The sequence below is a fragment of the Dromaius novaehollandiae genome, chromosome 5 (genome assembly GCF_036370855.1).
Source record: "Dromaius novaehollandiae isolate bDroNov1 chromosome 5, bDroNov1.hap1, whole genome shotgun sequence".
NCBI classification, from domain to species: domain Eukaryota; kingdom Metazoa; phylum Chordata; class Aves; order Casuariiformes; family Dromaiidae; genus Dromaius; species Dromaius novaehollandiae.
Window position 1 is genome coordinate 29907051 of NC_088102.1, and position 144179 is coordinate 30051229.

The window sequence follows — 144179 nt, forward strand, 5'->3', positions numbered from 1 at the left end:
TCAAATTCAAAAGATCCCATGATTCCTCTGATCCCATTGTTCATATGTTTTTAATGATTCCACCACCATTTTTATATTGCCTAAGGACACAACTAAACCCTGCAAATCAGATAGTCATCACTATCAACAGTGTGGTCCATACATCATGATAGTCTTACAGCCTGGATGATTTTTGGATAAAATTGGAACTGCTTTTACTGTAGTCACTATTGTGCTATGTGGATACATTTGAGATGAAGGGGGAAAAGCCATAGCGGGTCACATTAGAGGTCCTTCTAGCACTATATCCTGTCCCCAGCAGTGACCTGACATGTATGCCAAGGAAAAAGTATAATAATGGGAAATCGATATAATGAAACTTTTAAAAAATGTTCTTCCAAGTTATTTTGTGATGTAAACTGTTTTCATGATGGTGCTTTGTTTCTTGTTTTGGTCAAGTAGCACTGATGGCTAACGCATGCAGAGGACTGCCTGCAAAATGAGAATAACCAGCAGTGACTGCAGAACTGCAGGATCTGGAAGGCCCCTTTGCTTTGGAATCTGAGCATAGATCATCTGAGAGCATCTGCACCACACCACCAGCCTTACCTTCCCCTTCAGCAGAGAGGTCTCTGCCAGCTGCCTTCCTGATACTTGTTACTCCTGAGAGCTACTGGCTGATCAAAGACTAGTCCAGTGTTGGCTCACCAGGTGTCTGGACTGTCGTCACTGGTGGTACGCTATTTAAGAGGGTGCTCTGCTCTCGTTCGCAACACTAGGCAATGAAGCAATAGATTTGCTGGACTGTGCTTCCAATGAAACACAAAGGTCACTGGTGGATCCTGGGTACCAGACCCTCCAACGTATTCAAGTGCTTAACTCCCACTAAAGTTGCCTGTTTATTTGTTCATACGAAATTCCAAAGCATAATCTAAAATTAAACTTCTGATTTTGTCCGTAGTGGAAGTTAGTTAGCACATCTCAACTTGCCCACCAATATCAGTTTCATTTGGTGTTAAGAACAAGTTTAGCACACAAGTCTCTCTTTTTCATAGCAAACAGCCTTTGCTTATTATCATATTAAAGGAATGCCACTGGTTAAATCAAGCAATGAATATAAATAGCTGTATTACTGCCATCAGGCATCAGTGTTTATTTAGTGGATGTGAATCATGCGTGCCTCTTTGATCTGGCTTTGACTAAGCCATTGCTGTTTTCATACAAAAAAGGTTATTTGCAAACACTGCAAGAGTATCGTATACATTAAACATGGAACTAATCAATATGGAACGCTCTCTGCCACTCCTGCAGCCCTGTGCACTGCCACAGTGTTTTTAAGTGTTGTGAATGTCTCTGTGAGTGCCTGGGTCCCTGAAGACACTCTCAGCTCCTTCCTTTGGACTAGAGAAGATCAAGACTGAAATCGGCCCTACTGAAATCAGTGGCTGTATCACTATCGGGTCTCTGTGAAGGGCATATATCTGACAGCAGAAAGAACAAAAGCAATCAAGGACAACACTAATTTATTTGTGGACTGTTTGGGTTACAGTGCATGCAGGAGTGTGTTTGAAAGAGAAATTTGTTTGTGCATAATCAGATAAGCAGCTACTCGTGCTCATTACCCACACTGAACTTTTTATTACTTCTTGCTAACACAAAGCTCCTGTGCAGAATTTTAAAACTGAACACACATGGCTCCCCTTCAACAAACAGTATGCAGATTGTTGTGAGTGCTAGAAAAGCAAAAGATAACCCATATATATATACTGCCAAAGTAATGTTATCACAGTCACTATGATAAACAACTTAGAATGGGACTCGTTCTAATGCCAAATATTAACCTGGGCAAAATAGCTGATAGGAATAGTGTTTATCCAACCAAGAGACATAACTGACCTCAAATGCTCTCTAATAAGGGAATTAGGGATGGCAAAGGAGTAGAAAGAGTTGTAGAAATATCCAAACGATTAGATGATACTCAAACCTGAGAGTACATCTCTCCCTGTCTGTCTGTGTGTCTGTTACTTCCGCTCTAATACAAGGTCAGAGAAAGGTTTAGGTTTCAAAAGGAAACTGGACCTCAAGGTTTTTGAGAAAACTTGGCCTTCACTTCTACATTTGTAGCAAAATCAGATCAGTTTTGTATGATGTGGGATTTTTTCATTATCATTTGATGCCATTTTAGATATTATTTCCCTTTGTTTTTACCTGCAGGTCTTTCAGAGAAGGAGTTTTGAACTTATATGGGATGCTAGCTGTACTAGGAAAGTACAGTGGACTAGCAAACTATTTCTCTTTCAGTCTGATATTTCATAATGCACTGAATTAAACCATAACTTGGAGTAGTCTTGGAAAAATGGTGGGAATTTTTAGGATGAAAGTGAAATGGTAATTATTTTGAAAAAGATTCACCTGAAGAGAAGAAGGAGGGAGTTTGGCTGTGTTCTTTTATAAAAAACATATGCTCTTCATGTTAATGGTGTGATGTTCTCTTGTCTGACTGCATATTATTACATCAAAGGGCTTGTCAAAGGAACCAAGCCAGAACGGCTAAACAATGACCCAGATAAGCATCCTTGAGGAAACAGTAGAGGTGCTGTTATTGGGGAATGCCTTCTAGTTGGCTTCATCCCAGATTGGAATGGTTTATTTTTCACCAGGCTAAATCTAGAACCCCAGAATCTTTGAGATTCTGATAAATTCTTGATAAATTTACTGTGAAGGGAAAAGATATGGCAAGCTTTCAGAGTTTAAACGGGGGAATAAACCAAAGAATTTGTTTCTCCCAGCCCAGAAATGAGGAATAGTTGGACTGAAGGGTAGAGTGACCATGGCTCACTTATTTTAAGGGATATCCCTCACTTCATTCAATGTTACATGAATAAAGAGAAGGTGGGTCAATCAATCAAACCTTTGTAGAGCAACTCTAAGCAATGTAACTATTGATTGAAGCTGTTTTCCACTGCAGAATTGAGCCTGAAGAAATGTAGTCTTTTAACGCAAACTAGGCCAAAGCTATTAGAATGCTTCCAAACTGTCTTTTTGTTCTTTTAGGAGAGCCCAGAATTGCATACCTTGAATGAAAATCATGGCTGTGACTTCATGGTGGGAATTCAACCTGTTAAAACATGACATTACCTCAGGCTTCTGCTTCTTGCACCTGTACCAAGGTAAGGAAAAGGCATGCATGGAAGAACCTTTCTGAAAAAAGATGAATTAATATTTATACAGCTTGTTCTATGTGTTACTGAAAGGTTTCACTGGCTCTGTAGAGCTAGTAGTGTCCTAAATTATGTGTATACCTCCTCACATCAGTAGCAGACCACTGCCATGCCTTGCATTTGGGTGTAGTGAGGCTTTGCCATAGTATATGTAGGTAAGAGCTGCCACAAACTCAGTCCATTTCTCAAGATATTTTGAGACTTCAAAATATGTTTTCATCCACTCAGTGAAAAGCTGCTTCAGTCCCCCCAAAATCAATTTTGACTGTTTTTTCAGTCCTCCATATGGTAGATTCCTTTCAGAGCTTCCCACCATGGTACCAAAATTCAGATTACTGTCTTAATGAGTGCTGTAACAAGTGCAGCCAGTACAAAAGGCACCTGAAGAAACAGCCTTTTCCCTGCATTAATTTTTGATGAACAAACTGGTCGTGACGTTGTGAAACATATTTTCAACCTTTACCCTCTGCTCTGCTGCCAATCCCTCCATGTGCTTTGGCAGCAGCTTCAATGGGATCTCAACTCGCATGGAGGGGAATCGGAGGGTAGGTGATGCAAGGAGAGCATGTTAACATTCAGGCAGTGAGGCTGCTTACCTTGCCCCAGTTCAGGTGCAAAGCCAGGTGCTTCTCTAACATCATAAAACAAACAGCAGAAACTGCTGGTTACGAAGATAAACATTTGCCACGTTACAGAACCTTATCAGAGGGAATGTGTTGCTGTTTGTTGGTGGGACTTTCCAGGAACTGGAGATACACGGGGTCAGAAACTCCTGCCAGCTTCATGGGGCTGAGTTTTCACCCGGGCATCTCTACTATTTGAAACCACAGCTTGCTCTTTTCCTCTTTATCCCTCTCTGTCTCTGTTTCCCCTTCTCTCTCCCTCTCTCTCTGTTTCTCTCCCTCCATCTCCCCTCTGCTCTCCTTTCCCTCTCCTGCTCTTTCTTTCCTCTTTCTATTCTCTTTTTTCCCCTCTCTTTCTCAAAACTGTTCTGCTTCACTTCTCTATCAGCTCTAACCTATGGACAAGGCCATAGCTTTCATTTCTGTCCCTGTCTAATGTTCTTGAGAGCAAGCTTTGGCAATCCTTTTTAAACACACATGATTCCTCATGCCTCTGGCCAGTAGTAGCCATCCTGGCCCTGTCAGAAATTAGATCCTTTTTGCAAATCACTTCTCAAGAAAACTGGATATATATGTTCGTATGTGTATGTATACATGTACATACACACACACACACACACACACACACACACACACACACACACACACACACACACACAAAATGTGGATTACTAGGGCCGTAAGTCAAGGATATACCATGTGGAAGGGAACAGCTTTCTCTAATAGCTCCTTAGAACCTACAAACAGGAAACCCTTCAGGAATTAACAGCTTAATTTGCAAATTTCTTGAATATAATTAGACTGTTTTTCTAACATGAGCATACTCATAATAGTTTTTGAACTGGCTGTCCAGTTTCAATGGAGGAGTGCGGAACTTGAAGATAATTAAATTCCTTGTGAGTCTATCAGTAACTCTGCAAAAAAAAAAAAAAAAAAAAAAAGGTTGCAGCATGAGCTCACCGCTGTCAGACACCACAGACTCCATCTATACAGAAGTTTTTATAAGTAGCCAGCCACAGCAAAAACTGCAATCTGAGCCTGCACAGTAGGAGACACACAAAATTCCAGTCAGAAGTATCAGCACCACGGGAAGCTAGACCTCATCTGCTGAGCTGCACACACATCTCCCTGTCATTGCAAATGTAAGAATAGGATAGGAAGCTTGTGTATTACCTGTGTGCTATGTCACCTTGTTACCATGGCATTTAATATCCTGATGAGTCAACTGCCTGGTTAGAAAAGCTGTCTTTCAAGATGAAGTGCACATCACAATGATTAAATAATCAGTTAGGTCCAATACCACAATAAATTTCACTGCATGGAGCCTTTCTGAAGTCTGTAGATCTCTGCACAGATGCATAGCTCTGACTTTGCATACCTTGTTGAAGGATTATGCTCAAACCAGTTAACTGGGCCTATTAGACCCTATAAGGCTCTATTGAGGCATTGAGTTTCCAGATAATATAATAATGTTGTATTGTATTTAGATGGCTGAATATGTGATCGATCAGTATCGTGCGGGGCTACTCTGTAAGTAGGGTTTCTAAATTCTAAATTCTAAAACCATTACTGTTTTGGCCTGCCCCTGGAGTTGAGTTAATTTTCCTTAATAACCAAGGTTTTTATGATTTATTTCTGGATTTCTGTGTGCTCTAAATACAGATCCCAAGGGTGAATCTGAAAGAATTGGCTTGTAGTATGCATTTCCTAAAGAAGAAGGAAGGGAAGATTTGTCATTTGATTTTTTTTAAGAAGTGTTTCTTTCCTTTCTTATTTTGGTGTTGCAAGTTAAGTTTCTTGTGTTTTCAGTGTGAACGTGCATGTCACCTAAGTGCTTAATATATGTTCGTTCACGGCTTCTTGCTCACCAGATGTCCTTGTATCAGCCTCTTCTCTGTGACCCTACCCTTGGCTTGTTCCCAGCCCGAGGAACATTCAGAAATCTCATGACACTTCATACTAGTAGCTAATCTCCTGAACAAGAGGAGGTGGATATGTTTCCAATATTGTTCCTGCCTGAATTCTGCCCCAGTGAAGGCAGACCAGACTTTATTTGGAGAAATTACTGAGGTGGGCAGGAGCTAGCCTCAGTTTGTGGTTACTTACATGTCCCTGGAGTGCTCTGCTAATATTGCATAGAGGAAAGTGCTGGGATGCTATTGGCAGGATAAGCAGCCTTGCTGGTGTGCAGAGCAGGTTTTAGTACAATGTTCTGACACAAAATTAACCCTGCTCTTTCCTTTATGCTGTAACCCATGCACTGCTCAGAATAAATACTCTGTTCTTATGGAAAGTTACATATGCAGCTAAGCGCAGAAATCCCCAAAGACTGTTCTGCTTCCAGCCATGCTCCAGGGGAGAAGCTGGGATAGAATCAGTCTCTGACTTTAATTGCGAGACTGCCTCTTCCCCAGGGACCTCCATCAATCTCAAAAGTCCCATGATCTCCCCCACAATACAGTCTCTAGTAACCCAAAGAAGGTGCCGATCAGCAGAGTTTTGAAGTCACGGTTATTCACTTGAGGACAAGTTATATGGTTTAATCTTGCACCTGGCTCTTAGCTTCATGAGCCTGAGCCCCAGAAGCCCAACCCTTTGGCTGTTGTGTCTGAGGTTTTGGCAACTGTTGGGTATTTTTTTATAGATGAATCTGCATTTTTTTAACATGGATATGAAAATATGGGTGGTGATGATAATGATGAAAATTATTCTCTCACAAGGTGTGAGGGGGAGAGAAATGCAGATAGTATTGCCTGTTACCACCAACTGCTTCCTGGTTTTGTCACACTCTCTAAGTGTCTCCTGATGTTGCAATGAAAAAAAAAACCAAATTGATCTTCAGTTCTGCAGAATCATTATGCAAAACCTACAGGGAGTGCTGGGAATGAATGAATTTGCTGGCTTTATTGTTCGGAAGAGTTGAGCTGTACTTTGTGCTACGAGATGCCTACAGGTGTAAATCTGTCTAGACGAGAGTCTGTGTGGTGAATATTTAGTGGAAAGGAAGGGTCACTCATGGGGGATGGGGACAGGAGCTTGAGGGAAAACACATTTGGGTTCCATATCCTGCACTTTTCATTTTTTTAATAGTCTTTCTTCTTGGGGGAAAAAAAAGGCCATTAATTTCACTGTGAGCTGTTCTGAGAGATACAAAGGCAAAAATAGTATGTGTGGATAAAATAAAGAGTTGCTTTATCTGACTCTCTTTCCCTTTTTCTTCCAACTCAGTATTCTCTTTTTCTGTTTACCTGTTTCTTTTCTTCCAACTCAGTATTCTCTTTTTCTGTTTACCTGTTTCTTTCCCCCCTCCTCTTCTTTTCTGTGAGACCCAGTTTGTTCATTTCCACTTATTTCCTTTCATTGTTTTTCTGTTTCTTACAGAAGTTATTCTTCACCCTAGAGCTCTTTATTCCCGGCTCTGGGCTCCCTTTCTTCCTTCCCAAAACTCCATCTTGTTCTACTTTCCCGGTCTGCCTTACTATCTCCTTTGGTAGTGCTCCACCTTTTGATTAAAAATCCTGTTCCCACCAACACTTCTCCTTCATGCCCTCATCATAAAGCCTACTGGTGCTCTTTTTGCCCCATTCTCCATTCTTCCCTCTCTCTCTTATTTCTGCAGAGCAATATTATGTCCCTTTCTTCTTGTCTTTGCATCCAGAAAGAAACTTTTACATGCAGAGGTGGGGTGACATCTTGGCTGCACACTTCCTCCTACCTGCCTTAAGATTTCACATCAAGGCTGAGAGTCTGGCACTTGCAGTGGCCTCCCGAGAGAGTCAGAGATGGGAGTGTTACATCCTACTTGCTGATCTGAGATTCAAACCCAAAGAGATTTTGGGCTTGCTTGAAATGCATTGTTCTGGTCAAGCACTTAGCTTTTCTGTAAAACTTATGCTGTAGAATTCAACTGAGTTTTGTGCCCAGTATTATTCAGCTGAAACGGCAACTCAGAATCTCTGTAACAAACTCCTTCCTGATCAAATGCACGAACAGGGCTTTTAATAACAGGAGTATGATAACTTCGCGATGTTTAGTTCTAAGTGGATAAACAAGCCCCTGAGGGACAGGGAGAGGAGGAAGATACTTGCTTTCTCACATCTCAAGAGGCACTGATGGGAGGCAAATATCTCATGATAACCACACCCCCTGTCATCCACTATTAGTCACATCATATGCTTCCTGAACACAACACTTCTTTATATTCCCCTGACATTTTTCATGTCTCATAAGAACAGTGACTAGTTTTCATCCTCAGGGCTAACACCAACTCAAAATACAGTTCAGTGAGCCTTTACAGGAATGTTTAATCATCGACGTACACTGTGCAAAGCTTCACAGAAGCTGTGTTTACTCTTTCCAGAAAGAAAATGCAATTGAATAAGATATGATTGGTATGTTTTGACCTTAAGCTTTTGCTGTATCAGTCAAAATGGAGCTGAATGCTTTCTAGCTTTTACTACAAAATGCTGAGGGCTACATGCTATGGCTCTGCCAAGTGCTTGGAGCAAGTCTGCAAGGTGGGATAAAGGTTTCCTTCTGTTCACTCCTGCTTTTCCCATGCCTTGGGATAATGGGACACTGATCTGGTGAGTCCCCAGGACAAGGACTTCCAGGTGGTGCATCTGGATGCTCTAAGGTAATGGGCGAGCTGACAACTGGAGGAAAAGCCTCTGTTCTGGCTGAAAATCAGGGTGGCAGCCTGTAATACTTCAAAGTAATTTTGACAACTAGGGGCTATTTCAGCTAATCCCTCTTGTCATTTCTCCATTCAAGCCATCGTAGAGAGGTCTTTCCAAGGAACCAAAGAGAATTAGACACCAAAATCCTGTTGGTTTGCTGTGAATGATTTTAGTGGGCTTCAGTAGCCCTAATGCCCAAATGCTTCCCTGTCCTTGGGATTTTTATATCTAGCTGTCTTTCATTCTTTTGAAAATTTTATATTTGCAGATTTGACAGCAGTATGTTGTGATGCTGTTGTGTCATTTGCGATAAAGAAGCACATGACACCAACTATGTTCATTGTGGACAGTATAGAGTCTTCCCACTTCCTGTCTAGTCTGGAACACCAAAAAGATTTTTTTTTTTCTTCATTTTTACTTGTTACCACGTTATGGATGAAGACATAGAGTGGAACTGGGCTACATTAGGTGCTCATATCACTATGGATCCAGTCCTTCCATCAGACAGATGCAGATAAATTCCTTCAACCCTCCTCCAATATTCCTCTTCCTACTGTAATGGACTTGAGTTAAAAATAGTAAGTCAGAACTGGGCAACTGCTGCATAGGAGGAACACAACCAAAGGCTGTTGTGGTTCAAGACTGTAATAAAAACACTGTGTCCACACATAAGCCAAATACCTTTTCCTGGAACATAGGACGCTTTCTTTTGTGTGTCAGGCTCTGACCACTGAGTCACTTCCTGTGGGTTTGCATTGTGTAGATTAGCAGGTGCAATTCTAGGCACGTATAGAAACTTCCTTTCTTACTGCTCTCACAGGTTTTTTCCTCAGCTTCCTCAGAAGTTCAGACTTCTCTGCTTCCTTATCCACTGTACATCTTTCTTCATCTCTGTCTCTACACCTGCCTGTCCCTGCTATCTACTGAGGCTTTCTTCCTGGTGGCTTCTCTCATTTCTTTCTTTCTTTTGGCCAGCAGTCTTAGAAAAGATGGACAGCTAAGCTACTCTGTTGACTAGTAAAGCTAACTCCTTACAAGAAAGCCTTTTTCTACAGCCCTGGCTGCAAAATCTGGAATTACGTTTGATGGGTAACTTTTTACAAATGGAAGAACAGAGGTAGGAGAGGTTGTCAGAGATAAAATATTCACAGAACTGGAATGGATCAGGAATCCTACTCCTTCAAAAATCTCTTACTGAAGCTATGGTCTGCACATCTTGATACTAGAGTGGGTATTTCAGCTGAAGCATTGAGGTTTTTGTCAAAATGTCTAATTCAGTACAATGCACTGTGAATTCAGTTGCCCTGTATTACTCCTGTATTGTTCTGCTGCCTGCATGGGAATAGCTATGCTGAAATGTTGCTTTAACCATCCCAATTTTTGTGCAGATGACCTCTCCGTCATATGTTTACTTATCTTGTGAACAAGTACGGATGCCCCTTATGTGGGTTGTTTTTCAGAAAAGAAAAATAAAAGTAATGGAGTATATATCATTCTTCAAACACAAATCCATCCTTTCTTTGTTTCTTTTCCCTGTTAAATTTGTAGCCTAACCATGAGCACCTCTTTTTAAGTGTTCCTTGCAACTGTCTCCTTTCAGACTACTTCACAGTAGTCTGGAGGGATCCCCTAGATTGTAAAAAAATTGGGTAGACAGTCAAAAAAAGAAAGCTGGAAAAAAAATGTGCTTTCCCTTTTGAAGACATATTTCGTTTATATGGTCTGCATGTCTGCTACTCTGCCAGATGAATATGAGAACATAGTGATGAGTTTGCTGAACGAGAGCATGCCAAAATGGGAGGCAGGAACCTATCATCAGGAATCGTGTTGCGATTAGCTAATATTCTGGAACGAGAGTATTTAAAAATACAATGGCAGAAGCAAATGGTTTCAAACTTTGCCAATACAAATGAGCACAGGGGAGAAGCCAAGAACAATCATGCCTGTGTTCTCCGTTTTCCAGAGCTTGCCCCTGGCCAGGGATGGGTAAGGGATGGGGAAGGGGGAAGGACCTAGACTCAGAAGTGTGTTGAATGTTTGCTTTTTCAGAAGCAAAGGAGAGGTGATTGAGATGATGGTGCTCCACATCCCAGAGGGAGTTTCGTTTGACAGATAAGCACCCTGAGTCACGAGCTGAATACGTGCCTAAACGTTTCAGCAGTTGAAGGAAATCCTATCAAAGTCTGCTGCTGTGGTCGAACGTGCTGACTCGAAGCACTTAGTACGTGAGTTCCTGGGGAGCACATGTGGCCGGCAGTCAGTCGCGCAGTGGGCTGCGTGGAAATCAGGGGGGCAGAAATTATTCTTTACGTGAACTGCAAGCAACCTTGGTATGTGAAAATGCAAGCTGTTTCAGGGAGGAGGCTGGGTTTGGCTTTATTCCATGTACTTATTTGAAGGCTATTGAGAAATGCAAATCATGATTTATTTTTACTGTGCTGCGTGATGAGGCTCAAACTTTACAGGCAGAGAGACAAGTTTCTGGACTCCGTCCATATACTATCTAAAGAAAAAAAAGCTCACACTTGATACAGTTTGTTTAAAATGATTATGAATACCTGAAAAAAGCTTAAACGTGATCTACAAAGGACAAAAAAAGCTAATTGTTCTGGAGGAGTTAGCTGCAGAAGGAGAGACACTTTGGTCTGCTGGCCAAATAACATGAATCTTCTGGGGGGGATTAGGGTGTTTTTCAATAATTGAATTTGTCACAAAGTAGGGGTTTTCACTTCTTGCTCTCTTGTATTTTCACATGTACATAAAACTTGTTTAATGTACATCTTATATTTCATTCTTAGTTACCAGAGACCTCACAGAGTCTTTTTTATTCTGGCTATGAAGAGGGTTGGCACAATTTTTGAGAGACAAAATAAAAAAATCACACATTTTTTCAGATTACTTTTAGAATGTAAGGTACTAACTATATCCTGGCCTGTGGTGAAATGCTTTTAATTTATAATAAATCCTTTATTTTCATGAGGCAAAAAGAGTGGGACTTAGCTAAGGATTAAATTGTTCTCTTACTTACTGTACTAAGAGAAACATATTTCTGGGATCACGCTGCTGTGCAATGCTATTTCCTTACAAACAAACCAGAATGTTTGAGAATAAACTTGAGAGAAACTTCTTAGAAAATATAAGTCACAGAATCACTTGAGTTGGAGGAGACCTCTGGAAGATATCTTTTCCAATCTCCTGCTTTTAAAGTAGATCAACTTTCACATTAGTTCCAAGATTAAATCAGTTAGAGGCCAGTCACTTGCTGAGATCTGTGAGGTCTGATACCTGAAGGGCCGGTCTTGCTCTCCCTCTCAAAAATATTAAGGGAGTATTTAGCATATAAAGGAAAGAAATATGCATGCATTCCTCTAAATTCTCATGCTGTGAGTTACGTGCACAAAATGAAGCATCTGAATACTGTGAAGGAGTGGTGTCATCTTGTTGTTTCTGATTACTTTATAGCAGTTACTTTTACCATTATCAATTTCCTGATTCCTTTAGGAAATACTTTTAACTTGCAGTCCTCTCATAATGACTTCCATATTGACCCAGGTACCTTTTCTGCTTTGCAATGTCAAAGGCCTTAATGACTAAGGCTAATGCGGCTGCTCATTGAAAAGCGACCAACAGAAGCATTGCTGCCTGAGCGCAGCAGGAAATGGAAATGCCGTGATGTTAGCAGCTGGAGAGGGCGCGTGCTCCTACAGCACTGGGAAATGCAGTGGCTTTGCTTGCAAACACTCCCTTTGGGATTCTCACTCCTACTTTCTCTCAGCAAAGGCAGACACCCAGTTCTGAGTTTTAGTCCAAATACTGCCTGTGAGAACAAATCACAGTCTTCAGAGTACAAACACAGTTGGAGCTATCAGACCACCCCAGACTTGGCCTAGGAGCCTCCTCAACAACACGGGCCTGTAGGTGCAAGGTTGGCCACTTCTGGGCCTTGCCATTACTTGCTTATATGTGGATATGGCCATGTTTTCCAAGAAGACAAGACAGGTAGTAATATCTTTTGCATAATATTGGCATTAAACAGTTGGTATAAGTCTATGTTGCTCTGCTGGAAATAAACTCCACCACTTCATGCCAGCTGTACTACTAATCCTATTTTTGTAATGTCTTTTCCAAAGCAGATTCCACAGTGAAGGAGAGGAGCTGCAACAAGAGATCTGTGAAATTGCACATCCAGTGTCATGATCAGTACTGCTTGCCTTCTTCCAAAATTGAGAGTTCCTCATGAGAATTAAAAAGCACTACTAATAATCAAGCTACGGTTCCTAAAGTCAAGCAAGAGAGGAGACAGAGGCTCTAATAGGTTATTGGTATGTGACCCTTAATAATATCATGGGCACCTAGATGTTCTCATTAGGGGTGAACTAGGAATGCTAGGATTAGCAGGATCATTTACTGTTCTCTAGTCACGGTGATCTCCTTTATTCCCTGGGAACGTAAATAATGAGCAGTTCAGACACTGTGCGGGGCAGCAAGACCATTCAGCAGAGACTGTAGGCACATCCAATTTAGCAGTGAGTTGGCAGCTGGCTGGTGTACGCCACAAAATATGCTGTATTTCTTTATCAAATCAGCAATAAGTGTTCATGTTTGTTCTGGTCTGTGTGCAGGAGCTCACGTATGCCTGCATACCTTGTAACTCTGCCCAAGCAATTACATCCCATACTTCCGTTTTCTGTGTTGCTGTGTTAAGAGTTACAACATTACATAGCTGCACAGAGAATAAACCTATGAAAATACATACCAATATACAGCATTTCCTTACTCAATTATTATTGCCTTGGGGCTCCAACATATCTTTGTACTTCTCTTTTCCCTACTCTTTTTTAATTGTCTGTGTAGCATCTTCTGTCTTTTCAGTTATGCCTTTGCCCTCTCTGTATTCTGGCACTTGACTGTCAACTCTTCTCTCTCTCTTGTTGGTAGTCAAACAGTTAGTGGCAGAGATTCACCAAGTCTCTTCTAATAGAGAAGAAACAGAAGAAAGGGGTGTACAGAGTCAAGAGGAAAGAGCACATGCTAAGCCTGGCAGATGCTTGAGGGCTATTACTGGACTACCTGAAAGTCAGTCCTCATGGTCACTCTCATGGAGTCTTGGAAAGCAGGGCCAGACACATTCCATTTACCAGCTCTGATCATACTGTAATTTTAAACACAGACTAGATTTTGTTCAGCTCTGTCTTATCATCCTTGCAATACTACTGTACATTTGTTGTGCTCTTTTTAAAAGTCACTTGACATGTCATTTCTGTTCTTGTCCACCTTTCTGTTCTAGCACCAAAAAGAGGTCTTTTATCAGCAGATGTCCATGCTAGCAATGTGACTTTTCAAATTTGTCTGCTACTCTGTGGGAATGTTCAGTAACCCTGTTATTATCCCTGTTTACATGATGGAAGTCTTTTTGCATGTCCTATTTAGCATTTGCTAACTGCTGCTTGTCCTTGCCTCTCCCTGCTAACAATGGACTTTGGATTCTTTTTTTTTTTTCTGTATGATTAGGAGTTTGTTTTTAACTCTTACATAGTTTGGGCTGAACTACTTAGTAAGCACCGCATTTCATATTTGCTGTTGTTCTTTACTAGCCAAGGATCCTATTGGAAATTTTCTAGAGTCCTATTTGAAAGTATCAGCTAAAACTGACCTTGAAATTATAGACAAGACTGAAATCTTATGATAATTCTATGTGATATGAAACCATACTGTGCAAAACTTTTCTCTCCTTTATACCTGTAAAAATGGCAAATTTGTTGACTACTCTTTTCCAAAATCATGCCAAACTTCTTTACATTTGAAGCTGCTATTGTTACGGCAGTGCTGGATGCAGCTTGAGTATTGCTGTGATGGCTGTACAATGGTGCATATCCTTCCCTGCTGACTGTTGTGGGGTGTTCCCAGCAGCAGGCAGCTGACTTGGGAGGTGAAGGGGATAGAGAGGAAACTCCATCTTGCTAGAGTCCTGTGCTAGAGTGTGAAAACACGAAAGGGATGAAATACCGTAGAAGGATGAGTGCTTGGCTCGGCTAATAATAAAAATCATCAGATCCACAGAGGCCCAAACATAATAATTCAATAATTAAATACATTTTGTAACATGTTCTGGGTTATTGTGATTAATTTACATTGAAATGAACACACTGAAATAGAATTGGTAAAAATACGTGGATAGTTCACACAAGGAGTAATCGAAGTCATATTTTCTCCTTTCATATTTGACCCCTAAGAAGAATTGACCTGGGTGTGAAAAGTCTAAAAGAGTGCCTCTAAACCAAGCTCCAGCCAACAGAAAATTTTAAAGACCGGGACTAAGGTGTGATTTAATTTGTACCAGTCTGGCCCAGTAGATGTGTCCACACTAGCCCTGTTGCTTTCCCTTCTGGACTGCTGAATCCATGTCTGTCTGGGGCTCTCCTAGAGATTTCTGTTGCCTTGGGACATAATTGTCAACACAGCACCTTGGATGGAAAGGATTCGGGGAGATTTCAATGGCTAGGAAAGGCAGAAGGAGGGCTAGGTGATACTCTGGCGGCAACATTCATCCACATTGCTATTAAAAAAGTGCAGGCTGCTGGAGCAAGTCTAATCTAAACAGTATTTTGTAAGCACATGCACAGTTCAGAGCACTCGTATATTGGTGCAAAGTATATTATGAGCATGCTAGAAGGAATGGTTGTTAAAATGATAAATTTCTCTAAAGCGAGTTCCGCAAGTGCTTTCTGAAACAGCATAGAAAAACATTTTGGGAGGGTCTGTATGTACACATGAGCCACTTCCAATACCTGTTTGAGAAAACATATTTTCAAAACCAGTTCTATTTCCTCCTACAGACCAGGCTGTGAAGTGAACACACTTGTTTTTAGATCTCCAAATCAGATGATGCAATGACTCAGCATGAAAAACAGTCACTGGCAGCAAACATGCCTTCTTTGAGATGACTGTTTAGAACAATAAAAATGAAGTGACACAAGCAGAAAGAAGAGATGAAACACCCCTTGTCCCCTATAGATTGAAATTCTTCCTCCTTTGGTCTTCTTACTACATTTCTTTCCCTTGCAAGTACCTGGTAAATGTAAGAGGATGCTAACTCTTTTTTTTTTTCTTTAAAGCCAGAATAGAAGGTACTGTAAAGAAGTTTTTGTATGAGGATAAACATTTTGTCTACTGAAAAAAAGGCCACCCATGTAGGTTCTTAAATATAAGACTTATCTTCTATTTCCAATGGACTGTTAAGCAATTGAAATCTTTGTAAAGGTATTGGGTTAGCTGCAAAAAAAAGTTTCCCATAGCAACCTGTTGAATAGTTCTTAATTACATCAATAGTCACAGATTTCTTTTTTTTCTTTTTTTTTTTTGGTAAACTTAACATTTGCAAGTGAATGACTAGAGTTCTGAAGTTTGATTAAGAGTGAATTTCCTTGAATCCTAGCAGAACAGTAGGGAATATTTCAAAAAGTACATCCTTCGTTTTCCTACTATGCTGCTTTCATGTTAAAAAAGAGATGAAACTGTAATTTTGAGTCCCTATTTCTCATTTAAGTTAATGTCCTTCTTTCATGTGCTAGCAAATGGAAAGCATTCAGATATATTCCTTTGAATACAATGCTGGGAGCCTACAAATGTGATTCGATTCAGCAATGGTATTGCTGCTCGTTACTGTGACAACAGAGCTGCAGTGCTTTCTAGATAGTGATGGAATAGGGGTTCTGGATAGGAGTGAAATCTCCTAATTTTAAGTATTCAGAAATCAGATACCTTCTTGCGTCCTTTGCTAGTTTTCTCAAATGTCCAGATGAACTTTTTGTTTGTGTGCATCTTTTCCCAGTTGCAAGAAGTCATGGTAAAGGGATGATATCGTGCGACTATACAGGGCCTTTGATCTCACAGAGTTGCCAAGGAAATCTTCAAGCTGTCATGTCAACCACTGAAGTTCGGTGTGTGTAGAACATGCTTAAGGGTTCGTGAAAGACATGGCTGCTGTAATTTCACAATAGGTGATAGAAGCATTTAGTTAGGTAGTGAGGAACAGCACACTGGAGTGCGGGTATACAAAATATAATTAGCCAAACAGGAAATTGCTCAGACTCCAAGGGCTAACAAAAGCACACTGGTTGGGAGATGACTACATGCGAGTTTTCCCAGCCATGTGGCCTTAAGCTCCCTTGCAGCAGCAGAGCCCGCATGACTGCAGAGTTGGGAGGGACCGTGACTAGCTAGTCAGATTCTCTGTTGCAGGATGGAAGGAGCTGCTCGTGGTCCCTTCTGAAGGAGACACTGCCCGTGGTTAATCATCCTCCCTTTAGCTTATGAAATATCTAAGGTCTAAAGATAGAACATCACAGACTTCTCTTTAGTAGTATAGTTCAGCAAATCTCTTTGGCACAAAGTGTAGCTTTTTAATAGCACAGCTTACTGAGAAAATACAAACTTTCTTAAATTTTCTCTTCCTTTGCTACTGTAATCACGTCTTTTGAATGTGGAAGTCAGTTACCACAAAATAGGCAACACATTATTGCCACCGTTGATGACTGGTCTCTGACGTCCACCAGCTAATGCAATGGCACTGGACAAGCTCCAGGTACAGATAAAGAAAATGACCATCAGATTCAGCTCTTGAAACTGGAGCAAATGCTGCTTGGTGAACAGTAAAGACTCGCGTGTTTAGCATTTGTAAACTTGGTAACAGACATGAGTAATTTAACTTTCTGTAATGTAAAATATTTTCTAAACCTATATCCCTTCCTACTAGACTACATACGGCAACAAAGAAGAAAAGACATGCGAAGGCTCCTAACTTGAATGAGTAAAATGTTATTTAGCATGGATATTTCTCCAAATGTGCAGCATATTAGGAAGAACAGGTTATAGAAGGACCACTTTTAAACTGAAATTTCCATCTGCCTGGTATTGTTTCATGCTGCTCCACTTACAGCAGTTTGGAATATAAAGTAAGTTTGATCAAAGCCATACTCAAGCACAATTTCCATTTAAGTAAGTGGGAATTTTTGCTTGATCAAGAAGTACAGGATTTAGTACACAGGAATTCAGAGTAATTATTTATTTTAGTGGGAAGTTTAATAGTCAGTGTAATGACAAACAAAGGGGAAACAAGTTGGGATAGGGGATTTATAAGAAAGTTCCTGTGTTTGCATAAAAAATTATCTTAGTTATTTTTTAACTCTTTTTCCTCTTGTAACACCTGTGTTGTAATAATCAAAAACAATGCTGCATTTTAAAGTTGGCTCATTAAAAATATATTTTTTTCTTCCCCTGTTACTCACATTTCTTTTCCGGTTTTTATTATCCTGCCCCAATGGGGATTTTCTTTTAACTTTGTTATAATATAATTGTTAGTGTGTGTATATGAAAAGACCATTGACCTTTTACTGACTTGTGAGTCAGAGGATTAATAGTTCTGCATATGGCCTTCTGAAAATAGTGGAAAAATTTCCCTTAACCTGCCCTTCAGGTGAACAAACGTTGAAAAACCTACTCAGTGTTTTTTCCTCATTTACAGCAGTGGATTACCTCTCTTGTGTAACTAGCTCAGTTTTTAAACTTGTATTGTTTTGCTTACTAGTCTATAGAGTCTATAGAGATATCTCAATGATATAGGTAATTTAACAGGTTTTATATAGTTGTATGTTCTATGTAGCTTTTCCAAATGAAGAGATTTTGTGCATTTTGGAGGACAGACTCTAGAATTTAAATTATTTTGAATCATTGCTGGTTAAGGTCCTGATCCTTCCGGTCTTTGAACTCATGAGTATCTTTAGTCATGTGAGTAGTTTCAGTAAAATATATTAGAAAATACAGAGCCAGTCATTTCACTGATCATACTGGTGGGAGGGTAACACAGTGAGGGAGAGGATCCTCCAGTAGGTACAAAAAATAGGTAAGTATATACGCCGGCAATGGAGGAGCAAGGAGGCCACAGCTTTCCTATATGATCTATCCAACAATTGCAAAAAATAGCATTAGGACTTTGGATTCAGCTCCCACAGTGACCTTTAGGGTAAAGCAGATTAGTGAAAATTTTCAGAAGCATTCCCTAATTGTAGAAGTCCTGAAGAAGAGCAGCTTTCTAAGAAATTCTTGGGAACTAAAAACTTCATCCCCAAGATGTCACTGTTTTCAGGCAGCCAGTATGGAGACATCCAAAAGTGGAAGTTGCTTAGGTAAGTTCTGGCCTTAACCTCTCTGTGTCTCTGTAACCATCCCATATAACGCGTAGAGGTTATGAAAAGTGAGAAGGACACAGAGATATCGTGGGAGAAAGATACTTGGCAGTGGCATTTCCTGCAGAGAAAAAGAAAATAAGAAAAAAGAGACTCAAAGTACTGAGGGGCTGTTTGGGCTCAGTAAGAAGGGGGAGTTTAATGGTGTAAACACCAGTTTTCAAATGGAACAACAGCAACAACATCCAGTCTATCTTAACAGCCATTTTCCAGGCACATTATACAGCCCATAGAGAGAACTTCAGTATTAGGGCACTGTACCTAGTGGCTAGAACCTATATAAAATAATATTTTATTTGCATGTTATTTGATTTGATTTTTAATCCTTCTTATTTTGTTTTCAGCACTATAGGGCTTTCATTATTTATTGAAAGCTAGAGTTGTTGTGAGTCAGACGTACTGAGAACATGGGGTAGACCAAGGAACCGTATCCCTTAGCAACAGAAGGCACGTTGGGGTTCTTCAAAACTTCTCTATTCATGTTTTCTCTCATTGTTAATAGCTCTTTTACAGAGGAATTGGCTCACACTTCATTTGGAGTGCTTTAAACCCAGATTTTAGTCAGGTTTAATGAGACAATTTTGTGAGTTTAATTTGACACCAAACAGTTACTGAAAACCATGTACTGGGTTATATCAATTGTGCCATAGGTATCTATCTCTTCAGGAAAAAGGCAGGAGGAGAGAAAGAGTAATGTCATCATTTTTGCAGGGATGAGCTAATCTACTTCAACTAACACATAAACTGTATGCAGGGTAGATTGTAATTTAACACGTCTTCCTATGGTTTGCATCAGTCAGGCTTTAGGCATTAAGAAACAGGTTGTCCTGTCAGATGTATCAGTTAAATGATTTTAGCTAAAAAGTATTTTAAAAATACAGTAGTTACCTTATGGACAAACTCTTTAGTTGCAGTTAATCATCAGTGAAGCAAGACAGTCAACTTGGACATGTCCTTCCACTTACTTACACAATTGTATTAGGTATTTTTAAAATCCCACCAAGCTAAGATAATCCTATGGAGCTAAATTCTGCCCCTGGCTCTGCTCCAGAAGAAGCGCACAAATGTAGCTGAGAAGTGAAAGTGGGCTCCTATGTCTCCTGAGAACATATTTAATACACTGTAACTGGGCATATTACCTTTCTGTCTCAGTGACTGTTTTACTTCAAGCAGAAGGCAACACGTGCAAGACAACAGTTAAAACCAGGAATGTCGTCAGCTCTCAGGTTTTATAGGCTACTCTGCATTTCCCCTCAGCCTCAGTGAAAGCTGTGCCTGGTATCAGAGGGTAGTATACGACCCTGGTTGAACTTAATTAGTTGTGAAACCTCATGAATATTTTCCTGCATGCAATTGACTGGGCCACACTGATAATGCTTTTCAAGGGAAAATACTTAAACTGCAGTAAAACTGCTATTTCTGTATGCAGCATGAAGCAAAGTTCTGGAGCTCTTCCATGTTCATTCTTCACTCTCTCCCCATACCAATCCGCTGCTTTCCACCACTCCATCGTACTTGTGTTGCTGGGAGCTGCAGGACCTTTCAGTACCAAATCTAGACTCTCGCCCTTTGGTGCAAGACATTCTGTGTATTTTTAGCTTGTGCTCACCAGTGGTTGGCACCGTCACCGCCACTGTCCACCCTTCTCACCCCACCTTACCCTTCTTGCCTGGATTTGGACACAGGCCATGGATGTGACAGCAAAGGGCAAGGGACCTTGTTCCCATTGGTGTGGCACAAGGCAAGTCAGCCACAGGGTCCCCTCCGTGTCCGGTGCAAGGCAGCGCTGATAGCAACCCCAGTGCATACTCAAGCAGCCCAGGTTGTGACGTTGCCTGGTTCCACGCTGGTGACAGCTGATGAACTGCAGGCTAGTGCCCCATATTCATATTCATCACACCCAGAACCCAGACACATAGGCATGTATTTCACAAGGGAAAAAAAAGGTTGAAAGGTAATGACCGACTTCATTGCCCCTTGCATATAATAAATCGTGTGTCAAAAGCATTAAGAACTAGAATGGCCAAGGAGCACTGACAGGAGAGGGAAATATTTCTCATAAATGGAAATAACAAAAAATATTTTGGGTGCATTTACTTGTTAGTGGCATAATTCAAAACACAATTTAATTGTTTTCATTTTAAACAAACGTGTTACATTTCAAATGTTAAAAAGCAGTCTTAGCAAGCTAAAGAAAAATAAATCTTTCTCTGACTGCATTACTTAGTTAAATGAAGTGTGTTGCATATTCCTACTTCAGACCTTTCTTTAAGTGTCTTTTCTGGATTGTTGATTCAGTGAATACTTCATTTATTTCCTGGCAGTTATCTCTGAAAGGAAAGCCAAGGAACATCATCTGAATAAATAATTGTGGTTTATTTTGGCAATATCTTATAACAGCTCAAGTGGTCAGGTATTTTGTTTTTTAGCTGAAACACCCTGTCATCTTGGATCCTTACCAACCACTTTCTGCCACTTCAGATAACTTAGTTTCACTCAGCAACCTGACCAGACTTTTGCAGTTCATGCACAAGACTTTCAGCTAAATATTGCTGGTTCTACTTTAAGATGCCTATCTTAAAAGACATAAGCCTAGCTCTAGAAAGAATGACTTTGTGGTCCACAGAGGGATGTGGCTGATGTACTCACCAGTGTTGTCTCTGTGGCAAATCTGTAAGTAATTTCTATGGAAAACCCCTTATAAATAATAAGAAAAGGAAGGAATCCACAAGCCTGTATATTCTGGAAATTTTTCTGTTAGTCTTATGTAAAAAAATCTCCCCCCAAAAAAATTCAGATTTGGGTAAGTTTTGAGCCCAAGCCACCGATTTTTAAATTTATTTTACCTATTCTTGGAAAAATTATTGTCAGCAAAAATTGGCAAATCCTTTAATTCAAAAGAAGCAGATATTTTCCACCAAGAAAGCAAAAAAAATTAAAAAACGGAGGAAAGCTTTTATAATAAAAATTGACCAGCCTTCTTGGTTTATGCTGGACTAAAAGACTATTTGTGTAAGTTCATTTGTATGGGTAATCATGATAGGCAGGTAAGCGAGCAAGCGTTTACGTATTAACAGATAGATGTAGGCTGTCGCCTGATGTCCGGCTGTAGCCCAATGCTAAAGAGTGCTGTTCTGAGTTCCAGTTCTGCCTTCAAATACATTTTGTGTTTTCCACCTGAACGCTTGTTACGTGAAGCTCATCAGCCATCCCTGGGACAGTGCAGCAGCCTGAGGGAGAGGTTTCACACAGGACCTCCCAGCAGTACCAAGCCTGAGACCTGGCACCCTGCAAGCTGAAGGGACACACGGTATTCTTGCCATCATCTTGCCGTAACCAAGCAGTGTGCTAACTTCTTGGCAGAGCCAATTTTTTTAAAGGAAGAGTCTGCAGAGGAAATACTTGATCATAAATGTCCTTCCTTTGCTTCTGTTTCTACGGATGGCCTTGGTGGAAAACTCATGCTGTAAGATTTAATGATTCCTTGAGCCATTTTTTCACCTTCCCACATCTATTTTTTCTCTCTTTTTTTTAAACAGAGAGCTATAAAGTGTGAAACTGAAACTATATACTTTCAGAGATTCATTAAAGAAATCAAAGTTTAACTACTGTTGAGCTCCACCTTGGCATAGCATGAAGTGTGACTTTGTCTCCTCAATGTGTTAAAGATCTGTTTGGTTTTGCCAGGAAAAGAGTTCCTGCCTAATAAAAACAGGCATCTTCATAAAGAGAAGGAGACCTTCATTATAACCAAGAGTGAAATGATCTGTAATGATATATGCCAAGCTAAATTGGTGAGAAGGCCAACTGGCCTGACCTTGGCAGCCAAAGGGGTTGAACTCCAGGTCTGTGACCCCTGGCAGGCTCTGTATTGCAGAAGAAAGCCTGCACTGGCCATCCTTTTAGGAAAGATGGATTTGGTTTGTATTTCCTTCAGCCTTTACTTAAGTGGAAGTGGTGAGTGGCAGCTAAGCTGGTGCAAAGCTATTCAGAGATGAGATACAGGAGGTGGTATTTTGCCACTAAGCATGCTGCCCCAGCTGCCAAGAAACAGCTGCAAGTTGGATGCAAGCACCTGCAGGCAAGAGCTGCGTGAGGAGATGCCAGACAGGTTGTACGGACCTAGCTGACAGGGTCCTGAGGTGTCAATCTGGGGCTTTGGTTCCAGCTCACATGGAGATCTGCTGTGAGAACACAGGCAAAGCACTAAATCTGTGCCTCGAGTGACATCACTACCCTTGCTGTTTTTATTTGGTGGGGGAAGGGTTGCAAAAGGCTTGGAGACTTTGGATGTAAAGGGCTTTCTGAGAATGAAGAATACCTATTTTGGACACTGGGGCTGGGCTGCATCTTGTGTTTTGTTTTTTTTCGCCTAATCCACTCAGTTGGGAAATGGAATCTTACTTTTCCTGGAAGACGGGGGAGGGTGGCAACAAGGATCACTGTATTAGGCCATTAGTCACCACTGCTGGAGTACAAATATTGACAAGTGCAAAGGTTTGGTGGTCTTGCTTTTCTGCATGAATATCAGCAATCTGCTCTACAAAGCTTGCCTGTATTTCCAGGAGGCCTGTCCCTGGGAAACATTACTGCAGTGTAATAGGGTGGTAAATGGTTAGACATGGGTAACACAGCTTCCACTGAACCTGCATTTCCCAATGTCTGATTATGTAGAATTTTGCCTTGCAACACAAATATCATAAACATTATGGTTCTAAAGTCAGCAAATTACTTTCCTGCATTATACTTCCTCCTAATGACAGTCCTGTAAGTTCACCTCTGATGATTTGATTGTGGTTCTCTGATCCCCATCTTTGCTTAATGAACATCACCTGCTCTGAAGGCTGTCCCCCAGAAACAGTGCTTTGGGTATGTTATTCACATACTAGGAACAGAATTGCTGCAGGAACCAAACAGTTTTCAAAACTCAAGCACTCTGTGGTGAAATCTGTGAAATGGTCAGTGAGGTCTGAACAGGGATTTGTAAGTGGCAGTGTAGATGGTAGCCTCAAAAATCTTGTTGATACCTTACAAAGAAAATTGAAAGCTTTGCACTGTTGCTAAGGCTGGCTGAGGTCCCTCTGTTTGCAACACTGAGAGTCCTTGCATAAGCTGAGCCACTGGATGCCACAGGCAGTTTCAAATCCTTATTGATGAAACCTGCTCTGAGCAAGGCTAGAAGCCATGGCTCTGGAGATGTCTGCAACCTATGAAGACAAGTGCAGCCAAGGGAAGAGGCGTAATCTTAGTCCATCCAAAAGCTAAACTGTGGATCAGCAAAAATAACTACAGATATTTAAGTGCTTAGTATAAAGGTAGGTATATATCAGAAAGTGCTTTAAAACAAATGCTGTATACCTTCAGCCAAATTGCATACCCACAGTCTCTTCCTCCCATATCATTTCAAGGCTGAGCAGTCTCCTTTCTTGCTGAAAATCACAAATTCCTCTCTGCGCAAATCTCATTTTTCACCAGACTTTATAACATGCTGGAGTCACAGCTTTAGGCTCCCTTCCTAAGAGCAGGACTGCTGTAACAGGTACATATGTATCTGTACATAGGTAAATAACTGCAGACTATGAAGGGATGGCATTGATTAGGACTTCCACTGGCTGTAGTCTGTTCCCAACCTGACTGTTAAAAAGTTCGACTCTCCCCAGGGAAACAGCTCCTTGATGTCTGCATCTTCTCATGCTGAGACTTGGAAATTCATGGTGTGGCCAGATTTCCTAGTTGCTTTTATACTGATAGTACATGTTCATTATAGATGGTTTTTCTAGAGGTTTTAGGTACTCCTTCTAGGATTATTATACATGACTCCAGACATGACTCCTCTGGCTCCTTAAAATCTAAGGAAAGTTTTTGTTTCAGATAAACTTTTCTAAATTGTCTAAAGCTACCATTTTCAGAAGCAATTCCATTGAAGATCATTGATATTCTGAGTGGTGAAGGATTTAGCCTGTTCTTGTGCAAGCTGTATGTTAGGTTCTTGTTAGCACAAACATTCAATAATGGAAATATCCATTCTTCAGTAGGCCCCCTGAGTTTTACTGAGTTTCAATCCATAAAATTAATTTACTCCATTTAATTTCTTTTGCCAAAATGTTTTCCTCAATCATCTGTGTTACGTCATCTGTTACTTATCAGCTCACTGATAAATGTGTACTTAAGGGTCATGATCTATCTTTAGGACCAGTGCAATGACTCTTACACTTATGACCTTCCATTGTGAAAGTAGTCACATTGATGTAAATGGGAACTTTGACTGAAGAGGAACTGAACAAACTGAGCACAGAGTCAGGATTTGGTCAGTGGGGTGACTCATATGAGTTGGCTTCTAAATTTACATCCATTCCAGTGAATTTAGGGTGTTACCCAATCACTTTCTGATGATAAAGAGCTCCTCTACATGCCTTTATCCTAACAGGCAGTTAGATATATGTCTGCCATCTGTGAGTATCCCTGGAAATATTTTTAGTATAACTGAACTACTTAGAGTTAGGATGCTGAGAATCAGCTGTTTCAAGTACATCATCCAATGTGTTTTCTTCTTTGCTATGTCAAGTTTTAAACTTGATACTATAGACACATACAGGAGTAGCTTTTTTCATAGATGCATATTTCAGTTATCTGAGTGACTGTTCCCAAGATCAGGCCCTAGATTTTTCAGGCCCAGAAAGGAATGAAACTGTTTTTCTTCACTGAATGCAGCATGCGTACCCTATCCTGGGACATACAACATATTGTAGGGCACCATCCTGAGGGAGGATAGAATACAGTCCTGGAATTCTTGCCTGAGACTTACAGCTGGAAATGTTTCTATTTGTATAACTTAAATCAAATGCTGCTTCTCATTCTTAACCTCTGATATTTGTTATGGGGCATATTCCATACAGAGGAAGGTTGTACAAGTTTGAAGGCACATGTTCTGGCAAGGTAGCTATGAGGCTATTCTTTATAAGCAGGCATTAGTCTTAGTATGGTTTGGTTTTTTCTAATTATACAGTAAATTGAAGCTCATCATTCCTAATGGGTTAAAAGACCCTGTGTATTGGGACCATTTGAAGTATGTTGTTATATTTCAGATCTGTGCCTGTTCTGGTCATTTTAAATCTATTCCACACTGTCACGTTCCTCTTTCTGGGATTATCCTAGCTGGGCTTTACTGCTGATTGTAAGGTATAAGCAAGTGGCACCAGATAACTCCCATGATGAGGGAACACACACAAAGTTTTTAAATTTAGAGTTTTGCTAATACTGTTCTACCAGAAAAGGCACAAAGACAAGGTTTCTGGTGCAATGAGCTGGGGTTATTATTGAGACCCATTGCAACAGTGATAGAGTGACTTGCTCATTGTCTGATGTTCCCCTTCTGAAAAGAGGCTAACAATACTTCTCTAATTCATTCATAATTCTGAAGGGAATGGCAGTTTTGAGGATGAGATCGCAGACTCACTGACAAAATTCCTGCTCAATGAGTATGGTTTTGTTCCCTGGCTCCCCAGTGCTGCACGTTTTGCTGTAGATAAATTCTATATAATTACACATAAGTTCCTGCAAAAGATATATGCCTTTCCTTAGGAGTTTTAAAGATACATGGCAGTATGGAGATGATGAATGGCACAAGAAAAAAAAACAAAATATGAATAAGTAATCTATTACTAGAACACAGACCACCAGCTTGGAGATCATTTCATTCTCTCAGCCACATTCTCCCAGTGGAGTTCCCATTGTGCAAAAGGATTTTCCAGGAAAGCTCTGTGCTGCCTCAGCAAACTTCATCATTTTAGAAATGATACTTGTATCTGAACACTTCGCAAATGAAAGAAAGCAGGAGAGAGTCTCAGACGTTTGGTTTACGTGGTACATTGTGGTTTGTTTTGCCCTCTATCCTGCATATTCAGGCAGTCAGTTTCTTGGGAAGTTTTGTGGGTTTCTCAAAACGCGGCATCATGTGTTGCTATTTGTAACTAGTAGGGGGGTTGTGAAAGCAGTGGATTTATCAAGGAGCACAGAGGCTGATGTAAAGCTATTTGCAGATCATGGTGCTGGGTAGAGAGATAGTGGATCTGCCCTTTTTCCTATTCCAGTATGTAGATTTTCAAACCTACAGAGGGCATTGTGAAAGTAGATGGTAAAAGCATGGAACAAAAAGAGATATATATGCAATGCATATTATGGATCACATCTCCTATTGAAAGTGATAGCACCTATATTAGATCAGATCTTGAAGTCGAGGTAAACAGCCACCAGTAACTATTGTGTGGACATGAGTCAGGTGTTAGTGGCTGGGGAGAAATCAGATTTGTTGGCTGTGGTTTAGATGTCTGATTCTGCCTTGCAGCAGGGAGAGTCAATGGGTGACCTCTTGAGGTCCTTTTCTGCCTTTATTTCTGTAATTCCAAAAGCTACATGTAAATAGCACAAGGCATAAACCATTAGGTGAAAGCTAATGTCTATGACAAAACTATTTGTCGCTCAAATACTTGGGTTTTTGTTAGCATAACTACAACAAAGCTAAAGTAAAGTCAATGGTGCAGAGCTATATTTGAAAGAAAATCTCAGTCTCACAATTATTTCCTGTATTAGTGAGTGATAATGGAATAAATGTGGAAATGGATGCACTTACATAAAGAGAGAAAATAAAAAGGCACTGAAGTGAAATACTGCCATTCTGTCAGTTCAGTTACTTCCCATACCAACAAGAATGTGGACTATAAAAGCAGCATTGCTAATTCCTTCAGTGCTCAAGTACTCAAGCTCTACAAAATAAGCGTACCACAGCTTAGTTATTACCTATTACTGCTTATGTCTTGTTGTGGAAAACAGCAGTCACGTTGCAGTAAAATGTGACTATAAGCACTGGCTATTTTAATGTCTATACAAACTAATGTTGTATGACATAACAAGTAATTCCAGTCATTTGCTAACCTTTATGAGTCACTTCATAAACACTAAGATGACTGGCATCCAGGAATATGCTCCATCTCTTGCCTGACTCAGTGCACCACATCTTACAGAAAGTGGACAACGCAGAAAGTTTATCTGCAAAATAGGGTGTCATATGGTGTGAGGTTCCCCTCTAATGCTGAAGAGAATTTGACTGGACTAGTACCTTCATGGAAAATCTGTAAAAGCTTGTGAATATAAGAATTTTTGACTAATCTGAAGGAAAGTGCAGTGGCTGAACAGTATTTATCCTCCTGTATTGATACTCTTATTCAGAATGAAAGTGACTTTAATATCATTTGTTCCCTTAAGGCTAGATTCAAAGAGGGAATCAGAAGCGTATAGCCTGAGTTATTTCCAGACCTGTGTCCCAAGTGTAAGGAGCATTACCTGCTAGATAAGGATATCTTTCACTTGATGTTTAGGAGTGAAAAGATTTGGACTTCTTAAAATTTGGGCCATCTGTTTTAGAAATGTTAGCACTTGCCCTGGCTACATTCCCAGTAACACTAAGAATGGATTTAAGGAATGGGGGAAGGAGTCTTGGAAGACATGAAGGTGTCCACTTGTGAAGACTCTGAACAACCTGGATTTAATTCTCTGCTTAAAACATAGTCTTCCCTCATCACTTTGGCAAGTCAATGTTTCTGCCTCCCTTCCTTAAGTCCCCTCCAGTAGTTTAAAGAAAAGAGGAGCATGGTGGGGGAATAATAGTACTTTTCTGAAAGTAGTTTTGTGAAGATACACATCTTCAAGATTGTCAGGTGTTCAGAATTTCTGTTGGTGGAGAAAACTTAGGACCAAGAGAGCTGAGAGGCTGGGCTGTGTGAGAGGTGGTGCAGGGATGACAGTGGAAGTGAAAAAAAAGAAGGCTAATAGAGTAGTATGGCTGGACAAGTGTATGAACTACATCAGGGAGGGAGAGAAAATGTCTGCAGAGGAGAAAAGACTATAGAAGTTGACAGGTGGCTGCTTGAGGTCTTAAATGATGTTAGAGTTCCTCCAGCCAGTGTGCTGGATCTATCTCTCCCTATGCCTGTGGTAGTTCTGGAACTAATTTGCAGATTAAATAAAGTACTTTGTCTACTCAGTGCATCTAGCACTGAATTTGTAAATCCATCCTTTCTATTTCAGTCAGGCATGACTGGGTGAACAACCTCTATAAGTAAAAGAAGTGACATGAATAATTCTGCCTTGAAATAAGGTCAAAGTTATCCTCGAGTGGCTTGAGCTGTGTGGAAGGAACAAAGACCTACATCAACCTGGTGCCATTAGCAACAGTGGGTGCAGACAAATTCTATCATAAGTCTCGGCTAATAATTAAAGTCATTACAGTTTTCTCTGTTTTTACAAAAACCACAGTATTCTTCATAGAAATGTATTTCAACATCAAATTCACCTTGAGATGAAAGAAATTTTAAGTCATAACGTAGCAGCTTTTGTGTTTTGCCCATATCTCAGCATTCAAACTGAAAATTTGCAAACCATGTTTCTAGTATTCATACTCTTCTCGTTTGGTTTTCTATTCCTGTAGGTAATTCTAATTTCCCATTTCAGTATATAGCATAACTGATTTAAATGACTATGTCAGCTACCTTTGCTATATATATGGTATTTTAAATGTTAAAAAATGGTAATGGTTGGTGCAGCCTGCTGTTTTCAAATGGCCTCAGAAGGCATTTTTGTTTTAAATGTACAATCTTAATCTAGCTTAATTTATTGTGGAAAGCCTATTTTGTCCTTACCACAGACAGAAAGGCCAAATGATGATCTTCTTCCACAAAATGATAGAATAGCACCAGTGGCCCTATAACGGCAAAACACAGTATATCTTTCTAGTAGAAAATGACAGTATCTTTAGCAAAATAGATTCTTGTATAGATTTTTCTTCTATTGTTTAAAGTATTCTGGATCAAATAGATAATCTCTTTAGAAATGCTTAAATTACCAGTTACACTGTCATATGATACTTCTGCTAATCTATCAATAGAAATCCACGTATTGCACCATGTCTGTCTAAATCTACTTAGAAAGAAACAATAAGGCAGCTGTATTTACACTGGAAAGCCTGCATTATTTTCTACTTGTCTTCCATACTTATTTGTAGCCATTCTCAGCCTAAATTAAACAGTACAGGTAGGAAAACTTGTCTTTCCTATATATCCTTATTTTTCAGTTCTATGTATGATACTAATATTAAATCCATGCTATGCAACTTTTACAAACATACCACCAGCTTTAAATAACATAGTGCTTTAAAAATAGCTTATGGAAAGTTTATGATACATTATCAAAGCATCATGAAAATTTTCTCCACCAAGAAGAGTTTAGCATGAAGAAATGTTAGGTAAGATTTTTTTAAAATCAATTGATGTATTGCTTCAAAAGTTTTGAAATCTCTGCTGAGTTCTTAATGCTATCTCTTAGCCCAGTTCTTAGCCCTGGCTGAGCTCTGCTCAGTGCAAGACTTGGGATCTAAGAGCAATTCACAAAAGCAGAATCACCTGTGGGAATCACAAAGCCTACCTAAATTTTCCTATTACAAAATATTTAGATTGCACACCTTGGAAAAGCCTGTGAACAGACTGCAGAGGAGATGGCAGCCAGCCGCGAGCAGGGGCAGGAGGCTGGTCCTGCATGCGCTGGAGCACTGTGCTGCAGGTCTCAGAACAGAAGATGCAGCCTTTGCCCCAGCCTCCTGTATGGAGCAGGGGTACAGCTGGTACGTTAAAGGAAAGGTTTGCACCAGCCTCAGTGACTTCAATATTCAAGTGGTTTGGCTGACATTACTGACCAGTTTATTAACAGGTTTTTGTGTGACGGAGATGTTGCCACGCAGCAACCTGCAGGAGAGAGGAGGGGGATGTTATGGACAGGAATTTGTCTGGAATTCAGAGGGCACAATGTTATTTCTGTAAATGCTACCCCCTTGCCCCAGTGGTCGTTAGCGCAGTCAAAGGATATGCTGAGTGCATCTGATAATGCCAGTCTTGTAAGAGAGATCAGAAAGCAATATTCTGTAGTTATACATTTATGAATCTTCTCAGATTGCCCATGAGGAGAAGAAAACATCTAAAGTAGCAGCCTAAGTAGCAGAGATGTGGTAACCGGATGTGAGGTGCTGCTGTATTATGGAAACCATTTCTAAAATCAGACAAATTTAGGCTGTGACTCCCAGATTTTCTTCACATCATGATGTTTGGCACTTCTGTGGAGTTTACCAAGGTTGGGTCAAAGAAAGCAGATGCAGATATGGGCTTGTATCTTTTGCTGATTTTGCGGTATTTGTTGATAAATGATTCTGAAATGCAGGCATTTCCAGTATTGGTATCTGGCACAAGTAATAAAAGATCGTATTTGAGTAATCCTTTTCTTATTATTGATTTAACTCTCTTTTGCCCTTGTTGCATAAATGCAGCCCCAAATAATTATTTTTATATTCTCATTCCCAGTAATGGTCAGCTATTTCCAGTGAGAGTAACTACTCTCTTTTTTTTTTTATTTTTAATTCGCGTGGACTGCACAGCCCTGGCTTTACTTCACACTCTTTCTAGGCATAGCTGCAGCCATTAACAGCAGATTTACAGCTGTTGTATTCTAAAGGCACAGAATTCTGGCCAAACTCATCAGTCACCTCAGTGTTGTCAGAATATGACCAAAAGGCAATTTCTTATGCATTGAAAATAAGTCAGGAGATCAAAAAGGGTTGAACAAAGGCAAAAACACATTATCATCAGTTATAAAATAAATTCTAGAGATAGTAATTTAGCAAATTAAATTAAACTGGGCCATGTTGGGTTTTAGAGAACTGCAGTGATCTAGATCCTCTGCACCTTTTGATTTACATAAGTCAGTTTATATATGCTGGCTCCTTTGAAAATGCGGGAGTTCAATTTGCACATAGGGTCTGATTTGCTGAAGAATTCAATGAAGGTACTTTTCTTTAAAACCAATGGTCTTTTTTTAACACTGCTCATTCTTCCGGTGACAGATAACATTGTAATGATTGGAAAATTAGAACTGAAAAACTGTGTTAATGCCTTTTTCTTCCTTACTCAAGCTACTCCTCTGCTAAATGAACTGCTCTGCAGTTTCCAGGGTCCTGCCTTCAGGGTCCAATGTAGGGTCAAAAATGGAATTTGCACACCCTAACTGTACTTAGGCTGGTTTTCCAGAAAAGAAACTAGATCTGATCTGTAAATTTAACCTCACATCTAAACAATACAACATACTAAAGTCATTAGCTCTTTAGTGCTAAACTTAGCAATGAGGAATTCCCTAGATGATTTTAGCATTCCAGGGCTGCTACCACACAATTCTTGGGGACATGAAGAAGATTCAAGATGCTTAACAAATATACATACATAATACACACACACAAAACACATATATGCATACATATATACACACATATACATATATATGTATGCATGTATATAAAACTTACTTTTCTTTCCCAAACTGCCTAGTGAATTAACATTCTCTTCTAACATTGCTAATTAGGTTTTGAAAAATTCTGTGGTATCACAGATGTTACTATGGAGGAAACCACCCTGCCAAGCAAGGCGGAAACAGTAACAGCACTTTTGTTAATTTAACAGATTAGAATGCTTAACCCTTTTAAGGTAAGAACTGCGCCTGATGTTTCACTTTAAACGTTTTCATCCACTTCAAGGTGTTTGTACTTTTCCTCCTAAAAGCAGCTTTGCAGAGACCAGGTAGACATTCCATGTAGGCTCCATTTCATTTCCTCCCCATGCCCACATGCCACCTTATCAGAAGCACACCAGGTCACAGATTTTTTTGAGTGATCTGGCTTAAGACTCTGCTGATAGATCTCAGAGCAAGGTCTAGCTCCACAGAGCAGAGGAAAAAAATGACCTGTAGGACAAGTGAAAAATAGTCATGTGGTATTTTCAAAAATAAATGCAAGCAATGCCTGTGACTACTACAAGTTTGTTTCACTGCTTCATGACCCGCTTGGTCTTGTCCATTCTCTACTGCTTGTCTCTTCTTTTTTCTTCCCCAAACTGAATCAAATCTGCCTTAAGGAGATGGTAGGATCAATGGCCAACATCTTTACCTCAATTTGGTTAAAGCTATTTACTCTTATAAAATAAAATAAAATAAATCCTTTCTTGTCAAACCCTTGGAAAAAATGATTCAATAGCTGTAAATTGACAGCTGGGACTACCCATTACGAGTATTTGACTCCCTGTGAGTGTACCAGAAGCCATTGAACTGTCACAGTGGTGTTTGTTTGTCTAGTCCCTAGCTCGGGTCAAGACAGAAGACATTGTCTGGAAAGTTTCCAACTCTCATTTACATACTTCAAATGGTGGAAAATTTGATTCTGCATCCAGCAAGTTGTTCACCTGGTTGTGATCCTCATTGCTAGTCTGAAATTGAAGCTTTGGCTTCTACCTATTGGATTGTTTTATGTGTTCGTGTACCAAACTAAAGACTTCTCACTATGAAGTAATATGGTCTTCTCAGATTCTCTGTAAAGCAGGTTTTCTGCCATGCCTTTAGCTCTCTCTGGAACTCTTTCCATTTTTTTACATTTTGTTTTGAACCTATGGACACCAGGCTGTACTATCCAGTCATGGTCTGGAATATTGTTGTGTATGGTGGCATCAAAAATGCCTACATTAGCACATACCAGGTACTCCTGCTTGTACCGTTCTGAATCCACTCAGAAATCAGCTAAACCTGGAAACTGCAGAGGCAGAAGATGATTGATTTTGCTGTGCTGATGGAGTGGCTGGCTTGGAGTCCTCATCTCTTGTCTTGTGCCAACTCTTCTGTCTGCATGGCAGTATGTTGTGCCTGAAAGTGGCACAAGTCCTTGGTCTTGCTGCAGCCGTGCCTTGTAAGAAACGTCTGCAATGTAACTGTGGTGTATGTCTGGGCACTATCACCTACATGGACGAGGAATGAGTAATGAAGTCCTTTCTCAGGTGAGGATATGCAGCAGTGGGAAGGATGCCAGAAGTGCATATACCCAAGAGAGGAGAACACACCTTACATGAAGCAGTTTAACTGCTTGTAACTGCTGTATTTGCAGGACAGACAGATGATTGATGAATACGGTTGTTGTATTGGCCAGCAGTGAAACTAAAACCTTGGTGTGCAGAAAGTCACATCCTTGGAGTGTGGAGCTTCAGCGAGAAAATGAACACAGGGACTACAGTCCTCATTTGGACATTCCAATTCCCAAATTGCTCATGCATGCCATTTTTATGCCGTCCTCACCTACCTGCCAGGTAGATAACTGAGAGCTGATAACTCGCATGCTGCAGCAGATCACTGGGAAAGCCTTTTTGCCATTAGCCGTGGCTGGAGAAGTCCGCAGTGGCAGAGCACTCAGACGTTCAGGGAACATTTAGCAAGTAAGGACTCCTCCCTTCCCCAGTTACCTAGTGATGCTAATCAAGATAGTAGCTGTCCATGTGTGTTTTTTCTTTTAGAGGCTGGTGAAATATAGTGCTCTGTTCCTGCTAGGAGAGGCAGGGAGTGACAGGTAGTCACAGAGGGAGCATGGTCTGTGGTAGGCCGACGGGCAAATGGAAGTGTCTCATAATATGGTTTAAGCTCAGTAAGAAAACTATACTAGACTATCTCTTCTGCCTGTTTTTTTTTTTCTCTCTCACATAACATTCATGAAATCAAGAGAAGTGCTGTCACCAGCATGGGGGAGTGTCCCGAAGACGCTGTCTGTTAATTTTTATCATGTGGGTACTCTGCTGGTTCAGCTGGGGTTAGGGAATACAGTACAAATTTATTTTGAGAGTAGGTGATAGGGATATAATATTTCCTTGTCAAAGTGATTACGATTCGGCACCCTGGTGCTTATCTCTACTGTTCACCTCCTGTCTATTGTTATGGTTATCACTTACAATGAAAGGACATTTATTTACAAAACACTTGAACTTTATTAACAACATCTCATTGTGGGATGATGAATTCAATTGAGAGTTCCATAGGAGGAAGAGGTGACTTGACGGAGTGAGGTGTGTGCATGCAGCCAGTGGCGGTGGCTTGCACTCCTTCTGCTTTGTAGCTCACAGCCTGTATTTCCTGTGATTGCCAGTGTATTCCCTACTATTGTCTCCAGTAGTTCTGTCTTGTGTTTGACTGCCTGGATTATATCCAATTGGAGGTCTGTGCCCTTCCTCTTCTCTTTCAACACTTCTTCTCGATTCCATAAGGATGGCCATACTAGATCAGAGCAAAAGTTCAGTTACTCAGCATCCTACTTCTGGCAACAGTAGATGCTTAAGGGAAGTGCGTAATAGTAAGATGTGTCTGGAGGGATCCTTTCCCAAGTATACCATCCTACCTTGCTGCAATCAGAAATTTGGGATTTCTCATTCTGTTGGTGTTTTGTTGGCCTTTGGACATACACTCACAAAATATACACTCACCAGTCTTTCTGTCCCCATGGTTCAAACATTCACCAGAAATTCTTCAGGGACCTAGAAAGATATTGCAGAAGCTCGCTCCTTGAGGTCACAGGTGAACTGAAAAAACAAAGACCAGACAATTGTTCCTGGTCCTTTCATTTTCCCCCTTAAAACATATATTTAAACTTCAATTAAAGTCTTGAAGCAAACACTCCATTCAAGGCCTTGGGTGCTGAGTATTTTTTACCCTTACTGTGCAAGATCAGCATGTTGTAAAGCTTCTGGGAATACTGGAGTGAAGGGATAGGGATGGGTAAGCAGAGGGTGTATGTAATGAAGGAAGTTAAGTTACTCCAGACAGTTAGAGTACTTGAGGGAATATATTTCATGAAGAATCCCGAAGTGGTAGGAGACAAGCTGGGAAAATATGTAGCCAATATCTTTTACAGCCTTCTGAGAAGTGCTGGTAGAATAATAGTGTTTTCTTTTCCGGATTCATTCAGTTTTTCTCGTCTGTCCTGTATGGGCAAAGTGTTAAGTCTTCTGTGAAATATTGCCTTTAAACATGTGAATGCTAAGAGGCTACTATGGCTGTAAGACATGGGACTGAGTGCAGCTACTTCCAGTGAGTTTTTATAGGCCTCAGCCAAGCTACCTCTCTTGTTCCCTCCTGTGCCCTGCCTCTCTAGTAGTGGCTTGTCAACAGCACAGATGTGCAGGGAAATCCTGGCAGATCCTCGGTGGCTGTGGCAAGCTCCCTGGAGCACTGTAAAGCTGTGGTGTAGATGTTGCCACTGTTTCTTATCCCTTGAATAAATACTACCATTACATGTTTTTGTTCTGCCACATGGCAAGACAGCCGGCGCAATAGCCCGAAAGCTACATGGCCCAATCCAATATGCAAGTCTCTCTGAGCAAAAAGGTGGGTTTCTGATACATGCACAGCGCAAGTTCACTTATTTTTGACTGAGTTTGTGGCAGCAAAAAAATCCTGCTCATGTGCAAACCCATGAATAATAGCTGGAAAATAATGTAATTTAACTTCTGTAAGCTGTCTTAGATGCCTTTCCCCATTGCTACTGTTTGTGCGTATCACATTTCATATCACAAGTTCATCCATACCACACATTTGTAACAAAGCCAACCAGTGTTTCATGTGCATCTATCATATAATTTACTTCTTTATTTTTCTATACGATGGCATTTACAGTAAATTAGTTTTGTCATATCCATTGCATCATAAATGCTACATAATATACTTCATATGGGTTTAATATGTTTCATTAATGGATTGGATTGCATGCTTTGAAAAAAACAACAAACTATCATATACTATATCACTGAAGTGAAAATGCTGCCATTCCCTAGTGCTGACTTTTGCTCTTGATTCAGCCTGTGCCTTTGGCGGTAATAAAGATGCCTTTTTGGGTAATCTGAGGATAAAGGAGGCAACTGTCTGGAAATTGCTGAACTGTTTAAAAGAGGAATTTAGTGGGTTCGAGGCACCTTATGGCCCAGTTTGAAGAAACTTTATTTTTTTTTAGGTAGTGGAGAATCAGAAAAAATCTTGCCAGAGAGGAAATAGGAAATGGAAGATGAATTGGAAGCATCCTAATGAGCTGGAGCAAAGAAAGGATTCCCGCACTTTTACTCATGCCTACCTTCACTGACTAGGGAGGTAGTGATGAGAGATGGTCAGTCACAATATAAGTCAACATTTATTTGAATTTAAGGTTTATATTCAGAGATTTGACAGAAAATTAGTATGTGTATTCAAATACTTATGTTGAATTTCCTTTCTTGTGGAGTAATAAAAGTTCAGGCATGTAGCAGGATTTTGGACTGTGTCTGTATGTTAGGGTTGGATCTGGACCAATGCTGGGCTTTCAGACAATTCATTGTACTCATTCTTTGCCTCTGAGTCCAAGACAATTTATGGCTTCCTCTGCACACCTTACTGACCATGCAGTTCATGTTCAGTGACAGGGAATAGAAGTGGGGGTGTAGCAGCTCATAACATAAAAAACTGTTAATATTATTTGGACTTCCAGGCACTTTGAATTACGGATACTAGAGTTCCAAAAATTTACTGGACAAGTGACTGTTCAATGTAGAAAGATCTGCATTCAGTAAGCTATATGAGTATCAGTGTGAGTCACTATTTCCACTGCTCTGATGTGCCTCGGTGGTAAGGATTTGCACTACTGCTAGGCAGGAGTATGCCAAATTATCAGCAGGATGTGTCAGTGTCAGGTAGATATGAGCATGGTGTACTCTGCTCTCTACTAGAGCAAAGTAAATTCTCCCAGTGTAATTCTCCTGTTTAGACCAAGAGTCCTGTCATGATTGTATATGATTGTATATCTGTGACCCTGCAGAGAAAACTCATTTTCCCTGACCTTTAAGTCCTTTTCAAAATCACTGCAGCATGTAGATCCGAAAGCACAAAATAATATATAGTTTGACTATTATACATCTCTATATACATGAACACAGAAACCTCTGATCTTACCTAGGTTCTTTGCTTCTTAATGCATTAGCTTGCCCTTATCTGTACCAAAATGTGTTGTTCAAATGAGACAGGTCAATGGGTTGATCCACTTTTCTCTGTAAAACTGACCTATACTTATCGTAAAAGCTGTAACTACTACTGGTCGCATATTTAATACACACATACTCAGACAGCTTGTTGCTGAAATAGCAACTTACTCTATAACATGATCTTTAAAATGTCAATTAATCTTTTCCGTCTTCAATGGGAAAAGGTGCAGGAGTTTTTAATGAAAAAACAGAGAAAAAAATGAACATGGATTCATCTATTCTGTGATCAGTATAATACAATCTATTGAGATCCTGGACACTAGGAGAAGCAATAACTTCACCAGAAGGAATATGTATGTTTTTCCTTAAACAGACTTTATTGAGGTCACATGAAAGACTTCAATGGGCTTTTCATCAGACTGTTTGTTCCTACATTTAAAGGGCAGAGTAGCTCCTTGGAATATATCATGGCCTTAAGGATAGACTCCCGGGCCCCCAGGATAGACTCCTACGCAGAGCAAGCCTAAAAAATCAATGTAATCAACCTCTCAAATTACAACACAATGTGGCACAGATCTCTTCAGGTGATTCCTCACCCTCAAGCCAGAAGGCATGTAATAATTCCTATTTAATTGAGGGTGCAGTCATTTGTTAAAATCTTTGTTTGCAAAGCATAAACAAGTTTTTCTTCCTTAGGGAGGAGAGAAAAGGAACAATTTTAAGACTGTTCTTTTTTTCCTATTCAGGTCATGATGTCAGACCATTCAGAGCACAGGAGCACAGATTGGAGTTCAGATGAAGCTTTCACTCACCACCACACAATGGGGAGACAGGTTTAGTCATGAGAGTTCTCCCACTCTTTTCCTGTTACTTCCGTATACACAGAGAAATAGACATTTTCTCTGAAAATTATGAAAGACTGAATCACAGGGAGGATCACTTACCATAGCCCTAAGAGTCTTGAACACGTGCCCCGCTGCTCCAGCCTCTGGATATGGCATTGCCTGGTGTCTGCTCACATCATCTTAATTCAAGGTAAGTCTCCACTGAAGACACAAGCTGCTCCCATTCAGTCTGGGTGCCCACATGCCCAGAAGCTTCAGTGGTGGTGGTGTGTGCTGTCCGGGCTTGAGCTCACTTGAGGTTGCTATTGCACTTCCACTGGGCTTTTGTCAGTGGATATATAGCTCTGACACGTGAATGTCCAGAAAGGCAATGAAGGAACTGCAAAGAGGGATTGATCTGTTTATTGACAAAAAGTAATAATGACATTTTAAACTGAGCCTAATTACTACAAGTCCTCTGCAGAAAGAACAGCTTCCCCCCCCCAAAAAAAAAAAAAAAATGTGGAAAAAAAATATATGTTGTGGGACAAAAATATTCTTCTTCAAAAGCAGATTACAGTCAATATGTCTAACAGTTTCATTTGGACCCACACAGCATCCTGACGTGCTAATATTTCCCAGTTAAACAGTAACTGTAAGATAGTGAAAGAGAGAGTGCCTAACAATTTAACATCAACCTCCAAGGGCAGATGATGGAAATATGAAGTAAGGCCAATTAATCCATTGTGAGAATGAACTAGGAGTTACAATAGACCTGCCTTAGCCACAAGATGAGTTGTGGGAGCATTGTCTTTAAAAGTGACTTGAATATGAGTGAAAACACAAATAAAAGCAGCATTTTAAGCTGTGACTTTAAGCAGTGACTTCCTTTGTTTATAATATTTTGCTTTCCCTTTGGTACTGTAACTTATAAGTAAGATAGTTGTTCTACAAGGTCTTTGTCCATTAAAGCCCTTTATCTAGCAGTTAAGTCATCATATTGTGTCTGCAACACATAGATTCCTTTTCAGTCTTCTTTCTTTTCACGTTCTTCCCAGATTCTTCTTTCAGTCTTCCCATTGGACATGGTAAACAATAAAAAATAATTTCAACACTTATGAGAAAAGAAACTGATGGTATCTTTTTAGCACAATACGTTAAAATCCTCTTAAGGTTCTGCTCTTTCTGTGCACTACATGAAATCTTGGATTTTCTTTTCTGCACTGCCTTTTAAAAGGCTCCTTGGGGAAAGATACTACTGGCTAGGTGGAAACAGAAAAGTGTGCTTGAAAAAGGCACTATGATTTAAACTATGACGGGTGTTTTTTTGCTGAGCTGCACGTGGCTTGTGCACTGCTGAAAGGTGACATCATTTGGGAAGCCAAGAGAGTGAGAGCCCAGTATCACAGATCGTAAAGCTGTCTCCATCCTAGTTAAACCCCAGGATAAGGACTTGGAGGTTTAAGAGGAGTAGCGTAATGTTTGCCCAACGTGAGCTGAAAGCTGTGCAAGTGTGATAGCTACTGTGAATTCTGACCGTTAACTTTTAACTTATGATAATCACCTAATAACTTATTGATTTTTGTTGCTAATAGATGGCTGGATAGCTTGCTAACAGCTCTTGAGACAGGAAAAGATTAAAAGAAGAAAAAAAAAGCCTATCAGAAGATCAAAACAGCAGGGCAGCACCGACAAGATTCTTGGAACTGCATGAGTGTCAAGGTCTTAACCAAATTTTATTTACAGAAAAGCAATTCAGATTTTAAATCTCACAAGGCATATGTCCTGCCATGATGGTGTTTGGGGCTTTGTACAGGACAAATTATCTGCAGTTCAATCTTAAGGCTGACATTGCAGCTGTTTATATGTGTAAATTGTTCGTTTTATAACTTGATGTAAAATTGTATTTTACATTTGAAGTAGCCAAAGTAATACTCAGGACTTACTCAGAAAAACATCTGGCAAACATTCTACAAAACTGATGCCAAATACTGCTTTAATTTTGTGCCTGAATAATTTTATCAAAAACATATTAGTTTAAGAGAGGAAAACAAATCTTTCATATAAGTTTTATTAGCAGGCCATTCTTAACATACAGAAGAGAATTTAAGGAAGTAATTTAAGGAAGAACAATTTCCCTACCTAATGCAGAGCTATGAAAAGAGTAGCTCTGCATTAGGTAGGGAAATTGCTTTAATTAGATATGGTAAATGATCAATTCTGCATGCTGTGATTAGGGGGACAGTTCTAGGAATTACATATACAATAAGATGTCCATGTTGATGAAAATCTGCTTCTAATTGGCAAACTGAGAATTTAGAAAAAGCTTACATTTGTATTCATTTTGTATTACAAAAATCCAAATCCAGAATTTTTTATTCTGATCTAAATGACAATTCTACTTTTTAATAAAATTTGAAAAAATACAGCAAAGTATATGCTATATTTTGATTAGCACAACTGAAAAAATCCTTATGAAACAGATAATTATTTTGGTAGGTGGAAGTATCACATTATTTATAGTCTGGCTATACACAATATTTGCAATCAATATTTGTTAGATTAATTTTTTGGTATTTTGGCATCACTACTAGTGTGGATGTAATTACAACAATAAAAATGTGCCTTATATCAATATGATTTATTTCCCTTCCTATGCAAAACTATCTATATACTAGTATAAAGCAACTTTATAGGTGTATAAATGCATCAATACATTTAGGGTAGAAAAGGCAGAAATATACTGCTTTAATTATACCATTATAGTTAAAGCAGCACAATTTTTGTGTATAGACAAAGCTTAAGTAATCTAGAGGAAGACTTTTTATTCAGGTAGTTTAAAAAATCTTTTTTTCTGCACATTTGTTAGCACTGATTTAACTGAATCATTGATAAAGTATTCTAAAAACAAAACACAGCATCCTAATTCTTCTGCTAAAGCATGAAAGTTAAAATGCATGTTCACAGAGCCCCTCAAAATTTTCCTGTAGTAGGTAGGAACTTTCTAAATAGAAAAGCAAGCAGGTGAAATAAAAAAAATAGCCTCACTCGTATTGAATACAGTGTTTTTGTAGCCATATGAATCAGAAGGATATAAAAAGGACCCTAAGTGTGATTTTCCCCCCCGTAAAATCTTTTGCAGGACACTGTTTCAGCAGCTTAACGCCCTCCTCAGCAACCCTACTGTCTTACTGGTATTTCAGTGGGACAGCTGAAAGCCAACTTAATTTTCATATAGATAGAGATTTTCCAGAGTGAAACAAAGTTTGCCTGTATTGAGAATTGCACAGTGGAGGCTTTAATTATAAAATTCATGTGATAAACTATTTCTCATTCATCAGCTAATAGAGCTGGAGAAGTGCAAGTCCATTCCCCACCCTGCTGAAGAGTAAGTACCCTGCAGTACCCTTGTCATAGGCATTTATTTTACCTTAGCATCAGCCCCAAAGATCCTCTTTTTGTGAGAAAGGAGGTTCTTTTCATATCATGCATTCATTTCTTATTTTCCTTGGAAGCTGTGTGAGAACTGAAAGTGTGAAATATCAGCACCTGCAAACTGGCAGGAAAGAGTGAGAGGGTGAAGGTTTTTTTCCTAAACACTTCATCTCTGGTTTTGTTCTTCATCATCACCTATATAGATGTTAAAAGACCAGTTAATTTCTTTGAGAAAGAAAAGACAGTGCAAGGATTTTGAAGATTTCTTGTAGCAGAAATCTCTTTAAAGTAATGTTGAGATGTTTGCTTTTTGGCCTGTACATTTCTGAGGGCTCTCTGACTTGAAATCCTTAGCAATACCTCTAAATCATCTACAGCTTCTGATTGGCGGATTATTTATCTGACACAGATTCTCTATTTTATTACAATGTACCATTTTGGGCAGACTTATTTCTCTGTCATCAGGATTTACTGCTTAATCCCAGAAACACTGAGATATCCTTTGCTATCAGGGATAGCAAAAGTTGTAGTTTCTGGAAAGGAATATCTATATTAAAAAAAAAACAACAGTTTTAATGCAGTCAAAAAGTTATGATAATTTTCTATCTCCTTTCAAATGTAAGCACTGTCTTAGATGCAGTTCTTAACTTATCATTCCAAATCAAAAAGGTACGACAAACCTCTCTAAAGCATGCAGATATATATATGGACGTCTGTACAGTGAGATTGCTAAAAAGATGTCATCAATTTAAAAATCACATATTATAATCATTGGATGTTTTTGTTTTACAAAAATACTACATTAGCAGAGTTTACTACAATTTCCCTTTTTCGTGCTGTTTACTTACTGCCTTTTTTCCCTTATAACCATATTCACTTCCAAGTTGTTGATATTATGATAGGTGATAGCCATGCAATAAACTGCCAAGTGCTATATTGTGAGACCGTGCATTAACTGCATTTCCTATGTAGCTTTGACTGCTTCACTTACATTCTGCTCACTTGTCTATTTGCTGCAGGACAGTTTTGAACACCCTGAGCTTCAAGCAGCTAAAAGCATGCCACAAAAACGCATGCCTCCAAAAGAGATGCCTGACAGGCCTGGACAGGCGGCAAGCTTCAACATCTTGGGGACTGCTGGAAAAAGATGGGGTGCTTAATCCCTTCAGGAAGCTAGGAATCGCCCAAAAGGCCATGTTTACACTAGAAAACTTAAGAAAAGATTTCTAGAAAATGCCCAGTTTTTGCTGGTGCTAGCTGAGCTCCCTTGGTGCTGACAACGTTAGAGGCTTAAGGTATTTTTAACATTGTTTTTTCCAAGACTCAGATTTCGAAGATACTCACTGGTGCAGCAGTTAGCAGACAGGGCAACCTCCGTCCAGCCAGTGCTAAACTCATCAAGTCAAAGCCTACTCTGGCGTTTTATCACCCGCTCACTAACTCCTCCTGCATCCTAGCGCAGGCCAGAAGATTGTGGCAATGAGGGAAAGGCTCCGGTTAGGGCCGAGCTCTGAAGCCTTTCGTGCCTGCCCGAGGAGCTCAGCCCTGCCGGCCCCCCAGCAGCGCGCTCTGCCCCGTCCTTGGTGCAGCCCGGGTCCTCCCAGGCCTGCCCGGAGCCAGTGCAGCTCACTGCCCTGCCAGAAAACGCCCCTTTTCCACTGTTTTATTCTTGGTTTTGTGCCACCTGAGCGAACAGGACTGGCTCTGGAAGAGTCCAAAGACTGCCAAAGTGAGTGCAAAGGGGGGTGAGAGGGAAAAGGTGCTGCATAGGTTGCTAGATGAGCTCAAGCCATAACATGTACCTTTGCCCTTGCACCAGCTTTCAGGATGATATAATATTAAAGGTGCTGACAAATGAGCTCCGGCACATCTCGCGGTGGCAGTTGCAGGTGATCCTGCACACTGCTTTGCCCCGTGCCCGAAGCTGCCGCCCGTGCAGCAGGCGGGGGACAGCCCTGGTGCTGATGCCGCAGCTGCTTCCCTGTAAAATCGGTGGCTTAGTTACACCTCTGGTCAAGGTGGTTTTAAGAGTTCGGACTTCACACTTTTGAAGTGGTTGAGGCAAAAACACATTCCCTTCTGCAGCCCCGTGGGGGAGGGGGTGGTAACCCGCAGCAGAGGGGTGGGAAGGGCAGATGGGGTTAGTGACATCTTAAGCATTCATGGCAGCATCTGCTTAGCATGTGCGTGACCTTCCCCTGCGAAGGAAGCCAGCCTCTCAGTGAGGGAGGGGGCTTGCTGGCATGCTGTAACCATGCTGAAATGGTCAGAAAACTTCCTTTTGTACGTGGGGCTTCAATTATTGTTTAACTAGATCATGAGATATCAGCTCATCAAACTACATCATGCGGTGTTAAAAATAAATACTATTTTCCACTTGATGTAAAGAATACTTGTTTCCTTTCTCTTTCTCTCTCTGTCTCTGGGAACTTTGCAGTTCGGCTCTTGCCATTAAAGTAGTCTGGCTTTCCGAGAGGAAGAACCCTAAGACAATACCCCTAACGTGTAAAACTCTCTGCCCTAAATAATGTAAAGTAGTTTATTTGTAAACTCTGCTGTCAACAAAATACACAAGAGTGTAACAAGTTGTCAAGGCTTTATTGAACTTTGCAGTTGTACTGATCTTCTAAAGCAAAGATACTAAGATCATTCTTCCAACACTACAATGTCCTGTTTTAGTCTGACTCCTGAACTTGTTAACATGTACCACAAATGCAGAAGCAAGCAGCAGCTGTATGGTACCCGAAAATCTTGAAAATTAGTTTCTAGAATGGAAACTTAAAAAAAAACACTAAAATCAATTCTTAGAAGGGAAAGTTTCTACAATGTAAGAATAAACAGAACTTTACAAGGCAAAGGGAGAGCTCATATATAATTGAGAGATGTAGTATTTTTAATTAAAATGTGGTGATGCCTTTCATGCCTGTGATACACAGCACTATGAAGAAACCTTGTGCATGTCCAAAGGTGCAGATGACTCTGTGAACTGCTTTATTTCACACCTATTCCACTCTTGCAGAGTGCCTGTGGGCTAGGCATGAACTTGTACTTTCCCCATGCATACAGGTTGGACCCAGCAGTAGGCCTTCCTTATTGCTATAGTGGAAAGAGTCTGCAACCTATGCAATCGCAATCTCTGTCATACACTTTTGTCATCCTCATCCTTCTGACAGAAATCGGGGCAGACAGATGAAGTCGAATAGCACCAGTAAACATAAATAAATAAAACCAGCATTCTTGGGGCTTGTTTCTCCTGGCAGTTTATCTTTGTGTGCTTCAGCCATCATTGTGTTCTGAGTGCTACTGTGAATGCTAGGCGTGAAAAACACATCCTCATGCTTCAAGAAAGTAAGCACACTTTCCTCCAGAAAACCTGACTTACCAAGAAATGGTAGCAAAGGGCAGTGGATGCCGTCCTAGGGAAGACATGACTTTTTGACACTTGTAGAATAAGAATATTTACAACTCTGTGAACATCACTCTGCAAGTGGGACTATGAACTGAGCCTTTCAGGACACGTCTCTGACTCTCCTAAGATGGCCTTTGCTGATGTGGATCTGCTTAACTGGAAATGCATCATGCTCTTGAAAGGAGAAGAATAAAGCTGCAATGATTGACTCCAGCTAGAGCCAGAAGACCTCCCTCTCACCCATGAGCTTCTCAAAGCGGAAGGACTCTGAGGTGAGTAGACTTGGTAACAAGGCCACATGTTCAGCCCTTACAAATACATGATCCTGGCACACGGGCATGCACGTACATGTACATGTAAACAAGAGAGGGGGGAAAAAACAAGAAAAAGATAAGGATTTTGGCACACCTTGGCCTTTACATGACAAAATGTGCAAACAATACAATGCCACAGTAATGTTTCCTAATATAGCCAAATTTTTTAACATTGACATTTCACAGTTGGATTAATGTAGCATCCCAAGCTGCTTGTTAAAGCTGCTCTTAGCTTACCATGCCTGACTGACTTTTCAGATAAGCATTAAAGGATTGAGAATTGCATCTTATTAATTATAACCACACTTTAATGCAAAGTGTGTATCTAAATCAAACAAAGCCCTTTGACAATTTATAGCTCACTACTTACAAATTTATCTGATGTAAAAATATTACTTGGCTCTTGTGAGAGATGTCAAGGGTGCCTACAGCGGCCTAGAGTCATGCTTAGTGCCGGCAGTAGCAGGTGGACGGTGCAGGGCGCAGCGAGACCAAACCTGGCCACGCGCTGTTGTCTTGCCCTGGTGGGCGGCAGGGCCGGGCGCTTTCTGCTCGGGAGCACCAGCAGCGCGGATCGCTTACAGTCCTGGCAGGCTCGGAGACTTGCTGGTGGGGGGGATAGGCAGCCCGGACTGGGCATTTCTGGGGGGTGAAATGTGCAGATTCCAGCTTTTAAAAGGCAGCGAAAGGCACAGGATGTCCGCGGTGTGACGTGCCTTCGTGCCTGGCCCGGTGCGGAGCGGAGCGGGTGGCATTTCTGCCCCGTTTCAGCTGCCACCGGCAGTGGCGCTCCGTGGCGCTTCCTCGTTGCAGTTTTGGTTTCTGTGGAGTTTCTGTTTGTTTGCTTAGCAAACCCTGGCCGTAGTGCAGGTTGCGAGGTGAGTTTGGTAGCTATGTTACCTATCGCTCTTTGTAAGGCGCTTATAGTTGAACGCGTGCTGTTCAGCCAAGGAGGGACCGCATGCGGACAGTGATCGCATTTCCTCACTGGACAGCGAAGTGACAGTGTTACCTAAAGATAAGTTACGCTGGTCAAACGAGTGTTTTCGTTAGAAAGTGAAAAATGAAGTTTGTTACAGCTTGAATGAAGTTGCCTGAGCGACACAGGAGCTGGCAGCACAGGAGGCGTCCCCCGCCCGCGCGCCAAATACCCTGACAGGCCCTTGGGGTAAATAGTTAAGCGGAGAACTATCGTGCCGCATAAACCGTTTTCTTTTAAAAAACTGCACTGCATTTCCTTGTCCAGGAAAACTGTACCGCTCCCTTATGAAATATCTCCCCCGGTGTTGAAACTGCCACTGCTGCTGTTCAGGAGAAAAGTGGGAGAGGCGAAGCCCAAAATCCCAAGGCCGGGCCGCGAGAACGGCGGGGCCACTCTCGGGGGCGGGGCCTCCGCCAGGGGCGGGGCCTCGCCCGTCGCCCCGCCCCACCGCGGCTCTCTGGGGGGCTGCGGTGGCCGCCGACATGCGAGGGGAGAATTCCTCAATGGCGGGGGGCCACGCCCACTCCGCCGGAGGGCGGGGCTCGCGGCCGGCCGACCACGCCTCCTCGGGCGCACGTGTGGAAAGCCCCGCCGCTTGTTCCCCGCGGAGCGCCCCGGGGGCGGTGGAGAGGCCCCGCCCCGCGAGCAGCCGATTGGCTCGCCGCGCCCCCGGGGGCGGGGCGGAGGCGGGGCGTGCTCCGGGCGCGCCGTGCGGTGCCGCGCCGCGCCGCGCCGTGCCGGGCGGGCGGCTCCACCCACGTGCCGCCGCGGCGAGCGAGGACACATCCCGCACGTAGCCGGCGTATTAAACGGCGCGGGGCCATCTGCCGCCCCCCCGCACCTCCGAGCGTGCCGGCGCGGCTCCCGGGCGGCGGGGCACGGCGGGGCGCGCGGTGCTCAGACGGCGGAACGGGCTCCGGCAGCCCCCGCGCCCTGCCCGCCGGTGCCCCGGGCCGCGCCGCAGGCTGCCCGGCCGCGCAGCGCAGCGCAGCGCAGCCCGCCGCCGCCGCCGCGGAAGTTTCTCCGCGCCTCTCCCGGCCCCGCGGCCCGGCGGGCGTCGCCTGGCGGCGCGGGCGCCGGCGGGGCAGCGCCATGCCGCTGGGGCACATCATGCGGCTGGACCTGGAGCGCATAGCGCTGGAGTACGTGGTGCCCTGCCTGCACGACATCGGCTTCTGCTACCTGGACAACTTCCTGGGGGAGGTGGTGGGCGACCGCGTGCTGGAGCGCGTGAAGCGGATGCACCGCGACGGGGAGCTGGCCGACGGGCAGCTGGCCGGCCCCAGCCGCGGCGTCGCCAAGCGGCACCTCCGCGGCGACCAGATCAAGTGGATCGGGGGCACGGAGGAGGGCTGCGAGGCCATCAGCTTCCTGCTCGCGCTGATAGACCGGCTGGTGATGTACTGCGGGAGCCGGCTGGGCAAGTACTACGTGAAGGAGCGCTCCAAGGTGAGGGGCGGCCGCGCCGGGGGGCTCCGCGGGGCGCGGGGGGCGCCTCGAGCAGCGCCGGGACGGGGGCGCCGCGGGGGATCCAGCTCGGATCCAGCGCTCGGCGGGGCCGGGAGGGAAGTGGGCGCTTGCCTAAAAGCGCGGCCGGGTCCGCGGCCGCGGCTGCTCGGCTCCGTCGCCCCGTCGGGGGCAGCGGCGTGGGTCGCGGCGCGGTGCAGACGCTGGGTCTCCGCCGAGCTCCTGGGCGGCTTTGCGGGCTTATAAAGTCGGCCTGGAGCCAGGCCGTGGCCTGCCCAGCCGGGTGCCGCCCGGGACCCGACGGGCGGGGAGCCCTGGCTGCGGCCGCCCCCCGCCGCGGCGGGCCGGGCACGGCGACACCGCCGGCGCTGCGATCCCGCAGGATCCCCGCCAGAAGAGGCTAGCCTTGGCCATGGCTTGCTTCGGAGGGTTGTTGGAGGCAGTCAGAAAAGCTCCCTACCCGTCCTTGCGCACGTACGCGGCTCGGACCTGGTTATTTGGTTGTTTGCGCCCATGTGATCACGTTGTCCGCGCTAGTCCTGATGTCCCACCTCATGCCAGTGTCCTGTAGCTGAAGAAGCTGTCCTCACTGGATTGGGGATGTGCCACAGAACAAGGGATGCTCTGTTTGAGCCCAGCAAACTTTCTGAAGGGGAGAGGGTTTTTTAGGCTTTGCTTTTCTCAGAAATGGAGAAGACGCATAATGTACTGCTGTTTTAGGTTCCTTTCCCAGTGAAACTTGTTTACAGTGTCAGTGCACTTGCAGTGTCATCACTTCAGTTTGGGCTAACTTTGCTTTTCTTTCCTGGTCCCTTTTGCTGTGGCAAAGCAGACCTGCTTGGAACTAACTTTTTTGTTGTCCTGAATGCTGAAAATGTCCCTGCTTCTTTGTGTGACTTGAATTCCATAACACATAGCACACTTTAAAAACATATCAGCTTCTTTTTGGGATGTGCCAGAAGTGAAAAAGATGAAAACTTGTAAAAATGACAAAATGAAATGTTTGGTATTTCTTTTGGTTTTAACTTGCCCTGAACTAAGGGGATATGTGAGTAGTGCTCAGGTGTCTCTTTTTTCCCCTCCATAGAAAATGAAGAAAAACAATAAATATGATGGCATTTACCAGGTGCTTGGGAAGACCTTAAAATCTGCATATTACTTCACACACAAGAAAATGCAACAATGAGAATAATAAAAGGTTGAAACATTGAGCTTAGGCTTAGCTCCAGTTAACTGTTGATCAATCCAGTTAAAGCTTGGGTAGATTTAGCTTAAATGAGGGTAGGCTGGAGTTCACTTATTCCTGATGGGACTGTATTTGCTGTTGGGAAGTACAACTATGCCTGTCTGATATGGCATATCTTTAAGGGCAGCCTAGCTCTTTCTCTGGGTGCCTTCTGTTTGCCTTGTTAATGTTCAAAATACATTGCTGGCCACTCGGGAGAAGAAATAGGGACTTCAATGAAAGTTAGACCAGTGTGAAAGGAGCTTGTCCTGCAATTTTACCAAGGTATTTGGAGAAAGTGATGCAACTGGATGCATGAGAGCAGTTGGCATTGGCTAGAGAGAGAGGTCTTTTGGAGGCTGACCTGGGGTTGTAGAGGTGATTTTTAAAACCAAGTTCTTGCAATCATTTTTGTACAAATAGTAATAACAAACAGAACAGGACACATTTTGTAAATGGATACAAAACTACTTCTCTACAGAGCCTTTTGGCCATTGTGCTTTAGCATGGAAGGTGTTAGGCTCCAAACAGCACACGGATGCGTTACACATCAGTTCAGGACTGAAAGGGACTCAGTATAGTTTGTAAAATACAGAGGAATCTTATCGGAAATTAATAGTAACCAATCCCTTTATTATAATAATGAGTACCATGGATATGTGAGGCTCCGAAGTAGCGGTTCTCAGCTGTAGCTGATATGGGGGACACTTTTAACAGAAAGATTATTCTTCTGACTAAACAAACCGACAGTGCATGCAGGTTCCCATGTCATCTATGGACACTTCCTGTCCACCATTAACCCAGCTCATTTTTCTTAACTTTTTGAAGTCTTGTGAATGCATACACAAAAATCCTAATTTTAAATTCAGCATATGTTTATTTCATCAAATAGATTATACACAGATTAAAAATACTTTTGATTTTTTGGATGCCTAGAAAACTTCCACAGCTCAGTGTTTTTGGGTGTCTTGTTTTGCTTCTACACAGCTAGACCAGAACTTTGTGGCTTGCCATGCACTATTATGATTTATGGTTTGAAGATATAGATACTAGACAGATGGGGCTGAGAGTCCAGAGCAATTTGTTTAAAATGTAAGCCTTTGGCTACATGGTAACTCTTCTTGTCATGGAAACGAATCTGTGTAACATCAGTCTTATCATTGTTCAGAGGTTTATGCTTTTAAAACAATGGTAGGACTTTAATTTTCAGCCTCAGTATTGGAAGAGAGGGAGAAGACTGCTTAGTAAATGAACTTCTGTGAGCTTACTGGCTGCTTAGTGTAATGTGCTTCACATTAGCTACACAAACTACAAAGCTATATAAGGAGGCATGAAAAACTTTTTTAAAATAAAGGCATCTTTCCTTGTGGCTGCATATTATGAGAACTGAGTCAGTTAGGATTTTGCTGTTTCCGAATGACTTTCAACAGCATTTCAAGAAAGCCAAGATTGCATCAAAAAATAAATGGAGGTTGCATTTTATAAGGGTACTAGATACACTTAAGAGCTGTTGGTTGGTATTTGAGGACTGATAAAGAAATACAGCATTTCATCTTTGCAGACCACTGATCCAAATCTATCTTTGCAGTGTCATATTTAAAAATATTAGTTGACATGGTTGAGCAAGAAAAGTAACCACATGATGCTCTTCTGAAGGACTCTTCTGCCAACAGACCCAACACAGTGTTGGCTTCTGCTTTCTTTTAAACAAAAGTTTCCATTTTCTAGTAATAAAATATGATGATTCCCCTTTTATAGTAGTTTAATGGTGAAGGATCTCACTACAAGTACAGTTGACCTAAGTTTATTTTTTTCTTTGGTGCGAGACAATTCGCATCCTTGTGCAGAGGGATGCTCTGTCCCTAAGACAGAGGTCACTCTGATTTTTAAGGACTTGTCTCCCCTATGCTGCTGCTTTGACGCTTTGTACAGAAAAGCTGGCTGGTGGCTGAGGCAGGGAAGTGACGCCACAGCTTTGTGCTGAGGCCAGTCACCCAGAACACCCCCGAGTCAGATGGTGCTCTGGGGGCCATGAGCATGAAGGTGATATAGTGCAGCTTCTGCCTTCTCAGGCACCAGAGTCCCTTCTTGGAGCTGGTTAGGGTTTGGGGCAACTTTTGGGGGTGGCGATGGTGGAGAGGGCTCCCTTTGTAAAAGGCTATGAGCCTGGTCGCAAATGACCATAGCTCAGGTGCAGAGATGGCACGGAGGCATGCCACAGGTTGTAAAACTTCCCAGGGTAAGTTGCACAAAGTTTTCCAGGAGCAGAGATGTTTGCCCTGTAGAAAAACTCCTGTATTATAAATAAATCAGAGGCGATATTAAAAAAAAGAAGTAGGAAAATATTCCAGAAGAGAAGTTTGAGAAAGGTCTGTTTCAAGACAGAGAAATGCTGTTTTCTTTTTTAAAAAAAAAAAAAAAAAAGTTTGAAGCTGCAGATGTGCCAAATGCTGTGGAGTTTGGGATATCCGTCCCTTTGGCAACCTCAGAAAAGCTGCAGGGTCTGGGGAGCCGGGCTGCTGTGAGCCCTTGGCCCGGTAAGTCCCTCCTGCAGGCAGGCAGGGCTCAGGCTAGCCGGCAGGAGCCGGGATGGCTGGCCAGCGTGCAGAAACGTAAAGGCAGTGTTCCCCGTGGGATGCACAGGCAGCTCAGCTGCTGCCGAGAGGATGTGATTTTCCCCCCTTTCATGTTTTGCATGAAAGCAGGAGCTGGAGAAGGGTAGCTTTCCCTGTGGTAAGGCTGGGTCCCAGAGCCATGCCGTCGGTGGTGGCGGTGCCCGTGGCGTCAGGCCTCCAGGGGCTGTGACCTCAGCTGAGTCAGCGTTTGAGGCGCTGCCGTCACCGAGGCAGGGTGGAAGGTACTTTGAACTGGTGTGGCTTAGCGCTGTGCGGACTTCGCCCCGCAGTCCTGACAGTCGCACGGCCTCTGTGAGCTGCTGGTACCCTCTTGGATGCGGTCGTGGCTTGAAATGGGTGTGGGCGCTGCCTTTGGTGACCTCAGGTCTGTCCCGGGAGCGCTGGAGGCCAGTGAGCCCCACTGGTTAGAAAACATGGTAAGAAGTCGTAATCTGAAGAACCGACCGCTGTGTGAGAAAGCCCATGCCTAGCGTGTTTACCCCAAAATCCCACTGCTCCCGTTGGGGGTGAAGTCGATGGCCTGATGTTAATAAAAAATGAGATAAGCTCTTTTGAAAATGTGCCTCAGTCTTCATGAGGGTCTTTTGCTCTTTTTCTGGGATATTTTCTCCATCTCTAGCAGGAGAAGCATGACTTGTGTAGTAGCACTTCGTAGCTAGCAAGTGCATTGTCTGAAAAACGGAATGAGTGCCTGCACCTACCGCAGGATGGGGTGTTCTTGGGTAGTTTTTGAAACATAGCCCCCTGTCTAGTGGGTTGTTACCAAGGTTTCTGTTCTGGAGCATTTAACAAATGCGTGAAATGTCTCAGGCTCAAGTTGAGTGATTTTACTAAGTCCCTCAGTTAAGTGCTCTGTTAAGGAGATGAAATATTTTTGTAGTTGTGTTTAAAATGAAAAAGAAACACTCAGTAATTCTATCCTTTGCAATTCGAATGCGAAGTGAAAGCCTGCATCCTCTAGTTTCAGGTGCAGATGTAAGGAACAGGGTAACAGGAAACTGGCTACAGAGCTGCAGTGGAATACTGCTGATAGAAATATAGTAGTTTATTATACGTTACAAAGGATTTTTATGATACTTGCATAGCAGCATGCCTTGCAATTAGTTTACAATGGGAGGTCTGATGAATACTGCCATCCAGAAGAAATATGTGTAATTTTTTCTTTTATTCTAATCAAATGCACATGTTCTAGCATAATGAGTAGGTTCAAATCTGTTCTTCTGGCTGGCTGCTGGCAGAGTCCAGAGCCACTGGAACTGTAAATACAACAGACAAGTCGTTTTATGATATCAGAGCAAGGAATTCAGCATTGGCAGAGATCCTAGAGCGGTTGCTTTGGCTCTGTGTCAAAACTGATGTTTATATCTGTGTTTGTCAAGCAAGATTAGTTAGCCTGGTTAATAATACACAGGAATGCATAATTTTTACTTGACAATTGAGTGTTAGATGAGTATAAACCTGGGAATATTAGGTCTTGTTTTTGTTCTACAAATTATGATCAATGACCTTTTGAAATTTTCAAAAGATGCTTTTTTCAAACAGGTACTTGGTGAATCTTTCAGATCACTTTTCCACTTAACAGGGATGGGGTATTGGGGAAACAGGTCAATATTTTACAGGCAGCTGTATGCATGTCCACAGGTGAGTTTAGAAACATGGATAACCTCTACTGAATGGTCTTTAAGCTGGTGTTGAGGTGTTAAAGTTACTTAAAAGAAGCTTTAAAACTTGGAACCTGTTATGTATCATCACTCTCAAGAGCCTGAACTAAATGCACTGGAAGACTCACTCTGCTCTTGGCAGTGGAAAAATTGTGTTGTCTTCAGTGTGCATTAGACTGGACCCCTTGCCAGCCAGAGAGCTGCTGTTGGTTGTCTTTTCCTCCTCTCGTGCAGGGGAAATCTGTGACCACCCAGCGACCTTTCCTACAGTGTTGTTTTAAGAGTCTGTCCATGTGCTCTAGAGTCAGTCTCACGGAGGAAGACTGGCTAATCCAGCAAGAAAAGGGAAATACGTGTGTGCTCTGGGACAGTGTAAAGAACAGAGTGGTCTGTTTATTCTGAGTTTGTGCACGTGTATTGGTATTTGTGGGATCAGGGCAAGTTATTTGATTTTTTTTTTTTAACTATTTTGTCTGTAGTTTTGCAGTCAAGCAGTGCTTAGATTTATTGCCTTATTAGACTCTTGAGTGATATAATGATGGCAAAGCAGAGAGCTTTTCCAAAAAATCTGTCACATATCAATAGCACATTTTTCTTAATACATTTTTCTGTTGCCATAAGTGTGCGGGTACCAGCCCTTCCCAGCCCCGCTACTTGAGCTCTTATAGCCGCAGACTTGCTGCAGTAGCTATGCTTGTGTGCCTGCCAATATCCCTATTATTGCAGGCCCTAAGTATACATGTGCTGCTCAGAGTTTGTTTTTGTATAAGAGCTTATTGCTCATTAAATGTCAGTGTAAACCTTACCCAGCTACATGGGGTGGAGCACTCTAATACAGGTGGCATTAATGCCTGTAGGTGCAGGGCCTGTTTATCCTTTGGACTTGCAGGGGTGTGGGCAGCATTGCAAGGCAAAATATCCCTGAGCTTGCATTTTGGGGAGAGGGGAGCTGGTCCTTACTGTTAATATTTGTACACAGCTGCTTTTCAAAGTGATTAATAATGAATAATTCAGTTCATTAGAGCTGACTGCTAGTAACCGTATGTGTTTAAATGAAGATGCATGGATACTCATTACTCTGATGCAGGAGAGCATGTATACAGTAAAAGTGAACCTGTTTGTTGGCATTAAGAATTGCAGGTGTCTGTGTTAACCCTGGTATCTTTATTTGCTTGTGCAGTGAACTCTTCTTTCTTTGACTTCCAATCTTATCTGGATGGTGGCTTGAAGTAATATGTTATGTAATAAGTAAGTATAATAAGTTATCCTTCATGTCACCTCTTAAACAACTTGCTTGGTTTAATACTTGGAATCCCCTTCTCATTCCTTTTTCTCCTCCTTTTTTTTCCCTTTCCCTCCCCTGAGGTGGCTGTGATGGTCATGGTGGGGTTCAACAGTGCCTGGACACTCTCAGCAATTCCCTTCCATTTGTGGCAGGGATGGGATACAAGGAAAAATAAAATCACACCAGCCCAAACATGAATGCACCTGTGATCAGATGAAATCATGTTTGCTGAATAGGCTAGACACTTAGCGATCGATACTTTTATCAAATGTTTCAAGATGGCTCTTACAAAGTCAAAGTACTTTTTCTTTTTTTTTTTTTTTTGAGGTATTCACTTTTTACAAAGTTTCTCCTGCTTCTGTTTCAGTTGGACTGCCTTTTTCCATTGTGTAATAGGCCAGTGACAAGCTGTCCTTTGGCACCAGAGGTCTCAGTGGTCGTTCATCTTGTAGTAGGTGGCTGGTGAGAGTTGGAAGAGTGGGCAGGGAAGTCTGCAAGGAAGTGCTACCGGTTTTAGACTTCTGGGAAGGAAGATGTGTGCATACCAACTACAGGGAGTCTGAAACCCTGAATCAGATTTATCATGACTGTAATCTTTCTGCCGCAAAGCTAAAGACTGAAACAGCGTTGTCAGAAAGCTGCTGGCAACACAAGCCTCTCGGCTTCTGTGACAAGGTCGCACTGAATTAGTGGAGGAGCCTGAGGGAGAGGTGTGTTGGGAAGTGCTCCTGGCACCTGCGCCCAGGGCGGTTGATGGCCCCTCTGGTAGGCTTGTGGGTCCATAACTGGTGCCTCGTCACAGATGTGCCAATGTGTGCTGACGTGGCAAAGGCATTTAGGCGTTCCGTTACCTGGCAACTTTTTATACCCTTTTTATGGTTTTTAAAAGGGGGTAATGGGGCTGGTCAGAAAAGCAAGAGGAAGCTCTCTCTCACTATTCAGACAGTGAGATGGAGGAAGGAAAAGGATGAAGGAAGCGCACGTAGTCTGTCCCCTCCTGTCTGAACTCCTAGCAAGTGTGTTGCTGTCAGCACACTGCTCCTGACCCTTCCTGCAAGTGAGGTGGAGCGAGCTGTAAGCCCTGTTTCCCCTCCATTGCTCACTCGCCTCACACATACGCACCTACTATCTCTCAGTGACGGAAAGGAGCTTTTCTCTAGTCATTTTTCTCTTGTCATTGTGTTATGATAAGATTAGTGGAGAAAAGAACTTGATGCCACTATGCAAAACACTTAATGGAAAGCAGTTGATTAAACAAGACACTTAACGCTCTGATTTTTCACAAATAAAAGCATGTAAGAGATTTTACTGTTTTTTTCCCCACAAATAAAAAATGCAAGAGATTTTGCTGAACTTAATTGTTTGATGAAGGCTTACTAAATGTTCATGCCACCAGCCATCCAGTTTAAAATGAATGGTGTAAATTTTACAGGAGTATGGTATGGCACACTATCTACACCGCCTGGAAAGATCCAGTTTGTCCAAAGCTTTGTCAGCTGGAAATGACAGGATAGCTACATCTTTTGGCAAACACCAAGGAATCCTACTTTGCAGCAAAAAAAAAAAAAAAAAAAAAAAAATCCTGTTATTTTGAATAACAGGATATCTCTAGTCTGTATGAATCCAGACTCTTTTCAGTGTTTTCTTTTTAGACCCAGCAATCCAAGCAAGAAATAAGCTTGCATTCTCTTATTGTATGTAAGTCATAATCGTAATTGTCATTTTTTTTAGATCTTACTTCTTGCACTGAGCCTTTTTTAATACAAATCAATAATGCAAATGTCTTTGAAGTTTTGGCCCCAGTTCAGCAACACACTTAAGTACTTTTCTTAAACACACTTTGAAATCAATGGGACTTAAGCACATCCTTATGTGCTTGATCTAGAATATGTTAGAATATGTTTAGAATACATAAGGGAAAAGCTGCATTGATTTCCTGTGCTGCTCTAAGGCTTTGTCAACATTTTTGCCTTAGAATTGAAATATGGACCATCTTTACATTTTGGCTTGGGAGGGAGCAAAGAACCTTACTTCTTGATAAAGACTTAAAGTGTCAGCACTCTTCACATTATCTATAATGATTATGATTTTTTTTATCTGACCTTTGCAATTGACTGTCTTGCAGCAAACCTGCCTTACACCGTTAACAGTAGTAGTTATTCCAGTAATGCATAAAGGCAATTAGACGCTAGTCAGCTCGGGCAGGGAATGCTGCATTGAATGGGAACTGCCTGCGGCACGGGGCCCTGGCAGGCAGCGGAGCTGGTGGGTGCCAGCCTGGAGCCTCCCAGCTCCCCCGAGACCCCATGGACCACAGGAGCCTCTTGTGCACAGCACCTTGCAGGATGGGGCTGGGAGAACAACTTGCAGAATGTGCAGGGGAATTTGGGAGAGGAGATGCAAAAAATGTATCAGTTAGCTCTCAGCTTGCCTAGTCCCAGGTTGTTAACAGGCTTAGGATGTTGTGTTTGCTGCTGAAGACTATATAAGGTGTAAGTGCACCTTTCCCCTCTGATTTCCCAGATGGAATCTGGTACAAATGGTTTGAGAAGTGGTTTGAAGGCAGGAAAGGGAGGAACTTCACTGTAAATACATGTCCTACTGTTAAGGCATATAAACCATGATGTATGACTATGCACATATAAATAGAACAAGGTCCCCCAGGATATTTTGATAACTCTGTTCTTTACAGTGGTCACCAATATTTCTGTTTCCTTACATTAACTTGTGCTCTGTCTTCTTTTGTAAAGCATGAGCATGGTCTCTGAAGCAGGCCAACAGGAAAGGTCACTGCCTGGTTAAGTATTTTACAGACTTCCTCTTTGCAGGAGGAGCAATGAGAGAGTTAGCAAATGCCAGTCCTCATTGCCAGATATGTTATAATTCAAGATTTGATAGTGGTCAAAGGCTGAAGTGTTGAGATTGTGCATTTCACCATTACATTCCTAAATGCACAGCTTGACTTCTCACTGGTGACTTAAAGGGACAGTGCCACCCTAACACTCAGTGATCACTGCTTGCGGAGGATGAAAATGTAATTGATGTGCCTTCCCTGCCCCTCTTTCCTCCACTCATCTAAGATGTCTGCAGCTGAGAGAGAAATACACTCTTTTTTCTTAGCTTACTTTTGATGTTTGCTGGCACTTGGTTAAAAGCCTATTTCACTGCTTACTGTTGCTGTTAATTATTGAGTTACAAAGTGCGATGTCCAGGCTGCAGTTAGGACAGACACCAGTTGTGCTAAAGGTGATCACAGCTATAGGCAGACATGGTGCCTACTTCACCTGCACACCTCAATGTGCACATATATACCCCCATTCTCCACCTTGCCCCACATATCTGCCCTGCCTTCCCCCTCCCCGTCCCTGAGGATCCCCCCTGCAGTGCCCCTTTCCCACTGCAGAGAGGGGCTCGCATCCTAGCTGCCTGCAGAGCCAGCCTCCCTGCCTCGCCAAGGGCCTTCCCCCTCCCCAGTCCATCCGGCCCATGCAGCCACCTTCTCTCGTCTCCACGTCCATCCCACGGGCACCCGCCAGGAGCAGCCTGAGCGGGGCCGCTTCTGCTGTTTGCTCCCCACCTCCTTTGTGGTGGCTCCAAGCTGCTCTCTGCACACTGGCTGCCAGAGAGGAAGGAGTTTTTGGAGAGGAAGAGGAAAAAGGAGGGAACGGAGCCAGATAGTCCTCTCCAGGCTTTCTGTATCCTCAGGAAACATCCTGAACCCACACCAGCAAGACCACCTCCCTGCTCGGCAGCCGCTGGGCTTCCTGCAAATACCACCTGACATGCCAAAGAACATTTTTGCTTTAATCCCCAGTCCTGAATCTGGTCTTGAGAAACCTGCCAAGGGTGGTTGCTTCAGTGAGTTGTTGGGTAAGCCTCTGGGGGGACTGCGACAGGGCTGAACATGGCAGGTGTGGTGGGGGCGGCAGGGGACGTGGTACAGGACACCCTGCAGCTTGTGGCCGTGTCCCAGCGAGGGGTCCGCACCTCCGGCCACTGCCTGCGTTAGCCTGGGCAGCTGGGCTTCGAGGGCTGGCCTCTTCTGTCAGGTGGTGGCAGCATAAATCCATGCGAGAGTCCTGATCACTGGAAAAAACAGATGTGGGGATTCAGCAACCAGAGTTCAAATCTGGATTCTGGTGTTGCCTCTCGGCTGGATTTGAGGCAGGCACGTGACTGAGTCCAGGCTTGCTTGTGTATGAGCTGAGAGCTTTTGTGAATAGCTTTGAGCTGTGCAAATGTGAGGTAAAGGATGTAGTTGAATTTGTTGCATGCATGTATTTATGCATACTTTGTTTTTCAGAGTTGCCTGGTTTCTGCCTACACACAGTTTCGTTGGAGCAAATACTGACTGTGTGCATGGGGGGCAGGGGAGGCACTACAGTGCTTACTAGCCTTTTTTTTTTTTTTTTTTTTTTTTTTTTTTTTTTTTTTTAAACTAATATCATTTTATTGCCTAACCTTAGAGCAGGTACAGTTATATCATTACAAAATTGTCTTGACTTGGAATAGCTCATACATTTCCCTCCTTGTATGGAAAGATGCTGTGTCATTATGTACACATTCATCCCCTTTAATTGCACCCGCATGAGATGGATTGTACTGCTGTAATTGTACAAGTGTCATCAGAGTAGTACAACTTAATGTGCAGGCAAAGCCTTAAAGACTACCCATGTTTTTTGAACGTAGCATAAATTATTTCTGATGGTAATTTATCACTGGTAATTTTAATGGGCTTTACCCATAAATACTCATTTGCACAAACTTCTGTGCAGGAATAGATGTACTGTTAGCTAGGCAACGTCTTCAAAAATCGTGGTGGGGGAGAAAAAGATGGACAGGGGGTGCATGAGAGGGCTTAATTCCAGAGTTAACATAGGAGATAACTGGTCTCATCAATTAGCCTTAATTTGGTGTTACTGCTGTGATAGCAAACACTTGAGCACCACTTGTCTCGCTGTTCAAGTGGTGCATTAATGTCTCAGTAGCTTCAAAAGCCAAGGCAGCCTTGACAGTTTGGGGAGGGCCCTGAGGGGTATTTGGGGACCCACCAGGCATGACAGTGGTGGACCAAAACCTGCTGCCGCATTGGCTGGGCTGCTCTCCGGCGACAGAGAGGGGTTTCGGCTGTACCAAGGTGGATGGAGAAAACTCTCCCGGTGGTCCGGTTGGGAGCACGTGGGGCCACAGGGAGGTGTCTGGGGCTGCATGGCATGGAGTGAGGGACCGTGCCCCACGGCACCTGCAGCAACCAGCCCGTCCCATCCAGGGCCCCAGGGCTGGCCTGGGCCCGGGTTGCGGTGGTGACTCGTAACCACTTTTTGTAACCACTCCGCTGGGGCTGCCCCCCAAACGCACCAGAAATGAAATGTGCACAAAAATGTCGTTATGTATACACCATACCATGTGTGGTCTGATAAGGTCTTGTGGGCAGCATTACTCACTCTTTGTGGGTCCACAGGTTAAAAATAAATGAATAATAATGAAAAAGGAATGTTGGCCAGCGCAGGCAGCGTTGGTACGAGCACAACTCCCACATAGGTTTGCCTATGTTCTGGCTGTCTCTCCTGACATTAATGCACCCACAAGAGCCTCAAAATATGTGGAATTTCTTTAAATGCTGGAGGAAAAAGGTATTATGTATCAGGCGCCCTGTCAATACTCCTCTGGGTGATTACTAGCAGAATTGAAAAGTCTTAAGTGCTGACAAGGAATAAAAGGATTGAATATTTAAGGAACTATGAAATTATCCTTCTACTTAATAGATAAGAATAGTCTACAGAAGATGTGTTTTCTGGTTACCATGCCTTTATCCCCACAGGGAGAGTCCTTACAGATTTCCTTAATGAGCTTGCAGTTAAGAACTTGCTTTTCTACAGAGGTGGAGCTTGTTGCTGTGTCCCCTGGGACTCATTACAGGGGGCACTTTCTCTATCTATATTGAATGTTTATGATGCTTTCTCATTAGTGCAGTTCATCCCAGGTTTGTTTGGTGGGGGACCGGGGGGGGGGGGGGGGGGAGTTTTGGGTGATGAAAGAGGGCTTCAAGTACAGGCAAAAATAATCCTAAAATGTGGTTTTTTTTGTTTTTAATGATACAATGTGTGCAAGAAGTGTGTGTGCCTGCAGGAGGGGGAGGGAGATGGAGACCAGTAAGAACCAGAAAAGAGAAGTGCCTTGATTGTATGTACTGTAAGCGTGGGCTTTTTCCTCTTCCCTCCGCAGCTTCTCTGTAAAGTGTACTCTGGAGTAAAGTTTGTGTTTGATTGCCGATAGCCTCACGCTCTGCACGTAGCACTGTCATTAAGCCATCATCTAGCTGGCCAGGAGCCAGGGCTCAGCAGTGAAGGGGCGGGTGCTCTTTCTAAACTGAAACAGCTTTTATTGATACATTGATGCACTGCGCATGTTTACAGTTGCTAATTGGAGGCTTAATCTGAATATCCTTGACTGAAACTAATTCACTGGCAATAGCCTTTTAAATCTCAGGTCCTAAAGCGATGGTAAGTCTGCTTGTCACAGCAAGTGAATCTCTCCTGAAAACTGTATTGTCTCTGTGCACGTACAAAGAACAAGTACTGAGTAACGTTGCAGCCTAATGTAGTTTTTAGGTCAGAGCATAATGTAAAATAAATCTTACCTGATTTTACCATTGCAGAATGCAAGACAGGGCAGATGAAGAACTGGGGAAAAGTGTTAATTGACATACATGCAGAAATACGTAGACCAACTAAGTATACAAGGAAGGAGATCAATGCTTTTAATAATTAGAAGAGACAAAGGTGTTCACTGCAAGGACAGTTGTAATCCTGTGGAAATTTTAGATTTTTTCTTCAGTATTCTGCTTTCTCCTGGCCATGCCAGGAGGCTGAACACAGAATTTGAGTGGTGGTCTGAAAGAAAGGAGTTGTTATTTTACTTGGCTTTTAAAAATACAGTCTAGACAATATACAGAGGAAGATGAATAGTCTGTGCCTCTTCCGCTGAGGGAACCACAAATGAGATTTTTCTCCCTGGAAGCCTGGAGAACTCTTCCCTCTCTTGGCTCCTTTTGCAGCTTCCCGAATAGCTGCTCCTCTTTAGGACCGCAGGAAGTATGCAGCAACAGGGCCAGTTCAACAGAGCTCACCACTGTCTCCAAGATCCAGTAATTTTGATTCACAGATGCTCCCTATTTTCTTGACAATCAAAGACAACCACTGCTAACGCAAGGCATGACTGTTCCACACCTTCCTACTTCACAAAGTCATTGTCCTGGCAGCTGGCTCCAACTTGAAGGGCATCCAGATTTATCTCTAAGTGGATGATCTGCTAGGAAAAGAAATAAAAAATCTTCGCAAGACAAAGCTGTCCTTCACATTAATAGGACTCTTCAGGCCATGAAGAACTAAATTTTATTGTCAATCATTAGAAAAGCTTCCTAAGCCCCATCACAGATTCATTTAATAGGGAGCTCATTTTTAAGGCAACATCAATCTATGATCTAGCTTCCTAGACAGACTCCACAAGATTTGAAAGCTTATTAGGGGCTCCTTGAGCTACTACTAGATAACATGCCAGTCATCAACAGCTGTGTGGCATGATGATAATCTATGACCAGAGCTCTCCTGTGTAATTCTTTGTTTCTACCCTTAGTTCCAGTGATTAGTGAAGATATTTAATAAGCAGCAACAGTCTTCCATTTTATGGAGATTATAATAATATAATAGCCTTTTGATTGGTAAGCAAAGAAGCTCACTATCTTTGCTTTTTTTTCTCTGAAGTTGAGAGCAATACCTTCTGCAGTTAGTCTTTTCCTCAAAAAAATCTCTGAAATGTCTCTGTGCACCTGCAAACAGTAGTAAAGCTACAGTGGTGCATATGAAAGACCAAAATGAAACAAAAAGGGAGAGGTTTGTGGTTTTTTTTTTTCTTTCCTCTCCTCTCCTAGTTCTTGGGTGATCTGGATCTGATAATCAAGGTCACATACACCCAAGGGGAAGCAAGTATCAGGTCACCTGCCTTAAAATGCAATCTCTGGAAACAAGATTCTTGTAAAGTTATAAGTTATTCTCGCCCAACAGGAAGATAGCGTTTAAGAAAAAGGGGGGAGGAGGACAGAAAATGGCATGTAATGATGAGATGATAAATTCTGAGAATGGATGTATTTTTGTTTGTGTTGCTGGGTCCCTGGCCATGGAAATGTCTTGTTTTGTCCCAGATTTTCAAGGAGGCTGATACACAAGAGCATGGAGCAAAGGTAGCTGTGATCATGTCAATCTGGCCAAGATATAGTACTCTGTATTTCTGTAGATGGGCCACCTACCTAGCAGTACAACATCCTACAGTCTTGTTTGCCAGGCCTCATCTAGCCCTTCAGTAGACACTTGTCACCTCCAACTAAGGCACCTTCATCTTGTAAGACTACTTCCACGAGCTGCTGGCTTGCTCAGGACATCTTCAACAAATTGTGCTTGTAAATGAATTTTAGGAGTCTGGTGTGCTTTCTTCATGAAAGAAGGTAACTGCCCTAGGATTATTGTTGTTGTTTCTGTTAGCTTTTTTTCTTTTTAGAGCTCTTCAATATGGCTTGGGTTTAGGGCTCTGTAAAGATGGAAGCTGAAGTGAAAAGATGCAGGTGGCTTGCTCTGCCAAACTCCAGCCTTTTCCCCACTGTTTCTTAGCTTCTAAAAATAGGTTCCTTGCTCAGACCCTCTTCCCTCTCCTGCCTTCACCCCAAGTAAGAAGCTGATTAAACAGAGAATGCTAACTTTAGCTTTGTAGACCCAGCAGCTATTCGATTAAAGACTGAAAATAAAGTAATGGGAAAGGAAATGAGGCACTACTTCCCAGGCAGCACTGCCACTGAAGCCTATTTTATGTTCTGAGTGACTGAAGACAGCAGGGTTGATCCTTCCCCAAGTGAAATTGGTGATTCTTCTTCCAACAGGCACAATGCTAATGTGTCTGATTTTAGTGTTTTAACACAATCTTCTTCCCTCTGTTTCCTCCCATCTCTACAGACTATTAAATTAGACCAATTTTCTTAGTTTATGCTTCAGTATAGCAGCTGAATGTTTTAACTTTCATAAATTTAAACAAACTAATATTTAATAAGTCATGAATATTTTATACCTAACCATTATAAGTTACACAGTAGAAAACACTTGGGCACAACTGGGTGCAACAAGAAAGTACTTAAGAAACACCCTGTTGTGCCTGTGTGTCAGACAAGTCTCAGCTGAGAATCTCTTGTCTTTGATCACGAACTGTCAGACTACTCATGTTCTTTTAATGTGGAGCATGCTGTGCGCCTTTCATTTTCTCTTTCTGCCTGTACAGAATATGTGAGTCTACAAACTAAAACCTAGTTGAGTACAATATGCACTCAGACTTATGCCAATGAAGTGGATCCTGGTAGTCTGCATTTCCCAAAATCTGGTTAGGTGATTTAAAAAAAAAATATATATATATTTTATTCATTCATTTATTTATTTTGTTTGACTGTTGGTTCAGGACTGAAAACCACATATTGGGCAGAAATTTGGGAAGCTTGGAAGTGTGCAGCCACATAAAATCATGTCTGAAAGCTGTAGTGGCTGTAGCACCATTAATTCTTATTAATATCTTGGCTTTCCAGACAACTACCGTAGTGGTACTGTAGATCTATATTGCTTTGTGTCTATAAAACACCTTTCCTCTAACAGAATTTACAAGTGGTTTCTGAACTTAACTATTTGATGTACAAGTTGTATGCAGAGATTTCATCCACTCCAAAGATCAGAAGTAGCAGCTGCTCAATGATATACAGGAACAGAAAATGAAAAAGCGTATTGTGGATTTTCTAGCTCAATCTGCAAGGGAGGTTTGTGTTGGCAGGATAGAATCACGCAGGTCAGAATTTCCTCTGCTGGTTGCAAAGAGCATACTAGTTCTGAGAGGAAAACACGGGATCAGTGCGAGCTGACAATATCACCTATACAGTCTGAACTAGCAGTACCTGGAGGCTTTGGCTTAGTACTAGCAGGCAAAGAAAGCATTTCCTTCTGATCCACTGTCATCACTGCTTCCTGTTCAGAAGTGTTCATTTCCACTTGTGAGCATCTTCTTGCTAAGGTAGTCTCTGCAGCACTTGTTCCAAGTATCAGTTCACCCTGCGCTGCTTGTTTTATGAAATACAGCAGAATGATGCCTCATGGCATGGTCCTGGCTATCAACTATGAGAAATCTGGTTTTCTGCTTACTGGAAACACTGAAAGGCAGGGAAAAAACCTTTTTATGGAACTTTTATTTATTTTTTTTATTTATCACACTCCAAACTTTGGTGTCTTGCATTATGACTTGCAAATTTCTCCTGCTGACTTGAGTGTAATACTGAAAATTGAATGATGAATAACTTAAATTTTTGCAAGTTTCTATGCAACTTGGAGCTTAGTGATGATCCCTGGCTCCTTACTAATGCTCATAATTACTGCTCGTTTAACTGGTGGTTGATTTGCACCCTCTTGGGAAACCTAACATCTCTGATAATGACAGTGCAGAAACTGAAACGTTGATGATTGCTTTTTATTTTCCAAGTTTCCTAGGCTTTAATTTAAGCCTGAAGACCAATGATCTGGTCATCTAGTTGACAAACTATGGTGTGTGCGTGTGTCATTGCACATGCATCCATCTGTATCACAGGTTTTAGCTGTTCAGCTGTTGTGTATTTTCCACATCTAGAAAGAGTGGGCTAGTAAAGACAAACTCATCTTTCTCTTTTTTTTTCCTTTAATCAAAATAAGGTGGTGGTGATGGGGCATTGCTGAAACTTGCTCTAAGTCCTTGCAGTAGAAAGTTAAGCCAACTAGCATCCACTGCAATGGATTGTATTGCTTAAAATAGAAAAATACGAGTTAGGCACGTTCCTGCTCATTACTGACTGGTGTAGTTAGTTTAGGATTGGAGTTGGTTGGTGAGGAGATGTGTTCCCAGAAATGGAGTGTGTTTTTCTGGACATGACAGCTGAAAATGTAGAGGAAATGTTTTTTATTGATGTTCTGCTCATCTGTCAGAGGGGTAAGTGGTTTGATTAATGTGATCCAGCCTCCAGCTTTTGTAGCTAGCCCATGCACTAAACTGGCAAATACCTGTGTTCACCAATTACCTAAATTAAGTCTGGGTCACGCATCTCATCTTCTGTTTCTTGTTTGCTTTGAATGAATCCAAAAGTAGCACTAACAGCTGGAATCCCTGCTGAGGCCAGCTTGATCTGCTCTGGAGCTGCTCCAGCCAGTGCTCTGATAAAGCTTGATATCATTTCAACAGGCTCTAGGAGGACCAGAATGATTTCCCTTCATTGTTTAAGGTTTCATTCAAATATTCTACATGCCAGGAAAAAGGATATTTCAGTTCTGCATTTCTCCTTTTGCTGCTGCTACTACTAGAAAACTTTTCTTTTCTTTTCTTTTCTTTTTTTAACTTGTAGAATTCTGTGGGAATTGTTCTGCTTGCTCATCCCCAGGGACTATGCATGTTGCAGTTGCAAAAGGTGCACAGCGTAAATAAATAATGCATCAATTTCTCAGAGTCAAAGTACACGTTCTTCTAAGAGAACATATTATTTGGGGAAGGCCAGGGGAAAACTCTGGCCTTGTGCCCATATTTCAGTGGGAAGTAAAGCACCTAAATCCCTTTCAGGATCTGGCCTGAAGTCTATTATTCTTCAGCAGCTTTTTTTATTATTATTAATGCTGCAAACATACTGGATTGTTATTTGGGCAGTTCAGTGCTCTTGCAGTAGTATCTGCTCTCTGATTTTGTGTTAATACCTTATTTTTTAAGTCAATGTGCATCAGCCTACAAAGGAGTTTTGCTCCCACCATGCATCTTCCCCGTGGTGTAATCAGTGGAGCTCTGCTGAACCAGACGCTGCACTGGCAGTGTGGGTGCACATCCTTCCGTGGCAGCAGCTGGGCTCGCTGTGGAGACAGCACCCCGCTCCCCCAGTGCTCCTGGGCCGTGGCCTTTCCTCCCTGCCTTGGCCGGAAACTCAAATTGCTGCTCCCTCTCAGCTGCTTGGGTCATGTTCCTCAGCATAAAGGCACCAGGTTTAGCCAAGAGTTACTATGTTCATTAATTGTTCAGCCTGATCCAGCCCATTTTGACTGGGATGTGTGAAGGGAGCAGCTGCAGGAGCTGCTGAGCTGGCAGATGGGATGGGGGATGGGGAGGGGGGGGCCTTAAAGACAGTGATGAGCTCTAGGGGATGCACAAGGTGGGTTGTCCTGCTGGGATACATGGCTCCCTCGGACCTGGTTTTTGCTGGGCTTGTCCCTCTAACAAACTTGTTTCCAGTGCTGGATCTTTAGCCTGGATCTTACTGTTGTTCTCAAGCTGGCAATGAAATATTGTTGAATTTGAGGCTACACAGCCAATTATAACAGCAGAATGACAATAGAGCAGATGGGACCTAAAGCAAGGCATCTAGCCAAGTGCCAAGCATGGTCAAAGAGGGCCTATTACTGAGAGTTAAAGGTACTTGCTGCTGTTCAACATAATCTCCTGCTGCTGCAGGGCATCAACCCCAGAGCAGCCATGGCCTGAGGCATCCAGGCTGAGGAGTGGATTCTGGTGTTTTATCGCAGCCTGCAGGTATCCTTGTGCCAATGTTTATGGGAGAAGACAGGAAACAATAATGAAAGTCAATTTGTACATGACTTAAAATACAGAACAGTATTTTTGCAGCTGTATGTGTATGCCTGTCCTAACTGGCCCACTCCTGTGAATACAGACTTTTGTCTTTGGTAGCAGAGGGTCCAAGGGATCTATTTTGCTGACTGATAATAAATTTTGTCCCAGTGTTTGTCAACACAGCAAAAGAGTTGTGATTAAAGTGGCATGTGCTATACTCTAACTGTTCATGTGTCTAGCAGCATAAAATGGCATGGGTTTAGCATGTGCTAGGAAGCAGAAAACAAGACCTCTAGGGTCCCTTAATAATAAATTTAAATTGCTACATTGGTAAAGCCTATAGTGTCATATCTTCAATGTTGTTATTAACTGTGCTTGACAGATTGTTAGGGGAAGGTCATCCAAGCCCTACACAATCACACCCTCATTTTATGGGATAGGCATATACAGCATTCCTGTATCCAAGTTAGGATGTTTATGGTCTGGATAGATGAAAAACTAGATGGGTAAAAAACTGGTTGGATGGTTGGGCTTAGGGAGTGGTGATTAATGGGTCATGCTCTACCAGGAAGGAGGCTGGTAACAAATAGGGTACTGGAGGGGTCTGTCGTGGGACCTGACTTGCTTAGCATCTCTGTCAATGACCTGAAGCAGGTCACAGAGTGTGCAGATGTCACCAAACTGGGGTGATCTGTTGATATATTTGAGGGCAGGGCTGCCATCCAGAAGTACCTGGATGGGAAGGAGGAATGGGCCAGCAGGGACCTGATGAAATTCAGCAAGGACACATGCAAAGTTCTGCACCTGGGAAGGAGGAGCCCTGTGCAACAGTACAGGCCGGGGACAGCTCAGCTGAAAAGGCCCTGGGGGTCGCAGTGGGCAGTGAGCTGAACACCAGCCCGTAGTGTGCCCCAGCACAACAGCCTCCTGGGCCATATTCACAGGAGCACAGGCAGCTGGTCAAGGGGATAGTTTATCCCCCTCTGCTCAGCCCTGGTGAGACCACATCTGGTTATGGTGTTTGCTATTCCAACCTGAATCGTCCCATGATCATTGTCCTGATGAGCAATAAAAGGAAACGTTGGAGTAACAGGCCAAGGCTTCTATTACCACAGTTTTGGTGGACTAAACTCTATGGAAAGTGACTGATCTCACTACCAAGCAGTGCCAGTAGTGAAGGAGTGACCGTGGAACAAAGATGTGGCACCCCACCAACAGCCTCATGTGCTCCTCCCCACATCCTGCACAGATTTCTAATAGTGTAAACTCAAATTTAACATGTTTTTGCTGTAAAAACCCTTCTAAGACCTGTTGTGTTCAGTTCAGTCTTGTGGTTTGGAGTAATTCATATTAGGTTTATCTCATCATTCAAGGTGAAATTTAAACACTGTGAGTGATTGTATCAGCACGTCTGGAGATGATCAAAGAGAGAAGTACACTTCTGAAAGCTGTCTGGTTAGTTCTGTGGCTCAGTCCATGAAAGCAAACAGGCACTGCCCTGTGCAAACACAGCACGGAAGAGTTACAGATTTCTGCAGACTTTGCTCTGTGGACTTTTACCCACACCTCTTGGGGAACCTCAATTTTTGTTGGACCACAGGGATGGATATATATATATAATATATATATATATATATATATGATAGGGAGTAGAAGATATGGAGGATGATGGTGGTAAAGCATGACTTACTGGCATTGCTGTCTGCTTTCATTATGACTGACACATCAGTTTTGCAATGACTGCTCAGCTTTAGAAACCCAAGCAAACTTTAGCTGAAACTGCCTCAAATAATGAGATGAAAGTCACGTAGCTTGTAGAGAACAATAAACTTGCACCATACATATGAGTACTTTAGTTTCATTCAATTTTTTTTCCCTGTTTTGGTGTATATATTGTGAAATATAAAGGGTATTTATTTCCTGTTTAGAATTTCACACTGGCTGACTTGCCTAGAGAAAGAAGCTTGTATGAAAATTCCTTCTGGTGGTGCCTGCTGCAGCTTTTGGATTCATCATCTGAAAGAGGTTGAGCCAGACTGGTGGCTGGAGAATGCTTAGAAAAGAGATACTAAAGGTGGGCATCTTGGAGAATTCATTTTCCAGAATCTTTATCTTTACCTTTCATTCAGGCTATGGTCGCTTGCTATCCTGGAAACGGAACTGGATATGTTCGTCATGTGGACAATCCGAATGGCGATGGGCGCTGCATCACCTGTATTTATTACCTGAATAAGAACTGGGACTCCAAGGTGAGTGAGCCATGGGGCTGAGGCAGAACATAAAGGAAGAATGGCTTCAGAAGCAGAGTTTTGGAGCTGTCAGTTGCTTCTGTGAACTTTGAACTTTTGAACAGCTGGTCCATTCTTCATCACTTACATTTGTTTTCTTGGTGTTTATAGCAACCCTTTAGAAGTAAGAATCTGAACTTTTTATCTTTCTCTCTCTTATCCCACACACATACTGTTTTGTTGTTATAGAATAAAGCTTCTAAGCACTGGGCTGCTGGCACTTTTTTTGTTTAGAGAAAAGAATAATGAAGCACTGGAAAGAAAAACATTATCCAATGAGGAATAAGTGGATCCTGGGAGCAGAATAATATGGCAGCCTAGATTTGGGACCTTATCATTCTTGATACTGGTCCTTCAGGCTGACCTGTGGAAGATCTTTAGGCAGTTTTATCTGTGGTTTTCCTCCTCCTTATGATGCGTGAGGAAACTAGGAAAGATCTGTTCATGCTCCATTTTTCATTAGTGTTTTCACTAGAGGTGATTTTTTTTCAGTAGAGATTTGTTAAATTGAGGAGCTGATACTTTCACTTCTAGGGGAAGGTTCTTGGGAATTTTTTTTGGGGGGAGAGGGGGGTTAAGATGTGGGTTTTGCAAGACCATGTAACTCTGAATCAACCCCAGGAGTACTGAAGGACACTTCATAAGGAGCCTAATAGCATGAAAACAGCCTTCTCAGAGCTGCTTCCTGACAGATTAGATTGGAGTTGGGAAAAGGTTTTGCTGAAGCCATTCCAGGGCTTCCACAGGGTCTGGAGACCTTCCCCTATGTTCCTCTCAGATCCCTGACCGCTTTTCCTGAGAGGAGGGGCTCTTTGCATGCCTTGTGAGAAGAATGAGCAGGTGGCTTGTTTTGGCTTCTCCATCTCTCCTACTCCACCAGTGGGTCTCCTCGCAGAGCCGTGCTCTCGTTTCTGTCTGTATTACTATTGGGCAATAAAGACAGCCTTGAATTTACCGTATCTTTAAATTAGAAACAAAATAGGGGTTTGTAAAATTGCAGAATGTCTCTTTATGCTTCTGTTGTTGTAATGCTTCCCAAAATATTCACAAATTGCCCAGTGTTACTGGCTCTCTAACCTGTCTTGGTCATCTTAGGTAGTTGTTCTATAGACAAACCGAAGCACCATGAACCCCAAGAAGTGAGCTCAGATTTAGAGGCTGCTGTGTTGGAGAAAACCACATTCTGTTACTGAAAGTATGATGGGGAAATATCTTGTTCTAATAAAATAAAGAAGGGACATAAAAATGAGAAGAGAAAATGAAAACATACAATTTATTTTGTACACTGAACTTTTATTCTGATAGTGAGTGAGGAATTACCCAAGCTGGCTCTGAGAAGGCTAACTCAAAACCAGGACACTGATGCTAATTCTATGCAAACACATGCTAGAAGAGACATGATATAACCATTTTGGCATGTCAAAGCAACCGTGTTGCTTTAAACCCAAGCTAATGCTTTCTTTCTGGGGTTTGCATATCCTGTGGAGATGCCAAGTCACATCAGTGCTGGGTTGACCTCTCTACGTTGCACTCTGTGGTGCAGCACAAAGGTCTCCAAAGAGCCTATTAGCAGCAGTGGAGAGGAGGCGAAGTTCACATGTATATTTTGAAGTTTCTCCAGTGCATGTGGATCACCACCGTTCCCCTCCCCAGCCTGAAACTGATGGCAGAGGGAGAGAAATTGTGTTGGAGAAATCAGGCTATGTCATAAGAAGGAAAAAATGACTGAGAGATTAAATTTATCATAAACTTGTTAAACTACAATAATAGAATAGATTTCACTCTTCTTTCCAACATTTAAAAGATCTTCTGCGAGATCTGACACAGGTTCTCGCATGTACTGGAAAGAGACTCTGACCTCAAAACAGTCACCTGGAATATCCTTACTTCCCTCCTGGGTATTGACTAGTTTTAGAGATGTGTGACTGGGAGCTCAAAAGTTGCCCAGTATTTCATTTGCTTTAGCCAGACGTTCACTTTCAAACATGACAAACTCGGAGAATCAAGGTGACCAAGAGATTCATATACAGTTCTTTGGCACTGTCATGTAGCTTCCTTGGTTGTCATTAAATGTTTACTCTGTGTTTGTTGGGTACTGAGGAGGGAAAAGCTAGTCATTATTCAAATGAATATGTGGGTGTTTATATGTGGAAACCTGTACTTCTGTGGAAAAAGTAACCTTTCCTTCTCTTTCAGCTGCATGGTGGAATTCTTAGGATATTCCCGGAAGGAAAGTCCTATGTAGCAGATGTTGAGCCAATTTTTGACAGATTACTTTTTTTTTGGTCAGACCGAAGGAACCCACATGAAGTCCAACCTTCTTATGCAACTAGGTAAATAGCATATTTGCTATTGACACTCAGCCAGGGAAAAGTGTTCTACCAATATCACATTATTTGGTAACCACATATAGTGGTTATCAGGTATTTGCTTATATGTACATGGGCATAAAAAATAGGTATGTGGCTTGTGAATGGATTTGATGCGGTACCTTTTGAGTCACTGGGAATTCCCGCATCAAATGAGGAGGAACAGGTTTGAACAGTAAGATTCCTTATGTGACAGAAAAAATGCCCCTTTGCCAGCGACAAGAGAAACTTCTCAAACTAGGCAGGTCTATTTAGCTGGAAAATGCTGGGTTACACCTTTACCCTGTAACATCACAGGGGTTTTCGGGGCTACTGTTTGTCAGCAGGCTACAGAAAGCTGGTGTAACCTAGAGCAATCTCCAGGCTGCCTAAGGGCATCCCTGGACAGAAGAAAGCTCCAAGGGCTGTAAGCTACTTTTGCCCTCTGTCACCAGGAGCTGTGCACTCCTGTGTGCCTCCAAGCAGAAATTCTCACCTATATTTCTACCGTACTTGATAAAATACACATTTAAAATGGTATCTACATTTGCCTACAGAGATGTGCCATTTGCATCCTAACTTTTGTGTGCCAAACCAATTAGTTCTCTATTTGCTTTCTCGAAGAGAATAAAACTCCAGTGCTCTATTTTAATAGCAAAAGTTGAAAATAACACATGATTTCTATCTCTTACAGATATGCCATGACTGTGTGGTATTTTGATGCTGAAGAAAGAGCTGAAGCCAAAAAAAAGTTCAGGAACTTGACAGGTATGACACTTCTATAAATGTTCACTGAATAGAAGTGAATGCATTTTGATATTTCCAAAGCCAGAGAGAGAATGGGAATAACTCTGTAGTTAGATGGTGAAGACATTCATTTTTTAGAAACTTATTTTTCTCTAATCACTTGTCAGTTATTTTATACAGAGTGGAAAAATTTTGACAAAAGAAAATTCAGGCTTGGCCTCAGAATCTCTGATAAGCCTGATGGGGAACATGACAGAGATGGTTTCTGATTCAGACCCAAATCAGCAGCTGAGTGTGGATTGCCCCTACTATGTCAGGTAGCTAGCTGCTGTAGTCGCTGGCAATCTGTCTCTGACTGCAGTTCATGTGCTACTGTAGCAGCTGCAGAGGACTCTGCTACCTCTCTAAGCTCTTCTTTTATTATTTGGGAGGCATATTTCATCTCCTCCAAACTTTGCTTAGCACATAGTCATGGGGCTTACATAAACAATTTCATAATTACATTCTTCAAATGTTATGGCCAAATAGGGCCTGTCTTTTACATTGATTAAAGGCAGTTGTGGCCCACACTAATGCAGAAGGGATTTGTCTTTTATTTACAAGTAATTTCTGAGTGGAGATATTCATAATGACTTCAGAATGTGTAGATCATAAGTTAGAAAGAAACTACGTTTAAAAATCGCTATATAAATGCATGTTTTGGCAGGCAGTTGCTAGAGTGTCTGTGATCATGGTGCCCTTCAAGAGCTACCTGCTTTCAATTAGGTTTTGTAGGCAGCCTGAAGTCAGCCCAGAGACATTTCTGCAGAAGTCCAGGAATAGCTGACCCCAGCCTTCCTAATTGCAGCCAAACTGCCTGGTACTGTAGAAATGTCATACTAATAATGGGCTGAGTGTCCAGATGTGCTCTAAAGCCCTACCTGGGACCATGCTAACAGATTTGCTGTTTGGGTAAGCTAAAGATCTGGTCTGGAGGGACTGCCTCAGGCAATTCCTTTAAATCCAGTGTAGACAACATTCCTCTTTTTCAAATAGATATGTTACACAGCTGGAGACAGGCAAAGTCATAATTAGTCAGATGTTTTTTCAGAAAGGACTGTCATTTCTACAGCTGGTAGGCAGAAAAAAATTAGCTTCACCCTTAAAGGGGATCATGAGCAAGGGGCCAAAACTGGGGGAGAGGAGGAAAGTATCACAAACCTGGAGTCTGTGAGAGTTTATTGGGTTACTTAAATGTTGCATGAACTGTATCTTTGCCCTGCAAAAACTGAAGATCAAAACTTTAGTTATGACTATCTTGTTAACAAGTTGTGAACTTATGTAGTATTTCAATTTATGTAGTGAATTCAAATTGTGAGTCTCAAAAAAAAAAAAAGTGCTATCCATGGGAAAACAAAACAACTTTATTTTAGTCTGTTTCTGAGTTTTCAGGGGAATGCTATCAAATTAGGCTTTCAGAGCTCTCTAGCTTACCTGTCTTTTTTTCCTTCTTTCCTTCCATCTTTTCAATATAGATGCAAGGAAGAGAGAAGCAGCTCTTAATGAAGACTAATCAACTGTTTCTGAACTCTTTATGCAAAATAAGATCCCAAAGATGACTTCCATTTTGAGTGAACCATGGCACATTCTTGTTAAGCACAAGAATACATTGGTTGTGTCTTTCCAGCATGTGCATCTTACCTTGATGGTACTTAAGGCAGCCTCCTGTCATGTCTGCATCTGGCAGAAGGAACCCTTGTTTTCTGTTTGCCTTTTGCTGGAAAAAGTAACCAGGGTTTTAATTTAAAAAAAAGTATCTCTAAGCCTAGTGGCAGTGGCTCAGCCAACTGGCTTTTGATCAGTCTAGTAACCAAGATAACAATCGTTGGAACTAGTGGGAAAAGCACTAGTGGGAGTCTTATTTGCACTTTACTGGGGGGTGGAATCTAGTTCAATGGAAAGGAGCTTTACAAATTTAAAATCTGTGGCAGACTGCTGATGGGCAAGGAGAGATATTGGAAATGTGAAAATAAACTGGGTTTTTGTAGAGCGTATTCTTCTGTTATGCCCCGCATGGACCCAGTGATGGACTGTTCATCACTTTGCTGCATGCAACATTGGCTTACCTCTCCTATAGCATGACTTTCCAAACAGACTTTTGTCTAGATAGTCATCACATTTACTGAATTTTTTCACTTTTCAAGTCAGTGTGCAGTTGCACTGCCCTTTCAGTCCCAAGACTGAGGGGGAAGTAGTTATGCATCTGTCCACAATTTTGTAAAAACATTTCCTTTCTGTTCTGGGCTGGATTGATTGTATGTTTTCTATTTTCAGTTTGTTTGGTAAAGCAGCTGTTTTTTCCCAAAAGTTTGGTAAACTTGGAAGGCTGATGGCACACAATGCATTGGTCCTGAAGGCTGACAGTATGTGGAATTAAATGTTATTTTAATAGCTTCTCCATCTACTCTATTTTGTATGACACAAATGTGAATCTGAGAGGAAAAGGTATCTCTGGCAGCCTGACAAATGTATGATAAACAATGATCCACTTAGACTTGATTTTTGTGCTGCTTACCCTAAGTTCACACACTCTGTGACTTTATTTGCATGTGTATGTAGTTCGAATGAAACAGTGATTCTGTTTCAATTGGTCTGTTACACCAGGTAACTACTTCTGTTGTGTTTGAGCAATGAGATATACCAAGAATTAGTTATTCAAATGACACATTTTTGTGACACAAATGACAGTCTTTCAAATGCACATTTTCCCCTCCTCCCCCCGCCTTTTTTAACTTAATAGACTCTATGAGTAACTTGTGAGTTATCTCTGCCTAAGCTTCTACAGCCAGCACTTACTACACAGTTCAGAATAGCTCTTAATGAAGCTGAGAGCTAGCAGTGGATGTGTTTATCACTCACACTAATTATTCTCAGTGTAATACTCTCCTTGTATACACATGCCCTTGCATTTGTTTTTATCCCATGTTGTCAGTGTATGCCAGACCCTACCAACTATTTCAGATAGGCCCTCTCCAGTGTCCTATATTTTTCTGTGCCACCTGCCCACGATGGCCAAGTTGTATGGTCTGTCTGCCCTGCTAGTCCCTGAATCAGTTCATCACCCTGTGCGGGGCTGTCATGCCAGGAATGGGCCTGAGGGCCACTTCTGTTGCAGGTGAGCCAGGGGATGAAAAGGTGATGTGCAATGGCAAACTGTTAAGCATTAGCAGCAGATGGGTAACAGCTATATAAGACAGAAAAAGAACTTTCCTGACATAAAATATGGTAAGAGAAATGAAGGTGGACTTAAGCAGTTCTCTTCCTCAAAATACGAGGGGCATCCTTTAGTTTTTTCTTGAATTCTGAATGTAAATACACTAGTACTCCGACTTCTCCCAGAGATCCAGCTATGGTCATTTGGGTAAGACTTTAGCCTGACCACTGTGTACCTTAAGAGAAGAATTATGAGGGAACATGTGTGACAGATTTATTCTTATGACTCAAGACTAGAAGACCAATAGTCTGGTAATTCTCCTTTTATGTTTGAAAGAAAAAACATTGTTCCACTACAAATATAGCTAAACAGCACAACATAAACTTGAAGGAAACATGATGATAACTTGAAATTCTCATTCTCCAATGTTTGTGTGGGAGGAGGGAAAAAATATTATTTACCCAAAAGCAAGCAGTAACCCAGGAAAGGTGGTAGGTTTTGAATTCTTTGTGAAGGGTAGCTGCAGCATTGTTATTTAAAAGGGGAAAAAAGAACCTCAACCTGTTTTATTGCTGTGTGAAGTTGGTAATGACATGTACATTTTAAAAACTCCTAAAAGGTTTAAAAAGGGGCAAAGACAGATAAAGCAGGCCAAATCTTGCTTTGTCTTTGGGATTTGTAAACTTAACAGTGCACTAGAAAGATAGGTTAGTACAAATCTCACTGAAGCCTTGAACAATGGACAAATGATGGGGCAGGAGGGGAAGAGACTTATATAAAGGTTGAAAAAGAAAGGTACTTTGGTTACCACTATTGCTGCCATCTAGCATCAGAAGTGGTCAGCAACTTATTTGGTGTATGGAGCATGGAACAGTATAGATGCATTTACTGTAAATAAAGTATATATTTTAATTTTTAGCCTATAGAGGACTGAAAGCAATTGCTCTGTGGCAGAGAGCATTTTTTTTTGTCTGTCTTAACCTGTATAATTAAACATCAAGAAGCTGAGGGCACAGGATTTTGAAGCCAGTTCCTCTGCCTCCATTCCAGACCTTTACCCCGTTTCCAGATCAATGGGAAGATCTCTTTGGAGACATTGCAGGCTGATTTTTTTTCTCTGGGGTTGGGGAATGTAGGAATCCACAATTTTGACATTTTCTACATAGATTTTCCTTACCCGTCTTTGAAATCTTGCAAACTACTCTGAGAGACTGAAGTTGTATTAAGAACTGTGTGGGCAGCAGAATGCTTCAGGACAGGAGGCGTTTCAAGGAGATTCCCTCCAGCTTTGGGTTTTGTGTCTTCATAGCAAGTGTTTGAAACATCTATGGCTAAACAGCATTTGTCACTCAGTTGTGAAAGACTGCTATATGTGCCTTCATTCGTATCTATGAAGCTGTTATATGGAAATGTGCATGTCATGCAAGTTTTTCATGGCTCTTTAAAAAATAAGGTTGCCTTTCCAAATGCAGCTGCATGTCAAACTAGAGAGTGCTGGAAGATATACAGAGCCACCAAGCCACAATTTCCAATAGACAGCGTTTGTTGTATGGGGAGGAAAAAAGGCAGGAGACAGTACTGAAAATCAAGAGACTATTTGTATTCCTAAACCTGTAACCACAGACTTGCTGGCCTTTTGAGCAAAGTAGCCTCTAATAAATCTTACTTTCTGTAGCTTACTTCTGGTTCTGTGAGGCATGGCCTCTGCAAAGTAGCATCTGAAAAGATCTGATATGTTTTTTTCCTTATGTCTTTAAACAGTTTTAGTCCATTCCTGTTGAATTTTTAAAATGTTGGAATATATAATACATTTTTTGTTGTTGCAAAATAGCTGGCTCTAACACCACTTGCATCTAGAAGAAAATATATCTATTTGCAGGCAAATAACTAGTTTTATTTTGACTGTGATGTACTCCCAGCAGATATCTGAAAGTGAGTTACGACTACATCTTCTCTTGTCAGGTTGTATGCTGGTCAACAATGCTGGCACTTTGCATTGGATTGTTAAGGAAACATGTAATAGTATTTTACCATCACACTCGTGTTCTTGTTACTTTAAAAAAAAAAAAAAAAAGGCAAAAATGTCGCAGGAGTCAATAAACACTGGGTCATGTTAAACGTTGTGCTGTGCAAATGTTTTTAGTCCTGTGTCTTACTGTGGCAGGAGTTGTGGAGGGAGCATGCGGTGCCACATAGCTGCATGAGACGTGGTGGCCTGGAGCAGTGGCGATGCTGTAATTGGCGGCTGCCCCTGTGCTGTGCCATCCCTGGGGAGCTCCGTGTGTTTCCATCAGCTTGGCACATTTCCTTGGTCACTTCCTGCTATTTTGAAGTTATTCACCTTGCTTGCTACCCTCTTCTTCAAATGCCTATTTGTTTTCATGCTCCTGTGGAGCCAGATAACATTCTCAGGATTCAATTGTCATCTGATAAGTTTTATTTTTAACAGAGTTCACATCCTCCCCTGCTTCTTTTCCACGCTAAGTCCCACAGTCTTCTCTCGTGGCAGTGAGGAAGGCTTCTCCCCTTTTCTACTACCACTGAAGTTGAATGAAAGCCAGGACGTTTTCTCTCGTCTGTTAAAGCACTTTTGCAGTATTGTGAATAGTGGGAATGTCCTCACCTCCCTGCCCCCTCCTTAAAACAGGCTTTCTATTGTGTAGGGCTTGGATTTGAGATTTTTTTTATATATATATTTTATATATATATATAATTTGATTAGTTAGAGGGGGCGAAAACTAGATAATTTGCCACTTTCTTTAGGCATTTAATTTACACTGAGGAGTCCTGAGCACGTGGAGAGAAAACCTACGGATAGCAAAAGGATGACTCTTCTGAGCTTGCTCCTTATTGAGTAAAAGCTTGTAGAGACAGCTCTAAATGAAACTGGCCATTGGCCATCCAGCTGCCAAAAACTTAGTTGTCTTTCCTCTGAACTCTGACTAAACTTTCTCCAAGCAAATATGGTTATAGAAAATTGTTATCTTACAGCTATTGAGGGGTCTCTTCCCTCCCCCACCCACCCAAAGGAATATGGCTAAATATACTTGCACTGAGAATTCCCTTGACATGTGAGAATGCATCTAATATCAGAGGTTGAAGTGAAAATTAAAAGGCAGCATGACAGTGGGAGAGAGATTGCTAAAACTGATTGCCTTCCCCACATAATTTCATCTCTCTGGAATATTTCCACATCAGGGACCTAGAGAAACTCCCATCCTCTTTCACAAAACATAATGAGAAAAAAGTTTTTATCTGTCTTGTGGAAAAAGAGAATAATTTCATCTGTATGCGTACTTACTTTAAACAATGGTGGAGACCTTAAATAAACCCTACAATAGGGGAACCACAGTATCTAAAGCAATTCTCACATGCTGTCAAACCTAGTCAATGCCAGCACACAGGTCTCTTCCTCTGCTGGACACCCACAGTGGTGAATCTTCCTGCTCTGGGCAAGAGTGGAGGCAATTGTGGTGGTCCCTGCTCAAGCCAGCACTCTGCAGCCTGTTTTTTGCAGGAGGGGGAGTCAGATGAGAGCACGGCTGCCTTGTCCCACAGCCTTGGCAAACTGTTGAGCTGGCTGGCTCTTGGCAGTCTGCACTATGGGTGGTTACGCATGGAGAGCAAGACCCTGTTCAGAGCATTAGTCCAAGCTAAAGGAGCAGTTGCATGTCACTTGTGACTACATGCAGATATTCTTAAATTCTTTAATTTTGAAAGGTTCTCAGCTCATAACTGTTGAGATGCTTGTGCTAAAACACCTACAGAGTAGTGAAATCAGAACTGATCTTGAAACTAGCGCACTTAAGGGAAAAAAGATTTCCAAAAGGTAGAGCCAACTCATTTAAACAGAAGGGTTTCTGTGCCTGAGTATGGCCTTTTCCCCCAACTGTATCAGTTTGATTAATAAAAAAAATACTATCTTCCCTTACAAGCCTTACCACTTATATTCTCCAATATAGCTGTTACTGTTTAATAACCTCCAGAACCGTGAGCTTAAAGCATTTTCCTGGTCCCCTATGCCCCCCATGATCTATCAAATATTGTTGCTGCACAATCTTTCAAACACTGTAATGCTGTGTGCTGTACAGAAAAATCTCAACTGAGAAATCAACCATCCAAGGTATCCAGTCACTACTGCAGCTAGCAAATAAGTGGCAGAGGTGACAACACTGCTCCAGACAGGAGGGAAAAGCTGTTGGAAGCACCCTTTGCTCGCTAATGCTATGGGTGGTGCTGGTGCAAGCTGGTTTTTGACATGCTGCAATATGCATGGAATATGCATTTGCAAGCATACTGTACAGAACACGTACGAGCTTGTGCAGCACCACGGGTGCAGCTTCGCTGTGGCCTGCACTGAGCTTGCTTCATGGTAGCTTCATGCCACTCTCCCCAGCATGTGCTGTGGCTGGTGTGTCACCCCACGGCAGTGTTACAGATGAGAGCAGAGCTCACTGCAGCTACTGAAACGCAGCCTTGCAGGGTTATTACCCCCGCCCCCGACCACAGTCCTTGCAGTACTATGGTTGCTCCAGCTATTGCTGTAAGTGTACTAACTAGGATATGGGCAGTGAGGGTGCAGCACAGGGCTAAAGGTGCTGTCACTGGCTCACTGGTGCTGCACTCACTGTCTGGGGAAGTGGTTTTGCCGAGATAAAAGAGCTCAGGCACCAGCTGGGGTATCTGCTCCAGAAACCCGAGAATGGGAGCCCTGCTGTTGACCAGTGTAGGAGCTACAACGTGGCACAATGGACACCCTTCACAGGCTTTGCTCTTGCTGCTGGCAGAGAGGGTTTAATTTATAGTTCCCATCAGAATACTGGGCAAAAGGAAGTGGAGCCTTCCTCCAGCCATCCTTTTTCAAAAGAGACCACTACACAGCTAGACATGAAGCTTTGTGAGGGACAAGCCAGCAGCACAGCAATAAACACCCTGCCCAGGGGGTCATGACCGGTAGTTTCAGAGATGCTTCTGGCCTGGGGCTGCAAGCTGGATAGGAAGTGTGCAGAAATGTGGCACAGCCTTTGGTATTTCCTGGCCTAGGTGGCTGCAGGCTTACCCTGCTAGCTGATACAGCAGTCAGATGAGCCCAGCTCTTACGTGTCAGTGTTTGGGGATGAGGCCTGTGATGGGAACTGAAGGCATAGCTGCTGGGCACCGCAGCACTGAGCACTGTAATGCCTGCACCTTGTGAGGGTTTAAAGATTCACATCCCTCCAGCAAATGGAAAGGGCGGGGGGGGGGGGGGGGGTGGAAGGTGGTGGTGTGCATGGGTAGCCCTTGCAGTGGGATCTCGCCTTGGAGCAATGGCACCTTCTGAGCATGGAGGAGCCATTTGCACATCTCCTGCCAGCCTGCAGAGTGCCAAAATGCCCCTCTCAGCTATGAGCACAGGCAAATCCAGGGACTGGCTCCGCTGGATGGCGACGGAATTGCCGCTGCTGTTGAGCTGTAATAACGACCGGGTGAGACAAGCGTTACTTGAGGTATCCATCTGTGGAGATTGCCTTACCACCACTCACAGCAAAGAGGTGAACTACATGACTTTTTAAGTCCCTACTGATTGTTCCTTTCTGTAATTCATATTCCACTTTTTTATTAAAAATGATAGTTTTTATTTCAACTTTCTTTTCCAGTCCTTTCTGCGCTCACTGTGAAGGTGAAGCCCTGTGAAGTCGTCGTTCCCCACAGCTCACCTGCTGCCAGCGTGGCTGGTGACCTGCTGGGATGGTGGCAGCGAGGGACTAAGTTTTCTCAGTGGAGAAAAGATGCCTTTGAAGTCCAGTCCCAGTTACGGGCCTCCTCGAGGAGAGCGCGTAGCTCCGAGTGCGTGCGCGGCGCGAGGAGGCTGTGCAGAGCCTGCTCGTGCACTTCCAGCTGAGTCAGTCCTTCAGCAGCAGAGGATGTTGAGCTATTAAAGTTTATGAAAGATGACATTACTGTCATCATGGCCTCTCACTTGCTCTAATACCGCTATGAGGAGCCAGCTACATCTCGGCGGTGCTGTAATAGAAACTCAGCAGCCGCCGCTTGTGAAAAGCGGGAGGATGAAAGCGACCGAGGCTCTGTCGGTCTCCGAGGGCTCATGAGCGTGTGTTTGTTTCTCTGTGCGGCTAGAGGGAAGCGTGATTTCCAGGGGGAATTAATTTGAGAAAACTGAAAGCCACTCTGCTGCTAGCAAGTAATGTGATAATATAAAACAGTTCTTTTTCCTAAAAGGACTGCAAAATAAAACCACATGGCATATCTTTTAAAAGCAGAATAGTTTAAACAACATTAATTTTACCATCAAGCCTATGTTATGGCTCAGATAAGCTCCTAGGTTCTTTCCCAAACTACTGTAACTGAAGAAAAGAAATTAGGATTTCCAGTGTACAGAAGTGACTAATTCCCATTGCCTGGACTGACAACATAGGAACTGATCTATAGCTAAGAACATTTACTGTTCTGGAAAGGTGTGTCTCTGAGGTTTGTTTGTTTGTTTGTTTGTTTTTCCTTTTTCTTAAACTGAAGGAGCATCACTTAGAAAAATCTATAAGTATAGGTCTGTTCATGCTGTAACTAAAACCTGCTAGTGCCATGCTCACAAGGGGTCAGGCTTAGGTTAATGTGCATCATTGCAGTAAAACGCGGATACGTTTCAAGGCTGCTAGGAGCGCTAGACGCATGGAGCTGGAGAGCTCCTAGCAGCCTTGAAACGTATCCGCGTTTCAGCTCCATGCGTCTAGCGCTCCTGCCCAGCCCTCTGCCAGCTGTGTAGTGACACGGCATTGCTGTGTACCTGCTAGGAGCATGCAAAGTGGTAATAAAATCTGTGCTATATGTGCTGCATTTAACTCAGGTGCAGCTCATCTTTCATCAAATGCCTCCATGGTGCAAAGCACAGCCCCAGGCATTTTTATGGACCACTGCCTGTGAGAGGGATGGACCCTATAGCTCAGCAAAACAAATCTCCAAAGTCCTATTGCCAAGGAATTTAATGCTCTTACCTGTGACTCAAGGACCTTTGCCCACTTACCTACTCCAGTCGAAAGCTCTCTCCTGAGAGCAGCCTTTCTTCTGACAAAATGCGCAAGCTCACACTTTCTTTTAAAGCACAGGTGGCAAAAGAAATAGTCATTCATGTTTAGTAATGGTCAGACCCTGCTCTGCAAGGTTCGCTGGCTCGGGAAGCCATTTGCTTGGTGCCTGCTGTTTGCAGATGATGTGGTCCTGGTGAGGGCGATGGTCCTGGGATTAGCTGCAGGAGCATCTTGGCAGCCTCTGTCAGGGATCTGCTCTACTGGGAGACCCAGCCCAAGTGACTCAGAAATCTCAGGGGCACCAGAGGGGCTTTTTAAGTCTATCACCTGTTTGGCCTGACCTAATGACTAGCTGTGTGTGAACCTGAAAACAAAGTTTGAAAGTTTAAAACTTCTGAAATCCAGGGAGGCTACTGATACTTCCATATTTAATCTGAAAGGCAAAAAAAAAAAAAAAAAAAAAAAGAAAAAAAAAGAGGATGGCACTTCATATTGGACCAAAAATTCAACATGGATCAGCCTGCTGATCATGCTATTTCTAACCATATGCAAAGCACCAAGGGGGCCTGGGACTTCCTTGTAAAGGTACTGTAAATTCTCTTATCACCAGTGGGAAATGCCTTCCTTCTAAGTGATTGTGCTGCAAAATAAAGTGAAGAAAATGCTACTTTTTTGCTGAAAGCAGAGAAAATAGTTTGTCTTTTACATTGGAAAATTCTTTAAGTTTAAATATATGTTGTATTCCTGGGAAGAAAAAGAAAAACTAATCAAGGCTCAGTTTCCTTCTTGAACTTGAACTGAAAACACTTCCGGAAAAGTAAGAAAAGATGATTTAATAGCAATTTTCTGGCAGGGAAAGAAACTTGGTCCTTAAAGCAAGGAAAGAATTAGAGCTCCCTTGGTGACTAGACCATGCACAGTTCAGAGAGTTATTATACATAACGATTATGTATAGTATACAAAGGGGATGAAGTGGAGGCACCATTACTGTTTCCCTTACTGTGTTTAAAAAACAGTGCAGTGGCTGCCACTGCATTTTTGTAGGACCCTCGAGTGTTTAGCTGGGCAGGTACTGGCAGCATCTAAGGGGTGTAGGCGGGTGATGTGCCTCCCTCAAAGGGAGGACCATCTTGTCAGTGGAGTGCAAATGACCTTTGGTACTTGGATGTTAGCTGCTTGGTCATGTCAAGACACAGGCAGTCAAGGAACTGGAAGAAGTGAAGATTAAATGTCTGAAGTAAGTAGAAAATAAGAGGTTCTCAAGGAATTGGGTTAGGGGGCCCTTGACTGAGGGATCTGGGGAATCACATTTGTGGATCCAGATATCTAAGTACCACCATAGTCTACCAAACTCCACATTACACATAAATAGCTTAAAAAGCAAGTTGTCATCTCTCTTGCGCCCTCCTCCCCAACTGCACTGTGCACATGCACACACTCACTTCCTCGAGGGTAAAAGGTCACAGACTGATAAGACCCGAAAGCTTCCTGGGTCATGATCTTGTCACACCACAACAAAAAATATTCAGATCTTCTGCCCACATAAGCAAAGGCTTCACTTTCATTGATAAAAGATCTCCCAGCAAGGAAAAAGAAGCCATAGGCAGGGAAACTTGGATGAAAGATCACCTACCATACAGTTGCAAAGGCCAAGAAGTTGGTCAGCTTCTTCAAAGGGACAGGGCAGCCCCTACAGCAGGCAGCGTTTGCACCTGGCAGGGACAGGGCAGGGCAGCCCACGTGGGCCAGGCAGGACGACTACATGTGGAAAAGGCCTCAAGATCCAGCCAGAACGTAACCTCGCAGAGTGGCACTGTGGCAAGCAATGACAGGGGGTTATTTTTTGTTTGCTAAGCAGTGTACTTTGTGCTAGCTTTGACACTTGTGCCCCCTTTATAATGGCTCACTAGATGCCCCGTGTTCATCACTGTGCTGTTTAGTAGTGCTCCGAGCAAGGGAGAAAATGTCCATTGTTAAGCAGTACCAGAGGCTTCTCTCATAATTAGAAAAGAAAAAAAAGATATCTGAACAGACATTTAATAGGTAAGGGAAGAGGCTTAACAGACTTTAGCTCAGCTGTCTTCAGAGAGTTTTCAAAAGCTCACTGCAAACACTTCTGTTTCAAAGCTTATGCTCCTTTATCTATGAGAAGCTAAGCACTGGCTAATTCTTTAATTAGTTCCCAACAAGATTTTTTTTTTAATATAGCCCAGCTTGCAACAGAATAATTGTCTTTAGTTTAAAAAACAAGTGTCAATACAAAAAGTTATTTTCATTTCTCTGTCTTTAAATGGTTTATTTCCCCTTTTACTTAAACCACTCAGTCAGCCCTCACTTGCAACATCTCCTCTTTATTAGGGAAAAGCTGATTACTTCTTTACTTTTAACTTTGGGGTGTAATCCCACTCCATGGGCATAATAGGGCTGAAGCCAAGCCGGTGTCGTGGGCTGTGGTGCCGTCATGTGAACAAGGCACCCGCTGAGCGCAGGCGGTGCTGCCAGCTCTCCCTGGCCGGGGCCCCAATCCCCCGGGGTGGAGCAGGGCTGAGGGCTCCGCGTCACCACCAGTTACACAGCCCAGCTAATGCTCGCTACTTGTTAAACTGCAGTTACTGACTGACACACATGTGGCCCTGCATGTCCAAGTGTTACGCTACATGCCAAAGATCTGGATTTAGAGCTTCCCAACCTCCTGCCTAACACCATAGGCATCTAATTTCATGTTCCTGAAGTTCCCAGAACATCAGAAGATCTTATTCTAGTTAGTCAAGAGCTGCCCACATCTTGGCAGCACTGAGCAGACATGAATCTTCTGGGCCTGCCCTTTCCTGCCTTTTCCCCAGCTGTCAGAGCACTGATGCAGGATGTCAAAGATCTGACTCCACTCTTGGCCCAAGGAGATTTGAATTGGCTTCATTCACATGTCAGCGGAAGATCCTAAGTATTAGGCTACACAGTAGTTGTCTTTGTGGTGATGGAGGAAGTGTGGCTTTTCCAGTCAATCCACTGAAGCTGTTCTACTTCCTAGGGAATAAATACATTTTCCTGGATTCAAGAGGAAATTTAACAGAGCTGGAATACTGTGATTGTTTGGACAGTATCTTTCAAGAAAGACGTGGAAGAAAAAGGTTCTCCTGTCAGTCCGCTGAAAAAATGAGTATGATCAAGGATCCAGAAAATATGACCTACGGGGACATGGGATTGTTTCTTCTAGAGATAAGAAGATTGGGGAGAGGAGCAAAGGTGAAAGTAAAACCACCATGAGAGTCTTGAAATACAGAAAAGGCTGCTACAAAAAATAAGAAAATAGTTTGTTATCTATACCTATGATACATAACACAAATAATACTGTGTTAAAATTGCAGCAAGGAAGTTGCAGGTTATCTACAAGGAAAAGCTTTCTTACAGTTAGGATATTGAAGCATTGGAGTGCATGAAGAGGTTTTGGGGATGCCGTTATCAGAGATTTTTAAGATGCGGTTAGATAAACCTCTATCAGGAATGAAGTAGGTAGAAGTGATCTTTCCTAGTTTATGTGGGCTGCACACTGTACATAAGGCTGTGGGTTGTCCTACTCTTATTCCTATCTAAAACTAAGGAATTGAAATTTTGAGCCTGATACCCCATTTGGATCTATCCTCAAGGCAATGCTAAGAAAAGTTTTAGAGAGCACATCCTGCTCTCACTCCCATCTAGAACAGCCACACAGCTGGTTGGGCTCTCTGTTTTCTAGGAAATGTTGAGTTTTAGGTCATCTTCAATCATTCATCACAAATGGAAATAATACTGGGGAAAAAAAGGGAGTGATGATTGCTCTTTTCAAAAATATTTCATAGAAGAAATATACAGTGGGTTATCAGAAGTTATCTGTTGTGAGCATTTGGGGTTTCAAAGGCAGGAACCTGCACTCCCCCCCCCAGTTCATGTCCTGATTAAAGAGAATATGTGTGTGTGCACCCATGTGAAAGTCAACATTTGCTATTGCTATTGGACATTTTTCTCTCTTTTGCAAAGCTGTGTCGATTTCCAAGTATATTGTAAGTATGTCCTCGCTTAAGCCATTAATTCTTTCAACACATCTGAATGAACATGAGTTAACTAATGTGATGATAAATTCTGGCAGTTGGAATACCAGTACTTCTGGCTAGATGTGTTTATAATTAATGTTAAATACCATGGGTAGTACTTATAAACTTTTCTTTCACTTCTAAAAACTGCAGTCCACAAAATTTTTATATAAGGTTGCGTTCTATACTATTCTTGCTGCTATAAATGTATTAATATCATAAGCTGAAGATTTCCCCCTTATTGTTAGTGTATTAATTCCTTTGCTTGGTCTCTGTGAATGTGCCCAGGGAGCACATTAAAATTATCGGAGTCTCGGCTTCCTTTCATTCCCCTCACCAGCAGAGCCTGCCCAGGAGATGTAGACGAGGGCATTTTGGAGGAGGTGGGGGCTTCCCCAGCCTCCACAGATGGCATGGTCCTGTCTGAGCTGAGTCAGCACTTTGGATGGACAGACGTCCCTGCCGTCCCCTCTTCAGGAGCACTGGTGCCAGCACCCTGCACCACGCAGCAGCATTTGGATGCAAAGCAGTATCTCGGAGCTGACCAGAGGCTTGGATGATGGCTCCACTCACCATGTCACCTGCTGAGCTCAAGGATTCTAGGCTATAAATTTTGTGATCTGCCCCCTCAGACATGAGGAATAGGTAAATGCAGTAGCTTTTTTTTTGCATTGTCCCTATTTTACCTGAGGCTTAACTGGTCTGGCTTTGACAGCACTTCTGCAAGCTGTTATAACATGTGAACCTGGCCTACGGTGTGCCTGTGGGCTGCTTTGCTACCCCAGTTTGGCCCGTGGCAGTGAGCACTGAGCTGGGAGCAGCCTTGTTCTCCGTATCATCATGTGCTGCTGTGTGTGTTCAGGCAGCCTTTCCCTCAGCCCTCCTGCCCCAATACTGCTGGCAGCACATTACAGTCCTGGCAGAGGGCAGGACTGGCCGCCTCTAACTGCATGTTAGGTCAGATGCCCAAAGCTAGTGACTTTGCAGGCTCTTTCTCACATAGCACACTGGAATTTACTCTTGTGCACCTTGCAGCCATTGCGATTATTTACATTACTTGTCGGGTTTAGCGGAGGGGTCCAGAGACAAGCAGGCAGGGACACTGAATGATCCGTGCTTGAAAAACGAGCCTTGCAGATCAAGCTTAGACTGCCAGAAAAGGCCATGGCCATTGAGGTTCATACCTGAAGACTTAAAACACACTTGCAAGGGAGAACCTTGTGCAGTCACCACCATCTTACCCCAGCTTTCCAGAGCAGCTGATGCGCTGCAAGTGACTGGCCAATTGTTTCTTTTATTGTTGTGGTTGCACATTGGAAGAAATTGGTTTTTGCTGGTATTTCAGAGGAGCTTGTTGTACAAGACTGTTCAGTGATGTCTCTGTGGCATGTGAAAGTTTCCTATTAGAAATATCTCAGGACCTAAAGCGGCATGCTCTTGTAATTCATTCAGTATGATTCCTGGACAGGAAGTAGTCAGGAAAGTCACTCAAAACTTTTGTTTTTGTTCTCTACAGTAATTAACAGCACAAATTAGGGCCTATACTTGTTCTTTCAAGTATGTGAAGAACAGTTATGAGAAGGTTCAATAAATCAAACATGGAAGTGTTGCCACCAAGTGGTGCAAGCTAGGTTAGGCAATGGCTCTTAATTTATAGATCACAGTGATGAATCTGAGACATCCTGACATTTATAAAAAGTTTTTTTTTTTTTTTTGGCTTTGTTTAGTTACCTTTCTCACTTTATGATGCATTTTACATCCCGAGGGGTTAAAAGATCATACTAGCACCAATCTCCATGTCACCACGGGATCTATTACCTACCTCTTCCAGCTTCTTGGGGAACTGCAGGCCATGGAGATGCAGATGTGACAGGTCCTCAGAGTGCGCAGGGCTGCGCAGGCAGCACATCTCTGACACAGCTCCCGGCTGCGGAGGTGTCCCTCCATAACCTCAGGTGAGGTTGGCCTGGAAGAGGTTATGTGGCCCCCAAGCACCAAGGAAAGCCTGAGCAGCAGCCCAGCCTGCCACAGCCATTTCTGACCAGGACGCACAGTTTCTGAGTGACTTTGGCACCCTTGAAAGCATTTCTGAAATTAAATTGATTTTAATGGCACTTAGTACTTTTTTAAGGCAAAAAGTACTAAGTGCACTATACTTTATCCACGTGTTTTTCTTTGCTGTGCAGGAACTGAATAATGTGCTTTGTTTGTGCAACCAAAAGGACTATTTTGTGGAGAAAAGAATGAGATGTTTTTAACACCATCATTTGAGTTTCTGGACAGATGGAGAACCGAACTCCCCTGCAAACATGTGAAAACATTTCCCCCCCCCCCCCCCCGCCCCCACCAGTTCTTCCTGTGGGGAACAAAAGTAAATCCGCAGCACCCAACAGCGGTGCGGGTGGCACCAGGCTGTGGGTCTCGCACCCCTCGGACCCTAGAGCCAGCGTGGCTGCAGACAGAGCCATGAGCAGCGCCGCGGCCGCAGCCAAGAAGCGGCGGCTCCCTGGGTCGGGGGGAAGAGGCCGGCGGGGGTTCAGTGAACAGGAGCCTGTGAGCTGCAGTGGGCCTTCGTGTGATGGTCCAAGTACAGCTCTGGGTAGTCTGTGCAAATAAGCTGAACAGTAGGAATAGGAGACCAAGAAGAAAGAATTAGGTCAAAATGATGCTTTTTCAAAGCTAACATCTTTTCTCAGCAGACACCACTTCTTAGCTCTCTTTCAACAACCTCTCCCTTCCTCTCTGTCTTTGGATAATTGCCTTTTATTTCTTAGAGTGAAAGCCTGAAGTACTCTTCTTTCTTTCGTTCTTTCTTTTTCTTTTTTCCCAATGTTGTCACCATTATCTTCAGACTGAGGAAATGATGGCAAAAGGCAGAAGCAGTCACCAGGTCCCTTTTTTCCCAGGTTTAGTCTCTGTTAACTACAAATCACAGTAGAGGAGTTAAATCAATGCAGCTGGTCTCCTGAAAGGAACCACGAGATGGAAACGGGCAAACGTGTGTGCTAGCGAAGCCTGGCAGCAGAGAGGTCTCCCGAAAGCTCACCGCAGAGCTTCCAAAGCTCTTGCAAGTGCCACTGTGAATACATTGCAATTTCATCTTTCCACATTATAAAGGGAAAAATAAATGCAAAAGAGAATGTTAACCTGCATAACACCTAGCATTGTTACCCAGAGGGAACAATATTATAATTAGGATATCAGATTTATTTAAAACATGTTTTATCAGGAGAAGGAGAACTTGCTCCTACTCTATTAAATAGAATATGTTGTTTTTGACCATTTATGAAAAACTAATTCTTTTCTAATATGGTGACTGCTTTTTAGATATCACATTTGCATATGACTGGACCACTCCTTTTTATTATTATTATTCTAGGGTTGCATCAGTGTGGTGAAAAGTACTCGGTCAGTTGATCCAAATCAAATCACCATCTACTTAAACAGGCTTCCAGACTAATCTCTATAGGTCGCTTGAGAGCGATGTCTCCTGAGCACGAGCCACCTCCTGCCTGTGCTGGACCACCCTCTGGGGATGCTGCCCGCTGATGAGGCTGTGCACGCTCGTAACATTCAGCCTCGCCCAAATCAGAGCGGCCAGCCCGGAGGCAGTGCCTGGGTGATCCTGCCCTCCCCGGCCCCCTCCTCCGAGCGGTCACTGCGCCCTTGTCGTCTGTGCTACAAAACTGTGAGTACGGCTCAACGCTTGCTAATTTTCTGCGAAGGGCAGCAAAACGAAACGATTGCTGGCCCTTAACGTTTCATTTGTTTCTTTGTTTATTTTGCAGCCATTTTTGAGGGAAGGGGAAAAATTAGCACGGGGTATTAAAGCTGAAACATGTAAAAATGCCCTTTTTGGGGATGTTAGAAAAAACTTAAACATTTAAATAATCGAGCTATATGGCTAATCTAATGTCAACCCTGGACTTCAAATTAGTTAAAAATATATTAAAGGATTATAAAGTAATCATCGTATTAGAATTACAGGCAACAAGCATCAGTGCAAAGAGGCCTTTGCACACACTGCTTATCCCCACTTAACGAGGAAGCATATATTGGGGAAAGCCCTTTCCACCCACCTGCTTTCACTGCTGTGGCAGCACCAGGAGCAGGGTGGGCAGCGGAGGCAGAGCAGCAGCAGGAGCGAGCGGCCATCCCCGGCCTTCCCGGCACAGCAACTGGAACGCCGCAGCGGGTCCCCGTCGTGCAAGAGGGGGCGGCTGCCCCTGAGGAAAACGGGGGGCGAAGCCAGCCCGAGGGCATGCCCGGCGGGTGCCCCTTATTCCTCCCCCCTCTTATCATTCAGACTATGCAGCGTTTTGCATCCTCTTATCCTGCACCTGGTACCGATGGGGCTGGTGAATCAGGCTGGTGGTACTCAGCATCCGTGCAGGGCCCCACGCTGCCGCCTGCGGCTCCGTCTGCCTCCTGAGGCTGGCGAGAAACAGCCTGCGCACGTTGGTGTTACCCCCCTGCTCGCCTCTGCTGTGGCCCTGGTACAACACATGCCGGGAAAAGATGCACAGAGACAGAGCTGACGCTGCTTTTCAAAAATAGCTCACGTGTTTATTTTTAGAGGAAGAAACACCTGACATTCATATGTTATAAGATTTTTTTTTTCTTCCATGGTACTAATTGCTTTCGAAAATGTCTTGAATGTGATGAAATGGCTTGAAGTCCCCTACCCAGAAATCTTTCTTTTCTCCACTATCTTCCCATGTTGTGACCCAACAAACATCTTCAGGGTTTGATACTAATTAACTTTAGAAATGGCCTGGTTCAACACGTCGCAAGGGCGCTTCCTGAGCAGCAGCTACCGGCACAAGCCGACCTTGGAATTTTCCGGATGCAGCATTTCCTCAGCTTATGAGGAAAAAAACGGAAAAACAAAACAGCAGCTGAAAAGAACAACTATCACCGCAATTTACTGTAGCCTTTCAAGACAGATTGAAGGTGAGCTGCAAAAGCCTTCATAAAATACACGTAAAGCTGCACTGGAGATGGGGCCTTTCTGCTCACGCTTTGTCCTCGCTGCCTCTCCTGCCGCTATGCCCCTCGCAGGGTTTCCGCCGGCGCGCAGCCCCGGTCTCCTGCATCCGCGCAGCGCAGAAGGGGCAGGAGCCCTGACAGGCCAGAGCTCTTGTTTAAGTGTGTTTCAGCTGTTAATCTATCACACAGGAATGGGCCTTTTAATGGACTCCAGGTGTAGCCGCTGAACTCGAGTCAGGCTGTGAAATGCGCACGCTGCGGAGCAGCCACTTGCCAGAGCAGTGCTATTGATTTCAGGGGGGCTGTTCCTGGGAGTAACTGCTCTGCAAGGGATGGAGGTGTTTCACCTTCCTCCACGACAACATGGGTCAAATCTTTTTCTGATTAAAACCGAAGTCTGGGGTGTTACCCTCAGCCGCATGCCGTCCCATTCTGGTGCAACTGCTGGGCAGGGGCTGGAGGCACTAGGACGTGACGAAATGCCAGCTTTTTTCCTCGGCCCTTGGCAGGAGCCTCATAGCCACAAAAAGTTCTGCCGGCTCCAGCCCCATGCGTTGGGCCAGGAGGTCAGGCACTTGGCCAGGTAATGTGCTGCATCCCCCCAGCTCCGGCATGGCCCCATTTGCGCCGGTGCTGCGAGGACCTGCACCCGCCCTGCGGCAGGGAAGACGCCCGTGCGCCTCTGCCAGGGCTGCAAGGCAGCCTCGGGTTTGCCGCGACTCTCCGGCACGGCCCCCGGGGTCACAATTTACCCTTAGACACACGTGCAGACGCCTCAGGAGAAACAGTGCCCCTGTTGGAAGGAGAAATCTGGTGTGAAGGTCCTGGGGCGGGCAGCGAAAGTGCACCCATTTGTGTTGCCTGCGTATGCCACTCGCCGTGGTTTTCCGCAGAGACAATTTTGACATTATAGACTACAAATAGAGCATCCAGAGCAGAACAGTACAGGAAGGAAGAGGAAACCTCTAATAAATTACATATCTTAAAAGGATCAGAGTAGAGGGAGGGAAAAAGTACCTCCAACAAGAGGAAAGGTTAAAAGTAGCTTATATTGGATATTATAAATTCACATGAGAAAACGGGATTTTCTTCTCTCCATGTGGGAAGACACAAAGGTTTTGGTACTTCATGCTTATGTGGGGAAAAGGTTGAGACTGCTTTAGTCCATGACTGCTTTTGCTATATTGTGATTGAATCATACTGTTAAAATTGTATTAAACAGGACTCCTAATTTCCTGTTGCCACAGATTTTAGAGCAATTGCCTCTCATTCAGCTCATCCAAGGGTTTGTCTACTGAAAACCTGCCATCAAACTGGGGAAAAAAAAAGTTATAATAAAATACAGCAGTGTTGTTCCATGCTGCCTGCATACAGTGAGAGATGGGAGAGGAAGCTCATGAGGTTATTGGGCCCGTGGAGAGGGCAAGAGCCAAGGCAAGCAGGGCCCGGAGGAAAGCAGGATTGCTATTTCTGTGAGAAAGACTATGCAACAAAAGATTCAGAGAAATCTCAGGGTAACTTAGGATAACTTAGGATAAGCTGGTAACTATCTCCATCACCTGAAATTTCATCTCTAATTTGGTGTTAGGGAGGTGAGCAGCTGCAGTCTGTAGGGCCCTGCTGCTACACGATGGCTTTACACATGCCCAGCAAAAGCTACTTGCCACATGATTTTGCTTGCAGGCTATGGGCTTGAGAAAAGTACCCAAATTTGAATGGAAGATGTGGTAGCATGATGATGAAACTGCATCTTCTAGCTTCCAGCCCAGTGCCTCAAAATCCTCCTGCTTCACTTTCTAACCATATTCCCCTAGTAAACGCGAAAAAAAAAAGAAATGAAAAATAAATTCACAGGCACACAGAGCAAAGGATCATGCAGTTTTTACAGTCAAATTTGAAGATGAATTAGTCTTTGAGATACCATCTGTTTAAGGATTATGTTGTTAATAACCTAAATTTGACACAGATTTTTTCCCCCTTCAGTGACTACCTGCAAAGACTCTCTGAAAATTATCTCTTATGAAGCGGTGTCATTAATGACTTCCTATGAGGTTTCTTTTGGAAGTGGCAGAAAGGTAAATAAAAATGAATTAATACAGTATTTGGGGTTTGTAGGCAAAATATGCAAATAGCTAACTGACAAAGCCTTAGTAGCATTAAAAGCTTTCAGTTTCTATCCTCAGAGGCTTTGCTTGTGGACTCAGAAGCCTTTAGGCAACCTTTAACTTAGTTTACATGTAATATGCACGCATGCACATGCACACATGCACACACCCTCTATTCCTAATGTCCTCTTGGGCCAATTCCCTCTAGTACAGTTTTCAGCTTCACAGTTCATAAATTTTATTTTCAATCAATAAATAAACCTATTATGAAGTTTTGTATTCTCATCATATATCGTCATTTCTCATAAACCATCTCATTGTATGGGTCAGCTTCACGGAGCACATGCCACTCACCTTTATTTCTCAGCACAAGGCTGTGTGGTGTACAGATGGGATGTGGATAAAGATGCAATCAGATTTCAGCTATGACAAATGTTTCAGAAGCCCGCTTACCAATGTTTATTATTGTTACTATTATTGTTATTATTAGTACTACTATTATTTTACCTATGTTGAGCTAGTGATCAGCATTTTGGTATTTTGGGGCTCTTATGTCCAACATTTCCTTATGGTATGGAGCAGAGAATTGCCTTGCAGGCCCCTAGACCAACCCATATCATCCAAGAAAATGTTATTTCTGATGTATAACATCACAGGATTTATCAGGCATGTTAGACAACTAAAGAAAAGCTCCTTGCATGCTCCTTTAAAGGTTACCAAGTTCCCACCGTGGCGAATCATAAAGGGAATCATTCTGAGAGCCAGTGACCCACCATGATGAACTCCCTGCTAAATGCTCATGCAGGTTTCTCTTGGAAGTATTAGTCTGGGTACAGCTTGAAAAGGCAGATGTCTTCATGGTGATCAAGCCCTTGGATAGTTACTGATTGTGCCTTGAATTTTATCTGTCAGCCCAGGCAGAGTATTAAATGCTGGTATCATACACAGTCATCAAATGATAGCATTACAAGGTCAACAGAAAAATAATATTCCATACTGAAGCCTCCAAAATGCCTACTTTGCTAACCTCTGATAGTGCATAATCTTGTATAGAAATGAAAGAAATGAGTATATCAATGACCAAAAAGGACAGAAGCAAGTGTGGGGTCAAGGAAGTTGGAAGCAAACATTCCCTGTTAAGCACACTCCCATAGGCATAGGAAAATCCAGCAGGACTTCGAGCTTATCTTGATGTCATCTCAACCTATTTATCACTAATTGGAGATAACTGACTAGAAGTGGTTGTTTTCTTAATCCATTTAAATATTGCTCTCTCTAATATTTTGTTTTCTACTGCAACTGGGAAAAATAACAGGGGAGATTTTAAACTGAAGCAAGAATCTCCCAAAGGAGACATTTGGGATTATTGACTTTTCTGTGGGATGTGTGGACTCCAGGGGGTTTTCTTTCCATTTGCAGTGGTGGCTCAGTTACATAGATTCTCTGCAAGCAAGGAAGGTTGGTATTTATACTTGTTTCTTCTTCTAGCTAAATGTCAAGGATATTATAGTTTTCTGCTTTTTGGGGGGAAACCTCTTGTCTCCATCAGAAAATGAATTTCAGTAATGGGAATAAATGCATAGCTTGATGAGTAAGTCTATGTCTCATTGTACCACCACGAAGCTGATGTGGTGTATGTTTGAGCCAATGCACACCTCAGCATTGTATCATTAAGGCTATGGAAGAACTTTCGAGCTTTGTATTCTTCTTGAGTTTGGTAGTGTGCTATTGGTGAAGTCAATATTTTTAAGGTTTGGGTAAATTGTTTTCACAGTGTGTTTTCCGGTCATGAGAGTTTTAGTATTTTAAGCATCTTGAGTTCAATTTAGATGGCCCCAAAATTCTTCACAGTGGGGGGTCATTTCAAGTGCAGTATAGGGAGATGTCCAAGCCATGACTCAATGAAATAAGGGAGGTAGGTGCCCTGCAGACAATTAACACTGAAGTTAATGTAGCATCTCCTACCTCCAATGTCAATTCTTTTCTCCCACCGATGCCTTCTCTGGGGTGAACTACTGATTCCTGTAAGTACAATTTACCAGGGGATAAAGGAGAAAAAGGAGTTAACATAAGAATAGAAGATACTTTCTATTCTTGACAGAGCTTCCCTATTTACACACAAAAAGGTGCTGAAAAGCATAGGCAAAGACTTGCAGACATGGCAGATAATTTGGCTTCTGGTTTTGTTTCACATTTTTTGTTCACTTTTTATTATTCCTAATTTGTCTATATTTTAACTCCACAAATTGCACATTTTAGAGAGAATGCCTTACTGGTCTAATCAAGATCACTGTTTCAGGGGCTCTTACAGTAAGAAGGGATTGCTATTATCAACTCATCCTTCATCCATGATCAGATTTGTTCAGAAAAATAACTATACAATTTCTTTTTAAAGAGTATGGTATATAAATTGCTGGCTGAAGGAACTTTCTACGGTGCATGGTTAACCAATAGCTGATACCTTAAAGATGTTTGGTAGCTTGAAGTGTATGTATAACTTTATTTTATGCACTTTATATTAAACCATATTTCTTTGATTGTGAGACTAGACATAGATGTGATGTATCTTTATGCCAAAGACAAGATCATACGTTTGAGCTGCAGATACTAGCAGTGTGATAATTCTATCTTGAACACTGCTTTGATTTGTTTTTGCTTTTCTGCTTTTTTATTTGCCTAAGAAATCCAAGCTAGTTTAACTTCTGTTTCGCGACATCTCTTTCATCATAAAGTGTATGAGCAATCTGTACTGCCAACTAGGGGAAGCCATACTCTGACTCTTTCTTTTTACCATTATAACCCTTTAAGTTATGCTTCTCTGTGCTGCCCTATTGTTTTTGCAAGTTATTTTTCTGAGCATGTCTGTACTGGCTGTTACAGGGTCAAGGCCTTGAAAGCAGGCCAAACTGATTTGGGGGCCTCTTTCCTTTGTTTCAATGGACGTTTGCCAGAATCTCTGCGTCCTTCAGCAGCTCTGATTGGGCTGAACTCTCTCAGCACAACATCTTTCCAGCATACATTGACTACTGCATTCCTGATTCAAAGGCACAAGAGAAACAAACATATATATATTATAGCAATAGGCCTCTATGAGATGTACATTCGTGGGCTCCTAGTGTGCACCTTGGGTGTGCTATGAGGCAGAAGGCCAAAGGTTAGTTTCCCAAGAGATGTCTTTGACCTCCTCTGGATGTCTGAGTGCTTGAAGAGTATGTTGTCAAACAAGCTTAAGACACACTGTTGGGAGCAATTTTTCCCTACCCAGACTAAAGAGACCTCAATGATGCATACAGCATTGAGGGAGATATTTCCTGCACAGATGTAGAAATCTAGTGAAATATTACACTGAAACTGCTGCTGGTCTGCTTGTGCAAGCTGCCATCTTCGTGCTCTGGGAAGCTCTCACGCAGGCAAGGAGGCATGGTGCATGAGTCACTCCAACGCACCTTGCAGTCCCTAAGCTCACCTCTTGCTACCATTCTCCACAGAAAAAGTTGCCTCTCTGGCAGCAGTCAGTGGTGGCTTATAGTAAAGAGTCTCTGACTTGGAGCAGGCAATTAGTGTTTTCTTCAGAGGAAGTAAGATCCTAGACATCTTCATGTCATAGTCTAATCATTCCCTGAGGAACCAGGACTAAACCACTGTTACTCTTTCTTTCTGGCTCTCTGCCCCCTCCCTCACCTTCTTTCATTGTTTTTAAAGAGTATTGAGAAAATTGTAACAGTTGATGTAGCATGTATTCTCCCCACACCTCGGCCAAAGTATAGAGCTCTCTCAGTAACCTTTTGCTGTGCCTGTACAAGAAGCAAATGTCTAGGCTGCCTTTTGCCATGCTTGTTAGATAACGTAGCTAGAGCTCTTTTTAGGAGGAGTGGGTCAATATTCTGTTCCCCTCTGAAAGTCATGATGTGCAGCCACGCTCATTCTCCAAAGGACACAAATTAGAAGTGTCCTGAAAGGATCCATACTCTCTCCTTTTCTTTTCATTATTTATTGTATTAGGCTTTTTGTTGTTGTTGTTAAGTGGAGGGGAAAGTGTTTAATATATTTTTTTTGTTGAAAAGACACTGACACTTATTGTTTCATGAAGGGATTAACTTACATCAGAGAATATTTTTAACCATTTAGAAGAGCCTGCTCATGCTTATCTGCCAAGATCGATAGGGGAGGCCAAATTTTCAAAGGACAATGAGATCTAGCAGTGTCTTTCTGATACTGGCTTCATCATAAACAAATAAAAGCAGAACCCTGTTCTCTTCTCATCCTCAATGATCACGTTCACTTCTGCAATAAAAACATGCCAGACAAATGCAAATAAAAGCTTTCCTTTTCTCCAGAGGAGCTCTGGCTGCCACCCTGGGGAGGGATCTGACCACTGATAAGTTATTGGCAAACCATCGGCCCTGGTATTGTTAACTTCAGTGTATCAGTGATTCCCACATCTCATCTCCACAAGAAGCAGCCTTAGGTTACGTTTATATAGCAGGCCCCCTATGAGTCTGTGTCTTGATTTAATACCAATCTAATATAGATTGGTTAGAGATAGTCAGCATGGATTTACAAAAGGGAGGTCACGCTTAACAATCTTGATTCATTTCTCTGAGGAAGTGACAATGAGAGTGGACAGGGGTGAAGAAGGAGACATAATTTACTTGGACTTGAAAAGGCTCTCAATACAGTGCCACATAACAGATTAATTTATAAGGTTAGCAAGTACGGTACTGATGGTAAAATACTCAATTGGATATAAAATTGGCTTGGTAACAAGGGCCAGGGAGTGGCAGTAATGGTTATAGATCACACTGGGGAAGCGATGTACACCTGGGGTGGGTGTGTACAGACACTGGGAAGCTAAGCAGGACAGGCAAAGCCAAAAGTAAAGGTTGTGGGAAAAAACAGAGAACTGATGCTGTACAGAAGATGTGAAGGCACGAGGCTACAGCAGGGATGGAAATGACCCCATCGATGTGCAATGGGAAATTTCAGGCAACATGCAGTGAAGAAAATTATCTAGCAACTGGAGGGGGCCAAGTCAGGCCCAGCAGCGAGGATATACTTTAAGTGGGAAAGAGGACAAAAATCAGAGCTTGTTCATGGGCCCTTGCTATAGGATGTGGATAGGAAAGTAAACCTTTGGGGAATCACAGTTCTTTACATTTACTATAAGGGGAATCTAAAGAGACTGGACTTCCTGCACTGAGGTTCGTCTTTGTCACTCCCCTACAAGACCCTATCTTACATGTTGTAATAAAGAAGACAGCTGGCGAAAATGAAAACATGACATTTTAACCAAGATACAGGAGACAGCAAAGGATGCTAAGAGGTCTCAGAGATTCACAGTACAGAACGGAAATTGGAAATTGGTTTCAGTGAATACACTCCTCCTTACAAGGTGCTGAGTTTTCCCATATCCTGGATGAAAATCCAAGAGGGTTTGGGAAGGCTGTACTGATGATACTGACACTACTATCAGAGTTTGCACTTCTGGTAGTTCAAGAAAAGTCAAGTTTCAATGTTCAGCACAGTTTCTGCTTCAGAAGACTTTGCTTTCCAATTAAAGACCCACGCTTCCACACAGAGAGAAAGCAGAGTCTTCTCAGTCCTACCTGTGCTTCTGTCTCACTACCCACTAGGTTTAAAGATAGGAATCTCTGGAAGGATAAGAACATGCAGTTTGGGAAGATGGGCAGTCTTTCAATTAAGCAAAAAAGAGCTGCTTTCTTAGTGTGTGAGTGATGTGATCCAGGATTAGAAAGGAAACTTGATGCATTGTACCAATCAGCAAGACTCGTTTGTCTGCAGTTCGTGCTATAGCCTGTGCTTTGCTATTTGCTTATGAGTATTGGCTCAAAACTTTGGTCCTGTTCCTAAAGCCATTAAAGTCATTAGTCAAGTGCTCATTGATTTGAACAGGACCAAGACTTGACCCTTTGTGACCATTCAGAGGACACAGATAAACTTTTAAATCAGTCATGGGTATAGACTCATTCTGCTAGGGTCACACGGTTAATACATCCTGTTCCTGTCGTTTCTGCTATAAATCTGTAAATGCTTTTAAAACAAGAGGAAAACCTGATTCCCTTCCTTTTGCAAAAAACTATTACATTCTCTTTTGTTACAAACAAGACAGGAGGCCTTTTCCTCACAAAAACTTGTAATGGGAAAGGTAATATCAGTACTCCATGTCTCTACTATTAATGAAAGGTAATTAGAGACAAAGTATTGGGCAATAAAGTCTCCTATCTGCAGAGCAATGCAAACCTTCTCCCACTGACTTTCCATATGCCTTTATTGCACCCTGATGATCTTTTTGCCTGAGCACTAACTCAGTGCTCATTGTAATACTGGTCTCTATTTTCTGCATTGCATCTAGGCTACACAGTTCCTATCAGGTGGAAAAGATTTTTCACTTTCTACAAATGTAATCAAACTCATGCTTATTGACTTCATTTGTGTGGCTTCGGACACATCTCCTGAGTCACTGCTTAGAGCTTTCTCTAGTTTTACTTCTAGCATGTGACACTTCTAAAAATGTGGTCATTTGTATGAAATAATTCTGAACTATTCTGGGCTTTTTTATTACCAAAAAGACCACCCCACTGTGATTATGGAAATTAAAGACTTTTTTTCCACTCTCTCCCCACTGAATTTAGGATTCTCAACAAAGTTTACTGGAGAAGATCTGGCCTGGTCTGGGGCAATTAAAAGCAGAACTGTATCCTGTATCTTGAGTTCTACTGCTTTCAGGAAGATCCACTTAGATCTAGTGAATGAAAGTGTTATATGTGATTGGATATGTTTTATAGAAATGGGGTCAAGTGCTATTGGGTAAATTCAAAGCTGTTAGAGGAATCACTGGGGTGTTACATTAGCCAGTAAAATATAGCTGTTCATACACTATTTAAACACTGCTCAGGCAGCTCTCACTACTCACCCCCTGTGATGAAAAGATGAAGGAAAAGAGGTGGAAGAAGATAGAACCTTTCTAACACATACATATATAGGTATTGCCCTGCCCAGTTTGAAAGCCCAACTGGCTTTCAGAGGTAGTGGATCTGTGTGTCTGGTTGCATGCATGTTTTATAAATGGTTTGATCTTACCTGAACATCTGTGGCTTTGGTGACATCCCACTTGTTCACACTTCTGCAGGCTCCTGAGAAACCTCGCTGGATAGATGACAGTTCATTAAATTAGCTGACAATGCACATCCAACCTTTCCTCCCTCCTCCCCCAACCCAAAATGTAAATAGAGAAATTACAGTGGTAAGAAGGAAAATACTATGCAAATGGCTCTGAAAGCACTGACACATTTAAACTAATGCAGTTCCTAGCATCGTAACAGTAAATGTGCTGTCGGGGGCATCGCAGTTACATGACCACCCTGCCATAGCACCAGTGTGGGCTGTCAGAACTGGTTATTTAAGTAGTCCTGAAAAAATTTTTCATCACTTTAATTTTCAGAGTCATGATGCTTCAAAAGAGCCATTTCCCTTTCAAATCTTCAGGTGGGATTTAGGTACTTGCATATATTGCTATGCAAAGCCAACGGTTCAGGAACAAACTTTGCAGAAATGGCAGTTACTGAGATCAGTTGTTTCAGAAAATGTTCTTTGATGGAATGACTTGCTGCCATGTGTGTAACTTTCTGCATGGCAAACTGTTTTGTCTCCAAATATTATAAAAATGGCAACTGGACCAACCCTCAAAAAACCCCTTTACAAAAGTTGGTTTTGTTGCCTGAAGTTCATAGTGCTACAAATAATAATTTAGACAATCCATTCCCTAGGGCTATATCAATGCAACAGCATCACTATGAAAAAGAATCAAACTTTCTGTCATTTTCTTTAATGCAATAACTTTCTCCTTCAACTAGGAATCTTAGAGCAGTCTATTCCTTTTGACTATCAGCTCTGCACTGTGAAGCAATATATAGGCAGTATGACTGAGGTCTAAAAAGCCTTTGAAACAGCTCAAACCCCTTCCCCTCCACGCCCAAGTCCCCTTTTGGGATTAGTGGCTTTAGTTGATATTGGATAACACTTATTTGGAACAGGCATGCAATTCTTCCATTAGGCTGTATTCTGGTCGTTCTTTCAAACTCCATTTAAATTCCATTTTTTCTCTCTGTTGGCATCTGTACCCTTAGCTACCTCATAAACAAGACACATTGCCAACTGGAACAGGCGAGCAGAGCTGAAAGAGCGCTGCTAACCTCTGCTCCTTTCCACCCCCTGCAGACTGGAGACACACCAAACTCAGGGCTCGGAGCCTGGGAAGTGGGAGTCCTGAGCTGCGCGGAAACTCAAAAGACACAGATTTCAGGCTATTAAACTACTGGGCTGGCTCACTGAATTATAGCTATGCATGCTTTTTTTTTTTTTTTTTTTTTTTTTTTTTTTTTTTATGCCAACCTATTGAGCCAGATTCACATGCTCTTACTTCAGTTGAGTGAATCTTATTCTGTAAATAGATGTCCTGAAAACACTGCAACTGATTAGGCAGCTGTCCTAAGTATTAAGAAGGCAATCAAAATCTGATTCAGAATAACTGGTCCAATATTTAACTTTTGTAAGTGGACATACAGAGCAGAAAACACTTGGGTACCCAAAGATGCTTATAGATTGTGGCTATGGGCAGCACCGTCTTTATTTTGTACTCCCCAAATTTGTGTTCTTATTCAAAGCAGAAATCACATAGCAATAACAAAATAAATCATGGACTCGGGAAAGCTTTTCTTTGGCACAGCCGAGGGAGGCAGTATAAAGTCAATACATGGAAGAGTCTAACGCAGAGACTGTGTGAGCAGCAGGTCAGGATGGGAGAACTGGGCCTACCTCTCCTCCCACCTTGCCCCGGCCCAGCCTCACCACTGCGGGTACGACGGTCCCCGTCACGCAGCGCACAGCAGCGGGGACTGCAGCAAGGCAGCTGCCACAGCAGAGCTTCTCCCTGCCCATCTATAGCAGAGAATAGACCCCCAGTCCTGGGCCTTCTCACAACTTCAGCAGTGGTACTCGTTGATGACTGCTCGCTTTTCAGGGTCAACCACCGTGCGTGGATTTCTGTGCAATCAAAACTATATTTGACCCTGTTTTTCATTTAGTCATGAGGCCAAGGCTTTGTGCCTTGTCTTTTCTACATTGGTAAATGTTTCGCTCCTCAGTTTGTAAGGCAGAAAGTCTGGTCAATGAGTACATATGACGCCAACAACTTACATGTTGCTAATCTGGGGAAAGAAAATACATATTTAGAAGAATCAGCAGCCTAGATAGGATATAATGTGACTGAAGAGTTTCACTATAACATTGCAGAGTACAAAAATGAAAATATAAAGTGCACTTTAAATGATTAATGTACAAAAGCTGACCTCTTCCAGTGTGCATTAATCAAGAAAAAATGCACACCTTCTATAGTGGTTAATGTTGCAGGTCCATTGTTTAGCTTTGATAATGTGCATAAAAATGCTCAATATGACAATGAGTTGGGGTAGCTGAGAATTTAGGATGGTGGCAAGTTTGGTGTAGTATTTGGATTAGCATTCTTAACCTACATCTTGACAGCTTCTTTTCTTCGGTTCACAAGCATTAATAAAATCTAGCTGTATCCTCTTTGGGTTTTGGTTATTTTTTCTTTGTTTTTTGTTTGTTTTTAAACAAAACAATTAAAAAATACCTGCTCAAACAAATACTACCAGCATTCATTAGTCAGGATGGTTATATGTAAAAGAAATGATGCCAGATAGTAACAAATCCAAGAGAAGTTTATTATGAAAATGGCACCTGCGGGATGAAAAAAATTAAGTTACATAAAGACAACCATGTATGACATGTATGAGAATCTACAAAAGTATAAAAAGAACCCTGTTGTAAATGAAGTATGTACATTTCTGATTTGCAGCATTATCAATGATCAATGAAAAAAATGTTTCAAATAAGCCAGGCACTCAAGAAGTTAGATTCGGTTAGCTTAACACAAAATAAATGTACCATAGCTGTCACTTTTTAACATTTTAATTCTTTTTTTTATATTGTAGAGTTGGTAACACTGCTAAGATTTATACGAACAGAATCCCTTTCCCCATTATTCAGCTACTTGGCACCAGTCTCCTCATAAAAGATTTCATATATTTGTACAAGAAATAGTTAAAAACACAGACACAGTCTTCACAGGTAATGAAGTTTTTTTTTCATTTTGTAATTTTAAACACTATGGATTTAGACAGCAGCTGTGATTATCTGTTAGTTTAAATCACCAGAAATCATTTTGACACAACACAGAAACATTTATAAAAAAAAAAAAAAACAACAACAGCTGTCTAGCTGTTCTTTGTAGCTGATAGGTGCACTCCTTTGATTGTTCAATAGCTAGAGTAGAGCTTCCAAAATTAAACTTTGAATTTCACAAACAGCTTTCTTGTCTTTTTTAGACCTACTTAAATCCTTCAAATGTAACCTTTAAAAGCTCATTAATAAAATTTGTGGCATCCAATTCCTTTTTGCTATTATTCCACTATTCCACTGTGGCTCGGACCTACTTCTCAAATTCAAAGCTACTGCAGGAATTGACTCAACACAGTGAGTGATCAAAAATTCAAAGGACAGCTGAGTTAATATATTAGCATTGCACACATAAGCAAATATATATGACAATTCTAAGCTCAGTTTCCTTTTTTAACAACGTTGGTTGACCTTTGAAAGAATTTTCTGTCTCACTGGTAACTGCTCTATGTATTTACTCCATCAGCCTACCTGGGAGAAAACCAAAGAAATGCACCCTCTGCTTACAGTTAGAGCACAAGGGACTCTGGGAATGTTAACAACTGAGGCTATATGGCATCAATTTGTTTAATATATTTGAGCATTACTCCGTAGTGCATTGTGTGGCACACTGGAAGAGTAAGTCACACCCAGAATTCCTCTGTGGGAGAAATGGCTCCATTAACCTTGAGCTAGTTAAGAGTCTTTTATCTCTGAGAGTGAAGAAGAGAGAAAGAGCGAGTGAGAGAACGAGAGAGGGGAGAAGTGTGGAGAGGGAGAGAGAGAAAAAGAGAGAGAAAGGTTTGAGAATACACAACAGCAAAGCAACAGCAGAAATTAAAAGGTATACAGACAGTGGAAGCAGCATAAGGTGACATTACAGAGGAAGGCCACCACACAAAAACCACTAACCCCCAAGAATCACTGGTTCACTAGGACTGCAGGAATGGGACTTTACCACTCCGGACTAGAGATAAAGCACAGAGAAGACAAAGGACAAAACAACTACATTAGCTTAGTATATACTGCATATAGTAACACACATTGAAACTGCAATGGGACTGACAGCCAAGGACACTTACACATTGTACACATTACAGTTCTCACATCTGTTATTAGATGCCTTAACAAACAGCTGCCAAAGATGGAGTGGAAGAAGAATTTATATTTGACAGTCATTTGGAGTGTTTGACACTACACTGTGATTTCTGGCAACAAAGACAAAATAGGAGATTTCTTTTCTTTTACTTAATGTGCAGTTTTCAGTTGTAGTTATCTATTTCAAGCTTATTAACCCATTCTTTAGTTTTAAAACATATTGGTTTCAACACTAGAAATAAGGAAAAAGAACAAAAAATACCCAAATCAAAGAACAAAAAGAAATTTACAACCTTCCCTCTATAATATTAAATGAAAAACAAAACATGTTAAATATTTCTTCTGTTTTACTCCGAAGTGTTATTTGACATTGTAAAATTAGCCTCAGTTACACTGAGAAAAAAATAAAGCAAAACAATATGCACCTAAGAAATTGCTCCTCGCGTCAATTAAATTGAGTTTTTTGTTTTTTAAGCACTTTTTGAAAAAGGCTTCCTGACCCATTTAAATTTGATGTGAGGCTATGCTTGTTAGTTTGGAGGTAAAAAATTTTAAGTCCTGCAGCAAATGTTAATGAGGGCTTTTGTCTTAACTAACCAAGGAGACTGCAGCACCCGACTATAAACCAGTACGGAACACATTCTTTTCAAAAAACCCAGCCCACAAGCTGCATATTGTATGAAGACATTACAGATTAATAAATGATAGCACCATGGTTTTAGAAATTAAGTTAAAGTTTCAGTAATTAACATTTAGTCCAACTTTTTAACATTCTAGTCACAGGCCAGAAATTAACTTTTTAAGAACCCAAATTATTTTATGTGCAAGTAAGAAAATCTTAACCATAAAAAGAGAATTAAACTCTGCATAAAATTCTAAAATACTATCCCCTATTTTTAAAGGAATTAGGAACAAAAACCCCTTTTCATTTGACTTAGTCAAACAGGGCACATTGTTTATGCTTGTCTCTTTTAATCTTGATCATATCAAGATCATTTTGAAGTAAAACCAATGGTTGTCACTTTAAAATCTCTTTACCACAACACTGAGTATTCTATGGCAGAGGCATACACATATTAAAGGCATCTTAATAAAGATGCAAAGGAAAAAACACACACCTTAGAAGAAGACAAAATGGCAGGCAATTGGTACTTCGACTCTCTGAAGGCAAAAATAAAAAAATATCTTTACATTAAAGAATAAGTCAAGTTAAAGAGAAAGGGAATGAAATGGGGACCATCATATTGAGAGAATAAGCTGACCTGCTCAAATTCAAAGTGCTAGAATTAAAGGTCTAAATTAAAACATAGTCTATGCCTCAGAGTATAACACTGAACACAGTATGTGGTCATAATTCAATCCTCTTTCCGTTCCAGAGTCTGTGTAGTATGAATGCCATTGCTGTACACAGGAAATGGAAGAGTGGAAAAAAGTCCTTCGGCAGTTGTGAACACATTCCCTGCAGGCATTTGGGTCAGACTGGCCCCGCTCACAGCACTTCCAAATGGTCCCGACATATTGAGTCGGTGAACATGGTGGTAGAGCATTTCCATCGGTGTTTTAGGATCCAGCCCAAAGCTGGGGCTGTTAACATCAACAAAGTTAACAGCATGGGTGTTGGGGAGGAGGTTGCCCTGCATGGCTAAAGTAACTTCAGCTGGAGCATACCGAATAGTGCCAGTGGTGTAGACCCTCTGAGCAGCAGTGCTGGTCGCAGCAAGGGTTCCTGTTACCCTGTGAACCAAAGGAAGCACCACATTGCCTGCTTGTAACCTCTGGAGGGCTTCCAGATCCCCAGTGTACAACAAAGAGTTGGAAGTGCTTGGACCTGCTGGATGTTTGTCCCGTGGAGATGCGGAAAGTGGGGGTGACAAAGGGTCAGAGGATACAGGAGCCAACGCCGAGCTGGATGAGGTGCTGAACTGAGTTTTACGGCTGGCAGTATTTTCAGTCCCTGGCGGGGTGAGAACGGAGTCTGGAATGGAGACGTGTAAACTACTGCTGGCTTGGGGGGAAGGGAAGTGCTCAGAGCTGGGGGGCTTGGTCATACTGTAGGGTGATTCATTCCTTGAGATTTCCCTGTTGGGTGGGTAATTCCAAATACTGCTATCATTATCAAAATTGATAGGTTCTGAGATTTCTGTTTTAATTTTGAGCACTGAGGCACTGTTTGGCGACGAGAGCAGCTGGGGCTGGTCCACCAAAGCTGAGTCAAGTCCGTTTGGGCTTGAGGTGCTTGACAGCCTTCTCCGGGTCATGCTGCCTCCTTTTTGCTTTTTTCTCCTCTTCTTCCTCTTTTGATGTTTGCTGGAAGACTGGGCATTTACTTCCCCTGCACTGTCTGAGTCCTTGGCACTGTCTGAGGTCAGTGATTCACAGTTCTGTAACCGCAGGTCTGACTCACTCTCTACATAACGCTCCACCTTGATCTGCATAGAACCAAGAGTGCCAAAACTGTCCTCAGGGGCCTTTTGATTCTCGAAGTCAGAGTTTTCAAAGCTGTCATCACTGTCCCTGCTGTCCTGGTTGCTGGAGCTGTTCCCATCATCATTACAGTTCATCTCATTATCCGATTGATTCCCTGACTTCTTCCTGTCGGACTCAGGGTCTTCACTGTTTTCTGACTGGTTTCCTTTCTCATCTGACTTTGAGTTCTCGTTGTCCTCTGGAGCAAAAGGAAAGTGAAAGAAATGATTAGCAACAGGAACATAATATTACAACTCACGTTCAGATTTCTACCTACCAATGACATTTGATCGCTGTAACATTTCTGGCAGAAGGTGTTTTCTTCTGGAGAGCCACATTTTTTTGCAACATTGTGTGTTTGCAGAGTTTTGGTCATCATGAATCTCCCTGACCCAGGATTGTCAATGCACTAAAAGCTTATGTTGTATGGCTTGAATTTTCTTCAAATGAGCTGTGGCACGTTGATTGAGGGGGGCCCTTCCATCTGCTCTCTTAGCAAGAATCATTTGGACAACTGTGCGCACAACTGCCTTCTAGCTGTGTCATTCAAGGAGGAGCCAGTGAACAATCCCATTACGACCAGGCATTCTGGTAACTGTTCTTTCACATCTGGGTTCCCCTAAAGTGGGCAGCCATGAAGATGTAACATTATTAACTAATGAAGATTCTAGTCCTGACACAGCCTTTTCCTCCCACCTTCGCCACTTTCCAAGTGGCATAGTGTCTCTGACTTCAGTGGAATTACTGACGATTTCCTCCAGTGTGAGAGGAGACGTGGGTCATACGTGTATAAATCTGAATGAATAAAGCAGTCAAAACAATTTTGTTACGTCACTACACTGTCTCTTGATATTCCCTTGGAGGTGAAAGAAAAGGAGAAAAAAATTCAAACACTGAATTAAATTCTTGATTTATCCAAATCATCTGAGGGCCATTGAAAATAGCCCAGATATAACACTGAGAAGCTATCACTCTTCTTGCCAGAGTTTTTAGTTGCATTTTAGATTTATACCTAATTTTAAAATGGATGAGATAATAAACACTCTAGTCCACTGGACTCAGGCAACCAAAGCAGCTTTCAGAATACTCCCCGTTATCACACATTTGAAAGAATCATGAATGGCTTCAGGAGAACCTGTCTTTTACAGAACAGCCAGAATGCTTTTGTTAGGAAATAAAAGATGTTTTTTCACTCATCACAGCCAAATGCTACCCTTTTCGGTACGCTTGTTTTGGGGAGAGAGGGTAAGGGCATGTCAATACCAAACAGTTTGCCAGAAGTGCTTGAACAGCTGGGCTTGATGGGGAAGCTGCTTGAGGCTTCAGGGCAATACACGTTACATTTATTTCATGTAAGTCACTTAGGGGGACTTTTGCTTTAGTCACCAGCAAGACAGAGACTTTTCATTTTGAAAAATAAAATCCATAATAGAAAAACAACAGCCACAAAACCCTACATCTCAGCTAGCATTTCGTTTCACTTAGGGCAGAATTTCTCTTACGAATTTTTTCTTTTCTTTGAAGATACTCTCTTTTAAGGCTATGGTTCCTAGCTGATCAAGAGAGGACTTGGGATGAGTTAGTCTAAAACTGCTTAAATTTTCCCTAGGATTTTACCAGAGCTTGAACTGAACTTGTTGGTTTCATTCAAGACACTGTTCTGATTTCAGGTCCTTTGGTACTTCTATTTAATTCTTTTGTAAGAAACAACACCCTGCCCCTGCTGTCTTCCAAGACTCCCAAACATCTCCTGAGATGGACGCATTTGTGCACCTTTGAAGATGCTCTCGTGCTCTGTTATCATCAGCCTTAGTAGTCATGAATGTATATGCACTTCTCACCTGGAGAAACCTACAGTGTACATGGTAAATGCAAACTTTTCTCCACATCTGTCTTATTTGGCTATTTAGAAACAATACACTATAAAGGAAGCATTCAGAATGGGTGAAGAGATTCCTAATCATGTAGGCATCAAGACTGTATGTGTGCCTAATGTTGATTAAACTGTCAAACCAAGCTGCCAAAGGAGAACAAATAGATGCAAAAGATGAAAGAGAACAGCCATAACATATAATATAACATTTAAGGCCTGATCCTCTTCTTGCTTTTGCTTGATCTCTGTCACTGTGATCCATTTTTTCCAGATTTTTTTTTCTTGATTGCCATTATAGACATGAGAGAAGAATCTGAGACATATTGCATGCTATGGCAGAAAAACTTCCTCATTTCTTGGGCCACTGGAAATCATGCTCCTTTCAAAGCCATCTGATCTGTACCTGTGCCTAGGTAGTCACTTTTAAAACTAACTGGGAATGTGTGAACCATCTGTGTGCTAGGCCATCTGTAGGAATAACTTACACATTGAGTTAGACAAGAACATACAGCTTTTAAAAAACAGTGGAACTCCCAGACTTAAAGAGCTTGCAAACAAGTGCTTGAACCCATTATGCTCTAATAAAATGTAATTCTTTTAGCCCAAGAAAAAACCTCAAATTTTGCAATCTTTACTGCCCCCTAGTGAGCCAATGTCAGAAATCTATTTATACAGGAAAAGGGGTGATAAAGATTGACAGAACAGATTTATGTTCAGAACACAGGACTACCCTTGAAAGATAAGCACTAGAATCATACTCAACAGTTACAATCCCAAGTCCTTTGGGCAAGGCACAATACCTGCTCATGATGCTTAGCTAGGGAATCAAGTATTTAGCTCAATCCAATTTAGGCATGGAAATACTGAGGTCATTAAGTTTTTGACAGCTTTTTTCAATTTAATTTTAAAGGATATTTTTGTTTTAACAGAACAATCCATGATAAATATAAACAACTGGAAAGGTAACCATGTAGCTCTGCTGATATGGATTTCTTTTTTGGGTAAAGCAGTAAGAAGGTACACTATGTTTGTTACCTGAGTTGTCCTTTGAGTCCGATTCAGAGTCAGAGGTCTCTGAGGATTCTGAGGTTTTCTCTGGGAGATGAGGAAGTTGTGCAATATCCATCGGAGTGTCCTTGTATTCTGGGTTACTAAAGAAGAGACAGCAAATATAAATGCAATCGGATGATTTGGAGGTTGATGGTTTCTCCCTCTTTTCGTATCAGAGTTCAGGAACAAAGAACATAAATGGCAAGAATAGCAGAGCAAATACAAAAATATACATTTTTTTCTGATAAGGCCTTCACCATGGGGATTTTATGAAGGTTTATTTTAATGCTACTGTCAAATATTTACACTGACCAGGTACTAAAACTTGTTTGATTCCAGTGAAATTTTAGCGCAATCAAAGCATTCTTACCAAAGTGGGACACCATGACTTGTGTGATATCTAACAGTAAAGCTACACTGTGCAATCATCCAACAATAGAATATCTAGAATTCAATCCCATTACTGTGCCTGGAAGGACAGGGAGTACGTTTTAACCTTTCCAATCTGTTTCTCTCCCACCAGCACTGGCTATTAAGAGTTATCTCTGTAACAATGTTCTCTATCAATCCTGTCAGAGCCCTTTCAATACCTGTTTTTCTCAATGATGTCCTGTATTCCAGACTTTAATCAAGCAGACCATACATAAAGTTAGTAAGAATGTGCTCAGTTAGTGCTCAGGAAAATGACCACTGCTCAAATACTGCTGAAGAGTTCAGTCAAGGAATAAATAAAAAAAGGATATATATATTTTTAAACAATGCACACATGCATGCCCATCATCAAGAAATGAAAAGCAGCTATTCTAACTATATGACAGATGCACATGTGCATGTTAAGATGCATATGTTAGGGATAAAGAACTGTCAACACACCCATTATAATCATATCTTCATCTGCTCATGTGGTGCTCACCTGTGACTTGTTAGCAATGAACATGACTGCAATGTAGAAAAGCCACACTACCAGAGAGACTGAAAAAAAAAAGCCTATGCTTTTTCTTGGTTTGTACTATTTGAAAATGTGTTCCTTTCTCAAATCTGTGGAACAGAGGGACAGACATAGCTAGACATAAGTGGCATAGGAATATAAAAAATAAACAAAGTCTTCAATCATTTTTGAATAGGTGAGCATTTCCATGCAGCTCAAATTCGAGCCTGGTGATAGAGCAGAAAATCTGCAGTCCTGCACAGAACAATACGAGGCATCATTGGGGGAGACTGACACAGTATCACAATGACTTTGTGCCCATATTCAGCCTATTACGATATACTGTGAAAATTCAGAGTTCACACAGTTCACACTGAAATGCCATTCTTACGATTATCATCTTTATTGTTTTGTCCTGACAAAGTGACTTTATTCTGTTGCATCCCAGGGCAGTACCAAAATTTGTTCCCTCCAAGCAAAAGATGCTTGAGGGCTTTTACACGGTGAATAACAAGTTGCAAGAACAAGAACAGCATTAATCCTCCCTGTCACTATAATTAGTCTATCCTTTTACAGACAGCTGAATCATACTTTCTAATGCATGAAAATGTATACAGACCAGTACTCCTGCTAAGACTAGACCTTATTATGCCTTGTTCTGTCATTAAAATACTATTTGGACATTTAGATTTTTCATGGATTCTAGTATTAGGAGAAATCTAAATTAAAAATACGAACTCAGTGGAGAAGCTAATCTTTCTCTAATGGATCAGTGAAGGGAATGTATCAGAAAAATCAAGTTCCGGGAGGAGTTGTTAGAGAGTGAGACCATACTGCTTTTTTTTTGTGGAACTTTTATGGACTAGGTTCACAGTTCTCTGGAAAGCAGCAAAGCGGAGAGAGGCACCAGCTTCTAATTTTTATGGAACACTTTCCCATCCAGAAAATGCACAAATTTCTGGGCAGTATGAAGCCCTGATTAAGATTAGGACAGTGAAGATGCACTTCCAGCCCAGAACTGACACCCTTATGATGAATTCTTCGAGTGTTGCATTCTGCCTCACTCTTGCTGGCTCAGCTAACACATCACGCTGTGGACGCTGAGAAAAAAATGTAGCAGAATAAAAATAGACTGCAAAAAGCCCATGCTCAGGCATACCACAATAGAAACATCCAGGCACCAATCAACACACCATTACTGTGGAAGGTTACCCACAGTACCCCTAAATGCTCTCCTACTAGGGGCTGCTTTCTACTCTGACCCAGAAGGGGAATCAGAAGTATTACAGCATGAAACTTTAGGCAGGCACAGTCTCTTCAGGGCTTGTTGGACCTGGTCACAGTCTAGCCCCTAGACATCACTTTGAACTGTCATTGCATCAAAGGGAATGTAACAAACCATGACAAGCAACTTAAAAGAAGAACAGGCCAGAAAATGGCAATTGCATTTCATGACAGTCTCAAGGTTTCAAATTCTAGTTGTTTGTTTGTTCGTGCTCTGGCATGAAACAGAAAATCCCCCAATCTTATTGAATACTTTCACAAAACAGAATGTGTTGATAGGTGTTTTCAGATTAGAATGATCAGGTTTATACTTCATTGTTTCTCAGACTGTTGGTCTTGCCTTGAGTTCAGAAACCTATCCTTTAAAAACACTTGGGCTTTGGTAAAACAGAATTTCTCAAGGAATAGCATTTCCTTCAAGATGTTACCACAATTACTGTTTAAAAATTTGCTACTTTTATTTTTAAATCCTATTTTGCACTTTTCAAGGGGAAAACTGTCTGATGCTTACCAGAGCAACACATTCTTTCAAATATTTTCTTCTGAGAAAATCACATTCTCTGGACTGGACTGGTGATCTTGCAGAGACACTTTTTCATAGCATTCTAGGAAATTTGCTTCCACACATTTCCAGTAATCAAATAAACCAGTGCCCAACACTCCATATGAGATTTTTGTAACACAGACACTGCAAGCTGGGCCAGATCTCTTGTCACGCTGGGGAGATCTCAGTGCAGTGGAGGTAGGTAATAACATGATAGAGGGTTTATTTGAAGACCAAGACAGCGTAATTATTCAAGAAGATTACAGTATCCTGAGACATAACAGATGTCTTAACATATTCAACCATCAACCAAAAGACCCTGTTTCTGAAGAGGATCGTGTGAGAAAGTTCTTCTCATTAACTTTCTCCAGCAGGCAACTGTTTTTTCCCTAAAACTCACAGCAACTGAGTCAAGCAACTAAGACAGCGGTTCAAGTGATGGATGTGATTGGAAGACATACCTAAGAAGGTAATTGACCCAGATGATATTCTTCTCACTTGCGTTCTTGGCATTGACGGCTATGGTTGCACTAGACTGTATCCAGATATACCCTCCATTCTTCTGCATCCAGCGGTAATACTTTGTTACACACTGACCCTTATTCAGCACTGGGCAAAAGAAACAAAAGAGAAACAAGAAATATAGCATGTTAGTATCCCACTAAAATGATCTTCATTGTATAACATGACACCTGTATCAGCAGAAGCTACTGAGCCTCTTTTAGGCTTAATGTGGTATGCCAATGAGATGACAAACAGGATCTGACCTCCAATAGAAGTAGCTGTATGTTTTACAAGCTTTTAAAGTAATATTTTAATCTGTTTTTGGAAACTCCAGTGAAAGAAGAAAAGCAAAAAAGAACCTACAGATCTCTTTGGTTCACAGAATACTTACTGCTTTGTGGACATATTCAATGCTTGCAACGTCAAACCATAAAAAAAGGGAAAAAAGGCAAATTTATATGTGATTTATTCATAGCTCCTAGGTAGACCTCTTCGAGATCCTGGATATTTGAAAGGTTTGGGAAGATGCTCTACCCCTGCTGCTTTGATCATTTCTCCTTATTGCAGGCGATATCAACTACTGAACTTACACATCTGTTCCTTTTGATCTTGTCAAACAGAATTTACAGTTCTCAGATGAACCAAATCTCCACTGGTCAGCAGGGGGAAAGTCTTGGGAGAATTTACTTACTACCAGAGCAAAGTAAATCCACCAACAGACTGAGAAAGAGGCCTAAGGGAGGCACAGAATGACTTGGTTAGAGCCTAAGAGTGACAGCTCTCTCCGATGTTTTAAACACCCTAGCCAACAGAGAAAAAAGTAAACGCAAGCAGTAATGTGAAACAGTGTTATTAAATGCTCACAGGAAGAAGGCTTAAAAATACAGATGTTTAAACTCATACTCTAACCAAAATGTTGCCCAGTGGAAATGGATTTGATTTGTATCTGATACATCAGTGTCAGGAAAAGGGGATGAAATGCAAACCTTTGGTGGAAGGAAGTGGCATAATTTTAAACAATGCCTAAACAGTACAAAGTCTGGGTACTTATTATTACTTGAGTGCTTATTCTGGCTGCCTGTCTCACTAATCCCAGAAAGCTTTGTGCACTAGAGGGCAGTGTGCATTCGTATACACCCTCTGCTTTTGTCATGTCCTTGTCTCTGTCTGCTAAAATGAAAAACCTCTAACTGCTGTAATAAATTTGGCTAAATTAGCTGCTAAATGGTTATCTCAAGTAATATGTATTTGCATTAATCATCTTGCTCTAAACCAGAACAAGCCAGAGTCCTAAAGACGTAGTAAATTCATATTGTCCATTTAATTACGGCTAATAAGTGCTTCATATACAATAGTTTCATGAAGTACATTTTGATTTTTTTTTGTAGAGGGAAAAGAAAAAAAGTCACTTTGGAAAAGAAGAAGTATTTAAGGCAATTAAAGTTCCTACCATAAAGGTGACAAACGACACTTTGGAGCTTTCAAGTTAACCAAACGTCTATTCCCCTAATTATACCTATGAATGTATCTCTATCTAAATCCATGTACAAGAGATATCTACAGAAAAAGATATTTACAAAGGCAGCCATACAAACACAGATGCTTTGCTTCCCTGGAGGGATCCCCCTCTCCCCTGCCCCACACACTTTTTCAGGTACTGCATAAAAAAGTACATGTCTGACAAGTGAATGTAATGTGTACATTAGGTTCAGCTGCAATATAAACAAAGGTTTGTGATCCAGGTCCTGTTTTTTACAACCACCTCTGGTTAACTAGGTTTGTTTCTAACAGAGATCCGTAAGTTTCCTCAAATTTTTGTTTCTATATTCCAAGCTCTAAATATTCTGCTATGGTGATTCATTGGCTTCAAAACCTCATTATCAAGCAGAATACAGATAAAATACTAACAACTGACTATCCAGCACTTCTGTCAAACCACTGATGTATGCAACTTCAGAAAGCAATCTCACATAAATGAGTCCAACTTTACTAGTTAGGAAGAATAAGGGAAGAAAAGTACTACTGTAAGTTTTGATTATAGTTGACTTTTCCAGTTCAGCAAAATAGAACATTCAAAATACTCTTGTTTACAGCTGACAGTAAAATTGATATGCCTGGAAGTCTGGACTGATACTGTCTCCTTTCTGGAGAGCTGAACAGACACTTGCATGCAGAAACCAGTAAAATCTATCTGTACTTGCATCTATTAATTATGCTGTCCTATTCTTTATAACAGCTTTTATCTGAGGAGTTTACCATGCTATACAACTATAAAAGGTGAATCTTTACAACTACCTTCATGCACATTTGAAAGTCAAGGGACCAAGTGAGTTACTGACTAGCTGAAGAACACACTGGAGTTCTGTGATATCTGCGCTATCCTGTGATTTCAGTCTCTTTCATTATAGACAAGCCATTTCCTCCTGCACTATCTTCTTCATTGGTTGTTGCACCACTGAAAAAGTCTTGTCATGAGCAAAACAGAGCATTCGTTTCAGAACTATAGAAAAAGGGGGAAAATTAAAACCTCACAAATTGTTTTTGAAGGAAGAGGTGTTCACTTTTTCAGGAAAGAGAATTCAGTGCATCAAAGTCACATGCAAAACGTCTACCATCAGACTTAAGGATCCCAAATTACTATGCATGCAAAGAATTTTTGAAACACCATCTTGAAAATGAGCTTTCCATGAAGTTCATCTGCCTGCAAAAGCCACCCTCTATTTGGCCAGCTCAGCTATATTAGCATATACACAGGATTTTCCTCACTGCAACCATCTAAAAAATGTTTCATATGAGAGATTTGGGTATCATACTTTGAAGGAAGTCTCACAGTTCAATATAAAAATTCTCTCTGTAGAGAACCCACAACCCAGTTCTGAAAGATCGTACTATAGCTTGGACAGAAATTGCTCAATGTGAATGAAAGGAATGAAAATGAATGAAATGAAAAGAAAAGATGAAAGAAAGAATGCAAAAAATCAAAATGTTTTCTAATTTATGTTATCTTTTAACTGTTGAAATTGCCAAGCTGAGACTTAGAAACTAGATGAGGATATTGAGAAAATGAACAAATAGGAGGATGCTTCTGGAAGTCATATCTATCTGTTTTATTAATAATCCAGTGTTACTGAGTAAAGCCCAGTTTCATTTTGAGGGTCTCCATTTTGCAAGTACAGGGAGTCCATTAAGAATGTTACAGATTTTGAGAATGAATGAACACAAAAAATAAGTCCAACCTAAGCTCTGCTAGTGAAATTATGTTTTATTACTAGCAACAGCCCATTCATTTAAGCTTAGCACAAACTTATGAAAAAGTAACACTATTTGGACCGCATCCCAAACTTAGTCAGACTCTCTTTCTTTAGGCGCATCCCTTTCAGAGAACCAGGATTTAGCTCCATATTTTTGTAATCTGAGAAATGCAAAGAGCTTTACATTTCCATTTCTTAGTGTAAAAATATACACAGAGTACCCAATCTTGCAGACAATGTAGTATGTGGGAAAGTGGGACTTGTGACCATATCAGTGGGATAGCTTATGTGACTGCAGTTACATGCGATTATGCAGGATTGGGTGCATTGGTTTATTTGTAGGAATAGCAGGGAGGGTGACTTCTCTTAAAGGCTTAGTCTCTCCTGCCAACAAATGCATAAGTCTCCATAGCATTGAGGGGAGTTACATGTTTACAAGAAAGAGGAGAAAACAGATCTTGTTACTAAGCCAAATTGTGTGGAAATACAGTGATATCTTTCTAACACTGGCTTTCAGCTTAATAGCTGTCAGGAACAACCTTTACAGTGACTATAACTGAGAAGAGGAAAATGAACCCCCCCCCCTAAACACTAGGAATAAGATAACAAATATAATTATATATATATTTATAAAAATAAGCCCTTTAATCAAAGGAAATTACGGAGGGTTAATATTTTAAAACTAGTGACCTTTACGTTACCTGAAAGATATATTCCCTAAAATGGTGGATGCTGAATTTGACTAAAATTTGCTGAAATATTACCTAGTTATTCAGTTTCATGTCAGAGGTTAGCATGCAAGAAATGCACAGTATGAGCATTTTTAAGAACTAAAAAAAAAAATCTCACTTATTTCTCCAAGTATGAATATATTGCTATTTACACAGTTCCCAAAAGAGGGATTTCAGTCTTCCTTGGAAGCTTTGCGCACAGCAATATACTTGTAGCAGTGGAGTGAAGGAGGGGGGAGAAGAAGAAACAGTCAGTGTTCTTTGCAGGAACCTAATTCTGTTAGAAAATCAAAATAAATCAGTACAAGTTTGTCTTCAGAAATATGGTTACAAAAAGAAAAAGAACATGGTTTCTTCCTGTAAGGCTGCTCTGAGAAATCAAAGCCAAGGCTTCTAAATAGTGAGTTGTTTTTTAAAAGAAGGAAGTAGTTTAATTCAGTTTGAAGAGGAGATGAAGAAACTGTATATCAAAAGCAGTCTTTTAGAGAAGTCTCTTACAAAAGGACATTTTACTCATGTGCATATGCATTTAAAAGCTACACTATATTGCGTATTCAGGTAAGTATAGAGTAAATAGGAAATGATGAGATCATCTTACATATTCACACAGCTTCACAAAGAGGTTCTTTTAATTGGTGGAAATATTGAGGTTACATCTGCTGTGCTATTCACCCTTCTCCTTGAGATATCTTTATCAATGACTGTATGGTATTGATACTGAATTCCTCTTGCTATAAACTTACAAAAATATTTTTAATTTACTACACGAGGATGAAAATACCGTACTTAATACCACAGTTGGATACTTAGCTGCAGCCACAAGTACTCTTTCTACATTCACAAAACTGGCAGACAAAACATGAAAAGGAATACTGACTCTTTAATCTCCACTTCTCCACCTAAGGCCCAAGGCAAGCTGACAGGGTAACTTCATTCTGGAAACAGAGGTGCTTTTTTTTTTTTTTTTTTAATTCTGGTTTACTTTTTCTTCTGCTTTTGAAAACTGTGGGCTGTAGGGGAATGAACCTAGACTTAAAACTAGCATAGACTTAAAACAAGAACAAGTTTCTTTATCTGAAAAGTTATAGTCCTTGATGCTTACAGGAAGGTCATTTTCAAAACCCACAGGAAAAATAGCATCACAGCCAGGAAGAGTGCATTAAGTGCCTTATTTGCTTGTAACAGAGACAGTTTTTCATTTATAACAGCTCAGAGGATCAAGTGAGCCTTTGATGTTGTAAGGACTTTTCTACAGATTTTGCAATTAGTGAGTTAGATATTTTAAATAGTAGGCATCCACAAACTGGATTTTAGCAATGAAAAAAAAAGTACTGAGCAATATTTAGCAATGTTAAATGATGTCTGATACTTAAGCAGAATTATGAGCTAGATGACAGAAGACCTGTAGACAGTCTGTGAGCAACTGTGTATCATCTCTATAATTTTCCCCAAACACTTAAATTTACTACAGAATAGCGAGTGTGGGGTAGGGTGGGGTGAGGACGAGGTAAGCAGGGACTGTGTGCAAATGCGTCCCATCCGTGCCAGGCTGAAAGCGTGGCTGCCACAGCAGCTTGCTTGGGCAAGAATTCCACCCCCTCTTCACAGAAGTCCCCATGTGTCATGTTGCTCCACCTTCCCTCATTGCAGACAGTTTCTTACCAGCCCTACATGACTTACCACCTCTCAACAGAGTTCTCTTCTCTGAAGAAAATCAAAATATGATAACTGGTTAGGAAAAAAACAGTTCTGTGTGGCTTCAGAAAACTGCATTTTGCTCTCACCATATGGCATGAACAAACCTTCAATGCTGGACAGAAAACATCTTTCTTTAGGTTTGTGTAGAGTGCAGCATATTATGTCAACGATACTGACTGAGACTTTGCCTGCTGTTGTGGTAGGAACATTAGACAGTAGTAATGGGAGGGGTCTAAAGATAAATTCATCTTTTCCACAGGCAAACAGGAGTTAGCAGTTTGTATTTGTGAAAGAAAACTATCTCACCTGTACCTAAACTCCCACCTACCTTCATTCTTCTGGAACAACCCTTCTAAGCATACGCATTCACTCTAAAAATGCTAACGTGTGGCAACTGATTTGTTGCTTACATCTACAGTATGGAATATTGTTTAATCTTCCAGCGTAGGACTGTTATGCATATAAATACCAAACAAATTAGGCAAAAGTGAGGTTCAGCAACTTTGCAGGCAGGAAATGAAAGTAAAACCCATCCTCTATGCAATGTTTCAATCAACCTTTTAGAAAAACTGGGAAGATTAATAATCTTTAAAAACTAAACAGTATTTCTCCCGCCACTCTTTGCCTTTGCAGAGGAGCAAATATTAAAAGTAGTCTGGGCCCAACTGTTGAAAAATGTGGATTCACATGAGGATCCAAGCTTTGTAGCTCAAGGCCGTCGCTTGTCAAATGCAATGAGAAGAGTCTTGCATGTGGTGTGTCCAGCCAGGGAAGAAAAGTAATTCCAAATAGTGAAAATTCCGTAAGTTAGTTTGGAAAAGCAACCTGCAGATTTTGTAGCCTGTCCTAATCGCAGGACAGTGGTTCTCCAGCCCTCTGAAAATTGCTAGCTGCCATTAGAGATTCTGCCTTCATTTGTTTCCAGATTATCTCAGATAAGGACCAGGAAGATCTGTTGCTTAAAACCAACCAGATGTCATCAGTTTATCAGTTCACAGCAGCAGTACAAAAGTATTAAAACTCAGCAAAACTAAAAAGAAAAAAAGCATTTCCTAGCAGTATGTACAAACTATTATTTCCTTTGTGAACAACACACACTTTTCTTTCTCCCCCTCCCTTCTTTCATAACACTTACGAGACACCATTTTCCAGTGATCCATCAATCAAAATGGCAATTTTATAATCATGAAAACATATGCTTAACATTAACTATTAACAAGAACAATAACACTAGGGAGGACATTTATTTTGAAACAACATGCGGGTATTGATCAAATGTAATGGTAGAATTATAATATCTAATTCAATGTATCAGTAGATACACTGTCCCACAGAGGCTAACAGCATGCATATCAGAATACTGTTCTGTTGTTTCTAAAGACAGTGAAAGTTATACTGCCCAAAGACAATAATTTACTACCTGGGATCCAGTCTATTGTTTTTTTACATTCTCTCCTTTTAAGTTCTTCGTTTAGTTGAGAGTGTGTCATAGGAAGCATTTGACTGCAAACAAAATGTGTTCTTTTTGTCTCTGTACCTACTTATATGTCTTAGATCCTTTTCCTGTATTGCTGTACTGTGAATGAATTACCATTCAGGAGTAAATTTGCTGGGTAGTACCTAAAACACTTTGTGCTGAAATCTGAGCCAAATAGAAACGTTTAATAAACCAGCTAAGTGTGGTAAAGCAAAATGTGTGTACAAACATACACTTTCTAAAAGACAGAAAAAAACTAACTATGTTTATTTAAAAATAAACCGGATTGAATAATGAACACTAAGATTGTCTAGGTTTCCTTCTGTCTTTCCTTTTTCTTCTCCCTCCTAATTTGTCAGTCTCCCCATGACTTTTAAAACTTCAGTCCTGCCAGGAAGTGATTTCCTTCTGCTAATATTAAAATGGTCCTTTAGATGCCCAAGCCCACTTTGAACACCAGCTTCAGACAGAACTTCCATTAGCATTAACGAACTCTCTATGTTCAGACTGAAGGGGAAAATGAAATTCCAGACCCAAATTTTGCCCTCAGCTACCGAAATGCAACATCAGGGGAGAAATTTGGCCCTGCTTGCTCAAGGAGCTCAAACCCATCTCTTCACTAATGTTAAGGTCCATCATATGACAACCTATTCATGACTTTAGAACATAACCCTTCCCACGCCAAAGGTACCAGTGGGCTGTATACAGCCATGCCACATGCAATAGCAAAGAAGGCAGAAGTTCCACAAAGGCTGATCAAAATACAGAAACAGATAGGCAGTAATGTTAACTTGCTTTATCAGTTTCACAGAATAAAGATGGGCTGTTTCCAGGGAAAGGATACTATCTTTCTAAACATGCTTTCACGTGCTTATGCTTCTCCCAGTTTGGGTGCTGGTACTGAGTGAAATGAGTTTGGCTCTCTCAGCCTGATCCCCATGGCAAAGGGATCCGCAGCACAGAATGTTGGGATGACATGGCACAACTGAATGTTTAACCCCCCTTCTAACCGCCACAAACATTCATCATCATCTCACATTTGGCAATAAACTATATTTAAAACATATACTTAAAACACATTTTTAAAAACATACTGTCACTTTTAAACTAGATCACTTGTAAAAAATTAAGTAAACAAAACCAACTTTCTACCTTTCTTCATAAGCCCCAAACAGATTATTTAGCACTACCCCCCCAAAAAAGAAAAAATATCCCTTTAAAAATAAAAATAAAATAACTTTCAAATTAGCTAGCAGATTTTGATTTCAGAACCAATGCCTGAAAATCTTTGGAGGTTAGATACAAAAGCTTCAGAAGTTTGGAGGGGGATTGGGACAGAGTCCTGGACACCAGCCCACTTGCTTTGTAAGCTATCAGAGATCAAAAATTATATTGATCCAGCACCAGTCACATCATTCACGAATGGGAAAGCTACAAGTGATTTATGTAGGTTCTTCCAAATGAGTGCTTATAAGACCTATTGCACACCATCACCTATTTGATATATGCTACACAGTTTACTGATACTATTTTCACATACTTCTGGTTTTGAAGATTGTATCTCTCGGAGACACAAGTTCAACTGCCCAGACCCTTGGCGGGGGGGGGGGGGGGGGGGGGGGGGGGAGGAGGGGAGTAACATTAATGTATTTTTTAAACTCTGGGAAGATCTGCAACAGTTTCTTCTTACCTTAATGCAGTAACAGTTTAGGCTGCAGTATTTCACAGTCCGGTTAAGTTAGTTAGAAACAAAATAGTTAGGCCATCCCTCGATTTTTAATGGAGTAACACGTCTTTTCTAGTTTACATTATAAGACAATGAAAATTTCTGGTCTCAGTAACGTTGGAGTGAACCTCAGCAACGAAGGGAAAGCAGTGTGTGGCCAGAAGCATTTTCCCCTTCCTTTTTCACATGGCATACATCTAAAGTGGCTCAGCCAGTTGGAATGTAGCAAAAGTCACCATAGGCATAGTTTAGTGGACAGAGTGAAAGTGAAGCTGTCAGAGGTGCACGATAAATCCTGTTACTCTCATGACTTTGCAATTTATCATGTGGTTCTGCAATCTATCACAAGAATAATACCAAAGTATAAATTCATCTTTGGGGTTGGAAACTTTCAGCTCAAAGAGTTCTAAAATATAAAAAAAGATGATTAAGGGAGTAACAGGGAAACCCGAGGTTCTGCACAGAAGTCAGATCTCAACCTTCGTTCTGCAGTCCCTTCATGCAGTAGCTCTAATTATACAGCCAGTACTGCACACGTTTTTAATGTTAAAATAGGAGAAGAGTTTAGGTAAAAATTTCAACTAGGATAGAAGCACATTACAGTGATACCAAATGAGAATTCAATTGTTCTATGAAGGCTGAAAAACATTTCAAATCTGGTGGTGAAGGCAGATTTCTGAAAAAGTGTTCCCTTGATTTAGACAATTCTTGGCACAACTACCAAACTTTCTTTCCTTGGCTTTCTTTTGCACTTATCATCTCCGTGAAAAGACCACTGAGTACACCTCCATGCACAGTTCAGTTTTCTCTCTTTGTTTTCATGGCAAATGACAAATGCGTGGAGGCCATATTGTGTTACTTAGGCAAGCAGGGCATTTGCAATGATTGATGCTCAACTGTGGGAAAAAAAAAAAGCTATGAAAAGATTACAATGGAGCGCCTACAAACTGAAATGGAGATGTACTAATTAGGGTTGCATTAAACAGTTGGATTTAATTTGAAGATGAAATAGCGTAGGAATGAAGCTAAAGGGCTATCGATGCAAACTATATTTGAGGCATCTTGCAAAATAACTGTATATCGCTATGCTAGAAAAGGCAAAATTTTGCAATTAGGAAAAGGCAGGTTCACAGCTAATGGTTTAAATAGCTTAAAGGTTTAGTTTTGTAGAGTCCTCTGGTTTATTTACTATCCAAAAGATCTGATGCTGCTGGTAAACTCTCTTAGATACTTTACATACACAGAAAATACATGTGCCCAATAGCACACAATTAGCATGTGAAAAATTTAGCCACAAGATATTGTGGAGAGCTGAAATTTATCAGGATTTAAAGTGATATCTGAATATTTATATGCATAATTAGAATACCCAATATTACAATAGCAACTAGCTCCCTCCACAAACTGTAATTTAGGTGGTGGTGCAAATTCTCATTTTTCAAGGAATGAACCAGCCACAAATTAATAGTGGAGCATGGCCAAAAAGGGTGCAATGTATACATAACTACCTGTTGCAGATTGTTTTCCACCTTCTTTTAAAGTAACTGACATTGGTCAGAGAGCAGAAAAAGATAATGAGCTAGACAGACCAGAATCTCACATAAACCAAAGAAGCCTTTGCCAGAGCAAACATAGTAGCTGCAGGATTTCAGAACATGGCTAACTCTGTAACTCTGAAAGACATGAAGCATACATACTCTTGGTTAGGTACAAGTCTCCTGAGATTCAGTGTTTCTTGCTGCGTCAGACTTGTGTTACTTGTGCTCATGCAGTTCAGTGATAGGAAATTATTGAACCAGCTGTGGGACAAGTCACCCAAAGAATTGTTGGCAGATCAGAGGGTTTAAAAATAGCTAGTGTGATGAGAGGGTGGTGGTGAGCAGTAGACGATGGGCTGATGTGACTATTTTTTCACTTTGCTCAGCTGCAACCAGAACAGGATGCATGACTGCAGGTTTATCTTGCTGTGCCTCACAAAAAAAATGGGAAGCAAACATGCTGCTAACTCAGATGTGTTTGGTGAATAAATTCACTGGGGTCTGCACAGAGACCAGACACTCTGGCAATGGCTTCCACACACCTAAATAGATGGAATCTAGACATCATCAAATAGTAAGAATATCGGGTGCTGAGCTAAAGACAGTGATATTACTCTGGCAGCAACTGTTATGCATTAGGACAGAAAAACAAAAATTAGGCATGTGTTAAAAACAAAATTCATGTTCATTTCTTTCCTAGTATGAAGAAAAAATGTTCTCTTTACATGCTTCATTTTTTCCAAGTTCTTATCTCCTGTTTCCTCTTCTTGCTTTATCACTACCAACTCCAGCCAAAAGGACATAAGGATGGCAGTCTCCAAGGCAGAAATCTTTGCTGGCCCATAATATGGACAGATAGGATGACTGTACAACCGGTCACACCAATACCTTTTCAATACTTTGAAAACAAGATTCACCAGACCGTCATGAGGAAGCCAGGCGGGCTTGGTTTAAGAATTAGCTAAACACCACACATTTTATCATCCTAATTTAGAATCAATCTTGGTTTTTAGTGACGATAATAAACTTGTACAAACATGAGATTCATTTGTATATTTTAGCATTTTATTTCAGTCACAGAATGCAAAACCTGACATAGGAATCAGTTTGATTTTTTTTGGTGATTGAAGATATTAAGCACTACAAGAGCATTGAAATTTCGATCTGATTAGGATAAAAATTCCTCAGGATCAAAACACTTCTTTTTTTCCCCCTACAGTTTTACTAATTGTGTGCTACTTGACATTGCGGAGTTATTCCACAGCATGATAGCAAAATATGTGAAGTGTATTTTACTGTTAGAAATTATCAACTCATTCTATTTGTTTTTCATCTGTTTGAGGTTATTAAGAGAATGAAAAATTATAACTGATGTGCATAAGTTAAAAGGTTTAGTTCAACTACAGCTGGTAGGCTAAACCACCAAGCAATACTTTGTGTATCAATAGGAATTTTCTACTGAACATACATAAAAGAAATCATGAATATATAACTGATTTAAAAGCAGACTGAGGGGTAATATTCCTTGAAAAATATGGGTGCGATGAAAAAGGTGAATGTGGAATAGTTTATTTTTGGAAAGACTGGATTATTCTAACCACTGGAAACCAGATAAAGTAGATCAGAGGGAATGCTACCAAACATACTCATCAGAGACCTTTGCTTTATGGGAAATGAACTGCCCTGGCTCAGTTCTTGAGGAACTGTATTTCTTATAGCTGTAAATCAAATCCTGAAGAAATAGGATGGTGTTGTCTAAGCAATAGCTGAGGACAAGTATCTTTTTTGTCAGTGTCAGGTTTCTGAATTTAGACCTCAATTAGGATTCCAAAATGAAAAAACACATATTATATATACCAATATATATTTGTGACAGTGCTCTTACAAGCAATATATTCATTTTCAAATGGTGGCACATTGTTCTATATTTGTCCAAAACTATATTTGTGGCTTTCTTCAAAGGTCTTGACTTTAATACATCCTGGCCACTTCCTTAATGACCTCCATTGAACAGTAATACCAAGTACTTGATGTCACTGTTCAATGGGGATCATTAATTTTTTTCAATTAAATGGAAGACAAATACTCCTACAGCATATGACACCCATTCATTCTTAGCAAGTAATCTACTTCTTAAATCAGGAAGGGATGTTACAACCACCCGTATGAGGGGGTGGCACAGAGTGGCAACCAAAGAGAAGCCCCTATACACACTGAAGCACTGTACTCTAAAGAGCAGTGAGTGTCAATCATCCTTGCTGTTCCAGCTTGTACAGAGCTCTGTGGTCAGTGCTAAGACCTCACAGACCAGTAATTTCATTAATTTGCTTGATTACTGGTATTGAATTGACACAGAATTTTTCCTGCTAACTTTAAGACCGGGGGTATTTCCTTGCCTTTGGAACAAAGGCAGTTCTGTCCCTTGAGGGACTCGGGGCTTGGTGGAAGCATATTAACTTCCTCTGCTTGACTTGCAGTTTAGCCTTGCAATGCTTCTACGCAGGGGTAAGGATAAACAGGGGATTCTACCACCTGCCCTTTTCTTACAAGTGGTAAATTAGAAGTGGGTGCATGAGGGGGTCTTCTTGAGGTGTTAGTTCTAGACACATAACAACTGTGCAGTGTAAAACGTGCCACTTCTACTCTCTCATGCCACATACCCTAGTGAAGCCTGTTACACAGGTTGGGATCAGTGACTGTATCTGAGCCAGGTTACAGCTAGACCTGTGGTTTTTGAGGGCTCAGACTGAAACACAAGTTGACCGCACCTTAGCCAGTTGCTGTATGTCAACTGAGCCACAATGCTGGACTGTGAACAGGCTGTTAGCTATAACCTCTGTGAGAGAGATTTGATTTATGAGATGTAATATCTGCCAGGGTTTCTACCAGCAATTTATTCAACAAATACAGAAAAGGTAAACAAATGGGAAGTTTCCTAAACTTCTGAAATCGTGAAGCGTTATAAGATGAGAAATGCATTAATAGGGCAGAATTGTAACACCAAACAACTGGCTGAGGGATTTATTAAAAAAACATGATCACTCAAACCTTGAATGAAACAAGATAGAAACAATATCCCTAATCTTTTTATTTCTGCTTGAAAAGGCTGATACTTCAGTAAGTTGTGGGATCACTACCATGTATTATTGTTTGAAAATCAATGCAGGCATATGCAGGGCTGAGTATAAATATTATTTTTTTACTCTACAAGGGCATCAAGCTCTAACAGACATGAATCTCTAAGTACAAATTTTGACTCTACTGAACCTAGTGGAATTTTTGCTGTTTACTTCATTGGGGTCAGGATTTTAGTCTGTATAAAGTTGCTCTTTTAGGGCATAATTCCCATGTCCACTGAGGCCAAAGAAAGCTTTTCCATTGACTGTAACTGACCTTTCATTAGGAAAGCAGTTCCCTTACAAAGACTGTCACTGCTATAGTCCTGGAGACCTTCTTCACTATTTTGCTTACTATGGCCACATTTCTGAAATTGCTTTTGTCTTCTTTTATCTGAGATAGCGTTAACAAGGCCTGTTTTTCAGAGTTTCTAATGGGCTACTATGATCTGCAGCCATCAGCAGCCCTCTTGATTTTTCTGTAAGATTTTGTGCAATGTTTTCTTCTCTGCTTGTTTTTTTCCTCTTTGATGTCTATGAATAACCTGGCTGAGAAGGCAGGATGTCCTGGTCTTGTTCCTCTTTTCCCCCAATATGTTGTTAGTGAATAGGCAGAATAGTGGTTTTATTTTTGTTTCTTTTTACCCTCAGATCTACCATTGCAATTTGGAATTCTTCTTGTTTTAATCTTTAAAAATTATTTTCTCTTCTATAAAATCAATTAAGATTTTTAGACACATTCTGCAGTCCTCTATCAAACCCATCCTTTTGAGTTTGCTGCTTTCTCAAGTTTGCTTCTGCTTTGTCGCAAGACTTTCCAACCATCACTTTGGCTTCCAGCTCCTCTTCAAAACACTGCTTTTATCTATTGTATTCTCAAGTAATCATACCCTATGTAGTACTAGCAAATCTCCTCCATTATTTATTTTGGGGAACTGCAGTACTGCTGGGTTTTACCTTCTACAGACATTGTCTGTAAGTTCTTGAATTTTGGCTCTAATGTAATTTTCACTAAACAAGAGGATTTTCTCATTCTAGCTTGGTCTGAACTTGATTATCTGGGATGGACAAGTAGCTATGATGTATTTGTGGGAAGTTGTGCCTTTTTTCCCCTTGGCACTTCTACAATGTTTTCCTCTAAATGCTAGAAAAATTGAGTGTGTCTCTGTGCAAAGATATGAGCCACTTCAGCTCCTGCAAGAGTTATAACAGGCAGGTATACTTCTGAGCTATGCCTTTCTGGAATTACATATTTGTTTAGACCATTTTCTTTTCTGCTATTACTAACTGAAAATATCCTACTACCATCACTTGTCCAGTATTTCCAGCTCCAATTTAAACTTGAAGATCTTTCATCCAGAGCTTGAGTTTGAACAATAGGAAAAGATAAATGCAAAGTCCTGCACCTGTGATGGACTAAATCCCTGCAATGGTACAGACTGGGGACTGGGACTGGGTAACAGCTTTGCTGAAAAGCTCATAGGGCTCCTGGCGGGCCATAGGCTAAACGTGAATCAGCAGCGTGCCCTGGCAGTGATGAAGGAGAACAGTATACTGGACTGTACAAAAAAGAGGATAGCCAGTAGGTTAAAAGAAGTCATTATTGCCCTTCATTCAGCACTCTTTAGAGCACATCTGAAATACTGTGTCCAGTTTTGGGCTCTTCAGTACAAGAAAGATTTTGACAAACTTGAGCAAGCTCAGCAGAAGGCCACCAAGATGGTGAGGGGACTGGAGAACTTGCCCTGTGAGGAGAGGCTAGGGGAACCATTCTTCATCAGCCTGGAGAAGAGACAGCTTCAGTGGGACCTAACAGCAGCCTGTCCATACCTACAAGGAGGTTCCTAAGAGGATGGAATCAAGCTCTTTACTGAGCTGCACGGCAGGAGGATGAGAGGTAACGGTCATGAATCAAAACGGAAATACCAACTGGATAGAAGGAAAAAATTCACTATGAGGAGAACTAAGTTCCTATTAAGGATAATTGGAATGGGTTGCTCAGTGAAGTTATGGAACATCTGACCTTGGAGGTTTTCAAGGCCCAACTGGAGAAAGCCCCAGACAATTGCTTTGAATTCAGTGTTGACCCTGCTTTGAGCATGAGGTTGGACTAGATGACCCCCTAGAGTCCTCTTCAATCTGAATGATTCTATGAACATCTTGTTCTTATAATCCAAGAAAACAACTATATGTAAAATACCTAAAACCGACCTAATCTATTTGAAAATTGGGCCTAGCATAATAGAAGTAAAAATAATTATATTATAGCCCCACAGCCAAGTTTGGAAACTCATTGTGCTGGATGCTGATAAACATAACTCCTTGTGCTTAAAAATCTTGCAATCCAATTAACTAAAATGGACATACAGTGAGAGAGGAACTAGTTATAGTGTGGTGAAGAGATTTTCTAGAAGTTGATTTTGTCTCCCGGGTCTGCTAAGTCCTAGTCCAATGCTCATCCACTGGCCTACACTGCTGCTCACACTATCTGCATAGGTCTCTAGGTTTCCTGAAGATGAATGTTTCATAAAGCATATTCTATTTCAGAGAGAAGTGGTCATTGAGAAGATTAAGGTCTTTTTCAAATGGGATGTTCATCTCTGCCAGGTGGTACGTTTAGACTGTGAGTCATAAATATCTTTTATTTCCTTGGTCAGATAGTGCAGTGGAAGTGCAACTTGTCTTATTTGACTTCCAGTTTCAAGAGCACCAAGTAATTTGCTGAATTTGTTCATTTGTTTCTGAGCAAATGACATATCCTCCTGGGTATTAAATGCCGGAAATGTAAATGATGCAAAATGACTTTGTTTATCATTTTGGATAATTGATTTTTTTTTCCAGAAATGTATCCAACTTGACCTTCTTTTGACAAATGCAGTTTACATTCTAGAGACTTCAGGGACAATTTTTTTAAAGCATTACTTTGAAGCTAACATCAAAGATGGCTGCCATATATTATCATAGAAGTGGTCCCTGTTCTCCAGCTTTCCAATTGCAGTTATCCTCCTATCTTCCCTTGCAGATCAAGCAACGTATTTTTGGACCAAAGATTTGTATTGCCTTCCATTATAGTCATATGGTCTTATAAAAGCTAATTAAAGGTGTCTGAATTTGAGTTGCCACTATCAGTAAATATTAGCAGGCCGTGGTGCTGGGATTCTTAGTATTCCATAATGTGGCATTATGAAGACACAAGGCGGGTAGAGCTATTCAAATCTGGGACCTTGAATCTGAGATGCAGCTTGCAGATAGTCTTGTACATTGAGAAAAACACAAGTCGATCATAAATGCAATGTCAATCACTAAAACTTCCAAAGAAATATCTGGCTTCACTGCAAGTGCAGATAAATTAGAGGTTATGGGCCTGATTCTCTTTTTGTACCAGGATAAATCAGGAGCTCCATCACTGAAGTAAACAGATATCAGCAAGAAAAGAATTAGGCCCTATGGCTTTTAATAATAAGAGTACAAAGAATTCAATTACAATGAATCAAGCTGAATCTCCCTTCCCTCATACATGCATGCACAGATACATGCACGAGCTCTCTGGTAGGATTCGTCTCATTACATTTTTGTACAACTTCCATTGTCCTCATCCTAATAAGATCCTCCCTGTGTGCAAATAATTGGCACTTAGAAGCTACAGGGATGTGGGCTATATAGGTGATAATACACTGGGTGGTTAAAACACTGGCAGAGCTGTAGCTCCGTTGTGTCTGGAACAACCTAGTGAAGTCCCAAATAGGTTGCAGTTTCTGGCCTCCCTGTTATAACTCAGAAAAGGAAAAAGGAAGAGAGGAGTTCATTTTCTGTGCTAGGAAGCTAGTTTCTCACCCAAGCAATACCTCTTTGAAGGAGTAAATTAATGCATAGCACATATAACTGAACAGCAGCTGGAGACTACTGAAATACAAATCTAATTTTTTATTTCTACATATAGGAACAATCTTATATGTCTATACAAAGAAGTTATATTTGAGCCAGCCTCTATGGAATCCTACGACCAAAAAAGCAGGTGCAAGATGAAGATCCACAATTGTGAAATATAAATATTAGTTCAGGAGCAATCAGATGTTGTACCAGATGATTTTGACGAAAATGGAGGTACTTACAGTCCAAGTGACTATGTCTGATGCCTTCCACATCTTCAGCATGAATGAAGTGGTAACATCTCTTTCCTACGATATCTACAGGGGTCAGATCCATGTAATCACTAATCCTAAAAAGGAAAAAAAAATACAGCCTATAATTTAAGAAGGAAAATAATACAGGAACTGTCAAATGACTCAGAAACCGAAATCTGCAAAAACATTTTTCACTGCTGTAGTAATTCTGTGAAGACTCCACTACTTTTTTTGAATGGAATATCTGTACAAAGAAGATACAGTCTCTAAAAGAAAACTGTTTTTAAAGAAACCTTGAAATCATTTAATACATATTCCTCCCACAGAATAACACCAAGACAATGCAATTCCATGAAATTACAAAGCCTCAGCAACAATCTAAAATCCTCATTAAAAGACCAAGATGATTCAAGGTTATATAATAAAGTAAAAAACGTTATGTTTATACCAAACGATTAGAGACACCTTTCATTTCAACAGATTGGTCTCCTATTGGGTATATTCATGAAAAAGCTCTTCAACCATTTTTTTGGCACAAAGTCCTAACCAGTATTTCAAGGGATATAATTTAAATGCTGAGACATACAGATGCCTCAGGGTGTTATCTTTTTCAGTCTAATTCACTTGGGAGATCAGCTCTCACTTCGGGCCCTTTCAACTGGGACTTTGTGGTTTAGTGTACATAGAAACTTTAAAATCTATTCTGAAGATCTTTGTGTGTATGCATACATATGTGTGCGTGTGTCTGCATGCACGTGCAGACTCCTGACATTGACTGCGAAGATGTCAATGTCCTTAAATGCAGTACTAAAAATAACAAAAAAAAAAAAAAAAAAAGAAAAATGCCTTGCTTACACAAGCATTGCAAGCCTTTGAAAGTATGCCTGTTTTCTAGAAATAGAATAATATTTAGGATTTTAAATACACTACAATAAGTGGAGTTTGCAATCATAAGATATAATTGCCATCTTCCATTTCCAGTGTTGTGTGAAACACCAAACATCTTTATGCAGCCAGGTAGCTGAAGCAACTGGAGCATGATCCAGAGCACAGGCCTATGGCTAGGCTCAAGCAGGAACTGGACTGTGCATGTCAGAGGGGCTCCCTTGTGGCAGATGCTGCAAACACTGATTCTGAGGCACTGACTGAGGCAGAATGCTGTTTGCCTGGGTGTATGAGAGAGAAAGGGCATATAGATCAGAAAGGCTGAAGAAGGAGAAAGAAAGTACTGAACAGTGCCACAGCAGCACTGATGGTCTGTCCCAATAAAACACACACACACAGAGGGCACAAACAGCGATTAGGTGTTCTCTAAATAAAGCCTAGAGCTGAGCGCTAGCACCGGCTGTCGGTGTGCAGTCCCCCTCCCACCTTCCCTGTGGTGAGGATGTGTGCCCATTCTTTGGAAATACACAGGATTACAGCAACAACATAGTGTACTCTGCCATTAATTTCTTTCCTTAAGGAAAAAAAAAATTTGCAGGATGCAGATAACTGCTCAGGTCAAAAAGCGTTAACAATAGCATTTCTATCCTTAAATGTTCTTTTCTCTGTAAGTAAACACCCGTGCATTTACATTTATATGGAGAAGCACTATAGAGTGCTCAGAGTGGCCCATAATGTTCAGTAATAGTAATGAATGGACCTGCATAAAATGTCTCCAAATCACACAGCTGAAACTACAAGCAAGAGAGCTTATTTTGAAATCCAGAGAGTCTTTGCTATGAAGTCTGCAGGGTCACGACAGCAAGGGACACAATAATCTCTGCCAGTTAGCCGGCATTTCTGACTGCTCGGAGCAGTTGGTTTGGCTAAAAGGCCGTTTCCAGACCTGCTGTCCCGGCTGGCTGGGGCTGGAGCACCGTTAGGGGACAGGTGCTGACTGCTCCTTCTAACCCAAGTGCTATGACCTTTGTGCTTTTACCAGCCACTCGGGTGTGTCCTCTGCACTGGCTCACTAGTTCAGATCCCCACTGAATATGTGGGGAGCCAAAGCTGGGTTTTGTAATTGTTTTTCCTCACTGTAGGAGGATTTCCAGAGCACGGCCTAGGGCACGGTTATGCGTGCTTGTACAGTGTGCAGTTTTTGAACAGCTCTTACATCATGAGAAACCACAGTGCTCATTTACACTTTGCCCACATCAACTCTGTATTTTTCTATTCCCATTTTTCTGGAAACAGTGGTGGCCAGCAACTCCAAAATCTGTAGGGGCGGAACGATTAAGGCCAGTGTTTGAATTTATTTTGGACAATGGGAAGAGAGGAATTTTTTTGCTCAAGAAAACTGCTATTCTGTTCCCACTCTAAGGATCACTTGCATCTGTACTGATTTTAAACCTAGTTGAGTCTCTAATAAGATTGTAGCCAAAGTCATATTGGCAAAAACATGCTATTTTCCTTAGAATTGTCATGACATCTTTGAGTGATGTAAAAAAATGATCAAAAGAAGAAGTATCCTTGTGGCCTAAGGATTTAGTATTTCAGTGAAATATCTGAGTAATTTCAGCTACAATATGTTAGTTGGGTTTAGGAGTACAGCTCTAACATGATGACAGATCCATTTACCACAATAAAAAACTCTACAAAATACAAAATTTATGTAGCAATTCTTATGATATATATAACAGAATTCCTGACATTTACTGATTAACTTTTATACTTCTGTGTTTGGAAAGAGATGTTTGGGCCCAAATCCACAGAAACACTTAAACATGTAAAGCAGATTTTAGAGCTCAAGTCCAGAAGTGCAGTCTGCAAAATGCACACCTTCTCCCCAGAAAGTGTGCAAAGCTTCAGGGATCTGACCCATGACCAAATTAAGACATTTTCATTAATCTCCATGTGCCAGCTGAGCCATGTTACCTTTCAATATCAGGCTGTGAGCAGATGTCACATCACTTGCCTTGCATTTGCCATAGGTGAAAAGCATGCATGTGGTCAGTTACCATAGTTCAGTTGACACACAACCTTCACGTGATCCAGGTTCTGCCTGTAAAGCCTTGAAAGGTCTCTTTCTACATACACACAGAATTGTCATCTTCTTTTTCAGGAATTAGTGTCTAGGGAAGTTTAAGCCAGGCAGGGGTTTATGAGCTTTGCCTCCTTTCATCAACCTCCTCACGAAGCAGGTGGACTCAGACTTACAAGCAAAAATTGTCAGATCCTGTTTAGCACAAGCCAGAACAGTGTTGCCACACTTTCATAATGGAGCATGTTGAAGGATATATACCTTTCAAACAACTGCCTAGTTGTAGCACTTAACCAGATGGGAGACACCCATGTCTAATCCATACCACAAACTGCATTTGAAATGCGTATATCCTACCTTTTTGGAGATGACACTGTCCACCAGGATAAAGACAAGTCTGTAATGATGGTAGTGGGGCTCTCTCTATCCCTCCTGCAGAGTTACTTCACTTGGTGCACAGCAAATTAGGTGCTGCGAAATGGATAAACTGGAAGCTTTGCCCAGTGACAAGAAACCTTCCCAGGGAGAAGGGAGTCTGAGATCAAAAGGTTCCTGCTTGCTGGACTGCATGTTACCTCTTATACTAAACTAAGTATATAAACAGTACATGGAGCAGGAGTTTAAGGTTAATATTACAAAAAAGCTGTTCAAACAGATACATGAAGGACACAGAGTTTTTTAAATAAAAAAATGGAAGAAGAAACATAAAGATTATGAAGAGAAAAGGTATGAGTGATGATCAAGCACTGGCATCAAAGCAATGCAAGCAATGACACCAAAACCAGAATCAAAAGAAATGACACCAAACAGGACACTCATGCTTATATGAAAGATACCAACGATGGAAAATAAATAATCTGCAATGGGAAAAGAAAGAAAGTTTATAATGTTTCTTAGAGCATTAGTTATAAGACAGATCTTGCGATTCCCAACTGCTCTGACAGAATAAACCAACAGGTTGACAGGTAGGAAATCAGTTCTACTTAATACACAGGCCTGATCCTGTAAAACTTATGTTTTAGGGTTATCTTTGAGAAGATCAGTGTTGCCACTGACTTACAGGACTGTTAATATAACTGAAACCTACAGGAAGGTATATGGTACAGTGCTTTTTTGAATTAGAACCAAATTGCTCAGGCTTGAAGCCCTCTACACAAGACTCTTTCTACTTATCTTAAGGAACTACTGGTGATCACTGTTATGGCCAACAGGATTACTGATATGGGCAGCTCCACAGATTCTAAACCCCTTGCATATGGAAAATGCCATGGTCACTGGGTTATTTCCTTTCTGGTACACATTAGCAGATACGGCTGTAGTAGCCCATACTAAACTGGGCTACAAGCACTTTCCAGGTGGTCTCCAATCACTAATAGTTGACACTGAAGCCTGACACTGTCCTCTAGCAGTAGTCTCTTTATTTTGGTTTTAGTTCTTTTATCTCAGTCTAAGATGAATTGTCCTGTGGAGGAGCCTATCTCACTCCACTGACTGATACAGAAACTCTAGACAATCTTAGACTAGATGGTGAAGTTTAGATGAAATGAATCCCACACTTGGAAAGCAGGCATGGATTTTAGGCATCAACATTTTAAATCTCCATTTAATAGTCTAAGAATAAAATGTTAATTGTTAGAAATAGCCAATGCATTAGCTAACTGATCTTGCCTCCCAAAGTAAAACTAACCGTTCACTAGTTTCTGCTCTGAGTCCAGGATTCTGCTGCAAACCTTTGCATTCAGAGGAAAGTAACAAGATGCACCCAAAGACTCGAGTAATGTCACTCCTGCTCCCTGCTGCTGCAAGCAGGCAGCCACTTGGAAAACTAGGAGTACTATTGATTTTATTCCTGCTGATCCAGTGGTCCACTGTGAGCATTCATTTCAGTTAAGTAGCAATGCTTCTGTTCCATACTCCCTGCGGCTGCCAGCAACTCCCCATTGCTCCATAAATAGTGCTTACAGCTTCCCCAGCATGCATCCATTTTTCTCTGTTTTCATCAGTGCTGCATTTGTTTTCCTGTTGCACCACAGAGAATTTCCCTTTCTCCATGGGTCAGGAGCCAAGCTTGTATACCCACGAAAGGATACTTATGCTCCCTTCCTACAGCCTCAAAAGAGAGATCCCAACTTTCCCCTGACTCAGAGAATTGCCTCAGCAAATGTTCAGGTAATTAATCCAACAGCTTCACATTGGCTGTTCAGTCACATCCTTCCCTTCTTCTGTTCTTTGCATGCCTCCAGCTCTAATAGCCATATTCTGCTTTGTACCTCCTATGAAAACTAAGCCCTATCAATCTATCTCTATTTTCCACCAGTGGAAACCCCACTGCCTCAGTGAGCTACCATGTGCCTCCCAATCACAGCAGAAGTGTTTCTGCTACGTGGAATTCCTCTTATAATTTATTTTTAACACTTCCACAGTGACTTAAAATGAAGCTGTTGCAACATAAAATCAAGTACCATCATAGGCATTCTACTCCAGCATACAAGATAAAATTAATTACAAACAGGGAAAAGTAACATTAGAATGTTGCCTTTATCGTAACTAATGAAAAACATTAGTAAACTCAACACAAAGCACTTTCTTGCATAAATCAGCTAGCTTACCATAGTTTACAACTGGCTATCAGCTCTTCCTATGTGATTACCAATCAGTGCTCCATGTCTGATGCATCTTAGGTTTTTCAGTGATGCCTCTCTCAGGCATTTGAAAGTTTTATTGCCACATAAAAGTACAGGGAAGGTTTGAGAAAAAGGTTTAATTAAAAAAAAACAATTTAGGACTCATAAAAATGCCAAATTGATGGCAGAGAAAGCATAAATCTTTCTAATATAGCCCAACAAATTCATATCATACTTGACCTGATGGAATAGTTCATTTTTCATATTCATTTGATTCTTGGATTTTTTGTTGAGGCTGCCAAAGGTAACAATAAGTGGGGGTGATTTTTTTAAAAGATAACCTATTCCTTAGGAACTGGATGGATACCAGCAACTCATTTTACAGAGGCCAGTGAAGAGCTCTGCAATGGCAATGACCTTCCATTACTACCAAAGCAGGTCACAGTCAAATCAAAGACTAAGGCCCAAGGTTCCATCTATGTTCTACTCCTAAGCCCCTGAATCTCTCACTAACTGTGCTATGTTATACATGATCTAGAAACTAGTTTGATAGAGTCACGGACAAAAAGTGAGTCTAAACTTTAATACCATTATCAAATCTCTTTGTAACCTTGTGCAAATTACTTTCTATGGCTCAGTTTTTCCAACCAGAAAATGGGAATAATATCTTCTCTGTTTATAAAATGCTTTATAGCTTAGATTAAATGCTCTTTTTAATAACCAAATAATAATATTATTAATATTTATGGGAGTTTAGCAACATGGCAGTAAAGATAATTTTGCAATTGAAACCTAAGATTATTTTAAGTGGTTTAAGGCCCTGATTCAAAAAAGCGCTTGAGTTTATCCTTCTCCATGTATGATATGCCATGGCTGCTGTCACATGAAAAGATTGCATTAGTCATGTTCGTTGTTCCACTTTTTGATGACAGGTCCTCTTGACAAAATCTCTTTTGGAAGGCATTACCACCTCTCTTCCTTTCCAACTTTCCCCCATACCTCAGGCTCCTGTCAGCAGACCTAAAGTTCTTTATAAATTACATTCTTCCCAAATCTTCACTTCTTCCTTCACTTTGCGTCGGATACTTGCTCCCTAGGATTTTTTTTTGTAGTTGTCAGGTCCCGGAGGGCACAAACAGGCCCCACTGCCCACCTCTAAGGGGCCTCCCTTCACCCTGCCCAGGCTCAGGACCCCACCTGAGCCCAGTCTGGGGCCATCAGTCGATGCCGCAGCGGTGCCAGTCTCCAGCCCCACCATGGCCCCCTGCCCCTTCCTGGCAACGGCCCCCCCAACCCTGACTGTGATCCATGGGTCTGGCCTGGCCTCAGCGTGTCCCTGTGGTTGTGCCTGGTGCCCAGGGCTGGAGCTGCCCCCGGCTGCCCTGCTCCCTCGTGGGTGGTGGGACAGGCCTTGGCTGCGAGGCCTGGCCCTGCTGCCATGGGGAGCTCTCGCCAATACCAGCCCTCGTCCCTTAGGAAGCAGCTGGCTATCACTGCTCCACGACAGTAGTTCACATTAAATCCTAATATGTTCTGTTTCCTATCTAATACCTTTCTAAATCACTTGTCCTTATCACATCCATCACAGCTGCCACTCAAACAGCTTCTCATCATCTACTCCCATTTCACTCCTGTCTTTCCCAGTAGGCCCTTGACCAATTTTATTCTTATTTTTCCCATCTCTTACTGCAACAGATCCCACCTGTCTAGCCTACTATCTAGGCCATCTGTGCTACCATTCCATTAAACACTAAACATGGTGTCTTCTGCAAATCAGTTCAAAAATGGAAAACTTTAAAACTTCAAATAATAAGGAGAAAGTAAGGATTTTAGTTACAATAGTAAGCATAAAGATAGCCCTACAGGTCAGACCAATGGTCTATCTAGTCCTTTATCTCTCCTCTGACAGGGACCAGCAGTCAGTGTTGATTCTAAAAAGCAAGGAAAACTTGGAGAGATCCTTCCTGGTCTACCTTCCCTATTTCAGCAAGATGTCATGTAAATTGTATTTTTTAAATTTGTATTTATCCTTTCAGAATGTAATGATACTGAAGATGATGATGACAAGAGTGAATTCAGTGCTCTCATACAGCATCAGACTGACATTACAGGAATCACACATCCCAACACTTTCTACCCAGCCCATGGAACACAGAATACACACAGCTAAAAGAAACAAAAAATGAGCTAAAAACTGTACCTATTTTCACAGTAAATGATATTGAGGTCCATATTCACTCGAGTGACAAACATGTGGCAGTCAATCCTGACTTCATTGATCGTAGGAGGTGGCAAAGCATGCGCAACAACAACAAGTCCCATTATCTGGCTTGGTACTGTCCGTCCATGGGACAGTGACACTCTCAGACGCAACCGGCCTGTTATATGAATCACCTGGAAAATAAAAACAATAAAAGAAACCCCAGTGAATTCTGGATACAACCGTGACATCATTTTCTTTTAAAGGATAGCATTATTACTCCTTGTAGTACAATTTCTGGCTGTGTTAAGTGGTCTAAGTAACTGCCAGCATTAGTGTTAAACTTAATATTGGCTGTCAACAGGTTCTGTATGTCCTCATGGCAAAAAAGAAAAGAACATAACGGACAAATGTTTTATATTTCTCAAATAAACACTCAGAACTCCTGTGCTACTGATTTGTGTTGTGGTCATTATTACAGAAAGAAACAAACTTTAAAAAAAAACCAACAAAAGAAGAGACAGAGGGGGAGAACTAAAACAATGAAGGTAGAACAGGAGCACTAATTCGATAACATTGGGAGATTAAATATGAGGCAAAAAGATCAGCAGTTTAGAGACTTTTCCAGAAAGGATTTAATGGAATTGCTAGTCATCTACATCATACAGACACTACTGACAGCCTTGGATTACATCTTTGTGGCTGGCAATTGAAGAAGCAGGAGCCTACAAGTGATCAATGAGCTCAGCTGCAGGATGGTCTTCCTGCATGCACAGCAAGCTGTTTAAGTGCTGGTAGACAAGCAGTGTCTTTGCTTAATGCACTAACACTTGTGAAGAACTTTGGAGGCTGACAGTTTCTTTCCCTATTCATAAGATAATCACCAGTCAGAGGATGCATAGGAGATCCAATTGCACCACCGGAGAGTGAAACTCTAAGAATGCTGCCTGAAATGGAATAATTTGAAACTCTGTGAAAAGAATAACCCACTACTTCCAGTTTCACTCCATCAGGATTTCTATTACGGAACAACAAAGGAGTTGGTTTTTTCAATGAAAGAATATAAATATAGCACCAATGCCAGATACTGAACTGGCAATAAAAACTGCAGTCTGGTACTCATGAATAAAAGGCATTAGAACTGGCAGTACACACTCTCCCAGATTTTTTACCCTCAGAGTGTGTTCCAACATCAACATGAAGAGAAGGCTCCAGGACAAAGAGATCACTTCTGTGGGATTCACGATGCTCCCAGATTTTCTACTCAGAGGTCAGTGGAGATGCTGGTCAGTACCAAGTGCACTGGAGGAGGTGACAGAGATGTGATGCAGTTACGCATCCAGTGATATTTGTCTCACAAAGACAGTAGCCCTTCAGTCACTTCTGATCTGAGGCTGATTGTTAATAGAAAGTGAGAAAGAAGAAACTCTGTCTTTCATTAACAAGACTGCAAACCACAAAGTGCATCCAAATTCAAATCTAATTCATGCTATCAGATCTGTGATCTAAGCCTTGAAGTTTTTTTTTTTTCTCCAACCTAATCATTAAAATATCTTGTTGCTATTTTACATTTGGATTCCAGCCAGCGTGGTGAACCTGAAAGAGGAAAGTGATTATCTGCTATGTTTGTCCATTTCAGTTGCAGATTTCTGACCACCCACATTTGAAGTAATTATTGCCTAAACTCACACTTAATACACCATCCAAGGGCAAACTATTCTATGAATATTTGAAGAAGTTCCTAAAGGCAAGGATGCAAAAACACCATTTCAAACATACTTTTTAATTTTTTTTCCCCAAGACCTCATTAACTAATGAAGAAATAGCTAAAAGAAAAAGGAATAACTTCACAGGAGGGGCAGTAATAGTATATTTTCTTCCTTCTAGCTAGGCTTACATATACATATGCTTTTTATCATTATCTGTCTCATTTTATCATACAGCTTTAGCTTACTGCAAAAACACAAATCTGTAAATGCTTAGAAAAATGCTGATGGATAACTAGCAATAATGTGAAAAAATAATCTTATGCTGAAAGTGCTATGCAAAAGTGTTGTTCTGTTGTTTTTTTTAAAAGACTCATGCTAATATGTTTGAAGTTGGCATTATCACTTGGGGGAATTTTTAAGATATATCATACTTAAAAACCATTTATCCTTGTATATTTTTGAACCCTCAATGTTATTTGAAGCAAAATATCAGCTTGATTTGTTTCTGAACAACTGTCTATTCAGTTAGCACCTTACTTCTTTCTGATTCCTCGGTGGTAGTACACCTCAGAGGTAGTATTACCTAAGAGATGGCACCAAACGTACTAGACCCACCATATTTTAGTACTGTTGAATTTCAAGCAAGTTTGCTTCCAGATTGAAATTCTTTAGCTTGTTCCTAGTTTTATTATGGATTAAAACATGTTCTAAATCTCTATGTGAATTCAAATTTTAGGGGTCAGCTCTCAATCGCATTTTGATTCTGGGTACACTGGGAAATACGCCCATCAGTTCCAGTGCGTGTGCATCGCTAAAGAAACACTTCCATGCTTCAAATCCCTTTCTATGACAACATTAGTGAAACCCACTGAGTGGGAAATCTAATCGGTAGTAAAAAACCAATTCTATCTGTCCTGACCTTGTCTACATTGTGAATATTGCTACTTTTAACACCGGTTCATTTGAACCGGGATTAGGGGTGATAGGAATTATAGGGTCAATTATCTCCGGTAGCTAAAATTAATCTTTTTATAATTCAATCCCACAGCACTAGTCCATCACATCCTAAAGCAGTATTATGACTTTAATGAAGCTAAATTGTAAGAATAAAATGTTTTATGAAGGACAATACTTGGGTTCAGAGATAAATATTTGACAAATATTAGCTAGGAAAATTCCAAAAATCAAAAGTAAATTCAGTTCTTCTGTGCAATTTTCATTATAAATGCTTTCTTCTGAGAAGTGTGCAACAGTCCAAATCCATCTTTTAATTATAACTGACTTCTAATAAAGCTATATGAATAGATTGGCACATTTGGAAGATAGGTATACTGTGTTCTGCTCATTATAAAAAGGTTGTGTGTGTGGTATACTCTTGAGATATAGGGTTCAGCAGAAGCTTTGTACGTCAGGAGCTGTACAAATTTCCACAGCATTTCTCAGTGCACCTCCTAAATGAACAGGGTGCACTGAAAATAGTGGCAAGACTCCTTTTGCATTTTAATGGAGCTAAACTGGGTTAATAGTTCAGAGATTTTTTGGCTTACAAACTACTGGCAGATGTCGCAAATTGTTTGATGATTTCATGATATAGAAGCAGGGGGAAATGTTATGATCATGACAACCTTTGTGACATGATTCGGATCAGGATTTGACATAGACCATTCCAACCTGTACTATTGCTTATAGCATCACCTAGTTGTATAATATTTGTACTTGGGTAGATTGGTGGGTGAACCAAAAAGCATTCCAAAACAATAAAACGGTTAACACTGTGATATGAGTATAAGACATACACTGCTGTAAAGATGTCGAGCTGAAGCAAAACAAATACTATTAAAATCTTCTGTACTGTTTAATTGCTTTGTTAAAAATTCTAAATCAACTCTGCCTGACACTTCAATATTGGAAAAAATCATTATTTTGCTTTTATTTTTAGCTGATTAAAAAAAGGATTTGCAAAATATTGTAAGTACATGTAAACACAGTTTATGGTGAGTGTGGGAGTGTTAACAAGCCACATTGCTTGGACAAAATATAATTCTTTTCTCTGCCATATGCTCTCTTTAGTCATCTGTTAGTGATAAGCACATAGATGGGCTTTACTAATGTCTATTCATTATAAAAAAAGCACATCACAAAGACCTTGATAAAATCTTCCCTCTGCCAATACTTAAGGAAAGGAAAGCCCAGCAATTGAAAAACACATCTGGAACCTGTTTATCATCCTTTAAAGCTAAATCTCACCTCTAGAGATGGAAGTATTTTCTTTATCAAAAGACATCTGTAAATATTACGTCTATTATTTTTCACATATATGTGATGTAAAAATAAGGACGTTATTACCAGGGGCAATAAAAACCTGCAGGCATGAAAAATCTGTGAATTTCACCTTTCAGATGTCTCTGAGTTTCTTCAAAACTTAAAATTCCATTAGAAAGAAATTTCTAGACTATTTTTTTGTTTTTCCTCTATAAATCGCTATGCCAACATCTTATGGGACTAAAATCACAGCACTGGCAGAAGTGCTCCCTCCCTCCACTTTGTTTCTCTTAATGATGTAATAAATCCAAAGTCTTTAAATTATTGCTTAGACATAAATTTTGTCATGTATGAAAGCATCCCAATGTAATTTGTGTGCCTAGATATGTATTGAGATGTCTTATGAACAACTCACACATACATTTATCCTCCATTGCAGAAACAACTGTTTCCACATGGAT

General features: G+C 41.4%; 2 protein-coding genes and 1 long non-coding RNA gene across 6 annotated transcripts in view; 2 read left to right on the forward strand and 1 right to left on the reverse strand.

The window, feature by feature from the left end:
• Nucleotides 1-3037: 3037 nt before the first annotated feature.
• LOC135328472 (uncharacterized) lies at nucleotides 3038-44244 on the forward strand. The gene is made up of 7 exons (XR_010389370.1): nucleotides 3038-3149; nucleotides 10552-10832; nucleotides 12636-12824; nucleotides 36646-36795; nucleotides 38389-38677; nucleotides 40062-40188; nucleotides 42921-44244. It is a non-coding gene; the product is annotated as an uncharacterized LOC135328472 (long non-coding RNA).
• Nucleotides 44245-47275: 3031 nt separating this feature from the next.
• On the forward strand, nucleotides 47276-78225 carry EGLN3 (egl-9 family hypoxia inducible factor 3). The gene is made up of 5 exons (XM_026095091.2): nucleotides 47276-48055; nucleotides 69661-69780; nucleotides 72016-72152; nucleotides 72862-72935; nucleotides 74429-78225. Exons 1-5 carry the CDS (start codon nucleotides 47699-47701, stop codon nucleotides 74464-74466), a joined length of 726 nt encoding a protein of 241 aa, XP_025950876.2. The 5' UTR covers nucleotides 47276-47698; the 3' UTR covers nucleotides 74467-78225.
• A 25805-nt stretch (nucleotides 78226-104030) lies between these two features.
• The window catches only part of NPAS3 (neuronal PAS domain protein 3), a 631291-nt gene continuing 591142 nt past the window's right edge, over nucleotides 104031-144179 (reverse strand). For all 4 annotated transcript variants that reach the window (XM_064512370.1, XM_064512369.1, XM_064512372.1 and 1 more), the window contains 5 exons: nucleotides 139748-139941; nucleotides 131944-132050; nucleotides 114252-114399; nucleotides 111020-111135; nucleotides 104031-108310 (listed from right to left, as the gene is read on the reverse strand). In XM_064512370.1, the coding sequence (XP_064368440.1) occupies nucleotides 107001-108310; nucleotides 111020-111135; nucleotides 114252-114399; nucleotides 131944-132050; nucleotides 139748-139941 (1875 nt within the window). In that variant the 3' untranslated portion in view covers nucleotides 104031-107000. The remainder of the gene's footprint in view (nucleotides 108311-111019; nucleotides 111136-114251; nucleotides 114400-131943; nucleotides 132051-139747; nucleotides 139942-144179) is intronic.

Bases quoted from the DNA above. Each gene is read 5' to 3' on its own strand.
- EGLN3 (XM_026095091.2), top strand. From the start codon at position 47,699: ATGCCGCTGGGGCACATCATGCGGCTGGACCTGGAGCGCATAGCGCTG. The intron at 48,056-69,660 runs GTGAGGGGCGGC...CCTTTCATTCAG, and splicing joins ACGTGAAGGAGCGCTCCAAG to GCTATGGTCGCTTGCTATCC. The intron at 69,781-72,015 runs GTGAGTGAGCCA...CTTCTCTTTCAG, and splicing joins ATAAGAACTGGGACTCCAAG to CTGCATGGTGGAATTCTTAG.